This window comes from Lepus europaeus, chromosome 7 (genome assembly GCF_033115175.1).
Source record: "Lepus europaeus isolate LE1 chromosome 7, mLepTim1.pri, whole genome shotgun sequence".
In the NCBI taxonomy this organism is placed as follows: domain Eukaryota; kingdom Metazoa; phylum Chordata; class Mammalia; order Lagomorpha; family Leporidae; genus Lepus; species Lepus europaeus.
In genome coordinates this window covers 28,502,506-28,646,684 of record NC_084833.1, presented here as the reverse complement: position 1 = coordinate 28,646,684, position 144,179 = coordinate 28,502,506, and the positions used below count along the sequence as shown (strand labels likewise).

At 40.8% G+C, this 144,179-nt stretch overlaps 3 protein-coding genes across 5 annotated transcripts; 2 read left to right on the top strand and 1 right to left on the bottom strand.

The window, feature by feature from the left end:
- The first annotated feature begins 39,227 nt into the window (after positions 1 to 39,227).
- On the top strand, positions 39,228 to 42,356 carry RAG1 (recombination activating 1). The gene has a single exon (XM_062198035.1). It carries the CDS (start codon positions 39,228 to 39,230, stop codon positions 42,354 to 42,356), a length of 3,129 nt encoding a protein of 1,042 aa, XP_062054019.1.
- Positions 42,357 to 52,564: 10,208 nt separating this feature from the next.
- On the bottom strand, positions 52,565 to 54,148 carry RAG2 (recombination activating 2). The gene has a single exon (XM_062198033.1). The coding sequence runs from the start codon at positions 54,146 to 54,148 to the stop codon at positions 52,565 to 52,567; it is 1,584 nt and encodes a 527-aa protein (XP_062054017.1).
- Positions 54,149 to 54,477: 329 nt separating this feature from the next.
- On the top strand, positions 54,478 to 137,546 carry IFTAP (intraflagellar transport associated protein). 3 transcript variants are annotated; one of them, XM_062198031.1, is made up of 9 exons: positions 54,478 to 54,604; positions 63,038 to 63,144; positions 71,218 to 71,367; positions 101,470 to 101,624; positions 103,351 to 103,422; positions 105,112 to 105,178; positions 113,065 to 113,142; positions 118,392 to 118,513; positions 137,259 to 137,546. In XM_062198031.1, exons 3-9 carry the CDS (start codon positions 71,235 to 71,237, stop codon positions 137,454 to 137,456), a joined length of 825 nt encoding a protein of 274 aa, XP_062054015.1. In that variant the 5' UTR covers positions 54,478 to 54,604; positions 63,038 to 63,144; positions 71,218 to 71,234; the 3' UTR covers positions 137,457 to 137,546. The 3 variants fall into 3 exon arrangements, with proteins under 3 accessions (XP_062054015.1, XP_062054014.1, XP_062054016.1); XM_062198030.1 differs by lacking the exon at positions 63,038 to 63,144; XM_062198032.1 differs by lacking the exons at positions 63,038 to 63,144; positions 113,065 to 113,142.
- Positions 137,547 to 144,179: the final 6,633 nt, after the last annotated feature.

Below are 144,179 nucleotides of genomic sequence, written 5' to 3'. Positions count from 1 at the left end.
TTAGGTCAAGGCCGTATGCCCACATGGTGTCTCCGGAGCGTTACCTCTCTCAGTGAGGGAAGATGACTTGGTTCCAAATTCTGGGGTGATCACATAAGGGTGATTCTCTTATGTGAATTTTCTGGGTGAACCAAAAGTAAAAGGAGGAGCTGAGAAGCGGTGTACGCTTCTGGGTGGTGTGTGCCTAACCTGGGGTCACTTAGACCGAGGACAGGGACAAGGAAAGGGGTGTAGGAGGGGGTTCTGTGCTCACCCTCACAGAACCAAACAGCACACAAAACTCCGAGGGGCCTTCTTGCCAAAATCCAGGGGGGACCTCACCAAGTCCGACATGCTGTCTCTCTCTCAGTTACATTGGCACGGCAGATGTTGAGGTTGATTTTTTTCTGAGAGGATTCGTTGTGAGAGGAGCAGCGTGGTGGGGGCAAGAGGCGCAAAATCACCACACAGACCCCAGGAGTCAGGTGAAAGCAGGCCTGAGGCAAGCAGCCCGCAGACTTGTTTATTTCAGTTGCTACCGCTGCTTATATAGCCAAGGCAGCCAATCTGGTCAAGGGGCGGTCTATGCCCTAACCAATCACAGCCTGTTGTCAGTCAGACTGTTGTCATGTGGTTTCTGAAGCCATCCAATCATGGCCTGTTGCCAGGCAGTTTCTGTTGTCAGTGGCCATCTTGGCATGACCTTTTCAACTTCTCATTCCACCACAGCGAGTGGTGTGTTTGAATGTGTGTTCTCTCTGTGTGTAAGTGTGTAAGTCTGTGTGTATGTGAGATTGTGTGTGTCTGAACCTCTGTATGAATGTGGGTGTGAGTTTGTGAGTGGTGTGTTTGTTCTCTGTGTGTAAGTGTGTAAGTCTGTGTGTATGACTTTGTGTGTCTGAATCACTGTGTGTTTGAGTATGTGAAGGGTTGTATGTGAGTGAGAGTTTCTGAGTGGTATGTCTGAATGTAAATTCTCTGTGTAAGTCTGTGCATGTGTGATTGTGTATGAATCTCTGTGTGTGAGTGTGTGTTTGTGAGTGGTGTGTTTGTTCTTTCTGTGTGCACGTGTGTAAGTCTGTGTGTATGATTGTGTGTCTGAATCTGTGTGAATGTGTAGGGGTTGTGTGTGTGAGTAGGTATTTGTGAGTGGTGTGTCTGAATTTGTTCTCTTTGTGTGTAAGTTTGTGTGTGAGTGTGTGTGTTTGTAAGTGGTGTGTCTGAATGTAAGTTCACTGTGTAAGTCTGTGCATGTGTGATTGTATATGAATCTCTGTGTATGTGTGTGAGTGTGGGTGTGTGCTTGTGAGTGTTGTGTTTGTTCTTTCTGCGTGTACATCTGTGTGTGTGATTGCGTGTCTGAATCTGTGTGTATGTGTGTGAGTGTGTGGGGGTTGTGTGTGTGAGTGGGTGTGTGAGTTTGAGTGGTGTGTCTCTTCCATGTGTGTGACTGTGTAAGTGTGGTGCCTGTGTGTGTATGTGTCTGTGAGTGTGTGTGTGTGTGTGTGTGTGGAACTGCACAAACCCCGGCACTGAGGAAATCTGTCCTGGAGTAACTGATTTGGTAAGGGGCAGTGACAACAGTAATCCCCAAGTGTGTGTACAGCTTCCCTCTTCAAGCAGGAGAACTTTCTAGAAGCCTTAAATACCCCTCCAACTCTACTCTCCTTGCCAACCAAGTTTCCAAGTTAGTTAGAGACCGCTAATACTACCCGGTCCTTCCCCTTCATGTAGTCCAGGGGAATCAGCTTCTGCATTAAACATCTCTCTGAAATTGCTGCCAATGACACTACCCTTTCTGTCACTGTCATGGGAAACCTTTTTTATGCTCTCTGTTTAATTGAGCATAAGTGCCTGGGGGTAATCATCAGGCCCTTTGCAGGAGCCACACACAATATTTTCATTTCCCTCATCCCCTGCCTTTCAGGATAGTAGTCGTGTGCACATATCCTGAAACCCAAATGCTTGGTTTAAGTTTCATCTTTTCCCTTAATAAACCATGAGACTTGAGATAAGTAACTTAATATACACTTGCTTTAATTTTCTCATCATCTATATATATTAAAGATATATTTATTTATTTATTATTTATTTATTTGAAAGGCAGAGTTACAGAGAGGCAGAGGCAGAGAGAGAGATAGAGAGAAACATCTTCTGTCTGTTAATTCACTCCCCAAATGGCCGAAACAGCAGGAACTGGGCCAATCCAAAGCTTGGAGCCAGGAGCTTCTTTCTGGTCTCCCATGTGGGGGCAGGTGCTCAAGGACTTGGGCCATCTTCCGCTACTTTCCCAGGCACCTTAGCAAAGAGCTAGATCAGAAATGGGGCAGCTGGGACTTGAAATGGTGCCTATGTGATGTTTTACTTGCAGAGCTGTTATGAATTAAAGTGAGACTATATATGAACATGCTTTGCAAACTACAAAATTTTATGTTGATGGAAGGAACTGAATAGGATTCTGATTGGTAGTGTGGCCCTATATGGACAGGAAACACATGCCTAGGTTTTCTGAAATGTTGCTAATTGAAAAAGTTATTTTGTCCAGTTGTTCTTATTAATAAATCAAATGTGTGCAAAAGTATAGTCACCATATCATTTCTGAATTGCTGTTTTTCATGTTCTATTTGAAAGGCTAAATAGGATCTACTTTATAGGTTTGTGGAGCTAGGGCTGGGAGGATGAGAGACTTTTCACCAGACACTTGTTAAAAAAGATGCCCCTCTAATAGTTAAATTATAAAATCAAGACACAATTCATTGGTGCAAAATATATTCACTAGCCAGCCTTGGCACTGATCCTTGTGTCCTTGTGTCATCACCTTCCACAATGAATAGGGCTGATTTGTGCAACCAACATGATATTGTGCAAATAGGAAAATGTGGCTTCCTAAGTGAGGTTGGCAAAGACCCTGCCATTTCTATCTTGTCTTTCTCTTTAACATTTTCCTTGCAGGGAAGCGTCCGTCCTGTCCTGAGTATACTAAAGCCTCCCTTTGGAAAGGCTGACATGATGAGGACCTGAGCCCTTCCGCCCAAAGCCAGAGGATGGCTGAGGCTTCCTGCCAAAGCCTTGCGAATGAGCCATCTCGACACTGGATCTTCGGGCCCCAGTCAAGTTGGCTGTAGCATCAGCCAATATCTTCACTACAACCTCATATGAGACCAAAAGCCCAAAATGGCCAGCTGCTTCTGAATTCCTGACCTAGAAAAGCTGCGGGATGGTAAATGTGGGCTGTCTCCAGTATCTAAAGTGTGGGTAATTTGTTGCTCAGCGGTAGATAACTAATAGAATGTGTTAGGCACTGTTCACAGCCCAGGAGAGACGGTGGTGCATAAAATAAACCATGCTTGCTCCTCCTGGGACTCTCACTTCAGTGGGAGTAGAAGAACAGATCATAAATATTTAGATAATGAATGAGATAATTTCAGATAATGATAAGTGTTATGGAAATGTCAGGAAATCATAAAGTACCTGAGAGACAGTGCCTATTAGAGAGAGTGCCAGGGATAGGCTCTCTGAGAAAGAGAGATTTGAACTAAAAATCTGAGTGATTTTTTTTTTTCATGCAAAGACCTTTAAGCAGAGCAGTCCAGGAAGAGGGAACCGCTATTGTGAAGGCCATGAAAATGGAAATGAGCTTGGCTTATCAACCAGTGTCTACAAAGTTAGTGTGACTGAATCAGAGAGAAGGAATTGAGGGTACACAAAGGTTTTCCAGAAGGTGCATGTGCCCAGCGGGTCTTCAGGGAGGGAACATCACCCCTGTGATGTGTATTCAGAAAAGTGATACAATCTTGTACATGAAATCCAGACAAAAGCATCTTGGAGTCAGAATCTTTCTCATGCCAGAAGCAGGAAGAACAAGAAAGTAGGTATGCTAATCTTTTATAAAAGAACAAGCCAAGAAAGTGTGAGTCAATGAGAAGAGGGCTTAGATTTGATGGAATCAGAGATCCAGCATGGCTTTTCCCATGCACAGCCTGTTTTGGGGAGCACTGCCCTACCCCCAGCTGTCAGCTTTCAAAGACAGGCGTTTTGGAGATGGCCTATATCACTAATTTTTGAATTGCAAACACAGTTACCTATTGAATGATTTCATGATCAACAACAAGGGCAAAGTGAAGCAAAAGGAGCACAAGGAGGAATGCCATCCAACAGAGGATTCTGGCTTTGGAATGCACTCCAAAGACAGAAAGTTTCAGGACAGCTCCCTGGCATTCCTCCCTCCTCTCCATGCCTCCATTCCCCAACCCCCACCCAAACAAGGCAAAGTGCTCAGAACAGAGGAGGGAGGAGATGGTGAGAGGTGTGGGCATGGGGAGACAAGGAGGGAAGGTGAGGGAGTGAACGCCTGGGTGTGTATGGGAAAGCTCCTGCAGAGACAGCAGGCTGTGATCACAGGCTCAGAGCTCAGTCCACTCTCCAGGCTGGGAGCAGAGTTGGAGCCACTGTGAGGCAGAAGTTTAGCTTTGGAATCCCTTTGAAATCTATGGAAGTTCTCCAAATTGTCCTTGACAGTTAATTTCCTTTGGTAAAGCTTCTCTACTTGCCTTCCCTCTCCACTCTTCCCCAGATCCTAGTCAAGAACCTAGACTTTTCATGGCCACACTCATTTTTCTTGCTCTTGATGAAGGCAAGAAACTCCTTTCTCTTCATTTGAAAGAGAAGAGAAGGTGGATATATGGCTGTTGCATTGGGACTGGGTTCTCCCTAGGTTGACCACAGTTCATGAAGTAACCTTGAGATGATAAATTGACCCAATTAGCAGCTTTCCTCATGGGAGAGAAGAATGTTGGTATCTTATCTTCTTGTCAGTTATAGCTTTAATATAAAGAATTACTGGGGCCAGCGCTGTGAGCATAGTGGGTTAAGCCTCCATCTGCAGCACCAGCATCCCATATGGGCACTGGTTTGAGTCATGGTTACTCCTCCTCTCATACATTCCCTGCTAGTGTGCCTTGGAAAGTAGTGGAGGATGGCCCACTTCCTTGGACCCCTGTCCACGTGGGAGACCCAGAGGAAGCTCCTGGATCCCAGCCTGGCCCCGGTCTTTGTGGCCATTTGGGAAGTGAACCAGTGGATGAAAGACCTCTCTCTCTCTCTCTCTCTCTCTCTCTCTCTTTCCCCCCCCTTGCCCTGTATCTCTGTCTTTCAAATAAATAAATAAATCTTTTAAAAAATTGCTGCAAGTGTCCTGAACCTTTATTTGAGTTCAGTGAGAAGAACAGGAGATGAACTCCAATGTTCTAAATTAGAATTTAGAATATGATTTCCCTACAAAAGCATTGCCGTAATGACTAGCTACCTTGAATTACCCATGATGAAGTTGAATTCATGTGTCTTTTAAGCAACAGTATTATTTTCAGTAACTGTATCTTTTCATTGCAAATGTATTTCAGATACAATATGAGCCAATTACTCTTTTGTGGGGCAGATGAGGCATTTAGTCTCAATTTATAGTATTGTTTTGATGAAAGACATGTATTTTGTTCCAAACAACTTAAAAAAAAATGCTTTAGGGGAGTATACAGTTCTTTTCAGATTGGGAACAGCCTACAGTGTTTTTTTTTTTTTTTAAATAATGATGCATCAGATACATTACCAGCTACTTTACTGGAAAAAGAAATGAAAGGCTTATGCAAGAGAGTGTGTGCTGACTCGTGTTTTGATGGTGCTGTCACACCTTTCTCTTTTCTATCACATGTAGTAGGACAAGCATTTCAGGTTCCTACAGGCTTTGCCCTCATTTGCTTTTTTCATATGGTGCTGATGCAGGTACCTTGTGATTGTCGAGAGCAAAATAATTTTCAACCATGAAATCTCAGCATTTCATCCTTGAACCTTCAGCATTTCATCCACCAGAAAATATCACTTTTGTCCCAGTTCCTGCCAGAACAGCACAGATTTCTTGCTGGATTTTTGAAATGCAACATTCCTTTAAAGAACAATATGGAAATGTCCACTCCTTCATAACAAGTAATGTTCGTATTCTGAATGATAGCTAGTACTACTGCTTTCCTGAAGGAGATTTTATAGGGAACGCAAGTTATGTTAAATAAATAATGCTCCAAGGTTTGACGTGTGCACACTGAAGGAGCACTAATGCAATTACTTGAGGCTGCTGGTAGTGGCAATCTCTTTTGAAAGCATTTATTAAGGGTCACTTACACTTTTGGTTTTCTGTAACAATGAACTAGAGGTGGAAGGAGTCACTATTAGAAATCAGTAAACAAAGAACAGTTTCAGCCATGGTCAGAGAGGTGTGTTTTGTGTTAGAAAACCCCTCAGAACTAGATTAGGAAAGTGTCAAAAATCACATTGCAGAGAAGAAATGAATATTGGAAATTGGAACACAGTAGGAAACTGGAACAATTCAGCAGCTTTAGTCCCATTGCCTTGAAAATAGTTTATATTTATTTCAATTAATTTTTATCAAGCATTTTCCTTTGTATTTAAAATGTCTCAGAATAATATGAAAGAATACACAATTCCTATCTATATTGCTGTACTTATAATAAATTAGCTTTTCCTCCAGGGCCAAACATAAAGATATTTCTATTATATTTGCTTTCATAATGTGCCAACGGACTTTCGTACATGCATCTTTGTCCACATTTTAAATTATGTCTTTAAGATGGATTCCTTCAAGGGAAATTGGTAGCTCAAAGGCTATGAATATTTATGACTCTTGTCACCAATGACTTCCCAGAAATAGTGTATCAATTTGTGCTTCATCCAGCTCTTTGTGTGCATCTTATTCTCTCTAGGATTTTGAGTATTGCCTTAAAAACCAAATGAACACACACACATCAATAACTTTAGAAAGAGATGAAAACTCATATATTAGATAAACTGCTCATAATACAGAAAGTTAAAAAATAAAAACTTCCACCTTACAATTTCAAAGTCCAGCTCTACGTTCCAGAAGTAACCTCTGTGATGAAAAAAAGAAGAAACAATCACCAATTTAAAATTTAAAAACATGTCCTTGCTGTTTATACAAGAACTACACTGGGGAAGGAGGGAAACACTCTCCAGCGCTTAGGGCCAGCTATACCACAGTCCTTGAATCCATCAACATCATCAGATTTCTTTTGACATGAGTACAATTTGAAGCCAGTTCTAAGAATTGTCTTGTGTTTTTTGCAGACATTCTAATGGGGAAGATGAGGTCCCAACACATTTAGCCTGCGGGGCGGGGGGGGGGGGGCATGGATGGGGAGCAGGCAGACTTTGGAGTCCCTCTTGACAAACTTGAAAAGGGGCTATTAGAAGATACCCATAGCTTGCCCTTGAAAAAAGTTGTAGTATCTATTCAGGAAAATGTATCAGATATGCAAAAGGGTTATTCACAAAGCGCATCAGACAGTGAAATACTGATGTAGAAAAAGAGCCATTCTGCTTGTTCACATCAGTAAGCCGTTAAACATCCCTCTGTTAGTTTTTTTTTTTTTTTAGAAAAGGATTCATTATTTTGCTTATTTGCAAGGCATAGTTACAGAGAGAGAGAGAGAGAGAGAGAGTGAGAGAGAAATTAATCTTCTATATATTGGTTCATATGGAACCTGGGCGGGGCCAGAGCAAGGATTTCCACCTGGGTGGATCAGAAGTAGAGTACTCAGGACTAGAATTGGTGCCCATGTGGGATGGTGGCATCGCAGTGGTGGCTTAACTCAGTGCACTGCATCTCCAGTCCCAACAGCTGAGATTTTAACTCCTAAAATATGAGACAGAGGGGATGGTGCTGTGGCATAGTGGGTAAAGATACCACCAGCAGTGCTGGCATCCCGTATGGGTGCCAGTTTGAGCTCAGGCTGCTCTAAGGACTTAGAGCTCTAAGTCCTTGGGGCCCTGCAACTGCATGGGAGACCCAGAAGAAGCTCCTGGCTCCTGGCTTTGGATTGGCTCAACTCTGGTCATTTTGGCCATCTGGGGAGTGAACCAGCAGATGGAAGACCACCACCCCCAGCATCTGCTTTTCAAAGAAATAAAAAAAAATTTTTTTCAAAAAATATGAGACAGAATTCACAACTACCGGTCTGGAGGCTGATTTCCTTATCATGACTCTTAAGAACACCTTCCCATTTGCTTTTACCCCTCTCCCTTCCATATCTTTTTCCTTCCCCTTCCCAGTTTTGCATTTCTCAATGATTTGAGACTAAATTGCAAATTGAGAGTAACATTATTACAGGTTATCTTTACATACTTCATTAATACTAAGAACAAGAGCTATCTCCTTGATAACGATGATGTTATTACAACACTAGTAAATTCAAATTATATAATAAATGTTATCCAATCTATATACATATTTGAATTTTTCCAGTTATATACTTAATATTCCTAGAGCTGTCTGGTTTGGGGTTTCCATCTGGGTTCTAGTCCAAGCTCATAATTGTATTTGCTTTTCATTGTATAATCTTTTTATTTTTTAAATTTTTTATTTTTTTCAAAGATTTATTTTATTTATTTGAAAGACAGAGCTACAGAGAGAGGTAGAGACAGAGAGGTCTTCCATAGCCAAAATGGCCAGAGCTGAGCCAATCCAAAGCCAGGAGCCAGGAGCTTCTTCTGAGTCTTCCATGTGGGTGGAGGGGCCCAAGGACTTGGGCCATCTTTTACTGCTATCCCAGGCCATAGCAGAGAGCTGGATGGGAAAGGAGCAGCCAGGACTAGAACTGGCGCTCATATAGGATGCCGGTGCTTCAGTCCGGGGCTTTAACCTGCTGTGCCACAGCGCTGGCCCCTGTGTAATCTTTTTAAATTAAACTTTCAATTTTGAGATAATTGTAGATTCACATGCAATTGTAAGATATAAGTATAGAAATCCATTTACCTTTTATTTTATTTTATTTTTTTGACAGGCAGAGTGGATAGTGAGAGAGAGACAGAGAGAAAGGTCTTCCTTTTTGCCATTGGTTCACCCTCCAATGGCCGCTGCGGCCTGCGCACCGTGCTGATTCAAAGCCAGGAGCCAGGTGCTTTTCCTGGTCTCCCATGTGGGTGCAGGGCCCAAGCACTTGGGCCATCCTCCACTGCCTTCCCGGGCCATAGCAGAGAGCTGGCCTGGAAGAGGGGCAACCGGGATAGAATCCGGCGCCCTGACCGGGACTAGAACCCGGTGTGCCGGCGCCGCAAGGCGGAGGATTAGCCTGTTAAGCCACGGCGCCGGCTGAAATCCATTTACCTTTTATGCAGTTTCCACCATTTGCCTTTTACACAGTTTGCTGCTCCATCAGCACAAGGATCCCACCTGTTGCCCAGTTGTGGCCATACCCAATTCCTTCCTGCCTCTGCCCCTCCTTATGCCCCAGAAACCACTGATCTGTTCTCCATTTTTATAATTTTTGTCATTTCAATAATGTAACATGAATGGATTAATATAGTATGTAGGGCTGGTGCTGTGGCATAGTAGGTTATGCCTCTGCCTACGGAGCTGGGATCCCATATGGCCAAAGGTTCAAGTCCCGACTGCTCCACTTCCAATCCAGCTCTCTGCTATGGTCTGAGAAAATAGTGGAAGATGGCGTAAGTACTTAGGCCCCTGCACCCATGTGGAAGACCCGGAAGAAGCTCCTGGCTCCTGGCTTTGGATTGGATCAGCTCTGGCCATTTTGACTATCTGGGGAGTGAACCAGAGGAAGGAAGACCTTTCTCTCTGTCTCTCCCTCTCTCTGTAACTCTACCTCTCAAATAAATAAATAAAAATCTTTTTTGTTTTTGTTTTTTTTTTTTTTTTGACAGGCAGAGTGGACAGTGAGAGAGAGAGAGACAGAGAGAAAGGTCTTCCTTTGCCATTGGTTCACCCCCCAATGGCTGCCATGGCCGGCGCACCGCGCTGATCCGCAGACAGGAGCCAGGTGCTTATCCTGGTCTCCCATGGGGTGCAGGGCCAAGGACTTGGGCCATCCTCCACTGCACTTCCGGGCCACAACAGAGAGCTGGACTGGAAGAGGAGCAACTGGGACAGAATCCAGCGCCCCAACTGGGACTAGAACCCGGTGTGCCAGCGCCGCAAGGCAGAGGATTAGCCTGTTGAGCCACGGCGCCGGCCTACAGTTGCTATTTTTAATGGTTATCCTGCATCCTAGTGCTTTGCTGAACTCACTGATTTAATTATAGTGCTTTTTTGTTGGGTTCTATGAGGTTTTCTCCATAGAAAACCATGTCATCTGCAAATAGGATAGCTTTGTTTCCCTTTTTGAGATTTGTATACATTTTATTTTATTTTTAAGATTTATTTATTTTTATTTGAGAGGTAGAGTTATAGACAGTGAGAGGAAGAGACAGAGTGAGAGGTCTTCCTTCCGTTGGTTCCTCCCCAAATGGCTGCAATGGCTGGAGCTGCACCAATCTGAAGCTAGGAGCCCGGTCTCCCACATGGGTGCAGGGGCCCAAGGACTTGGGCCATCTTCTACTACTATCCCAGGCCATAGCAGAGAGCTGGATTGGAAGAGGAACAGCCGGGACTAGAACTGGCGCCCATATGGGATACTGGCGCCCATATGGGATGCCGGCACCGCAGGCGGAGGATTAACCTACTGTGCCACGGTGCCAGCCCCTATTTTTATTATCATTTTACAACAGATCTTTAAGATAGATCTTCCAGCACTTTGCTACATGAGAGCAGTGACATAGTAATTTTTCTTGTTAGAGTTGTTAATAATATAGTGGTTACATTAACTAGGTTTTGAATATTAAATTAGCCTTGCATCCTTGGAATAAATCTGGGCATACAGTAAAATTCTTTGTATGTACTCCTCAACCCTATTTGTGAATATTTTGTTTAGGATTTTTGTCTATATTAAAGAAAGCTATTGGTTTGCAGTTTACCTTGTAGTGATATAAGGTTGTTATTGACTAGGTAGAATAAATTGAGAAATATATCTCGCCTTCTATTTTCTGGAGACATTTGTATTGAGTTGATGTCAATTATTCATTAAATATTTAGCTGAATTCTCATATAAACCTGGATTTACTTTTCTCATAGCTTAAAAAAATGACAAATCCAGTTGACTTGATAGCTATAGAACCATACATTTTATTTCCCATTGAGTTAAATTGGTACATTTCATCTAAGTTGTCACATTTATCCGTGTTGGGTTGTTTACAGCCTTTCTCTTATTTTCCTTTTGAAATCTGCAGTTTGTATTGCTATCCCTGTTCCATTGCTGCTGTTGGTAATTTATGTCTCTTTTTTTCTTTGTTCAGTGTTACAGCCATTTTTCAAAGATGAGTCATTGCTTTACTGACACCCTTCCAATTTCATTGATTTCTCATCATCTTTCCTTCTGCTCATTTTGGATTTGTTTTGTTCTGTTGCAGGTTGGCAAGGTAAGGTTTAAAGTTTGATTTGTGATTTTTTCATCCTTTCCAATATTTGTATTTAGTGCTATAAATTTTCCTGTCATCATTGCTTTAGATGTGTCTCACAAATTTTCAAAAGTTGTGTACTCATTTTCATCAATATATTTTTTAAAGATTGATTTATTTGAGAGAGAGAGAGAGAGGGAGAGAGAATCTTCCATCCACTGGTTCATTCCCCAGATGGCCACCACAGACAGTGCTGGACCAGGCCAAAGCTAGGAGGCTGGAACTCCATCAAGGCACTTGGGTCATCTTCTACTGCTTTTCCAGGTGCATTAGCATGGAACTGGATCAGAAATGGAGCTGCCAGGACTTGAACTGGTACTCATATGGCATGCTGGCAATGCAGGCAGTATTTTAACGCTCTGTACCACAATGCTGCAACCAAGTTCAATGTATTTTTTCACTTATTTATTTGAAAGGCAGAGAAACAGACATACATACACACACACACACACACCCACTCATGTACGCACAGAGGTTGGGGGGAGAGAGAGAGAGAGACAGACAGACACTTCCCACCCCCTGGTTCAATTTTCAGATGTCCACAAAGTCCAGAACTGGGCTAAATCATAGCCAGGAGCTGGGAATTTAATCCAGGCCTGACATGTGGATCTCAGAACTCAAAGACTTGAACAATCACTGCTGCTTTTTGTGGTCTGTGTTTAGCAGGAAGCTGGAGTTAGAAGCCTGAGCTGATGTTGAACCCAGGCATTCTGTTGTGGGATGAAGGCTTCTTAACTCCTAGGCTAAATACCTTCCCCAGTCAATGTATTTTTTATTTTTCTTTGAGTTTTCCCTTTTGATCCATGGGTTACTTAGGATTATGTTGTTTACTTTTTAGGTATTTGAAGAACTTTTGGTAACTATTTTTACTGATTTCTAGTTAAATTAATTCCATTTGGGTCAGAGAACACACTCTATCAAGTTTTGATTCTTTGAAATTTTTGAAGTTTTTGAAGTGGCCCAGGATACAGTTTATCTTGTTATATGTTCTATAGGTGGAATACTCCATAAATGCTGACTGGATCCTATTGGCTGATGGTGTCATTGAGTTCTATATCCTTGCCAAATTTCTGTCTAGGCATTGTGTCAACTGTTCAGAGCAGAGTATTAAAGTCTTTGATTATAATTATGAATTTGTCTATTATCAGAGAAACATTGGATTAAAACATTAAGTATAATTGCATGCTACTTGCCAAAAAAAAAATCCTAAATTAAAATGAACTACTACTAGTTAAAACTGGAAGAAATTCAATTGTCACCAACTGTAAAATGCTTAAATAAAAAAATTAAGGTTTATGTTTTATTTATTTGCAAGTCAGAGTTACAGAGAGATAGAGCGAGAGACCGAGAAAAATCTTCCATCTACTGGTTCACTCCCCAAATGGCTGCAATGGCCAGGGCTGGGCCAGGCTGAAGCCAGGAGCCAGGAGCCAGGAGCCAGGAGCCAGGAGCCAGGAGAGTCATCTGGGTTTCCCAAATGGGTGCAGGCCCCCAAGCACGAGGACCATTTTCTACTGCTCTTTTCAGGCCATTAGCAGGGAACTGGATTGGAAGTGGAGCAGCCAGGCCACATATGGGGTGCTGGCTTCACAAGTGACAGCTTTATCTGCTATGCTACAACGTTGGCCCCAGTAAAATTTGATACATTACATGACAGAATAGTTTATAGCAATGAAACTGAGTGAAATAGAGCCAGACACAACAAATGGCTGAATCTCCAACTACATATTGAAAGAAAGAAGTAAAAAAAAAAAAGCATTTCTATTGTTTTACCTATACAAAATCTAACTTGCACTTAGGGATGTATTCTTAGATATTAAAAGCATAGAATAAAAACAGGAAGTGTTTGCTGTTGGATGTGAGTGAGAAGGGACATATAGGTATCTAACACGCTGAAAAAATACTTTTTCCTGACTTGAATCATAGTCTATGAGTATTCACTTTAAAAACATCCATCATACTGTACATAAATGTTTTTAGGCATTTTTATGTTTGTAATATATTTCAGATTTCTTCTAAAACAAAAAAAATTAAGAAAAATGTGTAGATAGATAAAATGATATAATAGATAAAGTAAATAAACATTTACCTATATTTATATTATATACACAAAGTAAATATATCTATTTTATATAAAAATAAGAAAACAAATAAATGTAAAATCAAAACAAAAACAAATGTAGGTCTGGCAATAGTTGTGCTAACCCTAGCAAAGAACTCCCTGTATCCCCAGTTAGCCTCAGTGATGCAAAATCAGTAAGTTCTAGAGATTTGCTGTACAGCCTAGTGCCTGTAGTTAATAATATGGTATTGTGTTCTTGAAAATGTGCTTAGAATATAAGTCTCATGTTGTGTTCTTAACACTCACACACACACACACACACACAGAGTAAAATAAGAACAACAGACCCAAAAGAACATAAAGAAATCTTTGGAGGTGATGGATATGTTTAATATCTTGACCTTGATGATGGTAACACAGCTGTAAATATACGCTCAAATTCATCAATGTGTGTGTGTTAAATATGTATAATGGTTTGTGTAACAAACCTCAATAAAGCTTAAAAACTAAAAGTCAGAGAAAACATCAAGTAGCATAATAGGGATCATTATGTACTGGTCATATTGATTATGCTTCTTAGATTCTGTTTTTCAGAGGTAAATTTTTCTACAAACAGGCCTTTTCTTTTTTAAAAAAATTTGTTTATTTATTTGAGAGGTAGAGTAACAGACAGTGAGATGAAGAGACAGAGAAAGGTCTTCCTTCCATTGGTTCACTCCTCAGATGGCCACAACGGCCTCACATGCAGGTGCAGGGGCCCAAGTACGTGGAGCATCTTCCAATGTTTCCCAGGCCATAGCAGAGAGCTGGATTGGAAGAGGAGCAGCCGGGACTAGAACCGGCGCCTATATGGGATGCCAGCACTGCAGGCGGAGGATTAACTTACTGTGCCATGGTGCCGGCCCTCCAAATAGGCATTTTCAAGATTCTCTGTTACTTTTTTTTAAAAAAGATTTATTTTTTTGAAAATCACAGTTACTGAGGCAGAGAGAGAGAGGTCTTCCATCTGCTGGTTCACTCCCTAGATGGCCACAATGGCCAGAGCTGCACTGACCTGAAGCCAGGAGTCAGGAGCCAGGAGCCTCCTCTGGGTCTCATGTGGTACAGGGGACCAAGGACTTGGGCCATTCTTTATTGCTTTCCATAGGCCATAGCAGAGAGCGGGATCAGGAGTGGAGCAGCCGGGACTCGAACTGGTATGCATACGGGATGCCGGCCCCGCAGGCGGCAGCCTTATCCGCTATGCCACAGCACCAGCCCCAGGATTCTGTTACTCTTTAAAATTTGAATGGCCTATACCTGGGAAGGAGTCTCTGTTGCTGTTACCAGAATAGGATGATGTGCCCTCCAAAAACTAAAGCTTTGCTTTAGCTCTGAGAAATTGACTTAAATATATCCTCATTGATGCTTTTATTTCCTTTGATTTGGTTTGATTTGATCATCTTTGGGGGGAATACTCACCACTCCTTGGGTTTCTTTTAGTCTTTCCATTTGTCCTATAGTATCCTATAGAATCCACCTTTTAACCCATTATTTTCATCTCTTCCTTCATATTCTATGCAATACTAAACTTTCTCCAGTTTGTCTTCCACATCACTAAGTTATACATTTGTCTTATAGGACATCCAATGAATTTGCTTTACCTCCTCTGTCTGAGTGTTCATTTTTTTGTACTTTCTACTTATTCTGGCTAGTGTCCCTTCAAAGTGCCTTTTCATTCAATGGAGGCAATATTTTATGGGAATAAAAATAATTTTTCTTTTGTTTCAGAAAAAGCTTTTTCTACTGAATTATTTGATCCTTAAAAAGCTTTTCCTTGTGCTATAGAATTTCTTTTTCTTTCCTTTTTTAAAGATTTATTTACTTACTTGAAAGTCAGTTTCACAGAGAGAGAAGGTGGCATAGAGAGAGAGGTCTTCCATCCACTGGTCCACTCCCCAGATGGCCGCAACGGCTGGAGCTGTGCTGATCTGAAGCCAGGAGCCAGGATCTTCTTCCGGGTCTCCCACATGGGTGCAGGGGCCCAAGGACTTGGGCCATATTCTACTGCTTTCTCAGGCCATAGCAGAGACTGTGTAGGAAGTGGATCAGCCGGGACTTGAACTGGTGCCCATATAGGATGCCGGCACTGCAGGCGGCAGGTTTACCCGCTATGCCTTAGCGCCAGCCCCAGAATTTCTTCATAGAAATGATTTTGGGCTGGCACTGTGGCTCACTAGGCTAATCCTCCACCTGCGGCGCTGGTACTCTGGGTTCTAGTCCCGGTTGGGGCGCCAGATTCTGTCCCAGTTGCTCCTCTTCCAGTCCAACTCTCTGTTGTGGCCCGGGAGTGCAGTGGAGGATGGCCCAAGTGCTTGGGCCCCTGCACCCGCATGGGAGACCAGGAGGAAGCACCTGGCTCCTGGCAGTGGCCATTTGAGGGGTGAACCAATGGAAGGAATACCTTTCTCTCTGTCTCTCTCTCTCACTGTCTAACTCTGCCTGTCCAAAAAAAAAAAAAAAAAAGGAAATGATTTTGATTTTGTTCTAGTACTCATCCTTGAAAGAGGAGACGTTTATGTAGAACCGATGTTAAAGAGATCCTCTTTCACCCAGGGCCAGTGCAGTTCCTACCTTCCAGTTCCAGTGGGGTAAGTTGCAGTTCCACCTTGAGTGTAAAGCTGAGACTACCATGTATACAGTGAGAGAGAGAGAAGAGACAGAGACTGAGAGAGAGAGAGAAAGGTCTTCCTTTTTCTGTTGGATCACCCCCCCAAGTGGTCACTACAGCTGGTGCGCTGAGGCTGATCTGAGTTCACTGCCTTCCTGGGCCACAGCAGAGAGCTTTACTGGAAGAGGAGCAACTGGGACAGAACCAGTGCCCCAACCAGGACTAGAACCCGGGGTGCCAGCACCGCAGGTGGAGGATTAGCCAAGTGAGCCATGGCGCCAGCCAAGCTTTCTTTCTAAATGTAAAACTCTTCAATGCAATTGCAAAGAGTCTTACATTGCCATTGTCTCATGTGATTCAGTGGGATTAAGTAAGATTAGAATTAGAAGAATAAGAAAGCAAACAGGGACGCTTTACTGGCTTATTGTGTACTTCACAGGATCCACTTGGTTTTGTAAAATTTTTCTAAGATGATCAAGAAATATATATTCATTAAACTCAGCATAAACCTTATATGCTTCCACAGAAGTAGTTGCAAAGAGGCAGAATGGAGGGTTTTTAAAAATATTTATTTATTTATTTGAAAAGCAGAGTTACAGAGAGGCAGTGGCAGAGAGAGCGAGAGCGAGAGTGAGAGAGAGAGAGAGAATCTTCCATCCACTGGTGCACTCCCTAAATGGCCACAATGGTCGGAGCTGGGCTGATCAAAAGCCAGGAGCCATAAGCTTCTTCTGGGTCTCCCTCATGGGTGCAGGAGCCCAAGCACTTGGGCCATCTTCCTCTGCTTTCCCAGGCTAAAGCGGAGAACTGGATCGGAAGGGGAGCAGCCGGGAATTGAACTAGAGCCCATATGGGATGCCAGCACTGTAGGCGGTGGATTTACTGGTAGGCCACAGCACCAGGCCCCAAAATGGAGTTTTAAGGGGAGTTTTTTTTCATGGACCCTTTAACCTTTTCCTGCCTCTGGCTGATTTTCTTGTTAGTGCAGTGCTGCCTGGCTGAATTGGATTTTTATTTTTGCCTTTGGATTCTACTTCCCAAATATTTGTGAGAACTTGCTCAGAGGCAGGTTTTCCATTCAGTTTCTTGCTCCAAGGCCTGTTTGCTTTGAGCAACCCTGTTCAACAGAGCACTCCCTTCCCATCTCAGAGTTTGAAGTTGTCGGTGAGGCTGTCCTTGGCTCAGGAAGGGGTCCGAATTTAATCCTCCATTTTTCTCTTCTCTCTCCCATCCCTTCTCATCCCTTTCCTTCAAGACTGTTTTCTCTGCAAAAGTTGAGGAGTAGATTTGGGTCATGTTGTGGACTAAAATGTACATTTCTCAAACCTACTTTGTAGGTTGAAGCCCTAACTCTATAGTGTGACTATTTGTAGACAGAGCCTTTAAGAAATCATCAAGCTGAAAGGAGATCTAAGTGTGAGGTCCTAATCCACTATGATTGATATTCTCATGAGGATATATATGTCTGTCTGTCTGTTTATCTATCTATCTATCTATTTATATCTGTATAGAAAGAGATAGAGGGTAAGGGAGGGAGGAAGGGAGGGAGGGAGGGAGAGAGAGAGAGAGTGAGAGAGAGAGAGAGAGAGAGAGAGAGTCCAGCAATGCACATACCAATGGAAGACTCTGGGAGGACACGGCGAGAATATGGTCACCTACAAGCCATGAAGAGAGGCCTTAGTAGAAACAAGACCTGCCCATTCATTGATCTTCGATTTCTATCCTCTCTGAAACTGTCAGAAATAAATGTCTGTTGTCAGGGCATTTAGCCCTCATTGGCTAATACAGACCCTGACTACACATGATTCTGCTAATTGAGAGAGACACCTTTTGGTGATCTTGGCATATGTCCAGTTTTTTCTTTAATATCTGGTGTTGCTAAAATGTTCTCTTTGGGGATGTTTTTACAGGCACTTAACTGGGACGCTGGGAGAGAAGGGACCATTTGGTTTACTACTGATCACTGTAATATTCCATTCCTTATGGTTTTCATCATGGCATTTAGCTGTTGTGTCCTATGTTGTCCAGTTCACTGTAATCAGTGGCTTCAATGTCATCTACTCAATTAACCTGCAGCTTGCAAGCAGCAGGCTGTGATGTTCTGTAACCTTTGTCTAGCACAGTGCTTAAGTTTGAAAGTGCTGGATGGTTGGTTGATTTGTACAAATCCTCACACTGGATCCAGAGGGCTCGGTGATGTTGACACTTTTTGGTTTCTAGGTTTAGATAGAGTCTGTGAAGCATGAGGGAAGAGGTGGCTAGAGCTGTCTCCCAACAAATATTTTTAGACATCCCCGGTTCTGGTTCCCATGTGACATGATCGTCTGGTCTGTTGTTTTCCTCTGGGACCTAGAGGCAGATGTAGACAAATAGCAGGTGAGGAGGAAGAGTGGCTCGAACGGGCAACAGCGCTGGAAGTGGCAGGTGCAGAGCTGTAAACATTGGACGTTATATTAAGAAAGGCCTTGCATCTGCAGCTTTGGTTTCAGTCCTGCCACCCACTGGGCATCTTCCTGAACTGTTAGCTGAGCAGTGACGGATGTGAAGCGATGCATAATATATACAAGTCACATCCAGAGAATTCTGAAATATCATATCTGATGCTTCACAAAGTCCTATGAGGCACATTAAATTACTTTCAATTTTATTTATTTATTTTCATGTTTTTGAAAGGCAGAGAGCCAGACGGACAGATCTTCCATCTTCCGGATTACTCTCCGAATGCTTGCAATAGCCGGGACTGAGCTATGCTCAAACCAGGAGCCTGGAACTCAATCTGAATGTCCCACATGAGTAGCAGGGAGTCAGGTAATTTAGCCATCATCTTCTGCCTTTCGGGGTGTGCAGGAAGCTGGATCAGGAGTGGAGTAGCCAGAACTTGAACCAGGCACTCTAATTTGGGATATGGGCATCTGAAGTGGCATCTTAACTTTTGTGCCAAATGTGTGCCCCAATGAAATGATTTTAGAAAGGATAGAAGAAAATTATAGGCTCATACCCACTAAAATTGGGCAAATATTAACACTGGATTGCATTGACTTTTTTTTTTCTTTTTGACAGGCAGAGTGGACAGTGAGAGAGAGACAGAGAGAAAGGTCTTCCTTTTTACCGTTGGTTCACCCTCCAATGGCCGCTGTGGCCAGCGCATCGCGCTGATCTGAAGCCAGGAGCCAGGTGCTTCTCCTGGTCTCCCATGCATTGACTTTTTAAAAAAGATTTATTTGGTTTAAAGACACAGTGATACACACACACATACACACACAGAGAGAGCTCTTTCAACCACTGGTTCACTCCCCAAATGACTACAACAGCCAGGTCTGGGCCAGGCTGAAGATAGGAGCCAGGGACTCCAGCCTGGTCTCCCACAGGGGTGGCAAGGACTTGAGCACTTGGGCCATCTTCCACTGCCTTTCCAGGGGGCATTAACAGGGGGCTGCATCAGAAGCAGAGTAACTGGGGCTCCAACCAACACTGTGATATGGGATGCAGGTGTCACAAGTGGCAGCTTGACCCACTACACCCCTGCATTGCATTTCTAACACTCTTTTAATCCTTTCCTTCTAGGATGAAGAAAGAATCTTCTTGGTAGGCCTTCTGGTACTTTTGTTTATGTAGTCCTCTCTACTTTCCTAACAGAGAGAGCATTTTCCCTACCATGCTGCTTTTCTGCTAAAAGCATGTGATATCATATGTAAGTCCTCCTTTAAATAATTTAAGGTGAATCCCTTTACAGACAGTTATACAATACTCATGCCATAGGTGGTGTTTGGGCAAGGGAAAAATTGTGAAGGCGGCACACAGAGTGAAACTAAGGAGATGCTGGCAGAGTTCGATGTCTACCACCACTCCCTCCTTTTTGTTTCTGTACAGGAAGAAACAGTAGCCTCCTTTGGAAAAAAAAAAAAAAAACCTTCACTGAGACGCTGAGTTGAGATAGTTGGGATAATTGGGATAGTTGACAAGTGGCATCTGTGACGATGAGATGCCCAAGGAGAGGCTGCCCTCGAGTCTCAGTGGCCCTTGACAGTGCACGACCTGCAGAGAAGGTTTTCTCATCCAGCCAGGCTTTGGATGGTCCCCAGAAAGCAAAAGAAGAGCAGTGCATGAAGAAACTGGGAGTGTGAGCTCCATGGCCCTGCTCCCCAGGAAACATGGGATAGCATCCCCACAGCTCTGCCGTGGGATGACAGTGGAGCTTGCTGTCAGTGGCTGTGGAACTTGGTGTCTTAAATCACTTTGTGAATTTTTTCCTTTTAATCAATCAGACAAGTATTGTTACATGTGTTATACACTTCCAATATTGGAAAAAAAATATTTTGTCTCTATATACAACTCACATATGAAAGAACTACAAATCTCACTCAATTAAATAATTTCCTTATTTTCAGCAACCAGCTGCCTCTGTTTGGAATTCCATTCAACTTAAAGGTGGAACAATTAGCCTAGTCAGGGCTTAGTCTTCTTTTCTATTTCTGGTTAATTCAGTCACTCCTAAATCTCCATCCTCCACCACCTTTCTACCTTGGTACATTTCTGATAGCAAACTCACTAGTGGGAGAGCATGAGTAATTCATTCTTGATGGCAGAAAGCCCTATCTTTCAGAACTGTTACACTGAAGATTAAGTTTCTAGCACATGAATCCAGCCTGGTCTCCCACAGGGGTAGCAGGGACTTGAGCACTTGGACCATCTTCCACTGCCTTTCCAGGGAGCATTAGCAGTGGGCTGCATCAGAAGCAGAGTAGGTGGGGCTCCAACCAACAGTGGGGCTGGGGCACAGGGTCTTTTGTGGGGGGACACTCAGCAGCATCTCTCTCTTGTTTGGCCTCTCTCCTTTCCTTTCTCTTTTCTTCCTACCTTCTTCTCAACCCTTAGGAATGGTTATCACTTGTGGGAATGAGATGACCTACTTCTTGTTCCAAACTTATTTATTTATGGGCTACACTAAATTCAGAAAGTGCAGACTAGGACAAATCAAAACATTCTATTTTGGATTTATTTTCTGGACCATGAGTTTCAATAGACTATCTGAGGGTGTTATAAACACTTGTATATAGGTTTGTGTGGACACAGTTTTTATTTCTTTGGATAAATGCTCAGGAGTACAATCCTTGGATTTTATAGTAGCTGCATAATAAGTGTTTTCCAACTTAATAGATTTTAAGAGGAATAGCTTGAAATATTTAGGGGAATTGTGAAACTAGCACAGAGAATTTTCATATACCCCATACTTAATTTCCTCTGTTAACATCCTACTTCCAAATGAGCCACTGGCCACAATTGATGGATCAGTAAACTTCCTTTGGGTAGCCTCTTAGGGTAAATACAGTAAGCCGAACAACATTGCCCAGAGATTCAATCCTAATCCTTGGAAACTGTAAATATTATTTCTGTGGCAGAGGTTCTGAATATGTGATTAAGGTAAGGATTTTGTGATAGGAGATTATCCTGAATAACCCAGCTCGACCTTGAGCACAATTACGTGTATGGAGAGAGGGTTGATATTTAGTGCAGTGGCTGAGACATTGCATGGGATATTAACTTCCTTTATTAGAGTGCCTGGGTTGGAGTACCACCTCCTCTTCTGATCTAGCTTCCTGCTAATGCACACCCTGGAAGACAGCCATGATAGTTCAAATACTTGAATTCCTGCCACATATGTAAGATACCTGAGTGAGTTCTTGGCTTCTGGTTTGGGCCTGGCCCATCTCTTGTGTTGTGGGCATTTGGATAGTGACTCAGAGGATAGAAGATCTGTCCCTATGCCTGCCTTTCAGATACAAATGGAACTGAAAAAAGAGCTTCTTAAATCATAGGGAGGAGGATTATTAACACAGACAGGCAAGAGGAAGGCAGTGTGACCATCGAGACACAGATTGGAGTGATGTGGTCATTCTGATGGAATGCAAGACGTGTAACTCTAGAGGCTGGAGAAAGTAAGGAACTAATTCTGCTCTGGAACCTTCCAAAATTCAAAAGATCCCAGTGGATTCTAGGAGTTTCCTCCCATGGGGCTGGCACTGTGGCATAGTGGGTAAAGCTGCTGCCTGCAGTGCTGGCATCCCATATAGTCACTGGTTTGAGTCCTGACTGCTCCACAGTGGAAGATGGTCCAAGTCCTTGGGCCCTTACATCTGCATAGGAGACCTGAAAGAAGCTCCTGGCTCCTGACTTTGGATCAGCCCAGCTCTGTCCATTGCAGCCATTTGGGGAGGGAACCAGCAACTGGAAGACCTCTCTCTCTCTCTCTCTCTCTCTCTCTCTCTCTCTCTCTCTTTGGGGAGGGAACCAGCAAATGGAAGACAGTGATGTACCCACTTTAGTGACAGGAAAGCAGCAGTTGTGGGGTCAACAACTCCCTTTCTTTGGTGCATGTATGTGTATATCAGAAGGCTTTTCAGACTCCAATTTTCTACATTCCATTAATTACTACTTTAGTTTGAAAGGTTTCCACGACAAAGTAGCATAAGATAGATTAAACAAGAAAAAATTATTTTCTCACAATTCTAGAAGCTCGAAGTCTGAGATCAAGATGTCGCTGGGGTTGGTTTCTTCTGAGGTCTCCCTCTGCTTTTTCTCTCTTCACCTGATTTTCCTCTGTGTGTGTGTCTGTGTCCTAATCTCTCCTTATAAGTATCTTAGTCATATTGGATTAAGGCTCACTCTGACAACTTCATTTTAACTTAATTATCTCTGTGTAGACCTTATCTCCTGAGACAGTCCCATTCTGAGGTGTGGGTGTTAGAAATTCACCATATGAATTTTGGAGAGGGAGACACAATTCAACCCATGGCAATGATCAATAATTTTATTTTGGTTAGCACATTATTTTTTTAAAAAAATTATTTAAGGTATGCCAATTACATGTATTTCATGTATACAGATTTAGGAACATAATGTTGCATCTTATCCTACCCTCACTTCCGCCCATACTCCCACTCTTCCTTCTACTTCCTCTCCTAATCCCTCTCTCAATTTTTACAATGTTCTACTTTCAATTTACTTTATATTCATGAAACTAACCTTACACTAAGCAATGAGTTCAACAAATAGTATGAAGAGAAAAAAAAAACACTGTTCCTCAACAGTACAGACAAGGGCTATAAACACTGATCAAAGCTCAAAATGTCAATTTCACTCTTACACAATACATTTTTGGTACTTTATTAGTTACCACAGATTAGGGAAAACATATATTATTTGTCTTTTTTGGACTGGTTTATTTCATTAAGCATAATGGTTTCCAGTTCCATCCATTTTGTTACAAACGACATTGTGCTGCAATGAACGTATGGGTACAGATAATTCTTTCATCTGCTAATTTCATTGTTTCGGTAAATTCCCAGGAGTGGGATTGCTGGGTCATATGGAAGATCTATTTTCAGATTTCTGAGGTATCTCCATACTGTCTTCCACAATTGCTGTACCAGTTTACATTCCTACGAGTAGTGAATTAAGGTACCTTTTCCCCCACATCCTCACCAGCATTTATTGCTGTTGAGTTCTGTATGAGAGCCATTCTAACTTGGGTAAGGTGAAACCTCATTGTGGTTTTGATTTGCAAATCCCTGACAGCTAGTGATCTTTCATGTGTCTGTTGGCCATTTGAATTTCCTCTTTTTGTTCAAGACCTTTATGCATTTCTTAACTGGATTGTTTGTTTCATTGTTGTTGAGTTTCTTTGGATATTAATCCTTTATCAGTTTGGGGGCTGGTGCTATGGCATAGCAGGTAAGACTGCCACCTGCAGTGCTGGCATGCCACATGGGCACTGGTTTGATTCTTGGCTGCTCCATTTCCAATCCAGCTCTCTGCTATGGCCTGAGAAAGAAGTACAAGATGGTCCAAGTCCTTGAGCCCCTGCACCCGCATGGGAGACTTGGAAGAAGCTCTTGGCTCCTGGCTTTGGATCAGTACAGCTCCGGCCATTGCAGCCATTTGGGGAGTGAGTCAGCAGATAGAAGACCTCTCTCTATTTCTCTCTGCTTCTGCTTCTCTGTAACTCTGCCTTTCAAATAAAAATAAATAAATAAATCCTTTATCAGTTTCATATTTTGTAACTATTTTCTCCTATTTTGTTGGTTGCCTCTTAACTTCGCTGAGTGTTTCTTTTGCAGCGCAGAAGCTTCTCAGCTTGATGCCATCCCATTTGTCTTTTTTGGCTTTGATTGCCTGTGCTTCTGGCATCTTTTCCAAGAAGTCTTTTACTGTGACAATGTGTTTCAGAGTTTCCCCAATATTCTCCCCTAATAATTTGATAGTATCAAGTCATAGATTTAGATCCTTAAGGCAGGTGTCTTACTTCATACTTCTGCATGTAGAGATCCAATTTTCCCAGCACCATTTGTGAAGAGACTGTCCTTTCTCCAGGGATTGATTTTAGTTCTTTTGTCAAAGATTAGTTGGTTGTAGATGTGTGGATTGATTTCTGGAGTTTCTATTCTGTTCTGTTAACTCATAGCCTGCAAGTAATTTTATAAAATATTTAAAATATTTTTTGCATGAAATTATGTTTCATGGTATGGAATTTTCCATGTATGGCATTATGTCATTGATCAAAATATATTGAAATTTGGAAAATTTTGGATTGCTGTTTTTATATTAGTGATGCTTAACTTGTACTACTGGAAATCAAGATACATATTTTCCCCTTTCCTATAATGACAATGGCTTGCAGATGGCAACCTTCTGACTATATCATCAACTGGCATTTCATCTGTACATGTATACCCTTGGTGCTTTATCTGCATTTGGAGGTGTATTATTTGAATGGGAAGAATATCCAAGGAAAATTTTATAAGATAATCATTTAAATCATATAAACTATTTTTTGAAAAACTTGTTAAAGTGATCATTTTTGCACAAAATAATCAAAAGTTGATCTTACCTTTCTGTTTCTCTTAAGCATCACTCATCATAAGTTGATATAGAATATAGTTTTCAATTAAATTTTATTAAAAACTTAGCAATTGTTCTCATTTGATAGAAAATAAATATCATAATAAGTATCAATAGAAACATTTTAATTAAATTCAGTTAAAGCTCTATTTTTCAAAATATTACTTTTTTCCTACCAAAACATCATTGTGAAACTTTGAGAGCAGGAATCTGTAGAGCTTGGGGCACTTGCCCAGTATGGTGTTTTATCAAAACATCTATTATTGTCCTATAATTAGGCTCAGGTCTTTACATTCACTCTAGTCCTGAGAAAGCTCATCCCCCCAGCCTGAAGACTAGCTCTGAGAAATTTAGGTCAAGTTCATTCCACATGAAATTGAAATTCTTTCATGGAAATGACACAGCTAAATATGGCAAGAGGCAAAGAAATGCCTTTCTATTGTTGGGTTTGAAATGGGACAGATATCTCTAAATCAGATTTGTTCAATAGAGTCTTATTTCCTGGCTATCACTTGTTAATTCCCCCAAATTCCCTCATGAAGACATTTTTCTTTCATCTTAATTTGAAGAATAATGCTAGGCATTTATTATACATATTCTGGATCCATTCAACAGTGAGCTGGAGTTCCATGTTGGACCCTTAACTTTGGTGGAAGATAGAGTTAACTAGGAGGCTGGGGTGTTCCTGGGAAAATTACTTTGACTTTATAGTGGGAAAGAGAACCTGTCATCTGTTGGTTTATTCCACAAATGCTCACAACAGCCAGAGCTGCACCAGGCTGAAGCCAGGAGCTGGGAACTCCATCTGGTCTCCCAACTGGGTGGTAGGGATTGAAGTACTTGAGCCATCACTGCAAGGGGCACATTAGCAAGAAGCTATAATGAGAATGGAGCCAGGACTTGGACCCAGGCATTCTGATATGGAGATGCCAGCTTCCCAAGTGGTGACTTAACTGCTGCATGAAACACCCATGCCAAGTTTGACGGTTTAAGCTTTTGGCACTGCTTCCTAATTTACAGGAATTGGGATGAGAATTCCTACAGAGGTAGTCAATGGATAGAGATTGGGATAAGAGAAGGAAAAAAGAGAAAAGAAACACACTCACGATTCCTTCTCAAATAGTTCACGGATTGACTTAACTTCTTGAGAATTTTTCTAATAGTTTCTTGTGATCCTTTAAGGATGTAGATTTTTGCCCACATGGTGGCAGTAGATGTTTAGAAAACAGCTCAAGTAATCTCAGCAAGGTGGCTGCGGTACTCCAGAATGCGTGGGGAATGAGCAATTAATAATGCATTAGCAAATTTACTAATAATGATAATTCACATTGAATTAATTAGAGAGCAATTTTAAAACTTGGAATGTGTCGGGGGGCAGAGAAACAGGCACCTGAACTTACTGTCTCTTCATGGCCAGAGCCGTATGACAGGTTTGCATGGTTACCCAAGGGTCTCATCTGGCAATGAACTGTTAAGATTCTGCTCCGTTGCCAACTTGAGTTTCATTTGGGCTAACGGAAGCAAGATGGCATAGGGGCTGGGAGAGGGGAGGGTGTTCCCTTTTTAGTGTAGTGGCAGGAACCTTGTCCTGGGAGCCAGGAGACCATGCTTAACGTGCCTTTCTGCTACCAATTCCCTCCTGTGACATTGAACAGGACACTTTACCTTTCAGGGGCTGTTTCTTGCCTGTAAGATGTATTCATTGGGCCAGATAACCTCCAAGTTCCTAACTCTGGCTTTGGATTTGGTGATGTTGGAAGACAAGAGTTTTGCTAGTTGGAGATCTCCAGAAACATGGTTATGTATGTAATCACAATGCCAGTAAACAGCATCTGCTGGATTATGATAAGAGCACAAAACACTGTGTTCGTACTCAGGCCATGGCTGCAGGAATAGCTTTTGATTGACATCAGCGACTAGAGCGCATTGCTTTCTGGGAAGAAACTGAATTTGAAAAGGTCTCTGAGGAGTGAGACAACCTGCTAAGCAGGGTGTAGGGCTTGGAGTGGGGGAGGGGTCAGGCAGCAGGGAACATGTGTGTGAAGGAGCCCAGTCGGTGAAGGGCCATGGGCTCTTCCAGGATGAACCACAGCTAATCACTCAGCTGGGAAGTCTGTGTCCATGGCTGGAACCTGGCAGTGAATCATTGAGGCTCCAGTTTGTTCTTTTCATTCTTTGCCTTCTTTAAATTTGATCAACACCTGTCAGCAGTGTTTTATTTTTAATTTGCAAATCTTGTAGTTGCTTTTCCTGTTTATAAAAGTATTATACAGCTGATGTAAAATTAAGCAGTACACAGACCTATGGTAAATAGAGGAAGAGAAAGGGAGAGAGAGAGAGATCCTGTTGTCAGCTCTGAGCTTTGTACTTCTGTTCGCCAAGAGCCAGATGCATATTCTTTGATGTGTCTATGGATATTTGACCAGGTAACTTCCCCAAGAAAAATTGAGAAGGTTTTCACTTACGAACTTTTGAGCACAGAGAAGTCTTACAACTTTGATTTGGGACTGAAGCATGACCAACTGACCCTGGTGTTATGGGCGAAGCAGTGGTGGTGAAGAGATGACCTCGGTTCTTTGTCTTTCATGGAAGAATTTCCAAGTGGACAAGCAAAGAGAAAAACAAGATGTCTTTAAAAGCAAGATTTATTTAAGTCAGAAACCTCTAGCCGGAGTGACCTGGGAAGGGGATTGCAAGAGAGGCAAAACCTGAAGGGACTGGTGATAATGGGGTTTTAAAGCACAATTTTGGAAAGAGGAAAAAAAAAAAAAAACCCTCCCATCAGTACAGGATGGGGACAAACCCTTCAAAAGGTCTGCAATCTTTTTACCCTGTCTGGCTTGCTCAAGATAAAACAAAAGAGCCATCAGAAGGGTGGGATACCTAATTTGTTTTACCTTAAACTGTGAGCTCAGAAAGGTGGAGTCACCACTCCCTTGCTAGTTCCTTGATAAGATTGCAAGTTCCTAAGGAGTGGGGCAGGCACTTTTGACCTTGCTGAAGATAACTTTTGGGGGAAGAAAGCATTTTGTGCCCTAAATTTCCACTGGGACCATACTGCCTGCCTATTAACCCATCTGACCCCTCACACTGGCCTTGGATTTTCAATGCTAAACCCAGGGAAGTCCGGGGCTGACCAGGTTCATTGCTGCTGTTAGTTTTACTCAATTTGAAAGTGGACCTAGAATACTGATGCCTGATACTTGGAAGTCAGGACTTTGTTCTAACTCTGGAGATGCTGCTGCTTTCTTTCTTCCCTCAAGGTGAAGCAAGGGCATCTGACTCTTTCCCTTTCTGTGAGTCCAGGGAGATGCATGGTTTTGAAGAGTTGGAAGAGGGATAAGAAGGCCCCTTCATCTGCGTAAGGCATGCTATGATGCCTCTCTCCCTGACTCCATGGTGGGAGGAGGTCATCAAGGTCATAGTGTCTGCTTCTTAGTGGCCTTGAACATGAAGATAGCATGAGCATCCTCTTTAGGAAGTGCTCAGTCTTCCCTTGCCAGTCTCACAATGCCTCCTCAAATAAGAACCTCAGGCAGAGACTCCCTCTCCTCAGGCACAAACACTGTGATGCTCTCCCAGCCTCCTCTCCCTTCCGATGTTACCCCAATTGTTCTGGCCCTTTCTTAGCTTATTAGAAACATGACTGCTGTGTGTTTGGACAGGCCCATGTACAGAACAGCAGGGATATAAAAGAAGCGTCTAACGAGGGCAGCACAGCACAGGGAAACCCTTGCACCTGTTCCATGGCAGTTTTTGCTGAGGATCCAGTGAGCAAGCTAATCCATCATATAGTAGCTGATCATACAGGTCCTTTGAAACGGAGACACTGCTGGGTGTACTGAAATTTATTCTTGAGTAATCCTCAGACTACCGTTAATGAAGTAGCTTTCATTCTTCTCCTTTTACAGGAGTAATAGTGGAATAATTAAGAACATGGGCTTTGGAATCCCACTCTACCTTTACTATGTAGTGACTGGGTGACCATGAACAAATTAAATTTGTCCATTGCTCTAAACTTCTGTTGCTTCTGTCTAGAGATATTAATAGCAAATGCATATAATTCTTGGGAGAATTAGATAATCTGTCATGTATTTAAAAACCTGGCCCACTGCTCTCAATAATGGGAGCTGATATGATTGATCTTAGGTTGTAGATGAGGAGATAAGCTCATAAAGCCTAGGTCATGTTCCAAGGGCTGGAATCGAAATTTAAATCCAGGTCTGTTGACTTCAACACTGTAGGAATTTTTAAACAGTGCGTTTTCAGTGAGCACCCACCTTCCCAAGAGCTGAGCAGGTAGAAGTGTTCTGGGACTGCCAGAATACCATTTCAAATCCATAGTAAAAAACTTATCCGGTTAATATTTGATGAGCCTCTACTAAGCATTAGGTACCATTCCAAATATTTTTCTGTAATTCTCCCTGTGTAGCCTCATGGACTCTTTCAAGGATTTAGTAAGAATATTTCTATGTTGTAGATGTGAAAGCCAAGGTGCAGAGCTGCAGAACCCTGGCAGAAGCCAGCACTTCTTCTGCAAGCCCTTTTCCAACCTAAGCATTCTTGGGGAGTGAGTGAGCCAGCAGCCAGGACTTCAGCATATACCAGTGCATTGTTGTACACTCAGATCCTCCAGCAAAGCTTCCTGAAGAGCCAGATGTCGGCTGGAGCTGAGGGCTCCTGGCCTGTGATTGGCTGCCATCCCCTGTGGTTAGCCCTCCATGGTGGGGGAGGCTGGGAGGGACAGTGCACACTGATAAATAACACAGCAGTCTGCTCTGAGGGACAAGAGAGCCAGGAGGGAGAAGAGATCACACTTTGCTTTCTCTCTGGTATGCAGCAATATCAACCAAATTGCAGACATCCCAACAACACTGTGGCCAGGCAGCCTGCTGAGCAAGGTAACTCTTGTACTTTTCATGCCTTAAGCCAAAATATTTATTACATTTTTATGTTTCTAATCAGACGTACTCGGGCTTTTTCCCTTGCAGGTGATGAGGGGGAGAAAGTTAGGGAAGCTGACATCAATTTGGCTTTTCTTTCCTTTTTTTAAAGATTTATTTATTTATTTGAAAGTCAGAGTTACACAGAAAGAGAAGGAAAAGCATGGGGCGGGGGGGAGGGAGTCTTACATCTGCTGGTTCACTCCCCAGATGGCCACAACTACTGGAGCTGCGCCGATCTGAAGCCAGGAGCCAGGAGCCTCCTCCGGGTCTCTCACACAGGCTTAGGGGCCCCAGGACTTGGGCCATCTTCCACTGCTTTCCCAGGCCATTGCAGAGAGCTGGATTGGAGGTGGAGCTCGAACCAGTGCCCACATGGAATGCTGGGACTGCAGGAGGCGGCCTTACCCACTACACCACAGTGTTGGCCCCAATTTGGTTTTTCTTCCTAGTGTATGAAAATTAAAAAAGGAGTAAGAGACCAAGATCTGAGACACCAAAGATTCATAGAAAAGATGCAAAATTTCTGAATTGCCGTTAGTGAATTCTGTTGGCAGAGGAAGGGTGTAAGCAAATCTGCAAAAGGCCAGTTGTGAGACTCTTGGAAAGAAATTCCACTGGTCCTGTCAAGAAAGGTAATTGAGAGGAAACGAATTCTAGGGTAGAAAGAAATGCACAGTTTCCCTGGTACTGCCAAATATCACCAGGCATTTCCTGAACTTGTTGGACTAAATAGGAGATCAGTGTTTCTTCAAATATGTCCTGTGGGGTACTCATCACTGGGATGCTTGTTTAAAAATATACTTTCCAGACTCCATCCTGGGCAAACTATCAATCTCTCTGGTACCTGATAATCTGCATTTCTTTTTTTTTTTTTAAAGATTTATTTTATTTATTTGAAAGACTGAGTTACAAAGAGAGGCAGAGAGAGACAGAGAGAGAGAGAGAGAGAGAGAGAGAGAGGTCTTCCATCCGCTGGTTCACTCCCCAGATGGCCACAATGGCTGGAGCTGGGCCAATCCAAAGCCGGGAGCCAGGAGCTTCTTCCGGGGATCCCACATGGGTGCAGGGGCCCAAGGACTTGGGCCATCTTCCACTGCTTTCCCAGGCCACAGCAGAGAGCTGGATAGGAAGTGGAGTAGCCGGGACTAGAACCGGATGGGATGTTGGCACTGCAGGTGGCGGCTTTACCCACTACGCCACAGCGCCGGCCCCCAATGATCTGCATTTCTTAATGAAATGATCTCCCTAGTGATTCTGATTCATGTTAATTTTAAGAATTCCCACAGTAAAGGCCCTCGTTTGAAGTTCTGTTCTTGAGCCAGGCTTCCGGAGCAGGGGTTGTGGCAGTACATTTCTCTTGATGACACAGTTCAAGCAAGAAGTTGTCTGGAGGAAGGACGAGAATCTTAGGGTCACTGGTCTGAGACTTATAGGAAGGCTTTGGATGCCGTCAGCCTTCTAATGGCAAATAGTAGACAATGTATCTGTGGGGTGAATGAATGCATGAATGAGAAGGACAGGTGCGACAGTGATCGTCCCCTTTCTACATGTTTACCAGAAGAGAAAGATAAACTAAGGATGGCAGTCAGACTTGAGACACAGTGGGGAGACTTGGGACCAAATCAATGATGTCAAGAGGGGAGATGGTGGGTTGAGTACCAGAAGGTGTGTGTGTGCAGGGGGGTGGCTAGAATGGGAAGGGGGCTGGTGCTGCCACAGTGGCCCAGCCTCCTGAAGTAACAAATGGGCACACTCAGCACCAACGTCAGCTTCTGCCTCCTCCAAACCACTGCAGACAGATTGTTAGAAAGAACCTGTACCCTGTGGAGGGTGGGACCCCTGTGGCAGTGTTGGCAATTTGGAGATGGCAGTGTCTGATGGGTTGAGGGCTTGCCCAGCATGAGCCCCTCAGCCTTTCAGATTCTGAGGCTGATCTACTGCTGAGACCTTTTGTCACAGGAGAGGAGAGCAAACATTTGCCAGGCTTCTCAGTGTCAAAAAATGACTACACGGTAACTCTCTCGAAATCTTAACTTCATGCTGTGTACAGGTCCATGTCCGAGTTCCTTTTCTATGTGTTTACCAGAAAACAAAGAACACTCAAAGATGCTGATTTGAGAGTGAGCCAGGTCTCGAATTTTTGAACTAGTTAGCCAGGTCTCGAATTTTTGTACTAGAAATTTAGAAAAAATGTGGAAGAGCAACTATGGGCACATATAAACCCAATTTTTTTTTTTTTTTTTTGTAAGGGAAAGGGTTTATCGGGGAACACCCTACAGACTGGAGTGAAGGCGCGGCGAAGGAAAAAGAGAAGGAGACTGTAAGAGAGACAGAGAGGAGGGAGAAGAGAGGCGAAGAAGGGAGAAGCCAAGAGAGGCCAAGAGAGCACGTGTTCAGGAACAGGCCCTTTTAAAACTTTGCCTGATGGAGGGCAGGGAAGCAGGAGTAGCGAATCCCATTAGGATGGGGGTGGAGCCTGGCTCAGGTAGCTGGGCTGTGTGGCCACCTGGCTAAAACTGTGCCAGTTTCCTAACATTCCCCCCTTTTGTTTTTTATAAAGCAGGATTTGTATGGGGTTACATTAGTTCCAAAAGTCCAGGAGGGGTAGAGGGACGATGATCTGTCTTTAGAGCTACTTCCTGCTGACATGGGGTGACGAGGTACTCTTTGCTGGCATGGGGCGATGTCTCAGGCCGCTGTCTCCTGGGTGGGGAGCCGAGTATATTCCTGTAGCAGCATTTGGTTGACCGCCTGGTTGATGAAGGCCTTCGTTTGTTCCATTATAACTTGCTGTAAACACTGTAGTATAAAAGACAGGGTTGAGAATAGTAACCAATGATCCTAAGAGTAGCATTAACCATTTCATAGAGGAGAGGAAATGGGGGGTCTCTGGACCCTTGTGGGGACAGTTTGATGGATGTGGCTTAAAGCTGGTCCCAGCCAAGACTGGGAAAAAATGCCACTTAGCTTTTGCAGGTAGCTGGGCTTGTCTGTAGAGAAATTCTGAACAATCATACAACATTAAGTGGGGGAGAGGGCCATCAGTACACACAGGTTGGGAGTAGAGCCATTGGTGGTAGAGTAGAGGCCATGGTTACAAAGGAATGAGGCCCAAGTGGGCTAGATACAGAGGACACAGGTGCTAAGCTACAAATAAGTTTTCTGATTGAGAGGCAAATAGAACCTGACAGAAGGGGCTTGATAATAATCAGGTGGGCTTTAAAGCGTTGTAAATTATGAGGCTCAGACTCATCTACCTCTTCATATAGCCTACATCCTAAGGGAGGTGTGAACCTCCTAGGGGAAGGCACCCTGTTGACTTCCATTACCTAGCTGGCCTGGGGGGAGAGCTGGCCAGGTAAAGGCAAGGGGCAACTCCAACAGGAAATATACAGTTCTTCCTGCAGTGTTACTGACCCTATTTGGCCATCTCCTCAGCAGCAGTGGTCACCTTGGAAGCTGGGCTGAGTGAAGGGCTTTTCAGCTTAGAGCCAATAAGATCTGTGGCTCTGACCTGGGCGTCCTTCGACTCCAGGGCAGGTCCATTTCCAGTGATCCAACTCTTGGCAGAGCTGCCAGGGCTCTTCACAAGCTGACTTCTGCTGAAGCCCAGGCTTGCCACATTGAAAGCCACTGCAGTGGACTGGCCTGTTGGGTTTCCTTGAGGGCAGATCACTGTGCAGAGCTACATTTAATAGGCCTGCCACCTATCTCTACTTTTCTGATGCCTAGCTTTATTTTTCTCCTGATTTTTGTTAAAGCAGACCAGAGGAAGCAAGTCAAGGGAGTGCTCAAGTCCCACCTCTAATCTTCGGTGGCCTAAACTAGAAGTCTATAGTCACAGGCATGTTCTGTAGTAGTTTATGTTGAGGCAGACAATGCCCGTTAGGAAAACTATATTTTCACTTTAAAACTTTCTTTCCCTTTGGTCTGAAAGGGAGGTTTTTTCTACTTACTGTTTACTTCGCTGGTGGCAAAGTAAATCTAGCTATGAAATTATACTTTAATAAACCCAGTGTTTAAAATGGTTTTCTATGAAATGAATTGGTCAAAAATTTCACATTTGCTGTGAAAAATTCAAATGACACAAAAATGAGTGAAATTTTTTAAAAATGAAAGAGATCCCTTACCAGTGTCAATTCTATTTTCTGGAGATAAAGTGCTTTTAAGGTTTTGGTGCAGATCCTTACAGATCCAAGTATAGTTTCGTGCATACAGGATAGGAGTATGTGTGCACAAAGGGTCCTACTCTGCTTGCTGTTCTACTCTCTGCTTTTTCATGTGGACATCTTTACATATCATTGATGCATTACAAATTGCAGCTAGATATCAATGTCAATTGAAAAATTTAATAGTCTGTGTTATTTCCATTGTCTGTCAGCTTATCTTATAATGCCTTTTTGGTGATTAGATTGTTTCCTATTTGTCCAAAGTAACAAACAATCTTTTAAACAAATCTCTTTCTCTGTATTCATATAAATATCACTGTACACCAGTGGGGATGTTTTTACAAAATAACCATGGAATGATTTTCTAAAAGGAGATTTATTGCACCAAAGATAATGTATTTAAACTTTTAAAAAGATGTTGCTAAATTGTCCACTAGACATTTTATACCAATTTATATTCCATGCCTTCTTTCATGCTGAGTGATATCAATAGTTTTAATCTTTACTAATCAGATAGATAAAAAATATGCCACTAGATCTGGTTCTTAAAAGTCATATCTTCTTTGAAAAGTAATGGGTATTTATTTTGAAGAGTGAACACCACAGGTATTGATAAAAAATCTAAACTTATATACCTCTGCAGACAACACCCTTGGCATCTTGGAGTATATTCCCTTTAAACACAAGAAGAATAAAGAATTCTTCCCATGTCTTTCTTGTTTACAGTTTGGATAAACATTTAGCAGTTGAGTTGGGAAAGAATATAATGAATCCATTTGATTTGAATGTCAATAGCTGATAATTGCTTGGTGATGACACTTTCTCATGGCAATATTTCAATGTATTTTGGCAAAATATTTCAGGCCACTGAGCATCAGGGGAGGAATGTGTAAGGAGAGGAGATAGTTCTAGGTGTCTTGTCAACATGCCTTGTGTTTTACTTACTCAACATAAATATTTATATTTTAGTTGGTGAGCTCCAGAGATAGTCCTATACTTTTTTTTTTAAAAAAGATTTTATTTATTTATTCAAGAGGTAGAATTACAGGTAGTGAGAGGGAGAGACAGAGAGAGAGGTCTTCGTTCCATTGGTTCACTTCCCCAATGGCTGCAACGGCCGGAGCTGTGCCAATCTGAAGCCAGGAGCCAAGAGCTTCTTCCTGGTCTCCCATGTGGGTGCGGGGGCCCAAACACTTGGACCATCTTCTACTGATTTCCAGGACCACAGCAGAGGGCTAGACTGGAAGAAGAGCAGCCGGGACTAGAACCTGCGCCCATATGGGTTGCCGGCGCCGCAGGTGGAGGATTAATCTACTGCATCAGGGCGCCTGCCCCCTCTTTTTTTTTTTTTTTAAATCAGGAACTACTCAAAATTTTATCTTGGAATGCCAAAGAATAAGTGCATTAGAAAAAGGCTGGGAAGTGAAACAGTTAAGTAATTAAAAGGCATTTGGGACTGAGTTCAAGGCTTAGGGCAGAAAAGACAGGGAAAGTCCTAGCACCAGCCTGAGCAGAGAATTAAGGAACATAATCAAGTTGCAAGCATCTTTGATGGTTTTGTTGGGCTGCAGTTGAAATAGTTTTGAAACTTTTGAGACCTTTGAAATGGTTTGGAGTTGTGTAACTCTCTCTCTCTCTCTTTTTTTTTTTTTTAAGATTTTACTTATTTATGTATTTGAAAGACAGAGTTACAGAGAGGTAGAGGCAGAGAGAGAGGTCTTCCATCCGCTGGTTCACTCTCCAATTGGCCGCAATGGCTGGAGCTGTGCCAGGAGCTCCTTCTGGGTCTTTCGGGTGCAGGGGCCCAAGCACTTTGGCCATCTTCCACTGCTCTGCCAGGCCATAGCAGAGAGCTGGATCAGAAGTGGAGCAGCCGGGACTAGAACCGGCACCCATATGGGATGCCGGCACTGCAGGTGGCAGCTTTACCTGCTATGCCACAGCGCTGGCCCTTTAACTCTTGTACAGTCCTGCTCATGGAATAATGTTAAGCATTTCTCTTTTAACCAAGACTTGGAAATTTGCTTTTCATTTTTATAAAAAACAAACAAACAAAAAACCCCACAAACCTCAGTCTAATGAATAATGCATGCAAGATAGAACAAATTTCCCTTGTTTACAGGGACAACCTGAAAAGAAATTTTGCTGATGGTGGTCCCTATTGCTGCTATCACCTTCCTCTTTGCTGCCTCCACTGCCCCAATCCCATCAGTGGTCAGAGTGTGTTCATCTGAATATTTTTCTCCATGACTGAAAAAAAAAATCATCAATTTGGTTAATTAATTGAGAGAATAATATATGCTGCATGATATAATTGGAGATTCCAAATAGGTATCCCAGGCAAAATTGACAGATATAGATAGATGATAAGTTGAAAATACAGCTGCTATTTTCCCAATTATATGTACTAAAGGATTTTTGGCAAGATTAGACTAATTGGGTCCAGTGAGTATCAGATTGCATTGTCAGACTTTTTTCTACATCACTACTGATGCCCACATTACAACCCAGATCAGTAGGGTTCCCTGGCATTTGCAGGTGTTTTTTTGTTTTTGTTTTTGTTTTTGTTTTTTTTTTACCAGAAGAAAGGTGCTCCTCTTACCTCTTCTTATTACAAATGCTCTCAATTAATGACTCTTGAACAGCAGTGATTCTCAGGATGGCATGTGTGGGTTCTAACTGCAACCACTTGAATTTTTCATCTTAAAAGTCCTTCAGAGTCTTGGCCCAGGCATGCTGTGGTTTGTTGCAGGTTTAGAGCTCAGTACTTTCTGCTTCTCATGTAGACACAGCCTTACAATTTACAGCAGCATTCACTAATTAGAATTGTAAGCATAATTACTATCCATGATACTTATTATTAGTTTGCATCCAGAAAGCTCAAAATTCACTTTATCCTTTCTAGTAAAGAGTAATTAGTTTCTTTGAGTTTGTAGCTCTATCATTCTTTTTTTTTTATTAAACTTTTATTTAATGAATATAAATTTCCAAAGTATAGCTTATGGGTTACAATGGCTTCCCCCCTCCCATAACTTCCCTCCCGCCCGCAACCCTCCCCCCTCCCGCTCCCTTTCCCCTTCCATTCATGTAAAGATTCATTTTCAATTCTCTTTGTATACAGAAGATCAGTTTAGTATATATTAGGTAAAGATTTCAACATTTTGCCCATATAGCAACATCAAGTGAAAAAACTACCATTGGATTACTAATTATAGCATTAAATAGCAATGTACAGCACATTAAAGACAGAGATCCTACATAATTTTTTTTTTCAAAATAATTAATTTTCTATGCTATTTCCATTTTAACACCAGGTTGTTCTAGTACTATTGGTTGAACTCAGTAATTAACACACAATTATTCTCAGGTGTTTAAATTTTAACTGAAAAGTGATCCCTGTTAAATCTAAGAGTGGAAAAAGAGAGGGAGGAGATGAACAATTAGGAACATGCTCAATCGGACTGGCCGCAAATGGTGGAGTTAGAAATGTGCAGGGGATTCCAACACAATTCCATCAAGATGGCATGTACCAATGCCATCTCACTAGTCCAAGTGATCAATTTCAGCTCACAATTGATAGCTCTGATAGGTCTAAGAGTCAAAGAGATCACACAAACAAGACAAGTATCTGCTAATACTAACTGATAGAATCAAAAAGGGAGAGAAAGATCCAACATGGGAAGTGGGATACACAGCAGACTCATAGGATGGCAGATGTCCTAAACAACACTCCGGCCTCAGAATCAGCCCTCAAGGCATTCAGATCTGGCTGAAGAGCCCATGAGAGTATAGCAGGCATGGAAAGCCAAGATATCATGGAAAAAAAAAAAAAAAGACCTAAATGAATGATCTCTGTGAGTGAGATCCCAGTGGAAAGAACGGGGCCATCAAAGAAGGAGGTACCCTTCTCCGAAGGGAGGAGAGAACCTCCACTTTGACTATGACCCTATCGGAATAAGATCAAAGTCAGCGAACTCTAAAGGCTTCCATAGCCCTGGCAACTCATGACTAGAGCCTAGGGAGATTACTGACGCCATGAACAGGAGTGTCAAATTGTTAAGTCAGCAACAGGAGTCACTGTGTACTTACACCCCATGCGGGATCTGTCCCTAATGTGTCGTCTAAAGCCAAGTGATGCTATGACTGGTACTGAAACAGTATTTTTATACTTTGCGTTTCTGTGTGGGCGCAGACTGATGAGGTCTTTGCTAATTATATACTGAAGTGATCTTCTGTATATAAAGAGAATTGGAAATGAAAAAAAAAAAAGCTCTATCATTCTTTTATGTTTCATTTGGAAGAAAGAAACAACCAAGCTCCCAGAAGTCTTACTTTAAAAAGCTAGAAATATAGTGCCATGGGGCAGGCGCTGTGGCACAGTGGGTTAATGCCCTGGCCTGAAGTGCCAGCATCCCCTATGGGCACCAGTTCAAGACCCGGCTGCTCCACTTCCTGTCCAGCTCTCTGCTGTGGCCTGGGAAAGCAGTAGAAGGTGGCCCAAGTCCTTGGGACCCTGCACCCACGTGGGAGACTGGGAAGAAGCTCCTGGCTCCTGGCTTCAGATCGGCACAGCTCTGGCTGTTGCGGCCATCTGGGGAGTGAACCATAGGATGGAAGACCTCTCTCTCTACCTCTGCCTCTCCTCTCTCTGTGTAACTCTGACTTTCAAATAAATAAATAAACCTTTATAAAAAGAAGAAATAGTGTCCAGCTAGTGCTATAAGGCTAACACAGTATGGAAAAGCCTGCTTTCTTTTGGTTTCTGTAGCCAGTTTATCATTGCCTTTGCTCAGTGTACTAGGAGACTTAGGGACACAAAGATGAATCACTGGAAGGTTCTGTCTTCCAAAGAGGTTTGTGAAGAGAGTAAGACTTCACATATATTCTTTAATATCTATCTGTGTATATATAAACCTACAGAATACCTGTACATGTGATATAAGTGATCATAAGAACTGTCAGAATAGGGAATGTTCTATGATCAGTAAGTAATGTAGTATATTTAAATAGGAGATTTAATAAGTACACCTTGGAAAGAATTTATTAATGAATACTTGAATGCATTAATTTTTATCCAAGATACATCCATGGGATACTGAAATTTTTCCTAACCTTACTCGTTTCCTTTGTACCCAGGTAATTCAGCCAACATGGCTATGTCTTTGCCACCAACCCTGGGACTCAGTTCTGCCCCAGATGAAATTCAGCATCCACATATTAAATTTTCAGAATGGAAATTTAAGCTATTCAGGGTGCGATCTTTTGAAAAGACCACTGAAGAAGATCAAAAGGAGAAGGATTCCTCTGAGGGGAAGCCCTCTCTTGAGCAATCTCCAGCAGTCCTCGACAAAGCAAGCGGTCAGAAGCCAGAAGTGGCTCCACCAGCATTCAAGGTGCACCCTAAGTTTTCAAAGAAATTCCATGATAATGGGAAAGCGAGAGACAAAGCAATCCACCAAGCCAACCTTCGACATCTTTGCCGCATCTGTGGGAATTCTTTTAAAACTGATGAACACAACAGGAGGTACCCTGTCCATGGGCCTGTGGACAGTAAAACCCAAGGCCTTTTACGAAAGAAGGAGAAGAAAGCCACTTCCTGGCCAGACCTCATTGCCAAGGTTTTCCGGATTGATGTGAAGACAGATATTGACTCGGTCCACCCCACTGAGTTCTGCCATAACTGCTGGTGTATCATGCACAGGAAGTTTAGCGGTGCTCCGTGTGAGGTCTACTTCCCAAGGAACGCAACCATGGAGTGGCACCCCCATGCACCATCCTGTGACATCTGCTACACTGCCCGTCGGGGTCTCAAGAGGAGGAACCATCAGCCAAATGTGCAGCTTAGCAAAAAACTCAAAACTGTGCTTGACCAAGCGAGACAAGCCCATCAGCGCAAGAGAAGGGCTCAGGCAAGGATCACCAGCAAGGAGGTCATGAAGAAGATTGCCAACTGCAGTAAGATACATCTTAGTACCAAGCTCCTTGCAGTGGACTTCCCGGTGCACTTTGTGAAATCTATCTCCTGCCAGATTTGTGAGCACATTCTGGCTGATCCTGTGGAGACCAGCTGTAAGCATGTGTTTTGTAGGATCTGCATTCTGAGGTGCCTCAAAGTCATGGGCAGCTATTGCCCTTCTTGTCAATATCCATGCTTCCCTACTGACCTGGAGAGTCCAGTGAAATCCTTTCTGTGTATCTTGAACTCCTTGATAGTGAAATGTTCAGCACCAGAGTGCAATGAGGAGGTCAGCTTGGAAAAATACAATCACCACGTTTCAACTCACAAAGAATCAAAAGATACGTTTGTGCATATTAATAAAGGGGGCCGGCCCCGTCAGCATCTCCTATCGCTGACCCGGAGAGCTCAGAAGCACCGGCTGAGGGAGCTGAAGTTACAAGTCAAGGCTTTTGCTGACAAAGAAGAAGGTGGAGATGTGAAGTCTGTGTGCCTGACCTTGTTCCTTCTGGCCCTGCGGGCAAGGAATGAGCACAGACAAGCTGATGAGCTGGAGGCCATCATGCAGGGTCGGGGATCTGGCCTGCAGCCAGCTGTTTGCTTGGCCATCCGTGTCAACACCTTCCTCAGCTGCAGTCAGTACCACAAGATGTACAGGACTGTGAAAGCCATCACAGGGAGGCAGATTTTTCAGCCCTTGCATGCCCTTCGGAATGCTGAGAAAGTCCTTCTGCCAGGCTACCACCCCTTTGAGTGGCAGCCGCCTCTGAAGAATGTGTCTTCCAGCACTGATGTTGGCATTATCGATGGACTGTCAGGACTCTCCTCCTCTGTGGACGACTACCCGGTGGACACTATTGCAAAGAGGTTCCGCTATGATTCGGCATTGGTGTCGGCTTTGATGGACATGGAAGAAGACATCTTGGAAGGCATGAGGTCCCAAGACCTTGATGACTACTTGAATGGCCCATTCACCGTGGTGGTGAAGGAGTCTTGTGATGGAATGGGAGACGTGAGTGAGAAGCATGGGAGTGGGCCAGCAGTTCCAGAGAAGGCAGTTCGCTTTTCATTCACAGTCATGAAAATCACCATAGCACACGGCTCACAGAATGTGAAAGTGTTTGAGGAAGCCAAACCTAACTCTGAACTGTGCTGCAAGCCTTTGTGCCTTATGCTGGCAGATGAGTCTGACCATGAGACCCTGACTGCCATCCTGAGCCCTCTGATTGCTGAGAGGGAGGCCATGAAGAGCAGTGAATTAATGCTTGAGATGGGAGGCATTCTCAGGACTTTCAAGTTCATCTTTAGGGGCACTGGATATGATGAAAAACTTGTCCGGGAAGTGGAAGGCCTTGAGGCTTCTGGCTCAGTCTATATTTGTACTCTTTGCGATGCTACCCGCTTGGAAGCCTCTCAAAATCTTGTCTTCCACTCCATAACCAGAAGCCATGCTGAGAATCTGGAACGCTATGAGGTCTGGCGTTCCAACCCCTACCACGAGTCTGTGGAAGAACTGCGGGATCGGGTGAAAGGGGTCTCAGCCAAGCCTTTCATTGAGACAGTCCCTTCCATCGATGCGCTCCACTGTGACATTGGCAATGCAGCTGAGTTCTACAAGATTTTCCAGCTAGAGATAGGGGAGGTGTATAAGAATCCCAGTGCTTCCAAGGAGGAAAGGAAAAGATGGCAGGCCACACTGGACAAGCATCTTAGGAAGAAGATGAACCTGAAACCAATCATGAGGATGAATGGCAACTTTGCCAGGAAGCTCATGACCATGGAGACCGTGGAGGCAGTTTGTGAGTTAATTCCTTCCAGGGAGAGGCATGAAGCTCTCAGGGAGCTGATGGAACTTTACCTGAAGATGAAACCCGTATGGCGCTCATCATGTCCAGCTAAAGAGTGCCCAGAATCCCTCTGCCAGTACAGTTTCAATTCACAGCGTTTCGCTGAGCTTCTCTCTACCAAGTTCAAGTATAGATATGAGGGCAAAATCACCAATTATTTTCACAAAACCCTGGCGCACGTGCCTGAAATTATTGAGCGGGATGGCTCTATTGGGGCATGGGCAAGTGAGGGAAATGAGTCAGGCAACAAACTGTTCCGGCGCTTCCGGAAAATGAATGCCAGGCAGTCCAAGTGCTATGAAATGGAAGATGTACTAAAACACCATTGGCTGTACACCTCCAAATACCTCCAGAAGTTTATGAATGCTCACAATGCAGTTAAAAACTCTGGGTTTACCATGAACTCACAAGCGAGCTTAGAAGACCCATTGGGCATAGAGGACTCTCTGGAGAGCCAATATTCAATGGAATTTTAAAGAGAGTTCAACCACTTATGAGTTGGTTTTTACAATTTTCTTTCGGGTTACATTGAGACCTTCTCCTAGCACCCTTCACTACTGTGTGAGGGGCTTTGCCACCCAAGAGGTGGTAGGTTGGAGAGAGAGGTCAAGATGCTGAAACCATGCCAGGAATGGTTAATGATGAGCTGGTTGCTTGGGCTGTTTAGTGAGTTCAGAAAAGCAAAAGGAGATATCAGTTATTTGAAAGCTCACTAACTCAGAGCAGGAGTAGCTGCAGGGGACCAGAGATGAACAAAGATATGTGTGCATGCATGACTGAGTGACATGAAAATCAAAGTCAAGGTTGTCAAACAGCCAGTGAAGCCAGGAAAGGAATTTGTCTTGTGATTTTCATTTTCTTTGCTTGACTTATACATTCTGTATTGTGATGTTGTATGTATTTTTGTTCCATTTTTGTAGGACTCTTTTTTTTTTTTATAAATTTTTGACATATGCTGGCTTATTCTACAAGGCTTAAAAGAGCTTTTTATGATTTTTCTAATAATATCTTACATTTGTATGGCATGAAAACTTTTACAAAGTTCTCTCAACACATTTTCTCACTTGGTACATTTGTGTAGAAAAATATCCTACACCAAGAAAATTTTTGGAAAAATCAGTCCTTTTCAAGGTTTAAATGATATCTCTGTTGTGACCTTCAGGGCGTAAAAGGACTTTTCTCTTACGGATTTTTTTTTTTTCAATAATGAAGTTAGAAGAATATACCGGTTAGCCACAGCTAGCTATTAAATCTTCTGATAATACTTGTCATGTTTACTTAGTTATTGATAGTAAAGTATGATTTTTTTTAATTTTTGCTTTTTAATTTCAAGTAATTTAGAATCTCCAAATTCTTTCCCATACAATCTCAAGGCCACAGAGGCTTTTAAAAATCTGAAATTCTTTTTTTAAAATCTGAATTTGTTCACTGTTTATAAACAAATTGAAGAGATTTTTCTCTACGTGGAACCTGGGCTGATTTTACTAAACTCAGGTTTCATAGAGTCCGCCCCCTGCCATGTGTTGTTCTTTCAATTATGTTGTTTATTTTTTAGTATATTCAGATTTTGGTAGACTTTGTACTGTTTTCTTGCTAAGTTTGGATAGAGACTGCCCAAGGTACAGAAGAAGAGATGACATTTGTACAGAGGTGGTGCTATTTTTTTTGTTTGTTTTTTGGTTTTTGCTTGTTTTGGAGTGTTTTACACTCATTTAGCCTCTTTTTGCGTCACGATGACTCTATGGTGTAAGCATTGTTATTATCCCCATTTGAGGAAGAGGTAAAAGATTTTCCCAAAGTCACAGGGATAATAAAAACCTGATCTGGAATTTGAACCCTGGCTTTTGGGTCTCCAAATTCCATGTTCTTTCTACCAAAAAAGCTAATCACTATCTGTGTCTATATGGTTGTATCAGAACTTGTTTAGGATCCGTAATTAATAACTACCATTTCGTAATCTCGCGATTACATTTTTGGGGGGCAGGGGAGGAGTAGGTTTTGAAGTCATTTGTATGCTGTGGACTGTTGATAGAAGAAAGTAAAGTTAAAGCTCCAAACAGCCCCCCTAAACTTCTGGTGGCCCCAGTTATTTGGACACTATTCTATCTTTAGGAATTTGGGATATGACAGTTGCTGGCAATTTAGAGCAGGCATGGGATTCTATACGCCAGTGAGTCATAATGATATGTTAGTGTTAATTAGTTTTTTTCTTGCTTTGATTTTATTGGCCATAATTGCCACTCTTCATACACAGTATATCAAAGAGCTTTGTAATTTAGTTGTCAAATGTGCAACAGTGACATTATCCTAAGTGTTATGCATTTGGTGCTTTCGCAAGAATTGAATTCAGTAGTTTCCTTTTAAAAATACAGCAATTTCCTTTGCTTTTTATATGCAGAATATCAATATATATTTGAATATCACTTTTTCTTGAAAAATTCTTAATTTTGCATTTTGGAAAATTAATGGGCTTTTAAGCCACTCCTTCCCTTCATCTCGCTTAATCTTTACAGCATGTCTGTGCTCTGCACTAATAAACAGCTTAATTCACATAATCACCCCACTCCTTGAAGTATGCTGGTACTGGTTTGTAGATTCCTCCCTGCCTCCGCCTAGCTCCTTTCCATTTTGTTACTTGACTGGTGGCACTGTACATACTTTCCAGTATTAAATCCCCCTTTTCTAGCATTGTAGGAACTATTTTGAATGCATGGGCCTAAAAGCATGATTTATGGCACAACCTTCCCAATAATCCCTTAATCAGATCACATTCTGACAAATCCCAGAAACATCTGGCCTCAGGAATTTCAATATGTAGAAATGCTGCCTGTGGTTGCTTTCCGCCCTCATTGTTGAGATTGCAATATCCTAGACCCTGGTTCTATGCTCAAGCTTTATTTTTAACAATGCCCATTGCAAATGCAGCCGCACACCCCAGGGAAATTCACCGCACTGAACAGAGCATTTTTTTTTGAAGTATGGACTGGGACTTTAGGAGCGCAATGCATTTTTCTCTCGTGAAACCTGATTCTACAAGTTTTCCTGCCAAACCACTGAGGTGCGCTGCAGGGACCAGTGATAATGGCTGATGAAAATTGATGAATGGTTGGTGCGAGGTCAAAAAGCTCCCTGGGATTAATAAACATGCACTGAGAAGTCAGAGTGAGAGGAAAGATGTCTTTTCCTTCCAGGTGAACTGGAATTTAGTTTTGCTTCAATTTGTTTTCAGAAAATATAGATGGAGATAAAGATTTTTTTTTTTTGCTTGTGAGTATGAGTCTTGCATTACATCAAACAGAATTCAAATTCCACACAGCTAGGAGGCAGGATTTGCAAGCCCCAGTGGTGGGTGGGAGAATAAGCCATCATTTGGATACAAGAGGTGTTTGACTGCAGATATGTTGTGTCTTCAGTTATGGTATGACAAGAAGTCTGTTTGCTTAATGCTAAGGATTTTAAGTAACGAAGGATACTTTATACACATTTTACTTTTATCTCTTTATAACAATCTACATAAATATACCTCAGAATTAATTTTTGATGAGATGTTGCTGTTTGTGGCATTGCACTTCACTTTATTTTCTTACCGAAAAATCTTTATATTTTGTTTCAATGGCTTCCAAGAGCCTTTAGTTTTTCTTTTTTTGTTTCAGGGAAAGTTCAGGTACCAGGATGCAATGAATTTATCTGATGCTGAGAAGACCTGTATTTCCATGTCAAACATTTTCAAATTGCAATAATTATCATATTTTAATATTTACACTCATTAATATTATCATTATTGTTAACTTTATGTTTAAGTATTTGAAATAAAAGCTTAAGAATTGAAAATAGTGGGTGTTGTGATTTATATTGTTATACTGTCATTTATCAATAATAGCGAGTGTAGTCCTTGAAAACAAGCATCTGTTTCCTTGCACAATAAATGCGGTGATATTTGGAATAAAGGGCAATAGAGTAGGGACATAGAGTATAATTTATCCTAATTTAGGATGAGACAACTTGTTCCCCTTGGAATAGTAAATAGTAAACCTTTTAATCTGTTTTTAAGAACTCCCTTGTGAATCTGATGAAAATATGGGCCTGTTTTCTAGAAAATTCACACCATTGTATACTTCAGACTGCGGTCAGAATTACTGACTTGTCCAGGACCACTTAGATAATGGCACATCTGGCTAGTGCCCAGATTCTTTTTTCCAGTGTTTTTAGTAAAAAAAAAAAAAATAATAATGATAACTACCATTTACTAAGCGTGTGTGTGTGTGTGTGTGGCAAGAATTTATATGTACTTCCTCATTTAATCCCTCTGAAGTGGGTACTTCCATTTTCCCCATGTCACTCATGAGCTCACGGAAGCCTATCTCAATGAGAAAACGATAGATCCACGTCTTCACATCTTTCCTTCCAGGTCACCTTTGTGTTACTCCTTCACTTCTTCACCATCCACACATTTTCTAGTATCTCAGCCCCTCTTTGCTGGAGGCTTCTGGGCTCCTTTTCAGTGAAGGCTGGGATTGTCTGACTGAATCACTACAGCTGTAACAATTTGTAAAATACTGAAATCTGCCTGTCCTTGTAGGTAAATAGCCTGCACCCAAGGCCCACATGCCCTTTGCTACACTGGCTGCCCCATCACATCCTCCAAGAACAAATCCAACAGGTCAGCTCCTGGCACAGGGAAGAGGACTTTCTGGACCTGGAGTTTTGTCTATTTTAATACTACCCTGCCATTGAGAATGTAGCATCTCGTTAGCTTTTAGGGGCAAGCTAAAGTCTGCATCCTTCTCAGTATCCTTTCCAACCACTCCAGCTTATATTTTAAGCAAATATTAGCAGGATACTTTCTATGAGCAGGCACTGGAGACACAACAATGAACAATATGCTGAAAAGAGCTAGGGAGACATGGACATTAAATCAAGAAACTGTGTAGGTAGGTGTCATGAAGGAAAAACACTATATGTGATCAAAATCCCATAGGTGCACTCTGAAGTACACTAGGACAATAGAATTTAAACTCAGGGGTCAGAGAAAGAAGGAGTATCTGAGTAGAGATGGGTATCATGACTGGGATGAGGTCAAGTGAATTCCCCAGGGTGGTAGACGTGGGGCAGATTTCGCCAGTGGCGAGGAGAGCAATTGGTGCTTAGAACAGAAGGAAGCTGGGGCCAGTACTGTGGCATGGTGGGTAAAGTTGCAGCTTGTGGTGCTGACATCTCATGTGGGTGCTTGTTCATGTCCTGGGTGCTCTACTTCTGATCCAACTCCCTGCTAAATGTGCTTGGTAAAGCAGCACAGGATAGCCCAAGTGCTTGGGCCTCTTGCACTCATGTGGGAGACACAGAAGAGGCTCCTTTGCTGAAATTATATTTCCAATGTACAGTAAAAAAGATGCATGACATAATGTGAGTTGAGTTATGAAAAACTGAAGATAGCTTTATTTCTTGTACTTTGGAGTATCTAAGCTAAGATTGTAAGTACTATATTCTAGGAGGGAGAGGGGTTTGGAGAAGGCTTTCTGGAGGAGAGGAAGTATCTAAACTGGAATAGAAAGAATGAATAGGATGGACTAGACTATGAGCAATAGTTTCAAGGTGCAAAAGGGAAGATACTCCCTACAGAAGAGTAATGAGGCTGAGTGATAACCCAGCAGGGAACAGGTCAAGATGGACCATATATACTCAAAATGACTGATTTATCTCTTCACCAAATGATGTGCTTTGTTTTATCAATCTAAAATCTGTCAAAATAGAATAATTTCCAAATGATTAAATATCCTCTACAAATCTGATCTTACAATTTGACCTTTAACAAAACATGAGATTAAATATCTTTATATCTTCTAAATGAAAATATTTTACTGAGCATTTTTCTTTCTTTCTTTTTTTTTTTTTTTTTTTTGACAGGCAGAGTGGACAGTGAGAGAGAGACAGAGAGAAAGGTCTTCCTTTTGCCGTTGGTTCACCCTCCAATGGCCGCCACGGCTGGCGCGCTGCGGCCGGCGCACTGAGCTGATCCGATGGCAGGAGCCAGGTGCTTATCCTGGTCTCCCATGGGGTGCAGGACCCAAGCACTTGGACCACCCTCCACTGCACTCCCTGGCCACAGCAGAGAGCTGGCCTGGAAGAGGGGCAACCGGGACAGAATCGGTGCACCAACCGGGACTAGAACCCGGTGTGCCGGCGCCGCAAGGTGGAGGATTAGCCTGTTGAGCCGTGGCGCCGGCCTACTGAGCATTTTTCTAACATTAATTCATGACCTTCTTCCTTTCAACCCATATAGAATATTTTTATGCAGTACTTGGTGATGTTTGGCTTAGAGTCTGTGTTTGTTGCTTAGGATTTATTATATGAAATCTCTGGTAAACAGCAATAAACCCCTCTTCTTAAATAATTGTTACTCAGAGCATCTGGATTTATTTTATAGTGATGGAGGGTAATGAAATGATTTTTTTTTAAATTTTATTTATTTGTTTGAGAGGTAGGATTACAGACAGAGAGAGGGAGAGACAGAGAGAAAGGTCTTCCATCTGCTAGTTCACTCCCCAAATGGCCGCAATGGCTGGAGTTGGGCTGATCTGAAGCCAGAAGCCAGGAGCTTTCCAGGTCTTCTACACAGGTCAAGGGGCCCAAGCACTTGGGCCTTCTTCTACTGTTTTCCAGGCCATGGAAGAGAGCTGGATCAGAAGTGGAGCAGCCAGGACTTGAACTGGCACCCATATGGGATGCTGGCATTGCAGGTGGAGGCTTTAGCCCACTACACCACAGTACTGGCCCCATGAAATGATTTTAAGCCCATAAATAAAAACTGTATATGCCTATGTTATATTTTTTCCATTTATAATAATATGTTTGACCCTTATAACTGTTCTCTGAGTGATGCAGAATGTGATTTTATTTTACTGGTGAAAAGCTGGTGGCCCTGCCCCTTGTCTACTTCCCAGGCTCATGACACCCATATTCCACTCATTTACCATGTTTTAACCAGAGTGGCCTTTCAGTTCCTTAAATTTTACAAGTGTCATCTTACCCCAGGGTCTTTGTATTGTTCCTTTTTCATTATTCCTTTTCTTCCCCTAAAATACTAGACTCACCTGTATTTGTGGATGATTGTAGTCTGTTAAAATGATGACCTTAGAAAACCATATACTTTCTCTTGATACTGTTCTTGCACCCCTGTGCCAACAATTTTGGGACTTACCTTTGGAACATATTTATAAGTCATATAAAAAACGGTTTTTTAGCTTGTACTCGTGCTTTGTTCTGACCAAAGATGGTAACATAATACTTAGAGTTACACCCTTCTAAGCTTTAAATGACATTTATTTGTTTCCAGTAATTAAATACTGTAAGGGAGGACGATGGACAAGTGGTTAACATCTTCACAGAAATAAGCCATAGATTCTGAAGGTGATTGAAACATGAACCTTTGACAAAAGCTAAATTGTTGGAATAAGTGCTTAGTCTTCTGATGTGACCCATTTGAATATTTGCATGAATGTACAAGAAAAGCAACCTCATGATTGTAGTCACATCTGATGAACTCCCTGGAATGATGACTTAAAAAAAGACCTATATATATATATTTTTTTTTTCTGCATTATAAGGTCAGTGTCTTCATTCATTTTCTGTTGCTGTAACAGAAAAGCAGAGAATGGATAGTTTATAGAGAAATTAGATTCATTCTGATTCAAGTTTCTGAGGGCTGGCAGGCTCCTTCACGTACGGCAGAATACAAGGAAGTGATGTGGAAGAGCGCACCTGTGTAGAAGAGAATACAGAGATGTCCTGCTCACTTCACAGCAACTCCTCTGTGTTAACCGTTTCAGTCCTAAGACAGTGAGAAGGCATTCCTCAGAGACCTGACTCACTCCCAGGAGAAAAGAAGTAGTTCTTTTTTTTTTTTTTTTTTTTTTTTTAGAAGTAGTTCTTCTTAAAGACCTAACAACCTCTCAAAGACATTACCTCCCAACACTACACATTGGGGATCAAGTCTCAGCAGAGATTTGGTGGGTCAAATCTTTTTAAAATCCTGGCAGTCAGTAAAGCCATCTCTCTCTCTTTCTCTCTCTCTCTCTCTCTCACACACACACACACGCATTTGTGCTTGTAAGATCAGAGTTTGGTTATAAAACTCAGTCATTTCACAATGGAGTCATTTAGGTCACCATATCTTGATCTCACACAAAAAAAATATCGGGTGACAATTCTTTTTTTTTTTATCTTTTTTTAAAACTTTTATTTAGTAAATATAAATTTCCAAAGTACAGTTTATGGATTACAATGGCTCCCCCCCACCCCATAACCATAACTTCCTTCCCACCCACATCCCTCCCATCTCCCGCTCCCTCTCCCATTCCATTCACATCAAGATTCATTTTCAATCCTCTTTATATACAGAAGATTGATTAGTATATATTAAGTAAAGGTTTCAACAGTTTGCACCCACACAGAACATAAAGTGTAAAATACTATTTCAGTACTAGTTATAGCATTACTTCACACTGGACAACACATTAAGGACAGAGATGCTGCATGAGGAGTAAGTACACAGTGACTCCTATTGTTGACTTAACAATTTGACACTCTTGTTTATGGCGTGAGTAATCTCCCTAGGCTCTAGTCATGAGTTGCCAAGGCTATGGAAGCCTTTTGAGTTCGCTGACTTTGATCTTATTTAGACAAGGTCATAGTCAAAGTGGAAGTTCTCTCCTCCCTTCGGGTGACAATTCTTTAGCCACTAAGTCAGTACAGGCAAATCAAGAGAATGCATGTACTTCTTGGGGAAAAATCTCTTTTTGACCCTGTAAAGGATATTTTAGCTCCAATTTAAGCCACTTGCTACTAACAAATAGAAATAAATCAAAGTGGAGTAATTCTGAGAAAACTAAATAGGTTGATTTACCTTTATAGGCTATTCCAAGTGTTAATAATTTGAGTAAATCAATATAAACACAAGACTTTATATTTTATTATTTTCTTATAAGTGATAGAAACAATAAAAATCAAATCTATGTACAATAATTTGTTCAAAAGAAATATTCATCAAGTAACATTATTTAAACATATTGACTGTGATTTAGTTTATTTAAGTTAACTTCATTGTATGGGACACAGCAGTTTTAGCAAAAGAACTTGTACTCCATGGTTTCATCTCTTGAATGGTTCATGTTTCCCTAACCTTCGTAACAGAATCTTACACACTGTGGGACTCTCAGTAAAGAATGATGAGTAAGAAGCCATGATTGAAGATATTAGGATAAGGTTAAATGTTTTCCCAAAAAATCCTCTGGGGGGGAGGAGATATTTGTTTCTAAGGTCATCGAATTATCACCTGATGTACTGATGCCTCAAAATTAACAGTCCTTTTAAGAACTCAGCAAGTGTCTAATTGAATGTTGGCAAGTTCACTGATTTTGTAACATTCACTGGCAGCAAAACTCCACATTAATGAAAACACATACATTTTCCCCATTTAAAATCTCCTGCCTGAGGCTGGCGCCGTGGCTTAACAGACTAATCCTCCGCCTTGAGGCACTGACACACCGGGTTCTAGTCCCGGTTGGGGCGCCAGATTCTATACCGGTTGCCCCTCTTCCAGGCCAGCTCTCTGCTATGGCCCGGCAAGGCCCAAGTCCTTGGGCCCTGCACCCGCATGGGAGACTGGGAGAAGCGCCTGGCTCCTGGCTTCGGATCAGCACAATGTGCCGGCCGCAGCGGCCATTGGAGGGTGAACCAATGGCAAAAAGGAAGACCTTTCTGTTTCTCTCTCTCACTATCCACTCTGCCTGTCAAAAAAAAAAAAAAAAAAATCTCCTGCCTGAATATCTTCTATGAATTTTTAAAAGCTTTTATTATTTTTGGAAATAGTCAATATTATTCTTTTCCATGAGATTTATTTGATGGTTCCTAGTGCATTGTCACTCATTTCCTTTCTCCAGAGTGCTAAGTTGCAATGGATTTCAGAATTTTTTGGTGACAGTTCTCTCAAATAATTGCACTAGTTTTGGCAAATCATCTGTGCATCACATATTAGGGAGGAGGCAGTTGAAGAAAGTAGATGCATGAAAATGTACTAAACCTAGTATATATTTCTCATTTCTTCCATTCAGTTGATCTATATTTGTATCTGTATCTATCTCTATCTCTACATCTACATTTGCATTTATATCTATATCACCTGTACATTGGCATAATCCAATGGGATACAGATATATAAAATCACTAATATGGAATACAATTAATATTAGTTTTAATTTTTTTCAACCACCAACATGCTACACTGTGCAAAATCTGAGTAATTCCTTTGGGGAATTAATTCATATTGGTTAAATTCGTCTTAACTGTTTCATAGAGTATTTGTTACCAAAAATCATATTAGATATATAAACATACCTTGATTATTACTAATGCTTCTGTGTTTAATATTGCTTGAATGAAAAATTCAGATCAGAAATTCATATTTTAGAAATTTCATATTAAGAGAAATATTTTCAAAATGAATAGGTCCTAGAATGATTATATTTAACATTGCATTAAAATACTTTTCCTAGAACTTAATTCATATAACTAAAAGAAAGCACAGGCATTTCCAATAAACAAAAATACAAATATAATGTTGATCATTGTCAAGGTTTTAAAAGGTTTAAAAGCTTAATGTGTGTGGATCTGAAAAGTTGTTGCAAAATTAGTCAAACAACCGTCTAAGGAAGGATTTCTTGGCAGGAGTCAAGATTTTCCCAGAACCTTTCTTGTGGAGGGATTTCATTGGGGGCTTTCTTAAGGGTATGGTTCTTTTGGGAGTTTGTAGTGCTCTTGCTATTTCCACATGCTCATTACAATAATACTTGTTGCTTCCTTCTGACAGATGGATGAGGGTACGTTCTGCCAGATCCATGCACTGGGCATGGACCCAGTGCCCATCTCCATGAGAACAGTAGATCATCGCAGGCTTGTTGAGCTCAGTTGAATAGAATGGCACCCAAGTGTTAATGTCCACATCACAAGTAGGGCAGCAGGTAATCCAGTAGCCTGTCTCAGACTCATCGTCTTCATCATCTTCATTATAAGTGTCAAATTCATCATCACCATCAAAACTATTTGCTTCTGCACTGAAACAAAATTCTTCTGAGTCCTCAAAGGGAGTGGAGTCCCCTGGATCTTCTGTTGATGTCTGACTATTTGTGAAAGTTCTCTGATCTTCATGCACATCATCTTCGGTACATTTCAACATATAGAAATAAAATGCTTCTGAAACAATCTGTTTATTGTCTCCTGGGATGCCAAGGAAAACTGACCCATTTCCCATGTTGCTTCCAAACCATATTTTACTGTGCTTAATATCTGGAGTCCAATCCGGGGTCTCCATCTCATGAATTTCAATCTTATTATCCTCTAAAGAGACAATGTTGCAGACCATTCTTTTTTGATTTTCAAGCTGATACCCACCAACGATAACAAATTCATCATTGTTAGTCTGAGTCAGTATTGCACTGGAGACAGAAATTCCTCCTGGCAAAACTGTGCAATTTATGGCTGGGCTACCCAAGGGGAGATCAACCCTGATTCTGTACAGATTGGCAGGGCGGGTATTATTGGCAAGAGAATGTCCTCCTAAAATATAAATGGTATCATTTCTGGCAATAGAGACATGAAATGATAGCCCATCCTGAAGCTCTGGAAGAATGTAGGATGTGGCACATCCAAATTCAAAATCCACCAAGAAAACATGGGGCAGGCAATCAGCGACACTATTCCATTTTTCTGTGGTTCTTTGACTAGAAGGCATGTATGAGCGTCCTCCAAAGAGAACTCCCATACCTTTTCCTCGACTGTACACCACATCAAGGGAATGACCATATCTGGCTTCTGGAACATCTCCTACCAAGTCTCTTTCTGTGCAGCGAAAAGTAACTTTTTTGTTGTTTTTGCAAACAACAGACATGACATAAATCTTATCTGAAAGCTCATTGTTTGGTGTTTTCCCTCCGTGGATGATATATTGTTGTTTTTCAGACTCTGAGCTGCCTTGGAATGTGCAAGTGGCTGGGTAACGAAGAGGAGGAAGATAGCAGGAATCCTTAGAGAAAACTGCTGGCTTCAGTTTGAGATGGTTCTGTTTTATATCAAAATGAAAAACTCCAGTGGGGCAGGATCTCTTGGGCCAGCCTTTTTGGCCAAAGAAGAAAATTTGCCCATCAAAATTCATCAGTGAGAAGCCTGGTTGAATTAAGGCTATGTTATTCCTGACTGTTATCATCTGCAGCGACATGTTTTCGGATTGTGTGTAGATCTTTTACCTGAAAGATTAACAAAATAAAACGACTTAGAGTGTCTTTTCATATACATCACTGTGTTTAGATCCCCTCACATGGAAAAATCATGTGAAAAACTAGTGCTCTTTCATGTTTGCAGTGAGCAAAATCCAGCTAGTTCGAGGAGCAAAGAGACCCAGAACGTTCCCGCCTAATACAACTTAAGTAGCTGGGACATGTTTTAGACATGGACCATCCTCCCTGAGATTTCTGGGAATTGTAGTCTTTTTCCTTAAGGAATCACTACGCATCCGTCGAAAGAACTCCATTTCCCAGGAATCCATTCTCTGTGTAGCTACCGTAACTTGTCTTTGTTGCTCCAGGAACGCAGACTTTTTAGGATGTCTGACTAAAGACGCGGAAAGTGCGAAATGACTAGATGACAGCCAAGGCGGAAAACTAGGGACTGGGAGGTGAGAGTGACTGACACAGACCGAACGGCCGGGGCACGGGAGGGCTGCCGCACCAGGAGGAGGACGGCCAAACCCTGGCCGGGTGTCGCGGGAGCCTCTCGTGGGCAGCCATAACAAGGGGACCAAGTAGGAAGCGCGACTGCTGATGGCCGGAGTGCGGTTGCCTGGAAACCGCGCTCTGACCCGACGCCACGGCTGAGGTGTCCGACTTTGGCGCTCAGCTCAGAATTGCTCCTCGGAGGGTCCGAGGGCTGCTGGGGCAGGAGGTTGACCGGGCACCGAGGTTACCAAACGTTACAGAAGTTAACGTTGGGTCTCTGACTAGCCAGAGTGCGGCAAGAAATGGCCCGATGATTGATTTTTTTTTAAAACTACTATATCTAGTAACGGAAATACAATGTAGACTTTGGCGAGGGACGCTTTATTAACCGTCGTTTCTCCTTTTTTGGATTCTTTTAGGGGAGCAGAGAATGTTCTTAAACACATTTCCCCCTCCTCCTGGTCTTGCTAGGAAAATAGAATTCTTGGTAATTTATTTCAGGCCTCTTTCCAGCCCGAGAACTTAGAGATAATTGGTTAGTTATTCTGTTGTAAGTAGACACTAAGCAAAGAGGTGCCAGATTCACTCAGGACTTCACGTCTGTATTACAGCGTTAAAAAAGGTGTTCATCAGATGAAGCCAGCGTGACAACTGTTTGTTACTTACCAAGTACCCTTCCTGTTTGCAGAGTGAATGACATCCCAGGCACAAAGTGTTAAGGGAAGCGAAATAGCACAGATTCACTGACTTACGAATAGATTGTTAATTTGCTTAAAAGTAGTACAAAACAGCTGAAGAGTGCTGACTAGATTCAAATCCTGGCTCTCTTACTAACTGCATGTCTTTGGGAAGTGATTTAACCCCTCTGAAGTTGTTTCCTCATCTGTAAAACCATACAGTCTTGCCCATCTCATAGATCGATGTTGGTTATGGTTAGCATTTTATGGAAACCACTTAGGGCATTGCTCACTGTAAACGCTGGTGAGGCAATTATTCTTGAACTTTTCAGAAATAGGGTTTCTGATGCACGATTACCTGCCAGTAATGGCAGCTGCTATTTCTAATGTCAGAGTTGGTTAGAGAGTGTGTTAGGACCTGGGAATAGGACAGTGGGTAAAGAAAGATAGTCTCCGGAATAATAAGAACTGAGTAAGTATGTTTACTGATAGTGCTGGAGGGAATTCAGTTTAAATAAGAGGAGCTACCTCGTTCCTCTTGTGATCTGTTATGTAACCCTTATTACATATGCAGCCCCTACAATTGGATTCTTTCAATCCAAATCTGGGGCTCTGACAGTGTCACCACCTTGAGCAAGTTACTTCCTCTCAGTTCTTTTTTATCTGCAAAATGGGAATAATGCTCGGACCTATCCCTTGGGTTGTTTTGAGTAATAAATGGGATCATGCATGTAAATCACATAGTATAATGCCTGCCATCTAACAAGTGGTCAATAACTGTTGAGACCATAATTTACTTTAATGCCATCTGAAATGCTTACATGGTGCATTAAGAATTTGTGGTCTGAGGAGATGGTGGTGGTATTGTTTTTTTTTGCCTTCTGTAGATTAGATGTAATTAATTGCTTAATAATTTCTTCTACTTGTGAGTTTTAGCTTATTTAGAAGAGTCTTCAAGGTGTAATTTTTTAATAATAATCTTGTGGATTCTTAAACCAAGTGAGACAGTAATGATTGACAAGGATCAAGCATCACTAAAGTTATGCTAGCAAGTCTTTCCCTTCTTCAGACCACGGTAGTCTGTAGGTTCAGCTACTTGCCTGCAAGTGAAATACTCTGGGAAGATGTTTGTTTGTGGTCTATCCAAATATTCATAAGGGGAGGCATATGAGGAACTAAGAAAACGTGATCCGTAGGAACTGAAAGGAAACAGTGATGAATCTCAGTTCAGTTGGTGGTCACACTCAGCATGATGGGTGAGCATGCTCATGATCACCCCATTTTGGGTGGACAGAGCGCCAAAGCTAAAGCCTGTTTGTTTCAAACATCCACAAAGACTGACAGTGGGCTAAAAATAGGCCATAAAGGGGTAATGGATTCCAAACACAAAGGGGTTATCCAACACTGGCTTTTCAACTGCCAACTTTAAGAAAAAATATTTTCATTGTAGCCTGTTGGCTTCATCTTAAAGTTGGCATAGAGGTTTCAGCCTTTTATCTGTGAAAACATGATTATTGTAGATTAAATAGAAACATTCTCTTGGGCAGGACATAAGAAAGATGGTGTGTTTTTGTAGCTTAGTCCAGATCCATAATGATTTTTAAAATAGAGCTTTGGACCTGTTCTAATGCTCCTTTATCTCATTTTGTAATTTCAGGGCCCTAAATGCGGTGGTAAAGTTTACTACTGCTAAGATGAGTTACCTCCTCTTGTAACACAGTCTGTGTATTTAATTTTTAGATTATCCATTTTAACTAGATGTATTATGTATTTAGAGAATAAACAGGAACACTTGTGTTTTCACATTGTTTTTCCATGTTTAGTTATTGAAATTTTGTTTTACTGGCTTGAATATGTTTTCAGTGGAACAGCTATTGTATTTTTTCCATGGCTTTAATGTGAGTATACTAGTCACATCTTGGTTTTTAAAGAGTTTTTAAAAGATTATCCTAGTCCTAAAATAACCTACTAAAGGGGTTTTCTTTAAATAGACTAGTCAAAGACAGAGTTTTAAAAAAATAAGACACTGTTCTTCAGCTCAGGGAAGTTTCAAAGTCAACACATTAAAGATTCTTTTTAAAAGACAGGCATATAGGACAAATAAACTTACACAATTTTCCCAACCCCATGCCAACATCCCTCAGCAGGGAGATTCTCGTGTATTCACTCTGAAGCAAGGGCATAGTTGAGAATCAAAAGAGGACTAATGTTGTGAGGGCTGGGTTTGTAGTCTCTTGTGTCTGAACTGACTTCTATTCCCAAAGAAAGAGGCTATCCTCTGAAGCCTTGTATCTTACTGCTCTGTGTTGCCCATACTTACAGGTTGCTCCAAAATAGCAAGCAACCTCATGTAATTGCAGGTATTTAGTGCTTGAATCAACACTGTCTTGCATGGTTAATCAGTTTGGAAGCATACTAAATTTGATTTTTTTCTGGCATTAAAGCCAGGCCAGGTCTTTCTTCCTACACTTATGTCAGAGAAGAATTTGTGTATGAAGATGAATAATACTGTTGTGAAGTCATAGGAGTTAAGTCCTGGCAGTAGCCTGAGAACAGGAAGCCCCACATTTTCCAAATTCTACATTACCCTTTCCCCATCTAGACACCCAGTCCAGCAGTGACTAGCGCTGCTGAAGTGTGACATCACTGTTCCCTTAAAGTTTACAAACACAGGCTCCCATCTTTTAGCTTTCATAGAAATGAAGGTATTGGACCTACCTGAAGGCCAGAGGGACTGCTCCCCCCTCTCTGAATCTTTGCAGCTAAAGCAGGTATTAAATATCAGCACTTGGGGAAGATTCACTGAGTGCCCACTGTGACTGCAGCAGGCAGAAAGCTGATGGTAAGGAGAGGGTGTGTGTGTGTCTACCAGATGTTCCAGTGAACACTGATCTAGTGGGAGTAACTGACTGTGACCTTTTTTTTTTTTCTCTCTCTCTCTCTCTAGATGTTTGAGGGAGATAGTCACTGGGGTGTAACCTCAAGATTTAACCATTTCATTACTTGCAACAGTGGAAACACAATTCATTATTTGCAAAGATTAAAAAAAGAGTGTGGATGAGACTTGGTGTATTAAAATTAGAAACATTTTAGAAAAATAGAAAAAATGAGATAATTACTGTGGTTTAGAGAAACATTATTGTGACCCTAAAGCAGAGACCACTAATACCAAAGCTAGTCATTTTAACTTTGAATTACTCTTCTTTGTTCTCATCTTCTTTAATGCTAGACTCAGAAAGAAAAAATTCTGATTATGGGAGGTCTTGTGCCAGCTTTCTAACAGGTAGCTCCTGTGTATTGATTAAGATCATGGATTTTGAGGTTTGGTTGACTTGATTTCCTCTGCCAATTCTGCCATTTTCCAGGGATTCTTCTTCACCTGTAAGGCTTTGTTTCTCCATTTCTGAAATAAGAATAATAGAAATATTTACCTCAAAAGAAGGTTGGGAAAAGATTAAATGAGAAAATATATGGAAAACCCGCAGGCAAGGAAGATATTTAGATTGCACAGTGATCATGAGAGCAGAAGTTATCTTTAGGGCCCGGGCTGTGGAAGAGTGGGTTAATCAGCTGTTTGCAGGGTCGGCATCACATGTGGGTGCCCCTTTGAGTCCTGGATGCTCCACTTCCAATCCAGCTCCATGCTAATGCACCTGGGGAAGCTGCAGAAAATGGCCCAAGTGCTTGGTCCCTGTACCCAGGTAGGAGATCCAGGTGGAGCTCCTGGGTCCTGGCTTTGGCTGGCCCAGCTGTGGTCACTGCAGCTGTTTGAGGAGTGAACCAGCAGGTGGAAGGCTCTCTCTGCCTCTCCCTCTCTGTAACTCTGCTTTTCAAATAAATAAATAAATCTAAAAAAAGTTATCTTCATAATTTTAATAGTTGTGTGACAATTCACTAAATAAGTGAAGCACAATTTACCTGGCCGCCCACTATTATTGTTCACTTAACCAGTTTCCATGTGGGTTGAATTATAGCGTGTAGTGATCAGAGGAAAACAAACTTGGGTTTGAGTCTCAGTTCTGTCACTTACTAGCTGAGTAACCTTTTAAAAAATTATTTGTTTGAAAGGCAGAGAGAGATTGATTGATTGACTTTCTATCTGTTGGTTCAGCCCCCAAAAGCTTACAACAGCCAGGGCTGGGCAAGGCTGAAGCTGGGACCTGGGACCTTGATCCAAGTCGCCCACATGGGTGGCAAGGAGCTAACTACTTGAGCCATTATCTGCTGTCTTCCAGAGTGCACATTAGCAGGAAGCAGGAATCAGGAGCAGAACCAGGCACTCTGATAATGGATGTGGGTGTCCCAAATGGCATCGTAACCGCTGTGCCAAATGCTTACCTCTAGTATAAGTACTGGATATGACATAGCTGGTATATAGCGTTTACATAGCACATCTTGCCTAATGATGCTTTGTGTTTTGGCACCTGTACTTTATGCCTAATGATGATGCTGTAAACATATTTGTATATGACTGCTTTAATGTTGATAACATTAATTTAAAGTTGACACATTGGATATTTTCAGTCAACATAAAATAAGAAACGCAAAATGGGACCCATAAGTAGGGTTAGGCAAGTGGTTTAGACTTTGGATTTTTTAAATTTTTTTTTATTTTTTGACAGGCAGAGTGGACAGTGAGAGAGAGAGAGACAGAGAGAAAGGTCTTCCTTTTTTCTGTTGGTTCACCCCACAATGGCTGTTGCGGCCAGTGCACTGTGGCTGGCGCACCGCGTTGACCCGTAGCCAGGAGCCAGGTGTTTCTCCTGGTCTCCCTTGCGGGTGCAGGGCCCAAACACTTGGGCCATCCTCCATTGCACTCCTGGGCCATAGCAGAGAGCTGGACTGGAAGAGGAGCAACTGGGACAGAATCCGGTGCCTTGACCGGGACTAGAACCTGGGGTGCTGGCGCCGTAGGCGGAGGATTAGCCTAGTGAGCCACGGCGCCGGCCTAGACTTTGGATTTTACTAATATCAAAAACCTGGCAATTTGTATATAGAACAATTATTTGCTGAATGGGTTAGTTGTCTTCCACAGGAGACTGGAAGTTAGCACACTAGTCTCTTATCCATGGCTTCACTTTCAACAGTTTTAGTTATCCTAAGTCATCCGTGTTCTGAAAACATTGCAGTGGGTTGAGTGGAGGCAGAGGAGAAACTGCTTCTGGAGCTCATGACAGTGTGTTTTAAGAGCCACAATGTATGTCTCAAACATTTCCATCTGCATTTAATAAGTGGAGGAACCACTTAAGCTTTTCTATCAATGAGTTAAGTGTTTGGAATAAGGTCAGTGGCAGGTTTTCATAGCATTAGGATAGGCATAAACACTTTATATCCTTTTGATAAGTGGATAATTTTTAAGGAAGTAATGTAGTGTTGGAAAGCAAGGTGTTTGGCTTGTTGAGTGAAGTCCTTAGTAGAAGCCCCAGCTGAAAGTGGCAAAGAAGAGAAAAGAGGAAGGAAAAGGAAATAAATAGAAGCAAGCCATCTGCAAGTTAGCATGATGGATTGTCAAGCGAAGAAAATAACACTGACCATTTTCTATATAAAGCAATGAAGTATGGCCCCCTGAACAGAATGATTCTTATTTTCCATGCTCTCTGATTTAAGATGGTTTGTTTAAAATAAAATGGAGAAAGGTTTCAGGAGTTTTATAATGTTGTGCTAGGAAAAGTTTACTTACAAATTTTATTTTACAGAAGGAGTAAGTTTTCTCTCTTTGAGAAATAGAAATTGTATTAGCAAAAAGAAATAATACAAGGGGACTTCAGAAATTTTGTGGAAAAATGGAATTAAAAGGTAAGTCTATTTTGGTGCAAAAAATTTAAATCCATGCATAGTGTCTTCAAAAAGTTCATGGAATGTGCATATTATGAAAGAATTATGATTGGCTGTTAAATTTATTTTTGCACCAAAATAAGGTTGTATATATTGAGGTAAATTGCAAATAAAGTGTTAAGAAAAACTGGAAGCTGGGAAGCACTGTGTTATCTCTTAAAGCCCATTTATTATTCTATAGTCATAGGAATTTAGAATTAAAAATAGATAGGAAACACGTCTCGAATCTTATTTCTTTTAAGAGAATGTCAAATGAAAAGGTCGATTTTATTTGCAAGATCTGACATTTTGAAACACTTAAAAATGAATTCCTATAGGCAGAGTTGATTTAATTCAGTTGGTCTACACCTGCTCCTTACCAGCTGTGTAGGTTTTGCTTTGAAGTAGGCCTTTTGGTTAAAAAAATTAAAGTTCTGTGCAGTGTGCAGGTGGTTGACATGCTCAGAAGTTGGACAGCAGGGGATAACTTCAGAATGGAAGCCTTTGTTCCATGTTTGTTGCACAATACAGATAAAATAAGCATTAATGGGATATTGCATACCATGTGAAGATGTTATATTTGATCTGATACATCTTGGATGATCAAAATATTATTCTGGGACTCTATGGCTATAAACTGCATGCAAAGACCTTACTGCCTGTGGAGTCACAGTTTTATCAAGGCCTTGAGAAAAAGTTCACTGAAATACCGTTATTGTCCATAAATCATCAGTATATTTGGTACATTTGTGACAGGAGATCAGTTTTGAACATGAAGGATACACATGTGTGGTAGGTTTTTCTTGATAAATTTAATAGTCCAGAGGTCCATTAGTATACTTTTAGGAATTTTTTTAGGGGGTGAAGGTATTGTGTTGTGATTATACAAGGAAGTCTTAAAAAAAACTCATAAAATGTGCATTGTCTTTTAGTTCCCCTTTTCCATGAAGCTTTTGAAGTTTACTCACACACAACTCTAAATTTCAGAAAAGTAAATGAAGAAACAAGAATGGTGATGATAGGGCTGATTCCAGACAGTAAATTTTCTGAGATTTGCTTTATGAATGTATCAACAGATTCACTGTACATAGTTAATTTATTTTTTTTTAAATGATAGGCAACAGGTAGAGAGAAAAAGTTCAGATACTTAACTCTTTGCATTTGCCTTTCTTTAATGGGATTTATAACTGTGTAATTGAAAACAATCTAATACTTAGTTGACCTGCCTTAGTGAGTCAGCGCAGACATCTCTGGATTGACGTAAACAGCTAGGAGGAAGAGTGTATTTTGGGGAAATAAAATTGATTTTATCCATTCTGCTGATGAACAGAAAAGCTTAATGAATGATACCCTCAAGAAACCTCATTACAGTAGATTGGATGGATGAACAGGAAAGGGAAGCAAATTTTTCAAGATGAAAATTTTTGCTTAAGCATGTAATTTTTTTTTTAGAGAGAGCAATGGTGATATAATTGAAAGTATATAGAGATTTTTGTTTCTCAAATACAAATTTTCCTTCTAATATAATAGTTTTTATCAGTAAATATTGAAATAGCCATATATTCAAATGCAAACAACAGCTATTTCTGTATTCCCTATGCTGAGCCCCATATTGCTCATGTTTGCAAAACTATACATAGCATCAACCTAAGATTATCACCCTGATGCAATTTACATTTTACAATCTTGTTCAGATTTCCACTTTTTTCCATGCTCATTTGTGAGTTTGTGTGGGGCATTCAATTTTATGTGATTTTTTTTCCCCACATGTTTAGATTGTGTATCCACCACCACGGTCAAAAATACTGAACAGCTCCATCACAGCAGCCACCCCTCATGCAGATCCTAATAATCCTATTCATCTCTCTCCTACAACCCCCACTACTGTCATGGCGGTTCCAGAAGAGATTAGCATTTGATTCAGGAGACTGACTAAAGGAGATTGCTCTCACCAATGTGGATGGTTATCTTCCGACTGAGGACACACACAGAACAAAAAGATGGAACAGGTGCCAATTTTCTCTTTTTTTTTTTGAGCTGCCTTTCAACACTGGAGCTTTTGATTGTCAGGCCTTTGGAATCTGTAGTGTACAACATTACTCTCTCTCCTGTACTCAGTTCGCCAGTCTCAGAGTTGGAATGTATGTCCTTGGCTTCAAGTGGTTTTGTCAGGCCTTTGGATCTGGACTGAGTTGCACCAACTACTGACTTGATTCTCCAGATTATGGGACTTCTCATTTTGTACAATTATGTGAGAAAACTCTCATAGTAAATCTTTTATATATGTATATCTCTATATGCCTTACTGGTTCTATTTTTCTGGGGATCCTTAATGCAGATATTCAAGAATATAATTGTTTGGAGATGTTGCAAATTATATTGTGTTTTTAATAGTTTATTTATTTTCATTGTTATTACATAGAAATGTTAATTGAACTTTTGTGTAGATCATTGTTTGATGCTATCCATAGGTTTATCTAGATTCATTTTTTTCAATTGATATAATTCCCCTGTATTCCTATGTTTTAGTAGTAATTTTCTGCACTAGCATTAATCCCAGCCCCCTGAGCTGTCTGCAGAGGCAAAGCAATCAACACAGCTCAGCTCTAATATTCTTGGGAAGCATGTAGTGATGGTTTTCTCTCCTTAAATCTCTTTTGCCTTGGTTGGCTTGCCCTTCTTCTCCTTTCCCCTTTTTAAACTTCTAATTTGGAAATAATCATAGATTCACCAGAAGTTGCTCAGAAATATATGCGGAATCCCATCCCATGTGTGCTTCATACAGTCTTCTGCTGTGTTACCATCTTGTGTAACTATAGTAACTATCACAATCAAGAAATTGTTGGTGGTACAATTCACGCAGATGATTAGATTTCCCCAGTTATACTTACGCTCATTAGTGTGTCTCAGGTATATCACATATGTAGCCTTGCATAACCACGGGCACAATGGGCACACTCACTTATATTCTTTTATATTCATCCCCATCTCCTACCAGTATCTAACCCAGCAACCACTTTAGAGTTTTTTCTTTAAATTGCTGAGTGGTATTCCTTGGTGTGATGTACCACAGTCTGTTTAATACTTTATCAGTTGAAGGACGTTTAGGTGGTTTCCAGATTTCGTTTGTTTTTTCTCAGTAAAGCTGCAATGAACATTTGTGTACAAGTTCTTGCATGAAAATAAGTCTTTATTTCTCTGGGAAAATATCCAAAAGGGCAATTGTTAGTTCACATATTAAGTCCATATTTGGTTTTAAAAGGAATGTTCAAGCTGTTTTCCAGAGTGGCTGAATCCTTTTACATTCCTACCAACAATGAATGGGTTATCTAGTTTCTATGCATCCTTGCCAGCATTTGGTGATACCACTGTTTTTCATTATAGCCATTTTTATGGTATCTCATTGTGAGTTTAATTTTCATTTCTGTAACAGCCAGCATATCCTGTTTGGTGAAATATTTGTGCCTGTGTTTTGTCCTTTTAAAATTGAATTTGATACTGAGTTTGAGAGTTTTTTTTTTTTAATAAGTATTCTTGATGCTAGTCTTTTGTTGGATAGGAAATAAATATTTTTCTTTCAGTCTGTAATTTCTATTTTCATCTTTTTATCAGGGTATTTTGTAGAGTAAAATTTTTAAATTTTGACAAAGTTCAGTTTATCAGTTTTTTATGGATCCTGGGTTTTGTGGCAAGCCGAACAACTCTACCTAGCCTTGTGTACAAAAAAATTTTCTGACTTTTTTTTAAAATCCTTTATAAAATTCACTATTTTGCCTTCACAAAGGCAAAGGTTTCTATTCTTTATTTTACAAGACTTCATTCAATTCCATCTTGTTCTAGTTTTAAATCCTGAAAGATACATCAGAGTCATTCCTTTATTACAGTGGAGTCCTGTAGAAAGAATGAGATCTGTTTGTGATATTTGTGTTTGTGGTAATCAAGTCAAGTACTGAACCCTCCCCTCCCCTGCTTTTTTTTTTTTTTTTTTTTTTTTTTTAAGATTTATTTATTTGAAAGGCAGAGTTACAGGGAGGCAGAGTCAGAGAGAGATCTTCCACCTGCTGGTTCACTCTCCAAATGGCTGCAATGGCCAGAGCTGGGCCGATCTGAAGCCAGGAGCCAGGAGCTTCTTCTGGGTCTCCCATGTGGTGCAGGGATCCAAGAACTTGGACCATCTTCTGCTGCAAAGACATTGTTGTTCACTTGAGGAAACAGAAATCAGTTCATACGGGGTCTTTTCTTTCATAGAAACAAATCTGGTGTTTACAGTGTAATTTGGTGCACACATATAAAAGGACACCCACTCTGTGAAGGGTTAAGGTTGATGGTTTTATTTTCTTAGGCAAAGTGAATATTTTGATAATATCTCATCTTACGTTTCAGTATAGCAGTAGCATCTTCTTGAGCACTATAACTTTTTGACAAAATGCTGCTTTAGTCATGTGTTTTTATTTGTTATTTTTAAGTAGAAGTGGTAAACCTCACAATGAAAAAAAAAATAAAACCTTGTTGCAGATGTATAATCTTTTGTGCTGTTAAAAAACAGGCATTGGACTTTGAGAGAGGATTCCCATTCATCCCACTTGTGATTTAGCACTCTTGTCTCTGAAGGTTGAGTTTTATTTGGGTAAATTCATTAGGCAGGAAGCTGAAGAGAAACAGCACAGATGTGTTAAACCAGTGGTGATAATTTCAAATACTATATTTTATAATAATGTCCTTATAGAGAATACAACATTAGCTGGCTGAAGTGGCTGTTGGTTTCATTATTTGATTACAGGAAACAGGACTTGGGAGAGATTATGTGATTTTTTTTCTTGCTATTTTTCATTGGCTTAGAGAGGAGAAAACTTGGGGTCTTCCAGCAAAGTTTTGTCATCCAAGTAGAGCAATGCATGCTCCCTGAATGATTGCGAAGTGTTGCTTATGATTTACGAACAGATACATACATTTTCTTGTCTTTCTAATACGTTCTGGGTCTTTCATGTGGAGCTCAATGCCTTAAAACATAAAAAGCAAACCAAAACAAAGAATCTGGTTACCAGGGTAAGTGTCCTTCCTCTGCTTTTCTTGTAGAAAAGCACCTCATGATAAAAACACAGAAGCACATGAGTGGTAACTGAAAAGCATTGCTTCCTTTTAGAAAACCACGAGCATTTGCATAACCCACTCTGCTGTCTGGGAAATGATTATCTGCTCTGTCAGCCCCTGAGGACTTTTTTTTTTTTTTTTAAAGATTTATTTTATTTGAAAGACAGAGTTAAAAACGGAGAGAGGTTTTCCATCCGCTGGTTTGGAGCTGAGCCAATCTGAAGCCAGGAATCAGGAGCTTCTTCTGGGTATCCCATGTAGGCGCAGAGGCCCAAGAATTTGGGCCATCTTTCTCTGCTTTCCAAGGCCATAAGCAGAGAGCTGTATCAGAAGAGCAGCAGCCAGGACGTGAATCAGTGTTCATATGGGATGCCAGCACTACCTGCTGGGGCTTCAACCTGCTGTGCCACAGCCTCAGATCCAGTCCCTGAGGACTTTTGACATTAGTTTGTTTATATTTTTATAGATGAAGAAAGTTATAAATTTGAAGATGGGTATTTCTTAAATTCTTCAAATAGTGAAAATAGATAGTACAGATCTTTCAAAAGTCAATAGAAACATGACATTTTCTCTTTCTAAATTTTTTTTAAAGATTTATTTATTTATTTGAAAGAGTTACACAGAAAAGGAGAGGCAGAGAGGGGCGGGGGGTCTTCCATCTGCTGGTTCACTCCCCAGTTGGCCGCAATGGCCAGAGTTGCACCAATCCGAAGCCAGGAGCCAGGAGCCTCCTCCAGGTCTCCCATGCAGGTGCAGGGGCCCAAGGACTCGGACCATTTTCTACTGCTTTCCCAGGCAATAGCAGAGAGCTGGATTAGAAGTGGAGCAGCTGGGACTAAAACCAGCGCCCATAAGGGATGCTGGCACCACAGGCGGTGGCTTTACCCACTACACCACTTTTGTGTTGTTTTAATCATATGAATGAAATTAAAGACTTTTGTGCTAGCCATATCTGCTAATTCTTTGCCTTTTTGTACTACTGAGGTCTATTAAAGGTAAATACTCCAAATAAATTGATTTGAGAATTGGAAAAGAAGTTTACTGGCATTTCTATTGTCACTCTTACAAGATATTTACTGCAGTAGAAGCCATAGCCTGGCTGTTTCTGTTTGTTATTTGTTCAAGAAGATTGCCAGAGATAGTGTGAGCAAGAGATTGATATAATGCATTGTTGTAATTTTGCTGGGCTCCAATCCTGGAAAAGTAGATTGATGTTGAAATTCTTGTAATTAAGTACATGTCTCCCTGATAGTGAAATAATAGCCACCTTCCAGGTTATTTATCGATATTTATTATCTAGCTACTGCAACTGTAATTTATTAAGCTTTGCATTGCTGAAGCCTGGCAGTACTTCAGGTAAATTTGCATAAGCCATAACAGATGATTTTTCATATTCCTTATTTTTCAGGTAGCAATAGCTTGAAACTGTTTCTTTCATTTTAAGTTTATACATAGCTACACATTTTTCCCTCACTCAATCGTCTACCTCACTGTGTTTTATCTGGAGTTGTAATACATGAGGAATTATCTTGACTTATCCTTCTCAACCTTGGTGCATTCAAAGTCAGAGTGTTCACAGTCACAACAGATATACTAAGACTGGTGCATCATCATTGCTAATGCTTCTAGGGTGCCATGTATGCTCATTTAATCCTCATAGCAATCCTATGAATACACACATGACTTCGTAATTCTGTATCTGAAACTTGCCATCAGATGTTTTCAGAATTCCACAGTTTTTAGAGTTTAGAAAGGAAATCAATGCATATGCTATGTTTTCTACAAAATTTCCTGGGGGCCTGGGAAAGCAGCTCATAGGTAAGCCCAGCATATTTCTGCAGAGAAATATATGGATAGTCTCACTAAATAGAAGAAATAAAAGCCACGGGTACTCGCCAATTAATTCAGATCAGGTTTTGCCATAAGATGAGTTTGAGTATCACCTTATGAACATTTGTTTTTTGTGATCTCTTTAGTATTTTGGAATTGAAATTAATGAATATACCCATACTTTTTTTTTTTTTAAAGATTTATTTATGTATTTGAAAGGCAGAGTTACAGACAGAGGGGGAAACACACAGAAAGAGCGTCTGTCTGCTGGTTCCCTCCCCAGATGGCTGCATCAGCTGGAACTGGGCTAGGTTGAAGCCAGAAGCTTCTTCTGGGTCTCCCATGTGGGTGAAGTGGTTCTAGGACTTGGGCCATTTGCTGCTGCTTTCCCAGGGAGCTGGATTGCAAGTGGAGCAGCTAGGATTGGAACCAGTGCCCATATGGATGCCAGCACTACAGGAAGCAACTTAACCCACTGCGCCACAGCACTGGCACTAGCCCTGTACTGTTCCAACCCTTTTTATAAATGAGGGGAGACAGGTCCAGATAGGTCAGGTAACTTCTCCCATATTACACAGTAAGTGGCAGAGCTAGGCTGTGACTATGTGGCTATTTAAAAGGATAGGTTAGATCTGTGCATACTGATATCATGATAGGTCCATGATAACTTATTGAATTAAAAAGTTGCAAACAATAATGTATATAATGTCCCATTTTGTGAAAAAAAAAAAAGTTTCTATCATTCTCTATAAACATAAAGACAGAGTTTACCTTTGATGGGATTTCTGAGACCAGGAGATAATTAGGACTATCTTTACATTTTTACCTTTCATACATCGGTTTGATTAGTATAAAAGTGTATAAAGGGGGGCCAGTGCTCCTGCATAATGGATAAAGCCACCGCCTGTGGTGCTGGCATCCCATATGGGTGCTGGTTTTAGTCCCAGCTGCTCCACTTCCAACCCAGCTCTCTGCTATTGCCTGGGGAAGCAGTGGAAGATGGCCTAAGTCCTTGGGCCCCTGCACCCATGTGGGAGACCTGGAAGACATTCCTGGCTCCTGGCTTTGGATTAGCACAGCTCTGGCCATTGCAGCCATCTGGGGGGTGATCCAGTGGCTGGAAAACTCTCTCTCTCTCTTTCTCTCTCTCTATCTGCCTCTTTGTAACTCTGCCTTTCAAATAAAATAAATTTTTAAAAAAAAGTATATAAAGGAATTGGAGAAGAAGAAATTAGTAACAGGTAATATATTTTCTCTCGTTTCAGAAAAATAGTAGAAATCTTGGCACTCTCTCTTCCTGCCCTACAATAATGGAGAACCCCATGTATTATACTGGTCATTTGGGCAGTAATTACACTTCTGGTTTCAGCAGATAGTCAATTTTCCTCAAAGCTGTGTAAGCATAATATTTCATACAGAACAAATGGAGTTTAACAAGATGAAATAGCACAAGTGAAAACAAAGTTCAAACTATGTCAGGATTGAGGCTGACAGACATTTAGCTAGCAGTGTTGTAAATGAACTGACAAAATAGAGCAGCCAACAGGAATGTGAATGGGATCTTCAGCTACATATCAAAAGTGCAGTATTTAAAATATGAGGGTTAGTCAACGCTCTCCAAATCCAGGCTGTATCTGGAGTCTTGTCTTCCGGTCTGATGGCATATTTTTTTTAAAGATTTATTTTATTTATTTGAAAGGTAGAGTTACACAGAGAGAAAAGGAGAGTGGTGGGAGAGAGAGAGAGAGAGACAGAAAGAGATTGTCAGAGTCAGTCTTCCATCTGTTGGTTCACTCCCCAGTTGATCTCAACTGCTGGAGCTGTGCCAATCCGAAGCCAGGAGCCAGGAACCTCCTCTGGGTCTCCCATGCAGGTGCAAAGGCCTAAGGACTTGGGCCATCTTCCACTGCTTCCCCAGTTCGTAGCAGAGAGCTGGATTGGAAGAAGAGCAGCCAGGAGTCCAACTGCAGCAATGTGAAGTCTTTTCCAGGTAGATTGGTTTAGGACCTCTAAAACACCAGTGAAGTTATTATGCAAGTTTAACGGAGTGTTTGGCCAGCTTCTAGCAATATTTGGCTATTGTGCCTGCTTGAATGAGTAATGTTAGTTCCGGACGGATTGGCTGCCAGCTGTATGCCACATGCTGAACTGTGAAGCATTTGGGATCCAGAGATGAAAGGACATAGACTCTGCCTGTCCGAGTGTAGTAGAGGACACAGATATGTGCACGGCTGTTTCTAATACAGCAGGGTACACAGCGCAGGGAAGTCACGACTAGTTCTCCCTGTGGTGGTGGTGGGAGATGAGAGGGTGAAGCCTGCACAGAGAGCGGGTTCTGAGCTGGGTTGGGAAAGAGAAATTTATCTCAATAAATGAAATGAGAAGATTAAAAAAGGACAGCATGGGTTTTTTCAAACATTTGAAAGGATGCCAGGTATGAGAAGGGTGGAAGTTTTTGAGTACAACCTCGGAGGTTCAGGGACCCATTGGGGTAGGGTACAGGAAGATGGATTTAGCTTCAGTCTTATAACTTTTTAGCAGAACTGTCCAAAGGCATCTTCGGAATGGTCAGAGTTTCCAGTGCCTTGATGTACTAAGTCACAGGCAAGGGAACTGCTTGTCAGCTGCAGCGCAGGAGAGGAGGCCACCGTGGGTGGAGGGGAACATAGTGGAATGCTGAAGGGCAGCTGCCTAGAACAGACGTTTCCCTCTCCCTGCTTTGTGACTGTCTAGGGGTGTTACGATAGCTAACATTAAAGTGCTCTGAATGGCTCCTGATACAAAGCAAGTGCCAAATGATTTTCCAGTAAATACTCGCTCTTATAGCTGATTGTTATTGGATGGGTGGTTTGTTGAGGTACTCTGTAAAGTTCTTCTCACTTTGAAAGGCTTTGTATTTCTAATCATGTAATCGTATAATGATGTTACTGTGAATTAAGAAGATGATAATGGGGAAACTGAAACAAAAAACCAAAATCGTGATAGTAATTCAGCAGCAAAGAAATGAGTAAAACCCTGTGTGCTTGCATTAGAGTTCTAGTGACTGTCTGCATCTGTCCTTTTGGAGCCTTGGAATCCTCCCCCTCCCAGCCCTCATTGGCAGTGTTTAACAAGGGGCTGGTGCTCTACGATTCTAGCTCTCGCTTTTCTTTGTCTCATAGATAAAGTGGCCTTGTGAATGCCTGCCCAAATATCAGATTTGAAGATAATGGATGAAGATCGCGTAATTGAAGAAGCCTTGGATAAGTTTGTTAATTCTCATGAGCAAACATATGAAGAGTTTCTGAGCACTTTTACTTATCTTTCAAAAGGTAAAATGGGGAAGTAAGTTTTCTACAATAGTAGAGACCAAGAATGTTTAAAGAAATGTGGTTAAAAAGGTTTTTTTTTTTTTAATATTTATTTATTTGAAAGGCAGATTTATGGAGAAGCAGAGGCAGAGGCAGAGAGAGAGAGAGAGTCTTCTGTCTTCTGGTTCACTTCCCAAATGGCTGCAATGGCTGGAGCTGCACTAATCCAAAGCCAGGAGCCAGGAGCCAGGAACCAGGAGCCAGGAGCTTCCTCTGGGTCTCCATCTTCCACTGCTTCCCCAGGCCATAGCAGAGAGCTAGATCGGAAGTGGAGCAGCCGGAACTCAAACTGGTGTCCATATGGGATGCCGACACTGCAGGTGGTGGCTTTACCTGCTACACCACAGCACTGGCCCCAAAAGTTTTAACATTTAAAATTTGTACATATTTATGGGTTACTTTGTGATGTTTCAGTACATGTATATATTGTATAATGTCTAATCAGGTTGCATTTATCCTTTCAAGCACTTAGCATTTCCTTATAGTAAAAACTTCCAAAATTCTGTCTTCTAGTTTGTTTTTCATAATGAAAGATACAGCACATTACCTTTATTTACAGTCACCATGTTGTGCAATAGAACCCCAGAACTTCTTATTGTTAGCTAGCTATAATCTAGAACTTATAAATCAATCATTCTCCATTAATGTCTTCCTCCTTCCCTCCCCAGCCTCTGATAACTTCAGTTATACTTTTAAATTCTATTCTGTGGGTGAGATCATGTGATGTTTGTCTTTCTGTTCTTGTATTATTTCACCTGACATAATGACTTGTAATTCTTTCTGTGTTGTTGGAAATGACAAGATCTAATCCCTTTAAAAATTTATTTAATCAATTTATTTATTTGAGAGGTAGAGTTACAGACACAGAGAGGGAGAGACAGAAAGAAAGGTCTTCCAACTGTTGGTTCACTCCCCACATGGCTGCAATGTCCAGAGCTGAGCTGATCTGAAGCCAGGAGTTTCTTCTGACTCTCCCACACAGGTGCACTTGGGCCATCCTCCACTGTCTTTTCAGGCCAGAAACAGAGAGCTGGATCAGAAGAGGAGCAGCTGGGACATGAACTGGTGCCCATATGAGATGCTGGCCCTGGGGGTGGAGGCTTAGCCTACTATGCCAACAGCACCAGCTCCCAAGATTTAAATGTTTTTTATGAATGGGTAATATTCCATTGTGTGTATGTGCCACATTTTCAAGATAAAGAATTTTTCTATAAATGTATGTCTTTTATGCCTTTTCAAGAAGACTGTTTCTGAGTATTCAGTCCATTCCTTTAATCAGGTCATTGTTAATATGGCATTTGTAACATGTATAAATACCGACGCCTTTATACATCCAAAAATTGCATTATAGAGTCAAAGTCATTGAATTTGATAATAAAAATGACCTGAGGGTAGGCATTTTATGTGGCTGATAAGATCAACTTAGGAAGCCCACATCCCATATTGGAGTACCTGGGTTTGAGTACCAACTCTGCTGCTCCCTAGTCCAGCTTCTGGCTAAGGTGACGCCGCGAGGCAGCAGACACTGGCTCAAGTAGTTGGATCCCTGCCAGCCATGTGGGAGAGCTGGACTGAGTTCCCAACTCCTGGCTTCAGCCTGACACAGTTCTGGCTGTTGGAGGCATTTGAGGGGTGAATGAACAGATGAGAGGTCTCTTCTGTCTATCAGCCTGTCTCTCCCTGTCATTCTCTCTTTCAAATAAATAAAGATTCAATCAAAAAGTTAAAAAATAACCTGAGAAACAATTTAGTATAATCCTTTTATTTTGCTTTTTAAGAAATGCAAGTGAAACAGCAGAAGCTTTATTGAAAGCTTAGGAAATATAGGTATGAAGTTATACCGTACACATTTGAATCCTGGCCTTAACCTCTTACTATCTATGTGACCTTGATGAAGTAGATATTCAGTAAAGGGGGAATAGAAATAGTGCCTCCCTCAAAGCTTGATAAAATATTAATTGAGGTAATTGGTATAACGCTGCTTTGCAAGGTGGCCGTCACATTGTAAGTACTTCTTGGATGCCAGGTGTTGCTATTGGTGTTGTGACGCTGCTGCTGCTGCTGCTCCCTAGGCAGTGGTTTTTACATACTGGAAACAACTGTTCATACTCAAAGTGTTCAGCTGAAGCTGAAGGACCAAACCAATATTGTGTGTTTCATTGTGTGCTTTATTGTTTTCTAATTGAGTCAACATTTAAAAGCTGAGTAATTTTGCTTGAAAATCTTGATTTGTCAGTTTTCTCTGCACCAAGTGAGAAGATCGTTGTCTGTTCCTTGCGCAGTGGTAATATCCGCCAGCACTCAGGAGCTCTTGCCCTGTGGGCTCCCTGGTTTGTCATGCACTCCGGCACTTACACTGTCTGAAAATGTGGACATACGTTTTCTGCTTCATTCACTTAACTGGCTCTGTGGGCATTTGAGTTGTAATCTTTGTTCTGTGTTCTGCTACAGAGATTGTCATTGGCTTGCTCTCAACTTGGTCCTTTCTGGGTTGTTGATCCCTGTTTCAGGATCCATGTGAGGCTGTTGCTTCTGCACACAGCTGCACTTGTAGCTCACCTGAGGACCTTGAGAATATGTTGTATTCAGAGCCCACACCACAGCTCAGCTGGGGCCAAAGAATTAGTATTTTGTAAAAACTCTTCTGGTGATTGTAATGTATACCCAAGGTTGAAAACAGGGAGTTTCATAATCTCCGAGGTTAGGGCACTCTTTCATGATTTTCATGATTTGACGTCATGGTTCATGTGCCCTGAACAAATGTGAAAGAAGGGTAGTTAAAATGAAGAAAAGGAAAAATGATTCTGACCTGTTTTATCATGCAAGATATAAGGTTGTGTATCCCTAATCAAGAAATCCAAAACTTGAAATGCTGTAAAATCCTAGACTTTTTGAAGGTCGATATGATGCCCAGAAGCAGAAAATTCCATACCTGCCCTCATGTGACAGGTGGCAGTCAAAATGCACGTGTACTACAAATATTGTGCAAAGTTACCTTTAGGCTATATGTATCTAGGTAAATGAGAAACATATGTAAATTTTTTAACTTTTATTTAATGAATATAAATTTCCAGTGTACAGCTTATGGATTACAATGGCTTCCCCCTCCCATAACTTCCCTCCCACCCACAACCCTCCCCTCTCCCGCTCCCTCTCCCCTTCCATTCACATCAAGATTCATTTTCAATTCTCTTTATATACAGAAGATCAATTTAGTATAAAGATTTCAACAGTTTGCACCCACATAGAAACACAAAGTGAAACATACTGTTTGAGTACTAGTTATAGCATTAAATCACAATGTACAGCACATTAAGGACAGAGATCCCACATGAGGAGCAAGTGCACAGTGGCTCCTGTTGTTGACCCAACAAATTGACACTCTAGTTTATGGTGCCAGTAACCATCCTAGGCTGTCGTCATGAGTTGCCAAGGCTATGGAAGCCTTCCAAGTTTGCCGACTCTGATCATATTTAGACAAGGTCATAAAAGACAGAGTGAGGATAGTAACCAATGATCCTAAGAGTGGCATTTACCAGGTTTGAACAATTATACAGCATTAAGTGGGGAAGAGGACCATCAGTACACACAGGTTGGGAGTAGAGCCATTGGTGGTAGAGTAGAGGTTATGATTACAAAGGAATGAGGCCCAAGTGTGCTAGACAGGGTCTAGAACAAAGGACAGAGTCATTATTAGAGGAGCTAAGAAAGGTGCTGTCTAAGCTACAATTAAGTTTTCTGATTGAGAGGCAAATAGAACCTGATAGAAGGGGCTTGATAATAATCTGTTGGGCTTTAGTCCTTGTAAGTTAAGAGGCCCAGACCTATCTATCTCTTCACATGGGGTACATCCTAAGGGAGGTATGAACCTCCTAGAAGAAGGCACTCTGTTGACTTTCATTACTTGGCTGGGCTGGGAGGAGAGCTGGCCAGGTAAAGGCAGGTGGCATCTCTAACAAGAAATTTACAGTTCTGCCTGCAATGTTGCTGACCCTACTTGACCATACCCTCAGCTGCAGTGGTCACTTTGGAAGCTGGGCTGAGTGAAGGGCTTTTCAGCTTAGAGCCAATAAGATCTGTGGCTCTGACCTGGGCATCCTTCGACTCCAGGGCAGGTCCATTTCCAGTGATCCAACTCTTGGCAGAGCTGCCAGGGCTCTTCACAAGCTGACTTCTGCTGAAGCCCAGGCTTGCCACATTGAAAGCCACTGCAGTGGACTGGCCTGTTGGGTTTCCTTGAGGGCAGATCACTGTACAGATCAGCCATTAATAGGCCTGCCACCCATTGCTTCTGATGCTGAGCTTTCTTTTCCTCCTGGTTTGTGTTAAAGCAGACCAGAGGATGCAAGTCAAGGGAGTGCCCATGTCCCATCTCTAATCTTCGGTGGCCTGAACTACAAGTCTATAGTCACAGGCATGTTCTGTAGTAGTTTTTCTAAGGTAGTTTTTCCATGAGGAAAATTATATTCTCACTTTAAAACTTTCTTTCCCTTTGGTCTGAAAGGGAGGTTTTTTCTACTTACTGTATACTTCGCTGATGGCGAAGTGAATCTAGCTATGAGATTATTATTTAAGTTCTTATTTTGGCTATGCTATTACAGAAAAATGTTAGCCATCTCTTTTATAAGGTCTAAAGATTAAATTGTGCATCCTACAGATTCCTTCATAATAGAATTAGTTTCCTACCTTGAAGAGAATAGAGAAATGAAAGAATAAGTTGGGCTTAGAATAGAGAAATGAGGGAGCAAGTCCTAGATCGCTTGCTGACAATAGCAATATTACATGAATACTTAGCAAACCGTTTCAACCATTAGATAACAACTTAAGAAAACATTTACCAGAAGGTCCAATGCCTTCTATAAATTTTAAGAATCATGTATTTGAAAACACCTTTTAAATATCTAACATGGTGTACTTTGTTTAACCAGTAAACTTAAGCACAACCATATAAAATGTTTTTAGTTTCTTTCTACCAACAAGTTTAAAACATATGATACACAGATTCAGGTCACACAAATTAAAATGCATCTTTGATTGATTTTAGCAGCTTAAATTTATGGACAATCATATCTATAAGCCATTTAAAATAAAACTCTTAATAAAATTTCCTATGTGGACATACAATATGTACACACATATAACATAGCATAATAGACCAATATAGCAATTTTAATAATAGCTTTTAAAATCTTTAACTCTTTTTGTAGATTGCCAATTGATTTGAATTGCTTTTTGTTTTTAGATTACTTTAACACATTGCTTTAACAGAGCATCAGAGTTTTATTCTATGTCAAAGAGAAATTGAGCTTCCTGTGATCTTTTGCTGTGAGGTTTCCTTCCTTTACCTTCTTTCATATTGGTGACCATGTTTCTGTGTTTCTGTGTGTAACACATCTTTAAGCATCTTTTGCAGGGCAGGATGAGTGGCAACAAATTCTTTCAGTTTCTGTTTGCTATGAAAAGTCTTAATTTCACCTTCATTCACAAATGAGAGCTTTGCAGGATATAATATTCTGGGCTGGCAGTTTTTCTCTCTAGTACCTGGGCTATATCTCACCATTCCCTTCTAGCTTGTAGGGTTTCTGATGAGAAGTCTGCTGTGAGTCTAATTGGAGATCCTCTGAGAGTAATCTGACGTTTCTCTCTTGCACCTTTTAGAATCTTTTCTTTATGTTTCACTGTGGTGAGTTTGATTACAATGTGTCGTGGTGAGGATCTCTTTTGGTCATGTTTATTAGGGGTTCTATAAGCTTCCTGTACTAAGATGCCTCTGTCCTTCTCCAAACCTGGGAAATTTTCTGCTAGTATCTCACTGAAAATGCCTTCTAATCCTTTCTTCCTCTCCATGCCTTCAGGAACTCCTAGAACCCGAATGTTGGGTTTTTTAATAGTATCCTGTAGATTCCCGACAATATTTTTTAGATTTCTAATTTCTTCTTCTTTTCTTTGGTTTGCCTGTTTCCTTTCCTGTTCTCTGTCTTCTAAGTCTGATATTCTCTCTTCTGATTCGCCCATTCTGTTTTTAAGGCTCTCTAATGTGTTTGTCATTTGATCTATTGAGTTCTTCATTTCATTGTGGTTTTTTGTCACTATCATAGTTTCATATTCTACTAGTTGTTTCATTTCATTTTGATTCCTCCTTAATATTTCATTTTCACGAGAGAGATTTTCTATCTTGTCCATTAAGGATTTCTGTAGTTCAAGAATTTGTTTTTGAGAACTTCTTAATGTTCTTATCAATTTTTTGAGATCCGCTTCTTGCATTTCTTCGATCTCATCATCTTCATAATCTTGAATTGGGGTGTCTTTTTCATTTGGGGGCATCATAGTGTCTTCCTTGTTCTTGTTACCTCGGTTTTTGCGTTTGTTGTTTGGCATGTTGGAGATATTTGGTTTCTTCACTGTGGTGTTTTTTCTTGTTACACTATGGCTCTATATTAAGTGGACTGTCTGCTTTCGGTGGAGCCTTAGAGGCTTGAGATGAGTGTGGACTGAGAGCTGTGTTTGGTTCCTCAGGGTTGAGGGTGTGTCAAAGATAACACTCCCAGGTTAGGCGTGGTAAATCTCTCTTTTTTTTTTTTTTGATTCAAAAGGGAAGTAATTCCGCACAGCTGAACGTAATTGGAGGTAGTTAGCAGGCAAATGATATACCCACAGGAGCCAGAGATCAGAAGCTCTTTCCCAAGGACCACACAGGGAATCTCTGCTGCCCTCGGTGTGGGCTCCAATTCTCCTGCAGTCTCCCACTGGGTTGCCAAGTTAGATGCTAATCTCCTGTTATTTCACCCCTCCCCCCAGAGTCAGGTTTTTCTGCTAGGCTCAGTGGTGGTGCAGACCTGAGGTCGCCCTGCTTATGATGTAGGTCCAAAATGGCTCCTGCTCTTTGTCTTGCTCGCCTTTGAGGGGTGAGCAGAGAGAGAGAAACTCGTGTCCGTATTGGTCACTTTCTTTTTTTTTTCCTCTCTCTCTCCTAGTTAGCCTGGTGAATTTTTCCCAACGGAGTTTCAAGCCTCGTTCCCTCTAGTCTCCTCTTTCCGCTTGCCCGCTGGTGTCTCGGGCTATTGAGGTTCGGCTCACCTTGTGTTCCAGCGCTGGTGTGTTGAGTCTGCTGCTGGTGTCCCGAACTTGGGCTCCCACGCTCTCCACGCAGGTCCACTGTGAATCACTAGCTCCAGAAGAGTTTCCGCTGCTGTTTCTTCCCCTACTCTTCCTTGACCCTGCAGTATCTCCACTTTTATTAACCTGTGTGTCTTGCTGAACTATCAATGTGCTCCCTTCCTATTCTGCCATCTTGCTGCTCTGCTCAACATATGTAAATTTTGTGTTTAGACTTGGGTCCCATCGTTAAGATATGTATATGTATATGCAGCTATTCCAGAATCTGAACTCTGAACTATTTCTGGTCCCAAGCATTTCAGATAAAGCGTGCTCAGTCTGTAGAATATCATTAATACCTATTTTGTTTACACTTGAAAAACATGGACTGTGGTTTTTGTTTACATGTAGGCAAATGGAGAATTCAGGAAATATATAATTAACCTGGAGTTGTCTGTTAATGATCTGTTTTCACATGATATGTGTATCAAATTATTCTTGATAATGGCTAACTCATCTTTTAGTCCAGGAACTTGGGTTTAGGAAGATGCTTGTTTTGTTGAAGCATAATGATTTATGATTTCTACTTTCTGAACTCAGACATGGCAGTATGGATGACTGGGGAATGGTGGTAGAAAGAAGGGTAAGAGTGACAGAATTTATGGATTTTGGTATGCCAGTGGTATTTTGATACTCCAGATTATTTTGGAAATTATTTGTCAGGCTGACTTTATTTTGAGCTAGAACCACAAAATTTTATATTAGTACTAACTACAGATAGACTCACTGATGTATATGTGTGTGTGTATACATACACACATGCATACACACACATATGCCAAAGTTGAAAACTGTCAAAATTTGTGCTGTGTTTCCTCTTTGTGTCTCTTTCTCTTGACTCTTGTTCGCATGTATCCTACTAACTCCTGAAAGCTTTTCTGCACTGACTTCTAAGGCTGTCAGCACACGTCCTGGCTGGTAGAACAGCCCAGGAGGGATTAAACCTCATCCCTGAGCTTCAGATTGTGCCAAGAGTGACATTTCCAATGTAAAAATAAAAGTGCTTTTGTTCTGAGCACTTCAGTCTTTCCTTCTTTATATACATTGCATATGAACATTAGACTAAAATTGTAGAAAGAAAGAGGCAAAAGTAGCAGGTTTGGTACCAGATGAGGTTACAGAGAGAGAGAGAGAGAGAGAGAGAGAGAGAGAGAGAGGAAAAATATGGATTCCAGGAAAAATTCCATTTCAGTGTTTTGGGTTAAATTTACTTAGCTGCTGGTAGTCCTGTATGTGAGTCTAAGGGAGGAATGAAGAATGTGGTTTCCATTTTGGATTAGCTGAGCTTGAGGTGCCTTCTGGATTAGCTACAAAGAAGCATTCAACAGAAAGTTGAACATACAGTCCAAGGGTTGGGGAAGCTGTCCAAGCTGGAGAAAAAACAGTTGAGTGTCGGACCACACAGGGCCAAATCTAACTTTATTTTTGTACCCTGGAAGAGTAAAAAATTTTTTGCAAGGACTTTGATATTTTGAAGGGGGTTGCCGTTTATTTGTTTCTGGGGTAAGGAGTCTTCTGTTTTCAGATTCTGGTGAGATCATTGCACGCTGAGAAGGAAACTGTTGCAGAGGCAGTAGCTTCATTTGAATTCAGTTTGGAGCCTCAAATTGAGCTGAAATAAATGATGACGCAAGTCACATAAACTGCATCTCCAAGCATACTAGTTTTTTCCTTTCAAAATATCCCCAGGCGGCACTTCACATTATAAACTAATGACCTGAAAAAATTCCTCTTAAAGCACAGAGTTGTGAGTGCAAAAATATGTCTTAAATCAGTAATCCCCTCCCCCTCCCCACTGCCAAACATTTAAATACCTTCTGAGAGACCAAACGGGACTTCAGGGCAGGCCTGAGTTGAGTGATAGCCAGCAGAATCGATCTAGTTTAATAAGGTCATCTCTGTTTATGAAAAACGTCAAAGCTATTTCTTCATAGTTCCTGTTTCATGCCCTTCCTCCCAGGCCCTTCATTTGTCTCCATGTGCCTGCTTGTTTTGCTGCTGTGAGTGAATCTTTGCTCCGTGAAAGTGGTTACCACCAAGCATACATGTGCATTTCTTCAGTAACTTTGGTTTCTCAAGCCCATTACCATTTCTACTTATGGACTGTTCTATTTATTTTTATAATAGTTATGTGCCAGAATGCTTATGGGATTAATTTTATTTCTAAGAGTGCTAAAAGGGTCAGTAATCCTATTAAAAATATTTTCTTAGAAAAATTAAATTATAGCCTTATTGAGAGAAATTCACATTACTGCTTCACACTCTTGGAAAACAGTTGGAAACTGCTAATATTGAAGCATAATTCTCACTACAGTATATTTATGTTCATCATGTTATGGACTTTTTTCTCTTTTAAAGCAATTCTAGGTTTTTAAAACTGTGGTACTTATTAGATAATAAATATAATGTTCTTTCTTTTTTAAGATTTATTTTATTTATTTGAAAGAGTTACATAGAGAGGTAGAGACAGAGCGAGAGATCTTCCATTCTCTGGTTCACTCCCCAGATGGCCGCAACGCCGGAGCTGTGCTGATTTGAAGCCAGGAGCTAGGACCTTCTTCTGAGTCTCCCATGTGGGTGCAGGGGGCCCAAGGACTTGGGCCATCTTCCACTGCCTTCTCAGGCCATAGCAGAGAGCTGGACTGGAAGAGGAGCAGCCAGGAGTAGAACCGGTGCCCATATGGGATGCTGGCGCTTCAGGCCAGGGCTTCAACCCTCTGTGCCACAGCGCTGGCCCCAAGATAATGTTCTAATACAGTTTTTAAAGACATATTAATTATTAGTTTTGAACAGTTACTTTTGAATTGTCAGTAGTGTCTTCAGTTCAAGAGGACATATTTTTACAAGATGTGTTTAGAAAATCAATAGAAAGATTTTATATATATAAAAGCACAAAGCTCTTGGGCCATCTTCCACTGCCTTCCCAGGCACGTTAGCAGGGAGCTGGATTTGAAGTGGATCAGCCAGGACTTGAATTGACACTCAGATATTGGATGCTAGTGTTGGGGCAGTGGCTTAACTTACTGTGCCACATGCTAGCTCCCTCTCATTTCTTTCTTAAAATATCTAGAATACAATTTCCCAAATGATTCTCTGAGTTTCTATTATCAGCATACAATAGCAACTTTCTATTCACTGTAACGTTTGTCTCCTATAACCTATTTTCTTACATGTAGATCAAAGTTCTTGCTTCAGATTTTAATGTGTAATTTTTTTAGTTTTCTTTGTGTCCTTCTCATTTCAATTGTAATACTTCATGCCTTAGCATTTTATTATCCTTGTGCAATATCTTTGAAAAAAATTTCTATTAATTCAAGCTCTCTTTCTTCCATAATACTTGTTAATGTTTGAATTAAATTTCCCATTAGGTAAACACTGTGTATCTGAATGTTAAGGACAAATGGCCATGCCAGTGGCTTTATAAACTGGTGGTGTTTTGGCTTTTGATAGTTGCAAACTCTTGGAGTTCGAATACCCAGAGCTGGACCTGGCTAAAGTGAGGATCCTGGAACTGAATCCCAGGTCCCCCATGTGGGAGGTAGGGATCCACTTGAGCTGTCACCTGATGTCTCCTGGGGTACATATTAGTGGCAAGCTGGAATTGAGAACAGAGCTGGGATTTGAACCCAGGTACTCCAATATGCGCAAGCACTCCAAGCGGTGTCTTAACTGCTAGGCCAAATATCTGCCCCTCAAAATCTGAAAGTTTCTGAGTATCATGTTAGTGCTCAGAAGTTTCAAATATGAAAGACTTTCTGATTTTGGGTTTTTGAATTAAGGATGCTCAACCAGATAAAGTCTATGCAAATATTCTAAAATCTTAAAAACTCTACCATCTGAACATTTCTAGACTCTTGACAGTTACTGTACATTATCATTATCAGCTTGCTGGGCTCAGTTCAAGGATTCAAACTGTAGACAGCTGACCTTCCTCTGTTCCGTTTGCTGTCCTCCCTGTGCACCCAGCCCTGAGACACTTGGGAGCACAGAACTTGTAGGAAACTGGTGGAGTGGAAGACTGATGGCAGCCCACATTTACTGAGGAGCGGGAGGGAGGAAATGTGAGGGAACCCGCCCACTGCAGTGTAGATGTCCTCCAGCACTTACTCAGGCCTGAGTGCTGTGCTTCAATGGATCATCTCAACCTAGGTGAGCGTGTTGGTTTAACATTTTAGTTTTTACTATTCCCATTTTACAGATGAGGAAACCAAGGCTTAAGGTTAAAGTGACTTGATGTTATGGACTGAATTGTGGCCTCCCCAGCCTCCAAACTTATATGTTGAAGCCCTAATCCCCAGTGCAGACTTTACTGGGAGATAGGGTCCTTAAAGAGATAGTGTTAATTGAGATCATCAGAGTGGAACCTTAATTCAGTGTGACTGATGCCCTTATAGGAAGAGGAAGACAGACAGCAGGGAGGTGCATGTACAAAGAAAAGGCCAAAAGACCCTGGAAGACACTGTGAGAAAGTTGCTGTCTGCACGCCAAGGAGAGAGACCTCAGGACAACCAAAACTGCCCATACCTCGAGCTTGTACTTCCCGTCTCTGGAACTGTGAAGAAATACAATTCTGTTGTTGAAACCGCCCAGTTTGTAGTATATTGGCATGGCAGCCCAAGCAGGGAGAAGACAGGGTTAAACCCGAGTCTTGAGTATTTTCCCTGGGAGATACTGAGAAGTCCAAATGACTTGTTCAAAGGTACACAATTCTCATTTCAGGAGTCTTTTATTTATTTATTTTTCCTTTATTAAGCATATCTTCTGTCAAGAGCTTAGAATCTTGGGTTGGGATTTGGTTTACATTTCTGGACTGATAAATTTTGAGTTACCAGTTCAGCCAAAGGAATATCACCACTCATACTTGACAGCATCTAAAAAGTATAATTAAAAATGAAACTGGTGACAGCACATAAAACAACACGTTTCCAAAGCTGACATATTTTCGTCCCCACACTATTCTGAAACTGAACGTTAGGACTGCATCTTTAAGCTTCCGTGAGGGTACAAAAAGGCAGGCTTTTCCCAATCTGAGGGATGAATTTGAAATCTGCTGTAGAAAAACACCGCAGAGAAAAATAGAGAAAGCAGCTGGCCCTCTTACCAATTTCAGAGCAGGCAAGGAATTTCAGTAGAGCATAAAAACAGCTTTCTCTCATAAAACACAACAAGAAAAATAATCCATGCTGTGGAGCCTTCCGCAGTTATTTTCTGTCGAGGACTAGATAGAGACCAGAGGGCTTAACATTGTTGTGATGCCCTTGCACCTGGCAGATTGCCTGCCAGAGGAAGTTGGGACAGAACTGACCAGCTTCCCCTTCCAGGTGGCTTTTCAGCCACAGTTTCAGCACGGCTGGCTGTTACCAGTCACTTCATTCCCTACCGCACATTGAGTGGTGTTTTCAGTTCACAGGCCATTTGCAGTGTCTTTCTGTTTCCTTTTTTTTCATTAGCCACATTAAAGAAAAAAAAAAAAAAAGGCAACTTGGGAAACACTTTTGTATATATGAAATGAGGAGTGAAGAGCAGAATTGAAAATCATACAATAGGCAATAAAGTGATTTAACAGATAGGCCATTGGTGTAATGCTACTCTCAAGGGAAACTGGGGAAGGCATCATAGGAGGACTTGCTAATGAACTAGGCAATTAAAAAGAAACTGATTTGTCATCCCAAGGGAGAGAGTAAGGGAGTAGTGTTATTTTAAAGCTTTTTATTGATGTGTATTTTGGTGTTGAAAAGGATAAAAAGGCGAGCAAAAAAGCTGGTGGTTTCATATTGATCAGTTCAGTAGCTATCTGTATGTGACCTCTGTATCACAACCTAACATCAAATTTCACATGGAACACTAAGGAGAAAAACCCCTATCAAACAAATACACTGATTTATAGCAGGGTCCTATGGAAGACAGTATATTAGCAACATCAACCCGTTTTTTTCTCTTTGGGGGAACATCTGCAGATTGTAATTAAGCAATTTTCATTTGTTTCTCTATTTCTTTTGTCATCACTAAATCACTACACTTAGGGAACAAATTGACAAATTATGAAACACAGAAAACTGCTGGTTCAGTTGCAGCAGGAAATTTCCCTCCTCAAATTATGACCAATTTTGAGCTGATCGAGGCATTTTGTTTTAGGTATATTAGCATAAATCTTCAGCTGAGCTTGTTATAATTCATATTCACTGTATACATGAATATGGTTCATAGATAATTATTTGTTTTCTATGTCTGCTGTAGTTTAGATTTAAATGGATAAGGAAAGAATGTATTTAAAATGTATGACATCTTGAATTATAATTATTAAATTTATTTTTGGCAGTGTTTTTAATGCAAATTTTTACAATAAATATCTTTTCTAGTATGCTGTCTCAGAAAGTAAGATATGAAAAATTAAAAAAAAATTTGGTTTCCCTACTGATAAAAGAATCAGTTTCTTTGGTTCTCTATGTTTTTTATAGAGAAACCATATGTGAGGGCATATTTATGTATACATAAGTTAATTGAACTTGCATAGTTAAATGGGATTTTGAACTTTTATGAAATGCAAGCAGAGAACACAAACCAAGTAAACTTATTTATTTTTTTAAACAAGATTTATTTATTTATTTGAAAATCATAGTTACGGAGAGACAGGGAGAGAGAGAGAGAGTGATCTTCCATCTATTGGTTTACTCCCTAGATATCCAAAATGATCAGAGCAAGGCCAGGCTGAAGCCAAGAACCAGGAACTTCTACCTTGTGGGTCCCAGGGGCCCAAATACTTGGGCCCTTTTCCACTGCTTTTCCCAGACCATTAGCAGGGAGCTGATTCGGAAGTGGAGCAGCTGGGACTTGAACCAGCATTAGTATGGGATGCTGGCTTGCAGGCGGTGGCTTTACCTGCTACGCCACAGCCTCAGCCACAGCCAAGTAAACTTTTTTTTTTTTATTAAACTTTTATTTAATGAATATAAATTTCCAAAGTACAGCTTATGGGTTACAATGGCTTCCCCCTCCCAAAACTTCCCTCCCACCCACAACCCTCCCCTTTCCCGCTCCCTCTCCCCTTCCAATCACATCATGATTCATTTTCAATTCTCTTTATATACAAAAGATCAGTTTAGTATATATTAGGTAATGATTTCAACAGTTTGCCCCAAGTAAACTTTTAAGATGGTCATTATCAACCTTTAAATAGCTGATCTAAACAATATTAATAGGTGCATGCCTGTTTTATATGCATTCTCTTGTAACTTGAGATATTATTTTTACTTATTGTTATAGGTAGTAATTGAAAGAGAAGGCTCAATTGTGCCACTTGAAACTGAGTTGGTTTTAAGACTGTTTCCTTTGATTCAGTCCAGTGAGCACATATTCAAATCTGAATGGTTTAGCAAAAATGTTCTTTCAGCCATGGAACAATAATATTTTCTTTGAAATGGTCAGCTAAACCCAAAGGGATACAAACAGGAAACTTTATTTTAACCAAACTCCTGTCTTCCACAAATGAAAATCAAGCCACAGCCTGTCTAGAATGTGATTTTTGTGTCTTCTTATTTTCTCTTTTATTTGTTCCTCATGAGATAGATTTAAGTGACGTCGTTTGCTCACTCTTGCAGCCCATTGCTTCCTTTGCACAGGGAGGAATCATTCTTGTATTTTCAGGTGTTTTCTAGACTTAGCCTGACTTTGTGTGAATCTTGTAGTGCCTGAACCACTGATTAGAGAAAAGGGATTGCAGTCAGTCATCTTATTCTGGATGTTGTGTTAAGTCCCTACTTATAATACCAGTCCAATTCTTCTTGCTAGTGTTGAGATAATTTCAGTATTGACTATTTCTGTTGTATTTTAGGTATTAAACTAGAATCTGGGAATACAAAGGTGAATGAAGCAGAATCCCTGCTTTACAAGAATTCATGAATTGACATATGATTCTTATTTATTATATATAATAAATATATAGCTTATATATTTATTATGTAACATAATTGTGGTATGATTCCAAAATGTTCTGTATGTATGAAGGTAAAATAATAATCTGTATATTTGTTATAGATTGTAGATAACACTGCATTGACTGTTCTTTTCATGGTTCTTTTAAACTAATATCCAAAATGTTGTCTTTTCTTTTGAGGTTTTTAGTTTTATACTGAATAAACATTCTGTGATTTAAGAAGAGAGCAAGGGACTAACATCATGGGTTAAAGCACTGCCTGCGATGCCAGCATCCCATATGGGTGAAGGTTTGAGCTCTGGCTGTGTTACTTCCAATCCAGCTCCCTGCTAATACACCTGTGAAAGCAGTAGAAGATGGCCCAAAGGCTTGGGCTCCTGCACCCATGTGGAAGACCTGGAAGAAGTTCCTGGCTCCTGGCTTGGGCCTGACCCAGCCCTAGCTGTTGGTGGCCATCTAGGGAGTGAACCAGTGGATGGAAGATTGATCTCTCCCACCTTGCTGTCTGTAACTCTGCCTTTCAAATAAATAAATAAGTCTTCTTAAAAAATAAAAAAAAAGTAATAAGAATGATTAGAACTATCTATTTTGAGACTTTTTAATTTTATTCAAGTTTTTTTTTTAAGATTTATTTATTATTTGAAAGGAATAGTTAGAGAGATTTTTCATTCACTGGTTCACTCCCCAAATAGCCTCAACGGCCAGAAATGGGCAGATCCAAAGCCAGGAGCCAGGAGCTTCTTCTGGGTCTTCCATGTAGGTGGCAGGTGCCCAAGAATTGGGCCATCTTCCACTGCTTTCCCAGGCTTAGTAGCAGGGAGCTGGATCAGAAGTGGAGTAGCACTCCAACCAGTGCCCATGCGCGGAGGCTTTACCTGCTAGGCCACAGCACCTCCCCAAGCTTTCTTTTTTGTTTTAAATGAGGTATATCCTAGAGTTCCCTGAAAAAGTGAGAGTGTGAAAGGCATGTACAATTTGTCTGCTGTTTTTCATTATTTATTTGAGAAAGAGAGAGATTGATGCTACCCTCTGATTCATTCCCCAAATGCCTACAACATTTGGACTGTGCCTGGCTGAAGCCGGGAACTCAGTTTGGGCTCCCTGGTGGGTGACACAAACCCAAGTACCGTCACTTGCAGCCGAATGGGGTGCACATTAGCCAGAAACTGGAATCAGAGGCAGAGCTGTGACTCAAACCCAAGCACTTCTAAAATGGAAGTGGGCATATAGGGCGTCTTAACTACTGTGATGAGTACTTACCCCTGTCTTCTCTTGAATTGCTTTAAGTTGTGTGCCAGTGGTAGAGTCTGAGATTATTACAAGTTTGTGTAAATGTTTGAAAACTCCTCTAAGAAGCATTTATTTTCCAAAAGGAAGGAAACTTGTTTCCTTTAAATGTTTCCAACTTAGGATAAAGAGTGTCTTAAACAGAGGCATTTTTTATGCAGGGAGGCAAAAGGGCATGATCTTTTAGATTGAAGAAATTTGGCTTTTTGAAGAGCTCATTGCCCTTATGTTTCTCACTTTTACATGGGCAGGGCCAGTGCTACGGGAAGGGCACTGTTCTGTTGTTGAATTCATAATGCCCGGATGCTAGCCTAGGCATATACTAATTCCTGAAGGCTACAGCCTGCTGCCTCCGACTCTCTAGAGTAGCCAGAGATGACTCTGCATATTCAGTGTGTCTCATGAAATATACATAAAGGCCTTTGGTAGGTTTTAAAGACTTACTCAAGTATAAAATTCTATGATTAAGGGGACTACTTATGATATAAAAGAGAAACATCAAAGTTTGATATTCCAGAATCTTGAATCTACAATGTAAAAAAATGTAAAATATTGCCAACAATGTTAGTTGCTCACACTCTATTCCTTGAAGTTCTTGAAACCAATCATGTGTTATACATATTGTATGGTGAGTGTGTATAGAGCATGTTCTACAGTCTACTTCAGAAATAATCCTACACTGGCCTCTGGTGGATGGACTAAATACTATGTCACATGCTTTTCCAAATACAGGATATCATATCTCTTTTTATCATATGCAGTTTTTAGGTTCTACTTCAAGAAATCTTGGGAATCCTGCTTATGTTTATGTACAAATGACCCAGGAGATGCTTATTAAAATGCATGTTCTTAGAGATCTGTCCCAAATTCTGATTGAGTAGTTCTAGTGGACAGCCCAGGAGCTTTGGCTTTCAGACCAGCTTTGACAAATATACCTAAAATCAGTTAAAGTGGGAGGTTTAGGGAGACATAAGATTTCTTCAAAGTTTTGTGTTCATTTTGCAAATACTGCACTTTTCTAGGAGTAAGGTCTGCAACTTTTGTGCAATTGTGATTCTCCCCCACCTGAAGTACAAGAGCATTTATTTTACTTTACAGAGTATTTTGCTTAGTGTCACTATTTTATATTCTTTAAAAGGCATTTTGACCATGAAAGAGTGGTAACAGTTTATAAGAATAATTATACTGTGACCCTGCTGACCTCTGCTTTGGAGGCTGGGATTTAATAGGTTAGAGAATTTCAAGGTGGACTTTGGTTCAGCATATATTCTGCCTCAAGTCTGAGGATTATAGTGTATTTGTCTGTAGGTCAGCCCTGCACCATCACAGGCAAATGAACTTGCTACTCCTTTGTATTGTTGCGAGAGAAACTATGTCTTTGTGAGCTTTTAGCCATTAACAAGAGCACAGGCAAGAGACCAGGGAGACCACACAGTGTGGAGGCATCTTGTTACCTGTACTTCCAGGAAATGCTCCTCCAATAATTTTGCTGCTTGTGGTAACTTTTCTTCTATATATTCATATGTGAAGGTACTTGGTAAGTTTTAAAGACTTAATCAAGCATAGAGTTTTATGATAAGGGTAGCCATTTATGATTAAAAAGATTGACATCAAAGCTAGTTAAATATTTAAGGACCCATGACATACAATATAAAAATGTTAAAATAGTTTGCATATTTCCTTCTTCATTATTTCTGGGAAAGACTTTTTAAGAAGAAGATGCATATAGGTATTCTCCTTAGTGGATTATAAGAAGCTTATTTAGAGAAAATGATTTTCAAGTAAGACCTACAAATAAAATCTTGATTTTTCAACTTTTTGTTCATGGTAGAAAAGTTAGAAAATATCAAGACACCAGCACAAACACACCATACACACACACACATACACACACAGAGCAAAAAAAAGCACATATTCTTTCTATGGCAGAAGTGTTATCTACTCAATAGCAACTTGGAGTAAAGATTACATTTCCCAGTCTTCCTTGTAACTGGGTATATATAGCCTTTTAACTAACTCTGTGCCAGTGAGATGGGAGGGGAACTGATATGTACAATTGCTGGGTCATATTCTTAAGTCCTTTGAATTCCTTTTATCCATTTCACTGCTGTCTGGAAGGTGTCAGTCATTAGAGAAGCTACCTTAGGCTCAGAAATGAAAGCAAGCCGTGTGCTAAGGATGGTGGAGCACTCCACCCCAGCCTGGATCCCTAGGTCATCTCATGGAGCAGAACCCACCTACCTGGCCTAAACTTTTGCACGCATCCTGGACCATGTGGAGAGGGGTGGTGCCCAGGGGATGGCAGAACAGAAAGACAGTGGAGCCTGGGGTCTAGGATAACTGTAGACAACCCTACTAGCCCTGTATTACCTGCATCTATCCTGTAGAATACAAGAAGTAAACTTTGATCTTGTTTAAGTTATTAGTACTTTAGGTGTCATTCTCATATAAGCAAAGCTATATCCAATTAACTAATTGATCAAACCATAATCTTCTTAGTGATAAACCATGCATATATGCATCCTTCTGAATTTTTCTATGTTTAATAATATGTGCATTATTAATTAGCACATGTGAATACAATTAGTTAAAAACATGAGAGTTGGGGAAAACCAGAATTTGAATCGTAGTTGTGCTATTTTCTAACTAGGTTGTCATGGAAAAGTTAATTAGCATCTCTGAGATTTAGTTTTATAATATATAAAATAGATATGCTAACTTCTACTTCATACACTTGTTAGTAGGAGATTGTTACAAATAAGGGGTCATCAACTAATTCATGGAAAATGAGTATTATGCAAAACCATACATGGATTTCAGAAATTATTTCATCAAAATAAACTTACTTTTTTTTTTAAAGATTTATTTATTTGAAAGGCAGAGTTACAGAGAGAGAGAAAGAGAGACAAAGAGGGAGATAGAGAGGTCTTCCGTCTGCTGGTTTCATTCCCCAAATGGCTGCAACTACCTGGGCTGGGCCATGCTGAAGCCAGGAATCAGGATCTCTATCCAGGTCTCCCACATGGGTGCAGGGGCCCAAGGACTTGGACCATCTTCTGCTGCTTTCCCAGGTGCATCAGCAGGGAGCTGGATCAGAAATGGACTAGAACCAGTGCCCATATAGGATTCTAGTGCCACAGGTTGTGGCTTAACCCATGATGCCATAGCGCCAGCCCCAAACTTATCTTCTAATTCTGTTTTTCCATGAACTGTTTGAAGTTCCTTTGTATATATAAAATACATGTACATATTCATTTGCTTATTTATATTTATAGAACTTGAATTATAGTAAAGTATTGACCTAATGTTTTTATTCCTTTTAGGGATTCAGAAAATTTATTATAATTATTTATAAAATGTGATCATGCTATAATATTGTTTTTATAACTTGCTTTTTCATATCACATTATTTTAGGCATATATTTTCCTGACAAATATTATCAGTGATTTTATGAATTCATGGTATTCAGTTGTTTGTATGTGCCACTATTTGAATTAACCATCCTCTTTTCCTGGGCTTTTGAATTATTTCCATTTTTTGGCTGCTATATTCATTCAGTAAATGTTTATTGAACACCTCATTCGGAAGGTAAAATTGAATGAAGATTGGGAGGAGGGGTGGATAGTTGGTCCAATGGTTAAGACATTGCTCTGCTGGGGCTGGCACTGTGGCTTAGTGGGCTAAGCCTCTGCTTGTGGCACCAAGATCCCATATGGGCATCGGTTCAAGTTCTGGCTGCTCCTCTTCTGATCCAGCTCCCTGCTAATATGCCTGGGAAAGCAGTAGAAGATGGCCCAAGTGCTTGGGCTCCTGCACCTGCGTGAAAGACCTGGGAGAAACTTCTGGCTCCTGGCTTCAGATTTTCTCAGCTCCTACTGTTGCAGCCATCTGGGGAATGAACCAGTGGATAGAAGAACCTCTCTGTCTGTAACTCTGCCTCTCAAATAAATACATAAAATCTTGAAAAAAAAAAAAAAGACATTGCCTGGAATTCTTGCATGTCATATCAGAGGGCTTGAGTTTGGGTTCTGGCTCTGCTTCCAACTCCAGCTTCCTGCTAGTGCACACCCTTGGAGGTAATAGGTTCAAGTGGTTGGAGCCATGTCATCCATGTACAAGATCCAAATCCTGGTTTTCCTGGCTCCTGGCTTGGATCTGGCCCAGCCCTGACGGTTGCAAGAATTTGTGGAGTGAACTAGTAGATGCGAAATCTCTGTCTCTGTCTCATTGTGTCTCTGCCTCTGTCTCTGTCTACCTTTCAAAATCAATAAACAAATAATTTTTAAAAGAGGATTGAAAATAAGTCAGGGAGTTAAGCCTGCAGATAGTTCAGGCCTAGGGAACAGACAGAACAGGGGCCTGGCAATAGTAGTGCCTAGCCTGGGAGAGGAATAGTGCGGAGGCCAGTGTGGCTGGAGGGGTATGAGCAAAGGGGAGAGGAACGGAAGCTGAGGTCTGAAGGCGTGGAGGTGAGGGCAGCCCAGAGTTGGAGAGACTTGTAGATCCTTTGCACCATTTTTATTTATGGCCTTTAAAAACATTTTTACACATGGAAATGCTAGTTCAAAGATATGCCAAAATTTATGGTTTTGATTAAGCACAAATTTACACAGTTTTGGTGTTGTAGTGAAATCTTTACATACAAACAATCATTTATTTTGCATAAATTCTTAGACATGGAAATGCTGACTGAAAGATAAGCAAAATGTTACTTCTTTGAGTGAGTAAAACTATTAGGGGAATAGATTGTTTATTATAGGCAGAGGCATTATCACATAACTTTCTTAACTCCATTTCTAGTCTTCTATCCTGGCAGAGTGTTAAGCTCAGAGTGAACACTGGGTGCAGAACTTGCTTGTTGAAGACCTAAATATCAGTCAATGTCCCAGTCTTAATTGTTGCACATCTTTTGGAGTAGAGAACAAGTATTTTACTTAAGTTAAATATGGGGAGTATTTTCTTGATGGTGATGTCCCTGCTGTCCTCATGCTTACATTTTAGTAGGAGGAGATAAGCAATGAACAATTTAGGAAGGCAATTTCAGATGATTTCTTATAGATTTTAAGAAAAAAATCTCATGTAATAAAGAGAGGCCCAATTCTACAGCTGTGGTGGTACTAGTCGTGGAGATAAAGTGATTGCAGAGTTGTAGCCTCAGTGAACACCTGCATTTCTCCCCTTGTCTTGAGGTGGAGAGAAGCTGAAACTCTGTCGTTAACCTTTGGTCTGATTTCATCATGTTGTGGCACTACATGGAATTGGATTAGTGATGATGGTCCTTGGATCAAACTCAATATCATCATCAAGGGGATATGGGAAAATTCATATGTCTTTCAGTTGGTGGATGGATAAATTAATTGTGTTCTATTCATACTATGGAATATTTGAAAGTAAAAAGGTGGGAAGTAATAATGTATACCACAACATCGATGAGCTTCCATAATATTATGCTAAGTGCATGAAGTTGGGTTCAAAAGAACACATATTTGGTGATTGGTCTGATAGTTAAGATGCAGGTTAACAAGCCCATGTCCTATATCAGAGTTCCTGGGTTTGATACCTGGCTGAGCTCCTGATTCCAGATTCCTTCCAATGCAAACCCTCATAGACAGTGGTGATAATTCAATTAATTGACTATGTACCACCTGCATGGAGACCTAGAGTGAGTTCTCATTTCCAAGATTTGAGTTGGCCCAGTACTGGCCATTGCTGGCATTTGGAGGGTGAACCATTGGATGGAAACTTGCTTTCTCTCTTATCATCTGTTTGTCTCTTATTGTCTTTCTGCCTCTCAAATTAATTAAACATAAAAAACTAACATATGATTCCATTTGTAGGGAATGCCTAGAGAAGACAAATCTATAACAACAAAAAGTAGATGAAGGAGTGTCTGTGGCTGGGGGTAGGAATGGGGAATGACTACAGATGGTCACTATGCAACTTTTGGGGGGTGATGGAAATGATCTAAAAATTGAACTGTGATTATTGCATAACTCTGTTGACTAAAAAGCATTGAATTGTACACTTACAACGAGTGAATTTTATGATATGTAAATTATATCTTAGTAAAGTTGTGGAGATGTAGAGGTATTATTCATGAATACTTAGATCTTAGATCCTTCCCCTGGGTTCTCCCTCAGATAAGCATGTAGTCTTGTGACTCTGAGTTTGGCCTAAGAACTAGAGAGGTCCTACTTGTCTAGAGATATTTCTCATCAGGAAAATAAATGTGTAAATTTTAAGTAGAAAAAGGACTAGTGAAAAAGACAAATGCAACAGATTTTACCTTGTGTAGATGTTGTCATGAGCAGCCTTGCCCAGTTTGAGATTGCTCACTTATGCTGCAGCTACTGCCCTCTGGGCCATCTCCTTCTGTGACCTTGAATACATCAGTTGGAAAGGCAAGCTCATCTGATGGGGTGGGTATATGTGGCCTCTCTGCACTCAATTGTAATCTGCTCAGCAGTTTGCAAGCCTGTGGTATTATCCGCTTGCATCATCACAGAGGCTGATAGAAAAGTAACATTGGGCATGCCAAATTAAATATAAAAGGATGGTACAGATTGCAGTGGAAAGATAAAGTGAATATTCTGTCATATCTAGAAGGCAGAAACATAACCACCTGGAGATAGTGTCTGCTTTTGTTTTAGAAACACACAAAGAACTCACTTTGTAAGTTCTTTTTTCTTTCTTAAACCTTTCCTGTTCTTAGTACCACCTCCATAGCTGCAGTTTCCTTAATTTCTTACCTGAATTATTACCATAGTTCTGTACTCTCTGCCTCTTGTCACTGAACCCCTCTGCCCCATTCCATCCACTTCATCTTCTTAGAGCAGGGCTCTGTTGGAACTCCCAGGACCTGGTCAAGTACAGAGTTTTTGTCAGGCTCTCCAAGTATATCCTGTCCACATGTCACTACGTGTGTGTTCCATCTTCCAGGAATATTTGATTATCTCAGGTCCTGTGCTTTCCCACCTTTGGGGCTTTGCCTAGGAAATTTTCTCCTTGTGAAATAACCTCTTCACAGTGCTCACCTGTTGAATTTACTGCTGTCTTTCAAAGTCTAGCTTGAGGCCGATGCCACAGCTCACTAGGCTAATCCTCCGCCTGCAGCACCGGCACCCCGGGTTCTAGTCCCGGTTGGGGCGCCGGATTCTGTCCTAGTTGCTCCTCTTTCAGTCCAGCTCTCTGCTGTGGCCCGGGAAGGCAGTGGAGGATGGCCCAAGTGCTTGGGCCCTGCACCCACATGGGAGACCAGGAGGAAGCACCTGGCTCCTGGCTTCGGATTGGCGCAGCATGCCGGCCGTGGCGGCCATTTGGGGGGTGAACCAACGGAAGGAAGACCTTTCTCTCTTTCACTGTCTAACTCTGCCTGTCAAAAAAAAAAAAAAAAAAAAAGTCTAGCTTGATGCCCTACTCCTGTGTGAGATTTTTTATGATTCTCCCAAACCTATTTTGATTTTCCCATTTTCTGACTTTGTACCTCCTGTATGTTGTCTGCCATGGGTGCCTTCTACTTTGGTGGTGTGTGTATATGGCTTAACTGCCTGGTTCATAAACCACCCATCTTGGTCGCCTTGCACATGGTTGATGCCCCAGAATATAACTTTTGAATTCAAAATGATCTGTATAACTCAACTTCATAGATTTTCTTCCTGAAAATAAACTTTAGCAAGTTGACATTCTTTAAGTGCCTAACACTAGACATTTCAAGAATTTCAACTTGCAGCTATTCTGTCCCTCATCTAGGGCTTTTGACATACATTTTTCCAGGCCAGGCTTGTGCATTTGTGCCTCGGCAGGTTGATGGCTATGACTGTGAATAATGAGTCAATTATCATCCAGCCTTGGGGAAAGCACAATTATTCCTGCCTGGCCAGGCTGAGGTAATCCTCTCCTCCCTGTGCCCTTTCAAATGAAGAACATAAAACAGTTGGAATTCAGAGCATTGTACAGGGAATTCAGACAAAACATTTGTGTGCTGAATTTAGCTACTTTGGATTTATTCTGATTTATGATTGATTGGTTTTTAAATTGCTTATTTAATCCTAATGACTGTCACTCCAGGGGAGACCACATCTCAAGGAAGCATGTGACCAAGAAGTGGTGGAAAGAAGTTATTCTGGACAAATCAAGAGCAAATATTATTGTCCAGAGAAACATTGCTCTAGGCTAGGAGTATAATGTGGGAAGCACCTCCTGACTTTCAAAGTACCCAGTCTTGTTACAAGCGTGATTGCTTATCCCCTATTCTCTTTGCAAAAGCCTTGTTGCAGCTGCCCAGTGTGGCACAGAATTTCCCCTCCCATGAATTTTTCTTCCCTTCCAGCAACACATTCAATATCTCATCATGACTGAGAGCATGCTCTTGATTTATATTGCTATTGATTGTAGCACCGAAGAATACACACTTGGAGGTCGCTGGTAGGATTGGGTCTTGAATTCTGATGCCACCTGTGCTGAACTGTGAAAACTCTGCCACAAGTGTGGTGATGTTTCTCAGCTCACAGGCACTAATCCAGTAGTAGTAGGGATGAATTTGAATGTTTTTGTAAGAAAAGTTTCTTTCAAACTTGAGTGCTCTGAAAATAATCACTTTTATCTGGAAGATACATAATCAATCTATGGTTACCATCTAATTTCTCAAGGCATCAAGAGTTGCAACCTTTTCAAGGAGTGTAACCTTTTTCTTTGGTCTGAAATTAGACATCATAGGCGTTGTGGTGGCCTCGCAAGGCAGATCTGTTGGAAGCTTGTCTGTTTGGTTTCAAAAGAAAATTGAAATTCCATTGCTTCAGTATAACGAAACCTTTAAAAACCTTTAGAAAAACTTTTGTCTCATCTGTATTGAAGTTTTGACTCAGAAATGCCCAAAGAAATGCTCTTTCAGGTCTCAATAACCTACTTGTTCTCTGAAATATTGCTGTTAAATTTCTAAACTGTATTATGTCTGACACTTATTTCAAAGCAAGAAGCATTAGGGATAAGATGAAAGGGTGGAAAAGGACTCTCATGAAAAAACAGAAGCAGAGGAAGCTGAGCCGAGCAGCTGGGTGGCACGTTTGGATCGCTACTGGGGTAACCCTGGTAGCAGCATGTGGCTCTCTAATCAGCTTTCGGCCACTTTGGATTCTGTGCTGCACCAACATCTGCCTTTTAGACATTATCATATTGAAAAATAACTTTTCTCCCCTATCTCCTTCTGCCAAGATATTTATTATTTACTGGCTTTAAAAAATGATAAAAGCCACCATAAGGAGCTCTTCAAGCTCTTTGGAGGGATAGAGTATGTATTCTTGTGAAACTAATTTCAAAGTTTAGGAAGAAGCTTTAAACTGAGTTTAATCACAAAGAGAAAAAGTTCTTTTGTGCATCTCCTGGTATTTATGTTTACGAAAGAGAGAATTTAGAGAGTGGACAGACTTATTAGATCTGAGACTCCAACTAATAGTTCATCATCACCATAAGCAGCTGGGACTTAGTTTATATTTCAAAGGAGTTTGCTCTTGTTACCTGTCAAATACCCTGGATGTTTTACTGGAAATGGCAGAGGAATACCTTGAGTAACTGTGAGGAAAAAGCAGAATTCATGCTTACAGAACATCTGTTATTTTCAGACATCTCTCTGCTTTTCAAGTATGTGAGGAGGTAGACTATTGCAGCAGTGTTCTGTTGGAGAATATGTTCTATCCTAGATTTAGGTTGTGCTTAACTTTAAGGATAAGCAGAGAGAATTGAAGTCTCTTATTAGCGCAGTGCACTGAAGAATGGTGGTAGCCATGGGAAGTTTTCTTCCTTTCCAATTTTGATGAAGTTTGAGGAATCCTCTCATTCCTTAGTTAACTCAATCATCTCCTCACCTGCCTTGCTCCATCATGCTGCCACTGCTTATCTTGGAACTAAGATTGTTTCAGCATATCTTTGTGGCTGCAGAACAGGAAGAAGCCGAGGAGCCAAGTCCTAGGCCATTTCTTCCTCTTACCTGTTCCTCATGGTTCTCGTTACTCCAGCAGTTTTCTTAGCAACCTTCCCAATACTTTATATAGTCTCTCCATCCTCTCCACCTCCAGCAACCAAAGCTGTGTGGTGTCTCCACCAGAGTTTCTAGAGATTTGCTGAGGTAAAATGCAGGGGCCACTTCTGCCAAGTGTACCTAGTTAGGAACCACTGGTGTTGGTGCAGCAGACAGCAGTAGACAGTGGGCCTGTGTGTGTGTTGTTTATAGATAGGATCTTTTTTATCTTATTTTTTTTTAGTTTTTATTTAATGAATGTATTTCTTCATAGATACAACTTTAGGAATACAGTGGTTCTTTCCCCCATATCCTCCCCACTCCCATCCCACCTCCCTCACCCTCTCCCATCTTCTTCTTCATTATGGTTCATTTTTAGTTTGACTTTATATACAGAGTCCATGCTAAGCATAGACTTTAACAGTTTGCACCCATGCACACACACAACATTTAGAGTACAGTTTGGGAACAAAATTTGCAGGGATATGACCTTTTTAAAGAAAAAGTGATGCATTCAATATTTGTATTTCCCTTCTCTGGCCTATTTATTTATTTTAAAGATTTATTTATTTGAAAGGCAGAGTTACAGAGACAGAGACAGAGTTCTTCCATCCACTAGTTCACTCTCCAAGTAGCCACAATGGCTGTAGCTGGGCCAATCTGAAACCAGGATCCAGGAATTTCTTCTTGGTCTCCCATGTAGGTTCAGGGGCCCTGCTATGGTCTGCTTTGGATTGGAAGTGGAGCAGCCAGGACTTGAACTGGTACCCTTATGGGATGCTGGCTCTGCAGGTGGCAGCTTTACCCACTACACCACAGTGCCTGCCCCACTGGCTTATTTTTAAAAAGAGTTTGGTGATTTATTTTAATGTGGCCGAAAGAGAGATAGAGGTAGAGATAAGATTGTCCATCTACTGGTTTGCCTCCCAAATACCCACAACAGCCAGGGCTGGGCCAGGCTGAAGCCAGGAGCCTGGTACTCCATCTGGGTCTCCCATATAGGTAGTAGAGGTCTAAGCACTTGAGCCATCATCTGCTGCCTCCCAGGACCCATTAGCAAGAAGCTGGATTGGAAGCAGAGCAGCTGGGACTTGAACTGGCACTAGCGTAGGGGATGTGGATAAAGAAAGCAGCTGTTTAACCCACTGCACCACAATGCCTGCCTCTTCTCAGAATTATTAATGATATATTATAGACTATATTATATCTGTTCACCAACAGTATTTCTGTGTTAATGTTCTGAAGAGATCTGCACAAGACTTAATACTATCAATGATGGGCCATTCAGAAGCAAACAAGAGATTCCAATTTGAATTTGCACCAGGCTGTGAGCATTAGCACCAAATATACCTCAATGATTTTGATGCCACGTAACTGACAGTTCTAGAGAAACAAATATGGCTGCTTATCTAGTCTAGGCTGCCTTATAACTCCTTCAGTTATGGATCTGGATAAGGAGTTCACAGATAAACCAATCCCTCGGGGGCCAGTGCTGTAGGCTAAGCTGGTTCATGTCCTGGCTGCTCCTCTTCTGATCAGCTCTCTGTTTATGGCCTGGGAAAGCAGAAGATGGCCCAGGTGCTTGGGCCCTGGTATCCACATGGGAGACCTCAAAGAAACTCCTGGTTCCTGGCTTCAGATTGGCTATTGCAGCCATTTGGGGGAGTAAAACAGTGGATGGAGGACCTTTCCTCTCTTTATCCCTCTCTCTGTAACTCTGTCTCTTAAATAAATAAATAAGTAAACTCTATCTCTTAAATAAATAAATAAATCTTAAAAAAATTTTCTGCTTCTCTGAATATTTTCATGATAGAGACTAGAAAGGGATGGAATTGGATTCCCCAGACTAAGGATCACTTGATTTATGCCACTTGCCTTCTTTTGAGTTCCTTCAACACTCCACTGGCATAGATTCCTGACTGTTATTGTCAGTTGCACGCAAATTCCTTTTTGGGGCCGGCGCCGTGGCTCAATAGGCTAATCCTCTGCCTGCAGCACCAGCACACCAGGTTCTAGTCCCGGTCAGGGCGCCGGATTCTGTCCCGGTTGCCCCTCTTCCAGGCAAGCTCTCTGCTGTGGCCTGGTAGTGCAGAGGAGGATGGCCCAAGTCCTTGGGCCCTGCACCCCATAGGAGACCAGGAGAAGCACCTGGCTCCTGCCTTTGGATCAGCGCGGTGCGCTGGCCACAGTGTGCCAGCCGCGGTGGCCATTGGAGGGTGAACCAATGGCACAAGAAAGACCTTTCTGTCTCTCTCTCTCACTGTCCACTCTGCCTGTCAAAAAAAAAAAAATCCTTTTTGGAATGTATCCTACAGCCCTGGTCCCTCTTTAACTATTGTAAACTTTTATTCTTTATTTCCTTTCAAGGATTTCTTCTTCTGTTTTCTGCTTCTTTCTTTTTCTGTTTTCTCAGGACCTTTCCTAGCCATCTGCTATATTATTATAGATAACAAAGATAGATTCTAGGGTCAGAAGGCCTGGGTTCATAGCCCCATCGTGCTACTTTCCAGGTTCATAACCTTGAGCGAGTTACTTAATTGTTGGCTTTGGTTTCCTTGTCTGTAAAGTGGGGGTAGTAACAGTACCTGTCTCTAAGAGTGTTACCACGCTTAAATGAAATGATTCTTGAGATGCTCATAAAAGGGTAACACTCAATGATTGTTAACTCATATTATTAATTTTAATATTACTACTGATTTTAAAAATAATTTTATGGCTTAAGCCATTTCCTCCATGTAATTAATAATTGATACTTATCTATAACTATGACATCTTCCCCACACTTTATCCTACATTTGCAGCTACCTTCCGGTCATTTTCACCATGGTTTCTGTTTGCTCTACAAATGCATTGTGGTCAAACTCAATTCATTATCTTGTACCAAGCTTATCCTATTTTATTTCCCCCCCATGTTTTTGTTAATAACATCATGATATCACAATTTTCACAGTGTCTTAATTTAGGATTAATCTTAGACTTCTTCCTTAGCTTAGGAGATAATCATGAGTATGTATGGATTTAGTGTAAAAATATTCATTTTTAATCATTTTAAACAGTTGAGAATAAGGGATTTTTAATTTATAAGAAATTCTCTATAAATATTATAATTGCACAGAAGAAAGTTCAATGACAACAAGAAAAAAGATATTGCTGATAATTGATTTACAATATAATATATTTAGTGTGATCCCATTTTGATTTTTAGAAGTTCATGGATGGAAAAGAAAAGATTAGAAAGAGTAATGGGAAAAATTTTGTTCTGTCTTTTCTGGCTTATAGGATTATGAATGTTTTTCACAATTGCTTTTTTTTCCTCTTAAAATATTTTGAAAATCATCCATTCTTCCACATAAATAAGAAACCCCTCAAGTTTAGAAAAGAAAATGGGATACAGTCATGCAAGTACTAAATTGACCTTTTAATAATGGCCAGGAACAGTGATGAACACACATATAGTAGGCATTCAATAAATATTTTGAATGAAATAGTGTTATTTTTCTATGCAGGTTTTGAAGTAGGTTTTTACAGCAAAGAATGCTTAATGCTTTTAGCATTTACTTGTAGAGTGCTTTGCAAACTATTCTTTTTTTGTTTGAAGGAAGTTTTTCAATAAATGAAATAAACCAGATTGAATGTAGTAGATGTTTTCTAATACTATATTACTAATTATTTCAGAGGATAATGGGATGACAAGGGGAGCATTTGGCACAAGTTCTTCAGAAAAACTTCCTTCAGTAAAATGTACTCATGAAAATGAACCAAATGACCACCACCATCTGGGAAGTAAAATCATATTTCTTCGTACTTCCTCACAATGTTTGGAAGAACAGGTAATGCCATACACATTTATAGAAACAGTCTGAGGAAAAAAAACAATCTTTATGAATTATAAAAGAGACCCTAAGAAACGTTGTTCAGTTATTGGTTGGTAATTCCTAATTCTAGAAGGAGTGCTATTGAAAATCACCATTACATTTCATGATTTCATCAACACCTTTTCTTATGGTAGCTTGCTGATTCTCAGTTTTCATTAGGAACCTCTTAAACATCTGCCATTTATAAATTGTTGTTCAAATGATTTAAATCCTTTAGACCATTCTTTATTTTGGACAAAAGAACTCTTTTTTTTTTTTTTTTTTGACAAATAGAGTTAGACAGTGAGAGAGAGAGACAGAGAGAAAGGTCTTCCTTCCGTTAGCTCACTCCCCAAATGGCTGCTATGGTCGGAGCTATGCCAATCTGAAGCCAGGAGCCAGGTGCTTCTTCCTGGTATCCCATGTGGGTGCAGGGGCCCAAGCACTTGGGCCATCCTCCACTGCCTTCCTGGGCCATAGCAGAGAGCGGGACTGGAAGAGGAGCAACCGGGACTAGAACCCGGTGCCAAAAGAACTTCTTAAAAATTGTTTTGGTAAAATGGGACTTTCTCTGATCTCTCATAGATTTGTCTCTTTGAAACATAAAGTAGAATCTGTTCTCTTGGTTTTTCTAATATTTGGTCCATAAATGTTGATTTATCTCTTACCAATCTTCAAGACTTTATAGACTCTATTCATGTTTTACTTTTTTTCCCCAAGATTTATTTATTTATTTGAAAGTCACTGTTATAAAGAGAGAGGGAGAGACACCCACAGAGAGATCTTCCATCTGCTGATTCATTCCCCAGATGACTACAATGGCCAGGACAGGGTCAGGTTGAACCCAGGAGCCAGAAGCTTTTTCCATGCCTCCCACCTGGGTGGCAGGGTCCCAAACACTTGGACCATTTTTGCCACTTTTCCCAGATCATTACTGGAGAGCTGGATGGGAAGTGGAGCAGCGAGGGCATGAACTGGTGCCCATATGGGATGCTGGCATTGTAGGTCACACCTTTGCCTGCTACGCTACAATTCTGATACCCTCATTTGGTTTCTAATTATCAAGGAATCATAGTGGAAGTTGTACTGTTAAAGAAATTTGAGTTTGTAGTTGCTGCTTAATCATGTCTTCTCTCCAATACTAGTGACAAAATTTAAGAGATTGTAGTTTTATACAAGTTTTATACAAGGGAACAAAAACATCTGTGCTAGAAATGTGCTTATATGTGCAGAGGTCTGCAATTCTTTATTTCTAGAGCTTGCATCCTATGATATGATTATGAAATATGAACTTTTGTTTTTCCTGGCAATTATTGGCCATTGGTATTACTGTCTATTTATTGAGTGTTTGGTCAGAATGTGAGAGGCAAAGAATCGTTGAATGGAATTCTTTTATAATGACTCAAAAATGTTATATTAATGTTCCCTGATTTGTTCGTTGGAGGTTCGTTGGAATGAGAAAGGAGGTGGAGAATTTTCCTGTATTACACATGAGAACACTAGAGTTAAGTAGTCTACTCCATCTAGGTTATATTATGGATGAGTTTAGAGCTCAGAAGTAGAAGCCAGACCTTTTGAAGGCTATTTGCTGACCACTATGGCTTAGTGAATCTAGGCTGTCATGCATCATTTAGTCAACATAGCTACAAGATCAGCTTCTTTTTTTTCAATTTCCCATCAATGTATTCTCACTGTGTTTCAGATAGTGGCGGAAGAAGGCCAAAAAGTTGGCATTTTCCTTCAAGGTGATCTGAATCGGGCAGGAAAGGTGAAGGTAAGGCATGATTCATTTTTCTCTCATGGAAAAACCTAACACACACCAAACAAAAAACACACACTCATTTGCTATCTCTCTCCATTATATGTTTGAAAGGCAGAGTTACAGAGAGAGAGAAGGAGAGACAAGAAGAGAAAGAGAGGTCTTCCATCAACTAGTTCATTCCCAATTGGCAGTAATAACTGGTACTGGACCAGGCCTCATATGTGTCTTCCATATGGGTGGCAGGGACTTGAGCACCTGAGTCATCTTCTGCTTTCCCAGGCACGTTAACAGGGAGCTTGATCTGATGTGGCACAGTAGGACTCGAACTGGTGCCCATATGGAATGCTGACGATGTAGGCGACAGCTTAACCCACTGTGCTGTAGTTCTAACCCCAGTTTGCTGTTTCTTACAGAAAACTGGAAGATTCAGCAGATTTTGTCCTTCCAGTTTTTTTTTTTTTGTAAATTGTTTGAATATCTTAAACTATCCTTGGTTGGCTAGGTTCTGATTCTTTTTTTCTTAAATCTTGCAAATGGAAGGGGATGCTTTGATAGAGAAATGTGATTCTAGTCCGTTTCAGGGTTTGCCATTCACAAAAAATGACAATATAATTTAAGATTCTCAGATTTTAGTAATGAAACCATCATATGGCAGATTAACTTTTGCTGTGGCCTGGAAGCCAAGTGGTGACTACAGTTAGGTACTTCTAAGCAATGGAAGCTTCCATATTACATTCCTGAGTAATAGCCATGGTCTGGTAGATAGAGCCAAAGGACAGAACACCCCAACCTATCTTTTGAATTCCAATTATGAAATCTAAATTTGTAATTCAAAGATATTTTATTTAGTGTGTGTTTAGATCGTGAGCATAAAAGGCATTGCAATGTTATGCCTTTGCTAGGCATCATTTGTATCAGTGGTGAAATCATTTCCTTATTTATTCTCTTTGATATTCACCAGAGATGAATTAGTTCACGTCTGAAATGTTACCATTTTGTTAATCTAAAATATCTCATTGTCAGCTTGCCGTGGAAAGCAGTATTCCATGTGGAATAGCTTTTCATTGAAATGCTGCTATTGTGTCTGCAAAGGTCATTTGCTCTGCTTTTTAACTTTGAAGTAATTTTCAGTTTTATTTGCTCAAAAGAGAGAACACTTGATTTTTTGCCCTGCTCACCTCTCTTGTGATTTACCCAAGGCAGAATGATTTTGTTTTGAATGAACTTTTCTGTCCTGCTTTCTTTAATTTCTTCTTTTTGGCTCTTCAGAGTGCTATAAGAAAGCATGCTGTTAGGATAATAGCCAGAACCACCACCATCAGTTTCTTGGGAAGCAAAAGCCATAAAACAAAACCAAAAAAGAAAAAGAGTGTTTGGATTGTCTAGGTGGTACATGATGTGTTCTGGGACGGAGTCTGGAATGAAGTCCCTTTTCAAAGCTCCCAGACTGTTTTCTCTTTCATTATAGTGATCTGACTGTGGGGCCTATAGAAACTCAGAGAAGCTTCCAAATTCACAGCTGCTTTCAGACGTCTCTGGGAAAGCACAGCGAACACAAAGGCTTGGAGCCTTGGAACTCAGTGGTTCAGGAGGGGAGTAGTTTCGGCTGCTCAGCTGAGTGTTGTAGAAGTGGCTTCACTGACTTCATTGTGTTTGTTTCAAGCCTAACATGCATAAAAAATGCCATTAATCCTATTCTAGGAAGACCCTCTCCTAGACCTAGAAGATTTGGATGTGGATGAAGAGATTAAGCCTCGCATGAGCAAGGGTACGATTTCTATTTCTTCTCTTTGTCCTCTTTCAAGAAACTAGAAAATGCCTTTTTTTTTTTTATTTTTTTTATTTTTTTAATGATCTTAGCTCCATCTCCCGTGAGCTGAAGTCCTGCAATTTCTGTTTTAACAACAAAGATTTCAGATGAAAAATCAAAACCTTTTGAAGATTATAAAACCTTTGGTCATAAATGAAATAAACACTCTGCTCAGTTTACCATGTGATTGATTCTGGGCTCATTATCTGAAGTCTAAAGAGCATAACAGGTTATTTTCAAGGGACACATAAAGAATCGATTAATAATAAAAATCATAAAATAATGATCCATTGTAAATGTTTCTTCTAGGGTAATTTTCACATGTGCTGGACTAAAAGAGGGTTACTGGCAATCCATTGATGTTTATATACATGATGATCTCTTTCTTTTCCTGGCTAATGTTTCTATGTAAGCATGTATGCCCTTTGTAGTGCAGAGAACTTTGACATATGTTCAAAATTAGGGTTATTTGTTTGGAGAACACTCATTCCTGATTCTTTATGCAGGAGTATCTCAACATCAATGTTAAGTTTTAGGGAAGAGGCAGTTTCTTTCTTTCTTTCTTTTAAAGATTTATTTTTTATTTGAAAGGTAGAGTTACAGAGAGGCAGAGGCAGAGAGAGAGAGAGAGAGAGAGAGAGAAGTTTTCCATTCACCGGTTCACTCCCCAGATGGCCACAACAGCTGTAGCTGAGCCACTCTGAAGCCAGGAGCCAAGAGTTTCTTCTGGGTCTCCCATGTGGGTGCAGGGGCCCAAGGACTTGGGCCATGTTCTACTGCTTTACCAGGCCATAGCAGAGAGTTGGATCGAAAGTGGAGCAGCTGAGACTTGAACTGGTGCCCATATGGGATGCTGGCACTGCAGGTGGCGGCTTTACCTGCTGTTCAACAGTGCCGGCCCCTGTTATTTTTTGATTTTTAGATGATAGTCATTCTAATTGGGGTAAAGTGATAACTCATTATGGTTTTCTTTGCATTTCACTGGTGGCTAGTGATTCTGAATATTTTTTCATGTTTCTGTATGTATTCTGGCTATTAATTCTTTGTCAGATGCATAGTTTGCAAATATGGAATATTGCTGAATCACAAAAAACATTAAATCCTGTTTTTCGCAACAAAATAGATGGAACTGGAGACCATTATGCTTAGTGAAATAAACCAGACCCAAAAAGAGAAAAATCATGTTTTCACTGATTTGTGGTGTTTAATATATAGAGCACAAAGTAAAACTTAATGTATGTAAGTGAAATTGACATCTTGGGATTTGATTACTTTATTTAGTGGAGCATTAAGCTTGTGTCTATAAAGTAAATGCAATATATGTTATTGCAAAAATTAAGAAAGAAAGAAGGGAGGAAGGAAGTGGAGAGTAGGGTAGTATCATTATATTTTTAGAATTGGATCTATGAACTACATGAAATCTGTTCTTGTTATAGTAATAAAAATAAATCACCTAAAATTAAGAAAATTCAGCTAGTATGATGTACTTGTGTCTTGAACACTCTATTAACCAAAAGACTTTGAAGATTTTTTTTAGTTATTTATTTGGTCTAAGTGAGACCAGAGATTTTCCAAGGCAGGGTCTCTAGATTTAATATCCCAGGTGACTGAATTCCTATAAGAGCAGCGTAGGGGTCCAGCTGGATTTGAAGGCAGAGCTAAGGACTTTTCAGAAAGCTATATTTGTAAGGCAAGCACACTGTTTTGAGTTTTGGGTGATTTGGGGAAGGAAGTTTGTTAAAAATGTAGATTCCTGGGTCTTGCTCCTAAGTCTAATTCAGAAGGTCTCTGTATTGTCTGGTGATAATACCTTTTAACCAGCTCCCCAAGGGACTTGGATAGCATCAGTTTGAGGATGATACTTGGAGAAAAGTGATTCTAATCTGCATGTAATACATTTGCAATATAAAATCAATTGTATAGGAAAAGAGGAAAGTGAATATGTTGGGCATTTTTGTGATGGTTTAAATTTTTTTCTTGCCAGCAGTGGAGTGGTATGAATAACACCATAAAACAACGTAGCCAAAAAAAAAAAAAAAATTGGAATTTTGTTATATCAGTCTTTTAAATTGGCCCTTTTGCCTTTTCCATTATTGTTTTCTAAAAACATTTTTCAAGTCACATTTTACAGTTACTGGATTTGATTTTAAAAAATTTGAATGAAAATGTGTTACTAGTATTTTTCTAGAAATCCAATAACAGGTGGTCTTGTATTAAAAGTTGTTGAGGTTGAACCTAGCCTCAGTGGACTTGAATAAAGTAGTCATGCTTGTCCCACATGTAAAATAATGTACAAAAAGCTGAAGCTGAAAACCGACGCAGGCTCCAGTGATCTATTTTAATTACCAGGAAGACCACCAGGGTTTCACATTTTTCATAATGCACAATCTGGGTCACTTGAAAGGAAAAAAGAAATTAAATAGTTTGTGCCAAGGTGAATTTTAGTTTGGGCCTAATTTGTATTACACTTCAGGAATGTGAGCAGAAGGCAAATATTTATGTCAGATGGGAAATGTGACATTTTAAATAGGCAAGTTACTTGCATAATTTTGGCAGCTGGGAGGTTTACTGATTAGATTCTGTTGTTATTTGTGAAGCAGCAGATTTGCCTGGGGCAACCGGGAAGTGGGTTGTATATTGTTTTTCTACTATTGAGTTTGTTTATTCACTTTATTCACTCTCAAAAATATTCTCCAGGATTCAGAGTCATAATTCTTTTTTTTTCATTTTCAATTCTCTTTATATACAGAAGATCAGTTTAGTATATATTAAGTAAAGATTTCAACAGTTTGCACCCACATAGAAACACAAAGTGAAAAATATTGTTTGAATACTAGTTATAGCATTAAATCACAATGTACAGCACATTAAGGACAGAGATCCTACATGAGGAGTAAGTGCACTGTGACTCCTGTTGTTGACTTAACAAATTGACACTCTTGTTTATGGCATCAATAATCACCCTAGGCTCTTGTCATGAGTTGCCAAAGCTATGGAAGCCTTTTGAGTTCACTGACTCTTATCATATTTAGACAAGGTCATAGTCAAAGTGGAAGTTCTCTCCTCCCTTCAGAGAAAGGTACCTCCTTCTTTGATGACCTGTTCTTTCCACTGGGATCTCACTCGTGGAGATCTTTCATTTAGGTCATTTTTTTTTTCTTTTTACCAGAGTGTCTTGGCTTTCTATGCCTGAAATACTCTCATGGGCTTTTCAGCTGGATCTGAATGCCTTAAGGGCTGATTCTGAGGCCAGAGTGCTATTTAGGACATCCACCATTCTATGAGTCTGCTGTGTATCCCAAGAAGCATAATTCTTACTCAATATTTGGTTTATATGTTTGGCAGTGCAGGTGGAGAAAGTGAAGATGGTTCTTCAGTGGAGCCAAGTTTGTGTGGTGGTACTGAGCAGTTGTTTGAGTGATTAAGCTTTGCCACTAGTTTGGTGCCATGTGTTTACTTGAGATCAAGTTTTAACTACTTTTTTCTTCCTTTGAATTTGAGATAAGATAGTTAACCTGGTGATTGTCTTGCCTCAGACAACCTGGCTTGAACTGTTATCCAGCAAAGCTGTTATTATTTGGACTAGTTATTATGCTGAGGCCATAATATGAGGACAAATCACCTGCTTATTATTTTGTGCCTCCTCAATTTGTTTTGGGAATATGATTCCAGGTTGTTTTATTCCAGGCTCTTGCCCCCTCATGAGATTAGCATTCAAAGGGATATGAGTAAAGCACAAAAATGGGAACAGGATTTATTTAGAGAGTGAATATATATTCAGGCGGGAGTACAGACGACCAAAAAAGGAGAGATGCTCACAGTGAGAGAGCTAGAGAGAGTACGTTGATGAAGGGAGAGAGAGGATGAGAGAGAGAGCTGGCTGCTCACTCCAGTCCAGTGGACCCTTTGTGGGGCAGGAGTGGTACCTTAATTGAACATACAAACAGGGTAGAGTTTGGCCTGGGTTCAGTGTGTGTGTGATGTCGTCTGGGAAAGTTTTCATGGCATCCTTGCTTGAAGCTCAGCTCACTGTGTTCATGGCATCCTGTTGGTTCTGGAGGAAATGCAAATGCATCATGGGAAAGTGAGTGTGCTGGGTTGGCATGCAAAGGGGCGGGGTTATGGTGCCTGGCTAGAGACTCAAACTGCAGAAAATCTTCCAGCTCCATTGTTCCCTGACTTACTCCTTGCCTAGCCTGTATCATGTTGGCTCAGCTTCTCTGGCTGCGTGTAGCTGGTTGAAGAGATTATTTTTTGACATCTTGTTCTCAGAATCATGCTATTTTTTTTTTCATTTTATTTTTTTCACGTCTCCTGGTCAGCAGGTGTACTTATGCCATGGTTGATTATGTTGAATGAGAATTTTCAGTGATCCCTTTTTAAAGAGTGGCAGCTTTGTATGATGTTGATTTCCAAGTTCTCCAGTACTCCCAATGATTTCTAATTAATTAACAGGCAGGTACATACAAATGAGGGCATCAGTAATCTATTTATTTTATTTATTTATATTTAAAATTATTTTCTTATCTGCAACTTAAAGCAGCATCAGACCAGGACCTCTTATTCAACAAATATATAAGAACTATACTTGTGCCTGGAATAAAGAAGACTAAAATAGACCAAGTTCTTGGCTTTGTACAATTCTTAATTTATCAGAAAAATAAGACTTTAATCATATAATCACAAATACATGATTATAAAGTGTTCTAGATTTCACGAGAGCTTGTAGCAGGGGAACTTTTCTTTGGTTTTGGGATCAGAGAAAGTTCTGAGAGCCTGAGACTGAAAGCAAGAGTAATCTTGACTAGATGATGGGATTGGAGTGAATATAAGGGGCTGATACCACAGGAACAAGCATAAGGAACAGCATGTGTAAAATCCTGAGCTAGGTGAAAATGGCATATTTCAAGCAACTTAAAGTTCAGATGTGTCATTGATTTCCACTTAGGACTGTTTCCAGATTGTTCCTTCATTGCTTCAATGATCCCTAAGACCTTTAAGAGGGAAAACCCTGTGCTTCAAGATGTTCCTGTATTCCTACTTCTCCAGTTTTTATGTTGTATTAAGGGCCAGCTGAAAAGGCACTTCATCCATAGAGACACATCTTCTGCCCAGTCTTCAGGGTAATATGAGGAAACTTGCATTCTTCAGAATAGACTCTACCCATCTTCCCCAAGGGAAAAGGAATGCTTTATCGTATTTTAGAGATTGGGAAAAGACACTGAATGTGTGTGGATCCATGTCTTTGTGTCTTTTTTTTGGGGGGGGCAGGCAGAGTGGACAGTGAGAGAGAGAGACAGAGAGAAAGGTCTTCCTTTGCCGTTGGTTCACCCCCCAAATGGCCACTGCGGCCGGTGCACCGCGCTGATCCAAAGCCAGGAGCCCAGGAGCCAGGTGCTTCTCCTGGTCTCCCATGCGGGTGCAGGGCCCAAGCACTTGGGCCATCCTCCACTGCACTCCCAGGCCACAGCAGAGAGCTGGTCTGGAAGAGGAGCAACCAGGACAGAATCCAGCGCCCTGACCGGGAGTAGAACCCGGTGTGCCAGCGCCACAGGCTGAGGATTAGCCTATTGAGCCGCAGCGCCAGCTGCGTATGCTGTTTGGATGTTGTATGTCTTCTGTATCTGCACCTCCTTTAGACATGGCTCAAGTCCACCTTAGGCAGTGGTTTTCAACCCTAGAGACTCATTGTAGTTACCTGGGCAGCTTTAAACTTACTCATTCCTGGCTCTCCTTTGGGGGTTCTGTTCTGGTAGTCAGGTGTGTGCCCTCACCCATGCCCATTTCGGGAGTTCCCCAAATGACTCTAACGTGTGTCTAAGGCTGAGAATCATCTGTAGACAGAAAGAAGTCCTAGGAATGTGAAGAGGTCCTTCTAACACTTGACTGGATCAGTGTCAGCAGGCTTTCTCTTGGGGTGGGGGTGGGGGTCATCCAACATCTAGTCTTGGAAGGAGAGCTTGTTATATAAGAAGTCCAGTTGTGACTGTGAACCAAGCCCCATTTTCAAAACAGTCCTATCAGGATAAAGCTCATATTTTAATTTCCATCTTTCTGGCCCTGTATACATTTCTCACTTATTTTTATTCTTGGAGAACACAGGATTTGATTTACTGTTGCTGTCAAATGCTGTATCTGTGAAGCAGGGCATCTCTGATAATCCCCGCCTTCTCACCGGATTGGCAGTAATCTTTTGACTTCTACACTTTTATTTTCATTTATTATGCTTTTTTCCACTCAAAGTGGTTTTTAGTTTATGTGTCTTATGTAAGCAGCATAGGGTATATATCCTATAAAAACATACCTGTTTGTATACATATACATGTACAGTCTAAAACCCTTATGTTCAGTTGGAGTTTGTTCATCCACTTACACTTAATATAGTTATTAATATATTTGACTTTAAATCTGTTATCTGTTATCTCACTATTTCATTTTCCACTTAACTTGCCAGTTCTTTTATTTATTTATTTATTTATTTATTTATTTTTGACAGGCAGAGTGGACAGAGAAAGAGAGAGAGAGACAGAGAGAAAGGTCTTCCTTTGCCATTGGTTCACCCTCCAATGGCCGCTGCGGCCGGCGCCCTGCGGCCAGTGCACCGCACTGATCCGAAAGCAGGAGCCAGGTACTTTTCCTGGTCTCCCATGGGGTGCAGGGCCCAAGCACTTGGGCCATCCTCCACTGCACTCCCCGGGCCATAGCAGAGAGCTGGCCTGGAAGAGGGGCAACCAGGATAGAATCCGGCTCCCCTAACTTGCCAGTTCTGTTTATTTCCTGTCACTGCTTTCTAATTTTGGGTTAATCAAGTATTATTATATTATCCTATTTATGCTAGATTTTTTTATCTTACCATTTTAAAGATGTTATTCCATTCTTTTCTAATATTTATTGTTGAACGCTATGCAAAAATCACATATCAATCTGAATGTTGTTCCTTTGAAGATAATGTTTTCTCCCTCATTTGGCTTCTTTTTAGGATTTTGTCTTTATTTTTCTGTAATTCCACTATGATGTGCTATAGTGCTGTTGTCTTCACATTTATTTTGCTTGGGCTTGTAGAGTCTTGTAAGTGTTGGGCGATTATCAACTGTTATCTCTTCAAATATTAGCAATACTGGGGTCATTTCACTACACTCCATGTAACTCTTTTTTTCCTTTATTTTCCATTGATTTTATTACCTTTCTTGCTTCAATCTATATTTTTTGCTGTCTATATTCTGGCTTTTAAAGATTTATTTATTTATTTGAAAGGCAGAGTTATAGAGAGGCAGAGAGAGAGAGAGAGAGAGAGAGGTCTTCCATCCGCTGGTTCACTCCCAGATGGCTGCAATGACCAGAGCTGTGCTGATCCAAAGCCAGGAGCCAGCGCCCATGTGGGATGCTGGCTCTGCATGTGGTGTCTTTACCTGCTATGCCACAATGCCGGCCCCATATATTCTAGCTTATTAACTTTTTCTTGACTTCCATCTAATTTGCTGTTAAAGTAGTCAACATTTCAGTTATTAAAACAACTGGAATATCCATTTTGCAGATTTCAGTTCTCTGCTAAAAATCTCCCTTTATTGTAATGTGTTTTTGAACATCTGAAAATATTATTGTAAAATCCAAAATCCATGTCTTTTTTTTTTAAAGAGATTTATTTATTTGAGAGTCAGAATTACAGACAGAGAGGGAGGGAGGGAGGGAGAAAGAGAGAGAGAGAGAACTTCCATTTGTTGTTTCACTCCCCAAATGGCTGCAACTACCAGAGCTGGGCCAATCCCAAGCCAGGAGCTTCTTCCGGGTCAACCACATGGGTACAGGGGCCCAAGTAATTGGGCCATCTTCCACTACTTTTCCAGGTGCATTAGCAGGAGCTGGATTGGAAGTGGAGCAGCCAGGACTTGAACTGGTGCCCATATGGAATGCCGGTAACACAGGTGGGAATTTAACCTACTATGCCACAGCGTCAGCCCCAAAGTTCATGTCTTACAACTCCAGTACCTGAGGTCTCCTGTGGGTGAATTTTTATTATCAATTTCCCTTTTTAATATGTCTTTGTATACCTGGTGATTTTGGTTGAATATTGAACATTGTGTATGAAAAAATCATGTGGGCTCCAGATGATGTGATTTTCAGAAGCTTTTCTTTATCATTTAACTAGCAATTAGATCACCTAATCCAATCTAGCACTAGGATGATTTTGGAGTGAGTTTCTAGCTTTGTGGGAGCTATTCTTTTTGCCTTCTTCTAGGGATAGCCCTTCAAGGTAAGCTGTAGCCCTTCCTCCTTGGAAGCACTAAAGCCTAATACCCCATTTATCTTCATAGCATTGTGAGTCTGTTGGTAGTTCGCCTAAGATTTTCCGGCTCTTAGCACTTTGTTTTTAGCTTCTCAGCTTCTAAGCCTCTGCTGCTAGCAGTCAGTGCCATGAGTTGATAAGCAGCCTGGATTCTCAGGCTTAATTCTCAGTGTTTTCTTTCTCCCTGAGATCTTGGCCTCTCAATTTCTGGGATTCTCTAGTAGTTTTCCAATGTCTTTAAATAGTTGATTTCTGCAATTTATCCAACTCCTCTAGTATTTCTTGGTGGAAGGGTTGGACTGATTATTATCTAGGCCAGTGGATAATGGAAAATGTAGTCTGGGAGCCTCTGGAAAACCTTGAGGTCTGCACATCAAGTGTGTTGCAAAAGCAATGATGGCTGAAGATGTTGGTTCCTTAGTATCAGTCAAGGTAGTGGCACCTAACTACTATACTAGCAATTATAATCTTCACTGTCATTAAATCATTGTTAAAACAAATGCTAGTTTCCAATGAAAATGAAGTAGTAAAAATTAGTAATTTTATTACATCTTGATCCTCAAACACAGCTATTTTTAATGATTTGTGTGCCCAAATGGTAAGAACTCATAAAGCTTTTCTGCTAAATATTGAAATACAATGGTTGACTTATAGAAAAACATTTATTATTTGAGTTATGTGCTGAATGAATGTATTTTTCTGTTTCATATGGATCCTCATTTTTGCTTGAAAGAATGATTGACAGACAAACTGCAGTTCTCAAATATGAATGATGTAAACCCATCTCTTCAAGGCAAACCATTGATAGTATTCATTGCCAATGATAAAATTGGCAATGGATCAAGTGAAAATTAGATTTTTGGAAAACTTGTATCCAGTACTGTGAGCTTGATATGTTCTCAATATTTAAAGGCTTCTCTGGTAAAATTGGTGGTGTTACCTAAGATGATTTTTGTTTTGGGTAATGAAATATGTCAATATTTGGAAGATCTATATAACACAGTGAACCAGTATTTTCCAAATGACCAAATCATCATGTTATAAAATCACACATAGGAGAAAGCTCCATTCAATGTGCAAGATAGACTAATGGATTTTAATATAATACTATGAAAAATTCACTGATATAAGTATGGTTTCAGATTGCACATTGAAGCGTACCTTTAGAAAATGTTATCATTTGTCAGTTTCTGGTATAGTATCAAAGAATATCCACAATTATGTAAAAAGACTGAAACACCTCCTTCCCTGGGGCAGGCATTTAGCCTGGTGATTAAGGTGCTAGTTTAGATGTCCATACTCCACACTGAGGTAAATGGGTTTCATTCCCAGCTCTGGCTCCTGATTTCAGTTTCCTGCTAAGAAACCCCTACAGCAGCAATGATGGTTCAGGTAGTTGGCTTTCTGCCCCCAGTGTGAGAGACCAAGGTCAAGTTCTGGCTGCCACCTTTGACCTGGCCCAGCCCTGGCTTATTCAGCACTGGGGAGTGAACCAGCAGATGGGAACTCTCTATTTCTCTCAAATAAGTAAATAAATAAATAAATTTTAGAGTTCCTCCATTTCCCAACTATATATGTGTGTGTGAGACTGGAATTTCTTCATTTGACACAGCATATTTCCAAATTTAAATGCTGTAGAAAATACAGAAGCCAGCTTTCTTCTAAGCCGTACATGAGCATGGATTTGAAGAAAGTGTAAAACAATGCTTCTGTGCTATTTCCTTTGTTTTTGGAAAGTAGGCTTGTCATAAAAATAATGTAACATTTAACGGGATTATTTTAATGATTTAAAAAGTGCATTTTGGAATTTATGTTAGTTTTAAATTGCAGTATGTCAGATGTTGATGGATATAACCCATGTAAACAAGAGCTGTCTGGGGTCTTCAGAAATTTTTAAGAAACAAGAACCACTGGGCTAATGGGTGACTACAGCATTTCTGATGCACATCCATTTTGGGTGTAGATGCCCAAAACTTTTAGGAAACTTTGGCATTTTGCATGGCAACAAATGAACAGATGAATTAAATTTTATAACTGTGTGAGCAGCTTAAATATTAATTATTTTAGTCTGAATTAGCAGAAGTCAGGTTGATTGCTCCCTTTTTAGTGTTGTGTTTGATTCCATGGTTATAGCTTTTGAGTTGCTGATCAGTGATTGAATAAAGACAAATGATATGAATAGGTAGTTTATAAATATTAGAAATTCTTAACATGTAGTGAGAAGGAAGAGATTAAAGTGTTTGAAGTTATGTCATCCAGTGTCAGTGTTCAGTTTTCAAAGTTGTCTGACTCTACAGTGCACATCAGCCAAGATAGTGACATTTAGTTAAAATAAAAATAAGGCCTTTGATTGTTTTAGACACAACAATAAGATCAGATTAAGTTTCTTAAAGCACTCAAGTTTTAGAAAGTTTCACAGGGACCATCAGAAATGCCATTCTTAACAGTCAGTGAATACAATATTTTGTTTCTCCTGGGGAGAATTTGAGTAAATAAATAACCACCCATGACTATGAAATGAGTAAAGATAGCAGTGGTTTGCTTTATAACATGTACCTTTGGGGGCTGTTCTCATCCATATTGGTTCTGCCCTTTTATAAATCTGTCATCTTGGGGGTTGGAACTATGCAATTTTTTCTTGATTATTCTCTGAGCTTTTCTTGATTATTCTCTTATCTCTGTAACAGCATTTAGTTTTTGAGGGTAGAGACTACACTTATCTTCTACAGTGTCCTGTTGGCAGGTAGACTCAATACATGCTGTTCAGTTTAAAACTTGAGATGCAGAAAATTAGTTTTCTCTCTCCAAGTATTTATTAAGAATTCACTATGGTAAGGTGGGGTGTTAGATACCAATAGATATGCCTTGATGCATTTTACCATCACACTGGAGAAACAAATGACAAGAATTTAAAATGTGGGGGATAAGGAGCCTTGTTGTTCTCAAAGAATTGTTCCCATGGCATTAGAATTACGAAATAAACCAATTTTTGTTGAAAATCCTGCCTTCTTTGGAAACAGATTAGGGAAGTGCACAGTTTCAGCAAAGGAACGGCAGAATTGTACTCCTGGCTGCACAATTTGTCAGTCAGAGAAATGATTTTAAATAGCTCTGAAAGCAGAATTGATTTTGATTTCACATTTGAACTGATGTTTTCACTGGCGGCCAATGGGCCTTGTAGGTATTGGTTTTCACATTGAGATGCCTGAACCTCTGTCCTCTTGCCTTTATTGTTGGCAGGCCCCTCACCAGCTTTGTACCAGTCCTAGGCCATTGCACGAGGGAGCTGAGCTTTGAACTCTGAAATAGATACATTAGAAAGCCAATCTTCCCACCAGCCTTATTGAGTTCAGAAATATTAGTTCTTTGAGTATAAAATGTTTGGGATATACATTTAATGGTGCCTTGCCATGACAATGTGCTGTGGTTAGTGACATTTCTTGGTGCCCCCAGTTATGCATAATCTTATTGGGTTAAATAAAATGTGTAACATAAATGCCTGTTTAAAAGAAGTCTATGATGCGGCACAAAGGGCTAAGTGCAGGCTCTTAGGCTACACTGCCCAGCTTTGCCCTTTCTAGCCAATGGATCTGGAATGAGGTCATTGTCAGTGCTAAAAGCTGACTGCCTGTCAAAGGGAACTAATAGAGCTGTTGAGAGGACACGCTGAGTTAATGCCTGGAAAATGTTGACTATTATTATTGTTTTTATTTCTGCTAATTAATAAGATCATATTTTAGGATTTCAGTAATTAAGCAGAATAGAACTACCATCTCCGCACTGCTGTTCTGTTTCCAGATCCTCTGATTATGTTCTCTGCTGCCAAAGTCTTAACAGTTTTGTTATTTTTTTTTTGTGAAGGTGATATCTACAGTGGAGAGAGGTGCATTTCAACTAAGTTTCAGTTTTTGAATATCAATACCTGCTCAATTATCTCCCTGTATTTGCTGCCACTGGCATCAGCCAAGGCATGCCGGTTGTTAATTAATCACTTCCACTGAGAACTTAATTAGTGACTTAATTAGGATCATCCTTGAGTGTCAGGCAGTTTCATCCTGAGCCAGCTGCAGGTTATTGGCTAGCTGCAGTAAGCCCTTCTGGTTCTCTGAACACTTAGACTGGGGAGGAAACCTGAAGTGCTTCTGTTTTGTTTTAATTTTTTTGTCATCCTTTAGAAAGGCTGTGGAAGATCATCTGTCGTCTGTGAAGCATTCATGCACTGTCACACACACGCAAATTAGGGAACATGACCACTTACAATGGGTCGATCAGAACACCAAGATTGGTTATTGAATTCTTGTGATTGTGCTCAACGAGCAGGAAACACGTTGTTGTTTGCAAGTGTTGAAAATGAGAATGTGCATTCTGAATATGACAGAGTATTTCATTTTTCTGCTGAGTTAAAGTGCTTTCCTTCTGGCCTCATTGTTTCTTCATATATATATATATATATATATATACACATATACTTGCAATATTGCCATATTGTCTAAGTACGACGTCAGCACTCCATTTTCTTTCTCTTCAACCCCTCAAGAAAATATGGGAAAATGAGGCAAAACTACCCTTCTCTTGTCTTGTTTTCCTATAAAAGTAGAAACTGGGTTGAGAGTGAGAAGCATAGTCAAGTTACTCCACTTTTGTGAAACCTTTTGGATGGGTGGTAACTTGGCAAGAAGAGGACAAAACTAATGCCCCAATGGCTTCTATTTTATAGCAAAGGGAATCCTTGAAGTTAAATTCCCTGATGAGGACAGGCGTAGTAGAATGGATTTACTTTACTTCAGCATATTTGCTACATTCTCTTGATTATTATTGGTTTTTAGATAGTTTAGGTAAGTTGTAAACTTGGTGAAAGGAACGATTGAGATATTTTGTGTTCAACAGATTTGCTGCTGCTTCCAGGAGAAGTGGAACAGGACATACAAGCCAGTGTTCCTCCCATGGACCAGCCTCTCACCCCTCATGTGAAGCCAAAGCCCACTGTAAAAGGAACAGTCGTGGAAGAGGTACCCCACAGGGAACTCAGTTGTTCTTGACACTTTGACACTGCCTGGATTTTGTAATTTGTCATTTCAGAAAATTACTACTATACCCGTGTGCTTTTGTATTTTTTCTCATCTTTGGGAGAATTTAAAATTCAAGTTGTTTACTTGGTGCCTCTCACTAATTTCTATCTCTTAGATATTTATTTCTTTTAAAACACATGGCACAATCTTGTTTTTTATGTGGAAACTACTACTGTTCATTTATTCCATGCAGCAGGACAATGCTACCTAGGCATTATGCAATAGAAAGGATGGAAAGTTTTACATCTTTTAGTCTATACTGACTGGTTTTTAAAAAATTATTATTTCTGAGGTCCTAGAAACCTTTTGTATTTGTTGAAGTTAGTTTGGGCTGCTATAACAGAATCCCAATAATAAGTCAGTGACTGAAAGGAAATAAGATTTTTTTTCTCTTATTTAACAATCTGTAGAGGGTCCTTAAAGTGAGCAGTGGACTTGGTTCCCTGGGGTCATGGGGACCAAAGTTCCTTCCCTGTGGATATGCACTATGTCTTGTGACACTGTCCACAGATCACATCACCCTCATGCCCTGGAGGGGTCGGGGCTGAGGATAGGGGCCAACATGTCCCCCTTTGTGTATGAATCAGGGCTCTTCACTTCTGCCCACGTACCATTGGCAACCCCTTGGTCATGTGTTTTTATCTAGCCACAACGGAGTGTGGGAACTGTTGCCCTGCCGTTTTTGCCACACTCTTACTTTCCCAACTCTGCAACTTGAAAATCATCTTTTGCTATCTCTTTGAAACTTTTATTTTTAGAGATCTATTTATTTGAAAGGCAGAATTACAAAGAGAGCAAGAGAGAGAGAGAGAGAGAAAGAGAGTCTTCCATCTGCTTGTTCACTCCCCAAATGGCTGCAGTGGCTGGGAGTAGGCCAGGCCAAAGCCAGGAGCCTATAAATCCATCCAGGTCTCCTACATGGGTGGCAGGGGCCCAAGTGCTTGGGCCGTCTTCTGCTGCTTCCCCAGGTACTTTAGCAGGGAGCTGGATCAGAAGTGGAGCACCCAGGATTCCAAGTGACATTCATATGGGATGTCAGAATCAACAGGCATTGGCTCAACTCACTGCACCACCACACTGGCCCCTATTTTGCAACTGTTCTACAGTTAACCAGTGTGCACCAACCAAGGCTGGTGGTGAGGCAAAGTGACCTTTCTTACCCTCTTCAATGAACATAAAGGGGGACCGACTGGCTCTTTATTATTGCTTCCTAATATAATCCATGGGGACTCTCTTGATAATTTAGTTGTACAAATACTGATTTTGTCACTGAAAGATAATTCTGTTGTGGTACTGGTTTTTCAATCAGAAATAATCCACGCATTTCAATTGTAAATTGTCCTTTTTTTTTCATAGTACCTTTTTCACCGATGTCACAAAAGAATACTCAGATACTTGTGAGCTTATATTAAACTTCCAAATTGCTTACCAGATAAATTGATTGGAACAGATTTTTTCAATATGTTTTTTCACTTGTAGATTGCTTTCTCTGAGTTGTCAGATGCTAAATTGCAAGGTTATTCTTATCAGGAATCAGTTTCAATTGTGACCATACAGGTTATTGGACCAGCCATGGCACCTCATAGAAATAAAATTAGGGGCCGGCACTGTGGCACAGCAGGTTAAAGCCCTGGCCTGAAGTGCCGGCATCACATATGGGTGCCAGTTCTAGTCCTGGCTGCTCCTCTTCCTATCCAGTTCTCTGCTATGGCCTAGGAAAGCAGTAGAAGATGGCCCAAGTCCTTGGGCCCCTGCACCCATGTGGGAGACTCGGAAGAAGCTCCTGGCTCCTGGCTTAGGATTGGTGCAGCTCTGGCTGTTGCGGCCATCTGGGGAGTGAACCAGCAGATGGAAGACTTCTCTCTCTGTCTCTACCTCTCTCTTAACTCTGTATTTCAAATAAATAAAATAGATCTTTTTAAAAAATTATGTTTCAGTACAATTATAGAATATATATATTCGAGTACAATTATGGATATTGTTATAAAAAGTTTCAGTTAATGGGTTTTAAAAGGCTGAATGATTGTGGAATCTATTATATAGCCAGAAAAATGAAAGTTAAAACTCCATATAAAATTGGTTCTTTAAAAGGAACATTGATGTCTTAAATTTACAGAAAATGTGAACATTTTTAAATACTGGAATTAAAATGATATGAGCAATTTTCATGTAGGCAAACTCTTGAGCCATAGATGAATAACTTTAACTAGTAAATATCCAAAGTATCAGTTTGTTTGGGATTTTAATTTCTTTTTTAAAGATTTATTTTTTTTATTTATTTGAAAAGCAGAGTTATAGAGAGATAGAGGGAGAGACAGAGAGAGAGATATCTTCCATCTGCTGGTTCTTTCCCCAAATGGCTGCAGTAGTGGATTGAGCTTGTCTGAGTCCAGGAGCCAGGAGATTCTTCTGAGTCTCCCATGTAGACTACAGGGGCCCAAGTACTTGGGCTATCTTCTGTTGCTTTCCCAGGTACATTAGCGGGGAGCTGGATTGGAAGTGAAGCAGCTAGAACTCAAACTGCTACCCGTATGGGATTCCAGTGTTGCAGGCAGTGGCTTTGCTCAATATGCCACTATGCTGGCCTCTGGGACTTTAATTTCTAACCATTATTTGTTGGATAAACTTTGCAGAACTGTCTAGAGTCACAACACTGCACCAACTCTACCTCATTTAAAGCTATTAATAGTATAAGCCTTATTTTAAAATAAGCAGTGTCAGTAAAAGAACATAATTATTGATTTCCAGCAAATATGTGCTATGAGGGTCTACTAGATGGCTATTTGGTCCCAGAGCTGGTAGTTGCTTTCTGTGACTTCAGTCTGAACACATAAAAATATATTCTGGAAGCTCTGACCTCCTCTTAATTTTCTGTTAAGAATCCATCAACTTTCTGAAATGAATTGGACCAATTTTTTCCCTAATTTATCACTGGTTTAATTCATGTGTATTTTCCCTTTAAAAGTCAAACATTTTCCAATTTCTATTTGTGAATTAATTCTTGCCTTGGTTACTCTATTTTGTTGACTGTTGGGAACTTTGAACTGCTTTATTAAGCACGAGTTCACATTAGAAAAATGAAAAATTGTGTTTCTCCCTCCCTGCCCAAACCATAGAAGAGGTCATAGAAGAAACTTGTGTAGAGTTTCAGTAGATGTCCTGTTTCGAATAATGGGACTTAAAATTTTTCACCTATAAAGATAGTATATCTACCATATTACTTTGTACAGTAGCCTACAGCTAAACACTGCAAATTATTGATTTGAGCATTAGTTCTGTTTTCTTTAATTTGCCTACATGGTACTATGAATGAAAATGATTCTCCTTTTAACAGTGTTTCTGTTAGAATAAGTCACATGAGTAATTTTAAGGAAACTTGAAGTTTTCTAATAGGATACAAATTCTATTCCCTGAGAAGCTACAAAAATTTTTCAATTAGATTTGAAATTAGGCACCTGAAATCCACATCTTTCTCTCAGCTCCTTAGGCAAAAATAACAAGTTAATAACTTAATTCACGGTTGTTTTCTGGTTAGCAGCAGGGGATTTAGTGTTCCATTGCACACATTTTTGCATGAAATAAATCAGAATTTCAGTTTGTAATCTAAAAACCTTGGAGTCTTATAGCTTAGAACCCTAAAATGAACCTAAGAAGAAAGAAAAGAATCCCCAAAGTGTGTTATAACAGCCAACAACTGAAACAGAAATTCCAACAGTTTTCATTTGGAAGAGCCCAGCAATGTTTCCTGAACTGCATATATACCCAGTCTCACTTCGAATTGCATTCATGTGTCACTTAATGGGAGGGATAGGTTCTGAGAGATGTGTTGTTGGGTGATTTTGTGTGAACTAAATGAACCTAGATGGCATGGGCCAAGCACTTGATGTGGTCTTGATGCAATCAAGAGATGAGGTAGACAAGATGTATGAGGCTGCTGCCAGGGTAACACAGCATAAATTTTTTTTTCACCAATTGTTTCATATTTTTTATTATTATTTTTTGAAATGTGAGAGTCCAGAATATGCTGCCGGCTTGCAAAGGCTTTATTTCTACTTCATCATGTCCTCACAGAGATGCTGAGGCACTGTCGTGTGTTTCCATTTGATATGTTGGTGCCTGTGTTAGTGCTTTTCCTTAACAAGAAACTTTTGCCTACACTCTGTACATTACCAGTTCATTTCTTAACAATAATCTTAAAAAGGTGGTTGCTGTTGTTTCGTCCACGCCAGAGGATTGAAGATAAAAATACAGGACAAGAGGAGTCACAACGGACAACAGTGGGACAGACCGACTCACATGGGGAGGGTGGGGACACAGCACAGTATGTGCATGGACCTGAAATTGGGTGTGGGGCCCAGAGAAGAGCAGGTGGATTACATGGCCAGAAAGTGCTCCAGGCCCACCTGAGGGCTTGGCGCCTCTCCTCTAGTACAGACCACCTGTCTGCTCTATTGGCTCCATGGCTTTTTCAACAAAAAAATTCACTGAATCAGAATAGTCTAAAGCATTTAAAAAATTCTTAAAAAATAACACTGACAAAATGAAATTAACTTAAACCATCTGATTCAACAGTTCCATATTTTTAATTCAATGCTTATCCCCAAATAACTAGAAGAGAGGATTTTGAACATGCTAACTATAAAGAAATCATGAAAGTTTTAGGTGACAGACCTGCTAATTTCTCTGATTCAGTCATTGCTGAGTATATATGTGAAACAGAACATTATATTTCACCCTGTAACTGCATGCAATTATTATATGCCAATCAAAAAAAATATAAAACATCAATAATAGTAATAATAAACTGAAAAGATCAACAAAAGTCTAGTCAGATTTTTTTTCAAAAATAGAGAAGTTACTGAGTACATATATTAGAAATGAAAGGGGTGACATCACCTTAGATATTACACATGTTATGACCAATTTCATATCTATAAATTCTATAATTTATGTGCTATGTGTAATTTCTTTTAATTTTTAGATTTTCATTTTATTTGCAAGGCAAAGAGAAACTTTCATCCTCTGGTCCACTCCCCAAATACACTCAACAACTAGGGTTGGGCCTGGCCAAAGCCAGGCTGCAAAAACTCGATCCAAGTCACACATGTTGGTGGCAGGGACCTAACTCCTCAAGACATCGCCTGCTGCCTCCCAGGATGGATGTGTATTAGCAGGAAACTGAATCAGCAGCGGAGGAACCAGGACCCCGACTCTACACTCCCATATGGGATATCGGCATCCCAAATGGCATCTTAGCCATTGTGCCAAACACCCACCATGAAATGGACAGTTTCTTTTTTTTCCTTCAGAAAACTTTTATTTAAGGAATACAAACTTCATGCTTTTCATAAATACAACTTTAGGAATACAGTGATTCTTCCCACTGTACCCACCCTCACACCCATAACCCCACCCTTCATCCTCCTTCTCCTATTCTCATTATTTTTTACTAAGATCTATTTTCAATTAACTTTATACACATACAGTTAATTCCATAGTAAGTAAGGAGTTCAACCAATTGTATGGAAAAAAAACTCAACAGTTGGGGCAAGGGCTGTTCAAAGTCATAGCATCTCAAAGTGTCAATTTCACTTCTACAGATTACTTGTTAGGTGCTCTGTTAGTTATCACAGATGAGAACATATGGTATTTGTTTTTTGGGGGATTGGCTTATTTCACTAAGTATGATGTTTTCCAGTTTTCATCCATTTTGTTGCAAATGACAAGATTTCATTTTTTTTACCACTCTGTAGTATTCCATGGTGTATATATCCCATAATTTCTTTATCCAGTATTCAGCTGATGGGCATTTGAGTTGATTCCATATCTTAGCTATTGTGAATTGAGCTGCAATAAACACTTGGGGGTACAGATAAACTTTCATATGCTGATTTCATTTCCCTTGGGTAAATTCCCAGGAGTGACATGGCTGGGTCATATGATAGGTCTACATTCAGATTTCTGAGGTATCTCTATACTGTTTTCCACAGTGGCTGTACCAGTTTACATTCACACCAATAGTGGATTAGGGTACCATTTTCCCCACATCTTGTCCAGCATTTATTAGTTATTGATTTCTGTATGAAAGCTGTTCTAAGGGGAGTGAGGTGAAACCTCATTGTAGTTTTGATTTGCATTTCCCTGATGACTAGTGATCCTGGGCATTTTTTTCATGTAACTGTTTGCCATTTGGATTTCCTCTTTTGCAAATGCCTGTTTAAGTCCTTTCCCCATTTCTTAACTAGGTTATTTGTTTGCTGTTTTAGATTTTCTTGATTTATTTATATATTCTGGTTATTAATCCTTTATCAGCTTCATAGTTTGCAAATAATTTCTTCAGTTCTGTTCATTGCCTCTTCACATTGCTAGGTGTTTCTTTTGCAGTTCAGAGCTTCTCAATTTGTTGTAATCCCATTTGATAATTTTGGCTTTGATTGCCTGTGCCTCTGGCGTCTTTTCCAAGAACTCTTTTCCTGTGCCAATGTTGTGCAAGGTTTCCCCAAAGTTCTTTAATAATTTGATGGTATCAGGTTGTAGATTTACTTCGTTAACACATGTTGAGTGGATTTTTGTAGAAGGTGTAAGGTAGGGGTCTTACTTCATACTTCTGTATGTGGAAATAAGTTTTCCCAGCACCGTTTGCTGAAGAGACTGTCCTTGCTCCAGGGATTGATTTTAGCTTCTTTGTCAAAGATACGTTGGTTGTAGATGGATGGGTTGATTTCTGGCGTTTCTATTCTGCTCAACTGGCCTATCCATCTGTTTTTGTGTGAGTACCAGGCTGTTTTGATTATAACTGCCCTGTAGTATATCTTGAAATCTGGTATTGTGATGTCTCCAGGTTTGTTTTTGTTGTATAAGATTGTTTTAGCTATTTGGGGGTCTCTTATGTTTCCATATGAATTTCAGCATCATTTTTCTATATCTGAGAAGAATTTCCTTGGTATTTTGGTTGGTCTAGCATTGATCTGTAAATTGCTTTTCATAGTATGGACATTTTAATGATATTGATTCTTTAATGTACATGGAAGATTTTTTCCATTTTTTTTTTATTATTATTATTTTTTTTTTTTTGACAGGCAGAGTGGACAGTGAGAGAGAGACAGAGAGAAAGGTCTTCCTTTGCCGTTGGTTCACCCTCCAATGGCCGCCGCGGTAGCGCGCTGCGGCCGGCGCACCGCGCTGATCCGATGGCAGGAGCCAGGTGCTTCTCCTGGTCTCCCATGGGGTGCAGGGCCCAAGCACTTGGGCCATCCTCCACTGCACTCCCTGGCCACAGCAGAGAGCTGGCCTGGAAGAGGGGCAACCGGGACAGGATCGGTGCCCTGACCGGGACTAGAACCCGGTGTGCCGGCGCCGCAAGGCGGAGGATTAGCCTAGTGAGCCGCGGCGCCGGCTGATTTTTTCCATTTTTTGTGTCTTCTTCTATTTCTTCCTTTAATGTTTTGTGATTCTCATCTATGAGATCTTGAACATCCTTTGTTAAATTTATTCCAAGGTATTTGATTTTTTTTGTAGCTATTGTGAATGGGATTGATCTTAGAAGTTCTTTCTCAGCTGTGACATTGTATATACAAAAGCTGTTGATTTTTGTGTGTTGATTTTATATCCTGCCACATTACCAAACTCTTCTATGAGTTCCAATAGTCTCTTAGTGGAGTCTGTTGGCCCCATATGTATAGAATCATGTCTTCTGCAAATAGGGATAGTTTGACTTCCTCCATCCCAATTTGTATCCCTTTGATTTCCTTTTCTTGCTTAATTGCTCTAGTAACAACTTCCAGGACTATATTGAATGACAATGATGAGAATGGGCATCTTTGGTTCCATATCTCAGTGGATTGCTTCCAACTTTCCCCCATTCAATAGGATTATGGCAATGGGCTTGCCATTAATTGCTTTGATTTTGTTGAGAAATGTTCCTTCTATTCCCAATTTGCTTAATGTTTTCATCATAAAAGTTATTGTATTTTATCAAATGCTTTCTCTGCATTTATTGAGATAATTATGATTTTTCTTCTTCAGTTTGTTAATGTGATGTATTACATTGATTGATTTGTGAATGTTGAACCATCCCTGTGTACCAGGGATAAATCCCACTTGGTCTGGGTGAATGATCTTTCTGATATGTAGTTGGATTTGATTGGCTAGTATTTTGTTGAGGATTTTTGTGTCTGTTCATCAGAGAAATTGGTCTATAGTTCTCTTTCTCTGTTATATCATTTTCAGGTTTAGGAATTAAGGTGATGCTGGCTTCACAGAAGAAGTTTGAGTGGATTCCCTCCCTTTTCATTGTTTTGAATAGCTTGAGAAGAATTGGTGTTAGTTCTTCTTTAAATGTCTGGTAGAATTCAGTGAAGCCATGCCGTCCTGTGCTTTTCTTTGCTGAGAAGGTTTTTATTACTGATTCACTTTTTGTCTTGGTTATTGGTCTGTTTAGGTTTTCCTCATCATGATTCAATTTAGGTAGGTTGTATTTGTCCAGGAATCTATCCATTTGTTCTAGGTTTCTCAATTTGTTGGCATACAACTCTTTGTAGTAATTTCTGATGATTCTTTTTATTTCTGTGTTATCTGTTGTTACACTCCCTTTTTCATGTCTAATTTTATTGCTTTGGGTCTTCTCCCTCCTTTTTTTTTTTTTGGTAGTTGGGCCAATGGTGTGTCAGTTTTTTTATTTTTTCAAAAAATGAGCTTTTCATTTTGCTAATCTTTTGTATTTTTTTATTCAATTTTATTTATTTTTTCTCTATTTTTAATTATTTCTTTTCTCCTACTAGTTTTGGGTTTGGTTTGTTGTATTTCTAGGCCCTTGGAGATGTATTTATAACTCATTTATTTGGTGCCTTTCCAATTTCTTGATGTAGGCACCAATTATTATAGACTTTCCTCTTGACACTGCTTTTGCTGTATCCCAAAAGTTTTGATATGTTGTATTATTGTCTTCATTAGTTTTCAGAAATTTTTTTATTTCTCAGTGACCCACTGTTCATTCAGGAGCATGTTGTTCAGTCTCTGTGTGTTTACAAATGTTCTAAAGATTCTTGAGTTGTTGATTTCCACCTTCATTCCATGTGGTCAGAGAAGATACATAGTATGATTTTGATTTTTTTGAATTTGCTGAGACTTGCTTTATGGCCTAGCATGTGGTCTATCCTAGAGAAAGTTTCATGTGCTGGTGAGAAGAATATATATTCTGCAGCTGTAGGATGGCAAGTTTTGTAGATATCTGTTGAATCCATTTTGTCTATAGTATTGATTAACTCTGTTGCTTCCTTGCTGATTTTCTGGTTGATCTGTTCATTGTTGAAACTGAGATATCGAAATCACCCATTACTACTATATTGGTGTCTATGTCTCCCTTTGGATCCCTTAATATTTCTTTAATAGTCAGGTGCCCTATTTAGGTGTATATAAATTTATAATAGTCACATTGTCCTGTTGAATTGATCCCTTAATATTCTTTTTTTAAAGATTTATTTATTTATGTGAAGTCTGAGTTACATAGAGAGAGAAGGAGAGGCAGAGATAGAGAGAGAGAGAGAGAGAGACCTTCTATCCACTGGTTTACTCCCCAGTTGGCTGCAATGGCCGGAGGAGCTGCACTGATCCCAAGCCAGGAGCCAGGATCTTCTTCCCGGTCTCCCACGTGGGTACAGGGGCCCAAGGAGTTGGGCCTCCTTCCACTGCTTTCCCAGGCCATAGCAGAGAGCCAGATAGGAAGTGGAGCATCTGGAACTTGAACCGGCACCCATATGGGATGCTGGCACTGGATGCGGTGGCTTTATCTGCAACACCACAGTGCCGGCCCCTACTGTTTCCTAATTTGTGTGGAGTTTCCTCTGCCATTTTCTCCCTAACTCTTCCCTGAGACTACCCTCTCTCCACTTTTTAAACTATCTTCCCCTAGACTAAAGCAGTAAACTCCCTCTCTATTAGCATACATTTTTAAAAAATATTTTTTAACTTTTATTTAATAAATATAAATTTTCAATGTACAGTTTATGGATTACAATGGATTCCCCCCCCCCCCGCCATAACTTCCCTCCCACCCGCAACCCTCCCATCTCCCGCTCCCTCTCTCATTCCATTTGCATCAAGATTCATTTTAAATTATCTTTATATAAAGAAGATCAGTTTAGTATATATTAAGTAAAGATTTCAACAGTTTGCACCCACACTGAAACACAAAGTTTAAAATATTGCTTGAGTACTAGTTATAGCATTAATTTACATTGTACAACACATTAAGGTCAGAGATCCTACATGAGGAGTAAGTGCACAGTGACTCCTGTTGTTGACTTAACAAATTGACACTCTTGTTTATGGCATCAGTAATCACCCTAGGCTCTTGTCATGAGTTGCCAAGGCTATGGAAGCCTTTTGATTTCGCCAACTCTGATCTTATTTAAACAAGGTCATAGTCAAAGTGGAAGTTTTCTCCTCCCTTCAGAGAAAGGTACCTCCATCTTTGATGGTCCGTTCTTTCCACTGGGATCTCACTCGCAGAGATCTTTCATTTAGGTCTTGTTTTTTTTTTCCCCAGAATGTCTTGGCTTTCCATGTCTAAAATACTCTCATGGGCTCTTCAGCCAGATCCGAATGCCTTAAGGGCTAATTCTGAGGCCAGAGTATATTAGCATACATTTTTACAGTAAACTTTTTTTTTTAAAGATTTATTTGTGGGTCCAGCACTGTGGCATAGTAGGCTAATCCTCTGCCTGTGGCACTGGCATCGCGTATGGGTGCCGTTTCGTGTCCTGGGATCTCCTCTTCTGATTCAGCTCTCTGCTATGGCCTGAGAAAGCAGTGGAAGATGGCCCAAGTGCTTTGGCCCTTGCACTCCACATAGGAGACCTGGAAGAAATTCCTGGCTCCTGGCTTTGGATCAGCCCAGCTCTGATCATTGTGGCCATTTGGGGAATGAACCAGCAGATAGAAGACCTTTCTCTCTGTCTCTTTCTCTCTCTTTATGTGACTCTACCTCTCAAATAGTTGAATAAATATCTTTTAAAAAAAAGTTTGAGAGGCAGAGTTACATATAGAGAGAACAAGAGAGAAAGGGAGAGAGATCTTCCATTCACTGGTTCAATCTTCAGAAGGCCTCAACAGCCTGGACTGGGCCAGGCCGAAGCCAGGAGCCAGGAACTTCCTCCGGGTCTCACACAAGGGTGGCAGGGTCCCAAACACTTGGACTTTCTTCTGCTGCTTTTTGCAGGCCATCAGCAGGGAGCTGGATCAGAAGCAGAGCAGCCAGGACTTGAACTCACACCCATAAGGGATGCCAGCATCACAGGCAGCTCTTTTATCCACTCTACCACAGTGCTGGCCCCAACTTTTTTTTTTTAATAAGTAGAAGGAGCACTATAAAATTTGGTTAAAAAGTATACATGGTAAATATGTAAACCAGAAGCAAAGTTATTTACTGTCATTGTTAGGTGTTATGTCCTGTCCATAACTGTACGTGCTGTACTATGTGTGTGTGTGCACTTTATTTTTATATGGCTGGGAGGAAGATAGACTTGTTCACACCAGCATTGCCACAAACATTTAGCAAGAATATACAACATTAACTACAACATCACCAGGTAGTAGGAATATTTCTTAGTTCTCGTGTAATCTTTTGTGACTACCATCATGTGTGCGATCCACTGCTGAGCAAAACGTGGTTATGTGGTACATGATTATACATATGTGTCTCTTGTCTTGGAAAACTACATTGACTTAGGCCTATATTTGGAAGTTTACTTAATTTAAAGTGCAGAAAGAACTGGTACTGAACTCAGTACCATGCATATAGTAGACATGCAATAAATATTTATGGAATGAACACTCTTTTTTTAAAATATTTATTTTATTATTTATTTGAAAGACTGAGTTACAGAGAGAGGTGAAGACAGAGAAAGAGAGAGGTCTTCCATTCACTGGTTTATTTCCCAAATGGCCACAATAGCTGGAGCTGAGCTGATGTGAAGCCAGGAGCCAGGAGCTTCTTCTGGGTCTCCCATGTGGATGCAGGGACCAAAGGTCTTGGCCCATCTTCTACTGCTTTCTCAGGCACATTAGTGGGGAGCTGGATTGAAAATGGAGCAACTGGGACATGAGCCAGAGCCCATGTGGCATGCTGGCACTGCAGGCTGCGGCCTTAACCCACTGCACCACAGGGCAGGCCCTTAACAAATGCTCTTAAGGAAAAGAACTTCACTACTTATTGGGAATGATACTCTGACAAACATGGTTGGGGTCATTTTCTTTTCTCCTCTTCTTCTTCTTCTTCTTCTTCTTCTTCTTCTTCTTCTTCCTCTTCCTCTTCCTCTTCCTCTTCCTCCTCCTCCTCCTCCTCCTCCTCCTCCTCCTCCTCCTCTTCCTCTTCCTCTTCCTCTTCCTCTTCCTCTTCCTCTTCCTCTTCCTCTTCCTCTTCCTCTTCCTCTTCCTCTTCCTCTTCCTCTTCCTCTTCTTCTTCTTCTTCTTCTTCTTCTTCTTCTTCTTCTTCTTCTTCTTCTTCTTCTTCTTCGACAGGCAGAGTTAGACAGTGAAAGAGAGACAGAAAGGTCTTCCTTCCGTTGGTTCACCCCCCAAATGGCTACTACGGCCGGCGCGCTGTGCCGATCCGAAGCCAGGAGCCAGGTGCTTCCTCCTGGTCTCCCATGCGGGTGCAGAAGCCCAAGCACTTGGGCCATCCTCCACTGCCTTTCCAGGCCACAGCAGAGAGCTGGACTGGAAGAGGAGCAACCAGGACAGAATCTGGTGCCCCAACCAGGACTAGAACCCGGGGTGCCGGTGCCACAAGCAGAAGATTAGCCAAGTGAGCCATGTCGCCGGCCGCGGTCATTTTCTTTTCCCATCAACATGTAAATGTGTTCAAGTCTTTTTCATCTTTAACGAAATGAAACAAAACAAGGAAAAACAACCTTTCCTTCATCTTGGACTCCTTTGATGACTATTTTTTGCTTTCTCTTTCCTTCCCAACTCCATAAACCATTAGACTTGACTCTATAACTTGTCTCTCGTTCCTTAGTCAGCGTGCTGCAGTGGGTCCTTGGCTCTGATCATTTACCTGAACATATTCACCATGAAAGCACCATTTACTTTACAGTTACCCAATCTGGTAGACACTTTCCAATCTTTATTTTTGGGGATCTCTCTCCTGGGTCTGACAGTGCCATTCTTCTCCAGACGTTCTTTCTCTGCTCCTTCTCATTAAGCTATTCTTCGGCCCTTTGTGTATTTCTCTAATTGTTCTTTCCTTACTTCCTTTGGGGATTTTTCCTTCCAACCATCCCTAAGGAGTTGGCATTCACAAGGGTTTATTGCTCAACCTGTGGATCCTGCCATCCAACATACACGGATCCATTTTCATCTTTCAGTTAGTCTCTAGGTCCATTTTCATCTTTAAGTTACTACCTTTTATGCCTGTTTCTCCAAACTGGTATCTCTAGCTTCACAGCCTCCTTTCTCCTGAACTTGAGCTTTGTAGATTTAGCTGCCTGTTGACTCCTCCATTATTTCCTTCAGGTTACTGACAAATGCAATGCTGTAAAAACCAAGCTCATCTTTGCTTGCCCTCCTGCATTCTCCCACTTCTTCCATTCTCATAGCACTGCCAGTTTTACTGTATGAATATTTTTTAGATCTCTCCTTCCAGTGCCCCGCTCTTATTATCTCTTGCCTGCCCTTCCTCAGTGGGATTCTGAGTAGTCTTCTGCTCCAGGTTCATTCTTTGCAAATCTGCCCTCTGTCTCATCTTCAAAGTGGCCTGTCTAGATACTGCTCTGAGAGAGGGCAGATGTCTCTCTCTTTTGTAGTCTAGTACCTGTTTGATTGTAGGTGCTCAGTAAAAATTTGAATGAGTGAAGGAATTTATATGAAATGCTTGGATGATTGTCCATACGTCTGCTCTGCTATTGAAAAATTCTTAACGGACTTCTTATCGTCTCCAGGATGATTCGGCACCATAGTCTTCCCTTGCCACTCTCCGCACATTTGCCAACTCAGATCTGAAACTCTGTATCTTATTTCTCTTTCTCTCTCCCTTCCTTCCTTCCTTCCCTCCTTCCTTCCTTCCTTCCTTCCTTCCTTCCTTCCTTCCTTCCTTCCTTCCTTTCCTTCCTTTCCTTCCTTTTCTTCCTTCCTTCTTTCCTTCTTTCCTTCTTTCCTTCTTTCTATCGACAGGCAGAGTGGACAGTGAGAGAGAGAGATAGAGAGAAAGGTCTTCCTTTTGCCGTTGGATCACCCCGCAATGGCCACTGCGGCTGCCGCACTGCGCTGATCCAAAGCCAGGAGCCAGGTGCTTCTCCTGGTCTCCCATGGGGTGCAGGGCCCAAGCACTTGGGCCATCCTCCACTGCACTCCCGGGCCACAGCAGAGAACTGGACAGGAAGAGGAGCGACTGGGACAGAATCCAGCGCCCTGACCGGGACTAGAACCCGGTGTGCCGGCGCCGCAGATGGAGGATTAGCCTAGTGAGTCGTGGCGCCGGCCTGTATCTTGTTTCTTAAGCCTGCCCAGCACACTCCCCCTTTCTGCAAGGCTCTTCTTCCTTAACTGTATTAACTAATATGCCTGATGTTAGCCGGGAATATGAAATAACGTTCATAACTAGGCTTATGGTTTCTGCCTAGATATCACCTCTTCCAAGAAGCCTTCTCTAATTCCTTCTCAATACCCTCCAGCCTGGTCTGGGGGCTTGATACACCATTTCTATCCCCATTACTTCTTCTCCATATCATTTGTACTTACCACATTTTACTATAGTGATATGTTTATCTTATTTGTGTGTCTTCATATAAGATCTTCATCTTTGTAAACCTAGCACCCACTACAATGCCTAGAATTTAATAGGAATACAGAGGTTTGGGAAAAGAACAGAATATACCTCAGTGACTGTGTGAGGGTATTGTGTTGACATTTCGATTCTAGGATGTACTGGCCACATTGCATCTCAGCCCTCAAAAGGTTTAAGATAGCCTGAGTAGCCTGTTCTGGCACTGCACATGTGAAATTATTTCTGCTTTTGGTTTCTTGCTTTTCTGTTTCAGCATTTAATTTCCTGAAAATGCCTAGGAAATTAACACAACAATAGCTGCTGTTAATAGCTCTTAGTCTCTAAATGAAGGCAGCTATATACTTAACTATTTATTTTGTACGTATTATATTGTGTATTTATAAATGAGTAATCCTTGTGTTGGCATTATATTTATTGGATGACTGAAAACTTTATTCTTTGCAATTGTTGTGGTTAATACCAAGTTACTGATGAAGAAAATCATGTTCCAAAACAGAGAAATATTCAAGTATTTGAAGAAAAAAAAAGAGGGAAATACTTTTTTTACATTTAAGGATGAATTTCTATCTCTAGGACCATAATGTTGGGTATGATAGCCACATGGTATATTGGGACCTCAGGGGAGGGAAAGGTTAAGAAGGCAATAAGTTGGGCCATATTTAGGTGATACTAACTTAGCCACAGGAGTTAACCCTTTTCAGAGTTGACAAGTCCAGAATGCAAGGTTTACTTAATCTGGTTTGCTAAAACCAGGGGGGTAGTAAATGGAGGTGATGTCAGGGGAGGCTGGTCAGAGAGAGGCAATGTTCAGTTGAAAGTCATTTTTTTTTCGCTTCCTGTTCCCCTCCATGCCTCCATTTCCCTTTTGTATTGCTCTATTGAGGAACATGGTGTATGATAGAAATCATTTGTTTAATTCTGTCTTCTCCTGGAAGTTATGAAACATTGTATATGCAGATTTTGCAATATTTGTTTTTGTGTTCCCAGTATCTAATACTTTAGTGTTTATTGAGTGAACAAGTAAAGGAAAACGGTGTAGGAATATGAGGGTTGTTTGTGCTGTGTAGAAGGAAGGTGGTGGTGGTGGGGCATGATATGGTGTCACTGGGATTTTAGCACAGCAGAGGAGATTTGCCTAATTTATAACTGCATCCCTGCCTAAGTGGGAAGTGGATGAAGGCAGTGCCTACATGAGAATGGCTAGTAGGGTCTAGGCAGGTGTTAGAGGCCAGGGTCCTAGTGCAGTAGGCATGCATTGGTGTGGCAGCCTGAATCTTGTAGGCATGGTGATGACATGGCGTGAAAGGGCAGTAAAAATCCTATCAGACTTCACAGGTGGAGGTGGGGGCTCCTCCTTGTACTCTGCCAGGATCAATTAGAATCAACTCAGGATGGGGTTGTGGCCAAGCCTGCAGGCCCTAGTATTTAATGCTGAGTGGAGTTGAGGATGGCACAGATACTTATATTCAGGAAATGAACATCATGTGTCATTTGTGTGTGTTTCTTCATTTGAGTTGGTGTTAGCAGTATTACCCCACTGTCACTTTGGCTGTGTTGATGATAAATTTAATCCTAGAAAGTGATCAGAATGGACAGACCAGTCATTCTGCAGGCTGATTTGCTTCCTGTGTACAGCTGCTCTTTTAAAGATAGTAAATGTACTACATGTAGCCTTGAGTATGCTTTTTTTTTCTTTTAATGGTAAGCTATGGGAATTGTTCAGCTTACTCAGAAAACATCTTTGCTTCCCAAGAGCTATGGCTAGGCTTACTGCGAACTTCAAGGTTGAGTTTTCCTTTGCTGGTTCCTTTGTGGAGCAGGTAAAGCTTTATCAGAAGCACATGGTGCTGAATTCCAATGTTGTTTCTCTTCCTTAGTAATCATGTACCCCTTGGCAGTTCCTTATGACCTTCCAGAGCTCTGTAAAACAGGGGCTAACTATGACTGCCAGGCAGATTGAAGATTACTGCTATTGTCCGCTTGGTTCCTAGGCCTAGGGCTGGCTCATAGTGGGAACTCACTCAATGGCAGTTCCTATCTCTGCCTGTGTCAGGAAAGCACATAGACACTTTCCACTAAAGAGGAAATGAACAGGCCTCTGAGATGTGTTCTCTGGCTGGTTTTATTAAGAAAGGAAGAAAAATGGCTGGGTGTTTATTATTAGCACTGCACACATAAGTATGATTTGCCAAACAGATAGGAGATACCTACTTTTCTTGATTTCTTTTTCACTATTAATACTGGCCCATATTCTCTCAACTGTATGCTACTTTTTTTATTTTTATTTTTATTTTTTGACAGGCAGAGTAGACAGTGAGAGAGAGAGAGACAGAGAGAAAGGTCTTCCTTTGCCGTTGGTTCACCCCACAATGGCTGCTGCGGCCGGCGCACCACGCTGATCCGAAGGCAGGAGCCAGATGCTTCTCCTGGTCTCCCATGGGGTGCAGGGCCCAAGCACTTGGGCCATCCTCCACTGCACTCCTGGGCCACAGCAGAGAGCTGGCCTGGAAGAGGGGCAACTGGGACAGGATCCGGCGCCCCGACCAGGACTAGAACCCAGGGTGCCGGCGCCACAGGTGGAGGATTAGCCTATTGAGCTGCTGCACCGGCCTGTATGCTACATTTTTATAAACATTGAGAAAGCCACTTGATGAGATCATTTTCCATGCAGGAATGTTTAAAACTGATTTTATGTTAAAGTTTTTTTCATTCTTGCATAAATCATAGTTGTCAATTTTCAGTGTCACCATGTATATTATAGAACTACATAGAGGTGCTGGATATTATCGAATTACACACTATTTGGTTTTGATGCAGCTTTTAAGTGACTGGTACAATTTGATTTAAGGCATTCTGTTTACTGGAAAATATGCTTTTTGTCTACCCTCCTTTAGGAAATCTTTAAAACTCACAAATTATAAATAAATACCTACTAAATTATTGTATCATTTTGTAGTTACTCTGACTTGTACATAAACTATAATTTTTTTTGGCAGGGATCTTGGATTCTAAGTGCAAGATGATGCTATGTACTTTTATTTATTTATTTGAAAGGAAAAGTTACAGAGAGGCAGAGGCAGACAATGAGAAAGAGAGAGAGAGAGGGGTCTGCCATCCACTGGTTTACTCCCCACATGGCCACAATGGCTGGAGCTGCACTGATCCAAAGCCAGGAGCCAGGAGCTTTTTCTGGGTCTCCCCTGTGGGTGCAGGGGCCCAAGGCTTGTGCCATCTTCTACCGCTTTCCCAGGCCACAGCAGAGAGCTGGGTCAGACGTAGAGCAGCCAGAACTCAAACCGGTGCTCACATGGGATGCCAGCACTGCAGGTGGTGGCTTTAAGCACTACACCATAGCACTGGCCCTGATGCTATGTACTTTAATCCTTGTTGTTATTATCCAGAAATACAGGTATTATCTGAAGGAGTATATTAAGTATAGGTTATTTTTATCTTTGAAAATTGTGTTTTATTAATGCAGATCTGTTTTTAGTAAATGGTGAAAATGTACTTAAAGTGGATCAAAATCTCAAGGTGTATTTTCTCACATTTTAATATAACTCTTAATTTTTCCATATGTCTCTAGGTTTGACACTATAAGTGGTGAAAAAATTCAATGAGTGTGTGTAGGGGAGACTTTCTGATTCTTGCCTGGGGCAGAATTAGTTAATGATACTCATTCAGATACAGCATGGTACAAATGGGGCATATTAAGAGGCTTAAATTAGGTCAGATTGAATAACTGAATTTATTTCTTTACTTAAAAGCAACTTAATCAGCTGAGGGTGCTGAAATCTAAAAAAAAAAAGTTTAATTAAATATTAATGGAGAGTTTATGTTGTCTACTTTATTTTCGCTTACAATGATTGTATTTACTTTTTCCTCCTCTGTTACCTTTTGTAGATACCCAGAGCTGAAGTTCAGTCCTCCTTGCTTGATGAAGGAGATGAAGTTCAAACTTTCTGTCTCGATGAAGAATTTGATTATGACAGTGTGACCCTAACCCCGAAGTTCACTCCTGCGGAGATAGAGAGCATCAAAGAGCTATCCAAGCAAAGGACAGAGAACACCAACGTAAACTTAGAGGAAGCCAGCGACTGATTCACTAAGGCATTTTTGTTTTTATTTTATTTTGTTCTTGCACAAGCAACTTTAAAATAAACCTACCATCATTACCTTTGTGGAAATTTACATGTGTGCATTCATTTATCCAAGTCAAGTATCAAAAGATTGACTAGTGGGAGACTGTCCTTACAGAATTCTCTTCTGTTGTATTATTGATGCATCCTGTGATGCTTCAGGTAAATGTGGATAGGAAGCTATAGCTGCTGAAGGGTCTCTTTTGAGAGAGCACTGTGCTACGCAATGATGTGGGTATTGTCTCAAAGACTGGAAACAGGACCCTACATTCTTGGGTTTGGGGGAAAATCGTTCATACAAAACACATCAGGGTCACGTGTTTGGCCTAGCCATTAAGACTCTGATTAGGATGCAAGCATCCCATATCTAAGTGCCTGGGTTTGAGTCCTGGCTCCACCCCCAATTCCAGCTTCCTGCTAATGCAGGCTCCGGGAGATAGCAGGTGATGACTCAAGTACTTGGGTCCCTGTGACAAACATGGGAGACCCAAATTGAGTTCCTGGCTCCTGACTGTCTCATGGATTAGCCCTGGCTGTTTCAGACATTTGTGGAGTGAACCAGCAGATGGGAGATCTCTTTCTATTTTTCTGTATCTCTGCTTTTCCAATAACTAAATTAAAACCCCACTAACTCCACAAAGCACATGGTCACACATAGAAAAAAATTGCTTACATGAGTAGGTCGCTGATCCCAGCTGTCCAGAGACAGTGGTGTCAGTGTGAGTGTTGAGAGGTTGGGCATGTGGGATTGACTGGGAAAGGCTGCACTGAAAAAGTTGGCATCTGAGAATTGATTATGTGTCATGTGTTGGATTCTTGCGTTTTGTTATTGCCATTTCACTGTGTGTGATGATAGTTACACTGCACAAGGGATGATCTGTCTGCAGGAGCTTGAAATACAATCAGAGAAGGCAAGACAACCAGTGAATGTAAAAACACAAAATGGAGTAGTCACTGTGTAGAATTCCTGTGAGTGCATTACAGGAAGGAGAAAAGGAGGGTTAATATGTATGAAGAAATTTTCATTATTGAAGGAATCAGTAGCAAATCACATGTACTTTGGTTTCATTGGTTTTTTATTTTTCTTTTAAGTAGAACATTTTTCAGAACAGTTGGGTACACTGAAACATTGAGGAAGAGAGTACAGAGAGTTCTCACATAGCCTCTGCTCTGAGCCTCTCCCCTACTATTAACTTTGTGTGCCAGAGTGGTACATTTGTTTCTATTTTGCTTTGTTTGTTTGTTTGCTATGATTTTTCCTCTCTCTCTGTCTCTCTTTTTCTCTCTTTTCATGTGTGGGTAAGAAGACAACATGACAGGGCTGTTGCTGTGGCATAGTGGGTAAGGCTGCCGCCTGCAGTGCCGGCACCCCATGTAGGTGCCAGTTTGAGTCCTGGCTGCTGCACTTCTGATCCAGCTGTCTGCTATGGCCTTGGAAAGCAGTGGAAGATGGTACAAGTCCTTGGGCCCCTGCACCCACAAGGGAGTCCAGAGGAAGCTCCTGGCTCGTGGCTTTGGTTTGGCGCAGCTGCAGCCGTTGTGGCCATTTGGGGAATGAACCAGTGAATGGATGACTCTCTCTCTCTCTCTCTCTCTCTCTCTCTCTCTCTCTCTCTCTGCTTCTCCTCTCTCTGTGTAACTCTGACTTTCGAATAAATACACCTTTTTAAAAAAAGACAACATGAGTTCTTCCCTCTTTAACAGATTTTGAAGTGCACAGCACAATCATGTGAACTATACCCATATATACAGTGTTGTACAGAAGAGCTCTAGAACTGATTCATGTATAGCAGAAGTTTTATATTCATCAAATACTTATTCCCCTCCCCCATTGTCTACCATTCTGCTCTTGGCTTTTTTGAGTATCTGTATACCTATAGACACCTCATATAGGTGAACATGTAGTATTTGTCCTACTGTGACTGGCTTAGTTCCATCTGCTGGTTTACTCCCTAAATGCCTGCAACAACCAGGTCTGAGCTAGACCAAAACTAGGGGTCTGGAACTCCATCTGGGTGACAGGGGCCTAAAGCACTTGAGTGATCATCTGCATCCTCCCATGATGCATTAGTAGGAAGCTGGATCAGAAGTGGCACTCTGATATGAGATGTGGGCATCCCAAGAGGTGGCTTAATGCACTGCACCACAACACCACCCCTCTTGTTGTGTTTCTAATGAGGATTCTAGGAAATTTGAAATTATGCATGCGGCATGCACATTTTTACCTGACAGTGCTTCAGAAAGGGGTCAAAGGTGTTGTAAGACGGCCGGCGCCGTGGCTCAACAGGCTAATCCTCTGCCTAGCAGCGCCGGCACACCGGGTGCTAGTCCTGGTCGGGGCGCCGGATTCTGTCCCGGTTGCTCCTCTTCCAGGCCAGCTCTCTGCTGTGGCCAGGGAGTGCAGTGGAGGATGGCCCAAATGCTTGGGCCCTGCACCCCATGGGAGACCAGGATAAGCAACTGGCTCCTGCCTTCGGAACAGCGCGGTGCGCTGGCTGCAGTGGCCATTGGAGGGTGAACCAATGGCAAAAGGAAGACCTTTCTCTCTGTCTCTCTCTCACTGTCCACTCTGCCTGTCAAAAAGTAAAAAAAAAAAAAAAAAAAAAAAGGTGTTGTAAGAGTGGTGTGCACCAAGAGCTCCTGGGGCCAAGCAGGTTGGAGTTGCTGATTTATGCTCATGGAGCTGGAGGGTCTTTCCAGAAGAGGTGATATTTGCGCTTGATCATGAAGAATCTGTAGGAATTTTGAGGTAGAGCAAGAGTGAGAACCTGACAATCAGGAGGCCTAGCATGCAGGAAGCATAATGATGTGTGACCAGCTAACCCTTGTTTGACAAAAAACTGTAGTTTTCTTGGTTAGAGTGTGGGATAAGTGGAAGAGAAGAAGTTGGAAATATAGGTTGAGGCCAGATTTTTTTTTTCTTCTTTGTATTTAAAAGGCAGAAAAAGACAGCGATCTTCCATCTGCTTGTTCACTTTCCAGATGTCCACAACAGCCATGGCTGGGGCAGGCCTAATCTAGGAGCCTGGAACTCCACCTGAGTCTCCCAGTGAAGGTGGCAGGAACCCAAGTATCTGGGCTATCTCTGCTGCCTCCCAGGATGTACATTATAATGCTTGCTTGAAAGCAGACAGGGAACTCAAGCCCAGGCATTCCAATATGGGATGTGGGTGTCCGAGGGGTGGCTTAAATTGCTGAGCCAACTGTCTGCCCCTGGGGCCAGATTCTGAAGGCCTGTGTCCTGCAATGCTGTTCTGTAGTTGACAGGGAGCTATTTAAGGTGTTTTTAGCAGAGGAAACTCAAGATCCGAAATGTATTTCAGAAAGATAACTCTAGTGTGAATGTCAAAAGTAAAATGAATGGAGGTGTTACTAAGCCAAGGAGACAAGTTTGGAGGCTGTTAGAATAGTTTGTGTGGGCGATGCTAAGAGCCTGAATTAAGGCAGTGTGGGTTGGAAGTGGAGGGCATGGATTTGATTAGAGATTTGAGAGCAGAACTAGCAAGGATTGTTGACTGATGCAATGTGGGAATGAGAGCAATTGTGAGGTTAAGAGAAGATTTTAGTATGCAATGTATGTACACACTGACTTGAGACAACCTTGGAATATAATTGCCCACAGAATTGGAGACTTTTTTTTTTAAACTGTAGGTAGCATTTTGGTGTTTTAAATAAAGAGAATACATCCCAATTTTATGAGATAAAATACTTTTATAGAAGAAACAAATCTTTAAACTGTTTAAAAAGACTACATTTTAGTGGAGCATTTTATTATTTTACCTGGTATGTAAGATGGTTGGTCAATGTTGTTGTGGAACCTTCTATTTGGTTGGGGCACCAGATTCTGTCCTGGTTGCTCCTCTTCCAGTCCAGCTCTCTGCTGTGGCCCAGGAAGGCAGTGGAGGATGGCTCAAGTGCTTGGGCCCCTGTACCCGCATGGGAGACCTGGAGGAAGCATGCGGCTCCTGGCTTCGGATTGGTGCAGCTCTGGCCATAACGGCCATTTGGGGGGTGAACCAACGGAAGGAAGACCTTTCTCTCTCTCTCTCTCACTGTTGAACTCTGCCTGGCAAAAAAAAAGAAAAAGAAAAAAAAAAAAAAGAAAAAGTCACACTCAAAGATGAGTCCCTTAAAGCCTCTGAATGAAGTTGTTGTCCCTCCATTGTATCATTACTTTTGCTATAACCAGCGAGGACTGGTTATAGCAAATGGAATGGAGAAAATTTCACTTCAAGGATGCAGCACAGTCCTAGCTTGTTCAGTGGAGTAGCACATCAGGGATTCTTTGTACTTTGAGGATCCATCTTGTGTGGCATTGTGCAAGAAGGAGAAAAAAAAAATTCAGTCCTGGTATTGAATTTCCCTGGATCCTTTGTCAAATTCTTATTTCCGACAAACAAGATAACAACTGTATTTTTATTTTATTTGAAAGGCAGAGAAAGACACGCAGAGGGAGATCTTGCATCCATTGGCTCATTTCCTAAATGCCTGTAATAGCCACAGCTGGGCCAGGCTGAAACCTGGAGCCCAGGACTCTTTCACATGGGCGGCAAGGATCCAAGTACTTGGGCCATCATCTGCCTTGCAGGGTGCAAATTAGCAGGATGCAGGATGGAAATGGAGTAGCTAGGAGTTGAACCCAGACACTCTTATGGGGGATGCAAGTGATGACACTTGCTCTAAAAGAATTATATTCTGCTTGTTAGCTGACTATGTGAGGTTTAATTAAGATATGAAAACGACAGCTTAAAATGTTCATTTCATTTGCTTGTTTCTTAGAAGTTGAAGGTAAATGAATTCATAGCGTGGGGAATGATATAAAAAAGACAATCTTAATTGAGAATTTTCCAGAAAAAGATTTCTCTATATTTGGAAAAAAAATCCATATGCTTCACCCTGGCTTACCAAGCCTTTACCTGATCTGGTCCCTGCTTCCCTCTCCTCTCTCACCTGTACCCCTTTCCTGATTCCTTACTACGTGGGGCCTGTTTGAATTTCTTGTTTTTCAAACAGTGTTCCTGTTTCTACCTAAGAGCCCTTATTCTTCCTGTTGTCTTCCCTGTTACTCATGTGGCTGGATCCTCCTCATTATTCAGGCCTCAGAGTCTCTCTACCAAGCTTATCTAAAGTAATTCCTTTCTCCTAGACCTCCACTTCTGTCACTGTACATCCCGTTACCTGACCTTATCTTCCAGAAGAACTCGAGTTACAGGAAGGCATGGGGTCCCAGTCTATCTTGTTCATGGCTACACCCTAACCCCTACAAAGGGCCTGGATTAGAGTAAGTGTTCAAGAAATACTGAGAAAGTCAAACCTAGAAGTGTAAACCTATTAACTTGAAGAATCTGAGGGGCCAGCACTGTGGCATAGTGTGTAAAGCTGTCGCCTGCAGTGCTAGCATCCCATGTGGGCACCAGTTCAAATTCCAGGTAATCCACTTCCGTTCCAGCTCTCTGATATGGCCTGGGAAAGCAGTAGAAGATGGCACAAGTCTTTGGGCCCCTGCACCCACAGGGGAGACCCAGAATAAGCTCCTGGCTCCTGGCTTTGGATCAGTGCAGCTCCAGCCATTGTGGCCATCTAGGGCGTGAACCAGCAGATAGAAGACCTCTCTCTCTCTCTCTCTCTCTCTCTCTCTGCCTCTGCCTCTGCCTCTCTGTAACTCTGCCTTTCAAATAAATAAATAAATCTATATATATAAAAAAAAAGAATCTGTAGGCCCAGTTGGCTAATTCAATTTGTTTAGGCATACATTGGTCATTTTTTATATTCAAGGCATATATAAGTTCTTACTCCCTAGACTGATGATAATCTGATGGTCAACACAACTTTGGAAAGCCTTTCCTGGAAACAGCTCATGTTCAACGTGTTCCTTCTTTTCCTTACCATAACCTGATGGAAAATTGAGAGAATGGTGGTTCTCATGGGAACTTTATCTACTTCTTAAGTGCTCTTTTGAAATGTTTTATGACTTACATTAAACATCCTCTTCAGGAGCAATTCTGTGTAATGTCACACTGCTTTACAAACTATGGGCTGAAGACTGAAGAACCAGGAGAGGGAAACAGAGCAAGACATGAAGACTGAGGTAGGCGGGAGGGGAAAAACATGAATTTGGGTAGCTGTCTGTGAAGGAAAATCTCTTTTTCATTCATTCATTAACAAATGTCAATGCTCCTAAGAGTCCTCAAATTTGAGAGATAGACTTAATGTCTGACTTTAGTTCTGTTTCTGTTTCATTTCCTATGAGTATAATGTAGCCCACAGAAGGTTCTAGGTAGAAGACATGATTTGTCTTACATTTTAGTGAGGAGGAGTGGGGAGGGAACCTGGTTGTGTAGTATTGGGAGGAGGCAAAATTTGAGGGCTGTGCAGGGCCGAGTTATGAAAAATCCTTTTTTTTTTTTCCTGGAAGTTTTTGTGATCTCTTTATCCCCAGATGTCTCAAAATATGACATGATAATATGTATTGGCAAAGATCTATTTCCATGCTTTGAGCTGCATACTCAGTAGCCTAGAAACTTACGTCTTTAAGTTTGGTGAAATTTTTTTGAATTATTATTTTTTTGATGATTTCATTCCTTCCATTTCCTCCTTCTTTTCTTTTTGCAGTGCCCACTTTTTGGATGTCGATATTTCTAGATTGCCACTTCCCTCTTCCCTCCACTTTTCCATCTCTGTTCTA

Excerpts from the sequence above, each read along its gene's own strand:
- RAG1 (XM_062198035.1), top strand. The coding sequence starts at position 39,228 with ATGGCTATGTCTTTGCCACCAACCCTGGGACTCAGTTCTGCCCCAGAT.
- RAG2 (XM_062198033.1), bottom strand. The coding sequence starts at position 54,148 with ATGTCGCTGCAGATGATAACAGTCAGGAATAACATAGCCTTAATTCAA.
- IFTAP (XM_062198030.1), top strand. The coding sequence starts at position 71,235 with ATGCCTGCCCAAATATCAGATTTGAAGATAATGGATGAAGATCGCGTA. Across the intron at positions 113,143-118,391 it reads ATGGAATGCCGGTAACACAG|ATTTGCTGCTGCTTCCAGGA; the intron begins GTGGGAATTTAA and ends TGTGTTCAACAG. Across the intron at positions 118,514-137,258 it reads AAGGAACAGTCGTGGAAGAG|ATACCCAGAGCTGAAGTTCA; the intron begins GTACCCCACAGG and ends TACCTTTTGTAG.